The sequence below is a fragment of the Rhinolophus sinicus genome, chromosome 1, assembly GCF_057876585.1.
Source record: "Rhinolophus sinicus isolate RSI-liver-muscle chromosome 1, RSI-T2T, whole genome shotgun sequence".
NCBI lineage: Eukaryota > Metazoa > Chordata > Mammalia > Chiroptera > Rhinolophidae > Rhinolophus > Rhinolophus sinicus.
The window spans coordinates 158,985,182-159,129,360 of NC_142501.1; the positions used below are offsets into that span (position 1 = coordinate 158,985,182).

Consider the following 144,179-nt stretch of genomic DNA (forward strand, 5'->3'; position numbering starts at 1 on the left):
AATATGCTTTAATTAATTAATGTCATCTGTTTCTCCTTTTCAAAAAATGTGACTTCTAGAAATTTTCATCTTTTTAAGATTTTTATTAAAATATAGATAACATTTAATACATAATATTATATTAGTTTCATGTGTACACCATAATTATTTAACATTTATATGTTGAATAAAGAAGCAATCACCATGATAAGCCCAGCAAGCATCTGACTATACCAAGCTATCACAACATTATTGATTATATTCCCCATGCTGTACATTACATCCCTATGACTTATTTGTTTTATACGGAAATTTGAACTTCTTATTCCCCTTCAACTTCCCCATTTTTTTAATTTTTTCAATTTCAGTTGACATTAAATATTATTTTATATTAATTTCAGGTATACAGCATATGTAAACATGTATATAATTTAAGAAGTGATTCCCCCTGACTAGTCTAGTACCCACCTAGCACTATACATAGCTATTTGTTTTGCTGGGTACAGTAATCTTGGTTGTAGGCCCTTGCTTTTCCTCACTTTGAATATTTTCTGCCAATCCCTTCTGGCCTGCACAGTTTCTGTTGAGAAATCAGCTGACAACCTAATAGGAGCTCCCTTGTAAGTAACTGCTTTTCTGCTTTCAAGATCCTTTCTTTGTCTTTAACTTTTGGCATTTTAATTATGATGTATCTTGGTGTAAGCCTCTTTGGGTTTATCTTGTTTGGGACTCTCTGCCCTTCCTAGGTTTGTATGTCTATTTCCTTTACCAGGTTAGGGAAGTTTTCAATCATTATTCCTTCAAATAGGTTTTCAATTCTTTGCTCTCTCTCTTCTCCTTCTGGTTCCCTCGTGATGTGCAGGTTGGTATGCTCGATGCATAGGCCTCTTAAACTATCCTCATTTTTCTGGATTTTTTTTTCTTTTCGCTGTTCTGATTGGGTGTTTTCTGATGCTTTATCTTCTAAATCACTGATTCGACCCTCTGCTTCATCTAATCTACTGCTGATTTCCTCTAATGTATTCTTTATTTCAGTTATTGTATTCTTCATTTCTGACTGGTTCTCTTTTGTGTTTTCTGTCTCCATTTTTATGTTTCCTATCTCTTTGTTGAAGTTCTGCCTGAGATCACTGAGCATCTGTATAACCAGTGTTTTGAACTTTACATCTGGTAGATTGTTTGTCTCCTTTTCGTTTACTTCTTTTTCTGGAGCTTATTCTGTGCTTTTTGGGGGACGCGTTTCTTTGTCTCCCCATTTTGGCTGCTTCCTTCTGTTTGTTTCTGTGTATGAGGCAGGATTGCTATGTTTCCCCATAAGGGTGGCCTTATGTAGTAGGTGTCCTCTGGGGCCCAGTGGCACAGTCTCCCTGGTGACTTGAGTGGGGTGCTCCAGGTGTGTCCCTTATGTGGGTTGTGTGTACCCTCATGTTGTAGTTGAGCCTTGGTTGTTGTTTGCACGTTAGTGGGAGGGATGGCCCCTCAGGCTGATTGGTTGTGAGGACTTGCCATGACTATAGTGGAAGAACTGTTGTGCCAGGATGACCGTATGGAGCAGATTTCACTTTATCAGGGCTCTGGTGCCTGCCCAGTCTACCCATTGGGTGTATCATCGTTGGATGGGGCAGGCAAGGTGATGCTCTGGCTTAGTCTGAAGCTGGCCACCCAGTGTGCCAGCCCTGGGGCCTCCTCAAAAGGGCCCTGAAGCAGGCCAAGTTCAGCTGCAGCCTGTGCCCTGCCTGGGGCCACCTGCCATGTGCCACAAAGCAATCCTCAGAGGCCTCCACCTGGGCTGGGCTTGGAGTTGCCTTGAGAGGCCAAGCCATGAATGGAAGCTGGCTGCCACTAGTACCAGGCTTGGTGCTATTCAGCAAGAGTTACAGGATATGCCGAAACCAGATGCTGCTCGCTTGGGTTTTGTGACCCTATAAGCAATTTTAGGAAATCTTGGCATGAGCCAAGACAGGTCATTTGGATAGAAAACCCACTAGAAGCGACTTGGATGTGCCTGCAAGTGGGTGGGGTGGGCTGAGAGAATCACCAGGGAGGGGTGAACAGTGTTAGCCAGGCTGATGGTGACTCAGATATGGCAGTTGCCTGAGTCTGCACATCAGGAGTGGGGAGGACTCAACACAGAAACAATGGACTCTGCCATGACTTCTGTCTGGGAGAAAGTAACCCCTACAGCCCTCGCTCTCTAGCCGGACAACTCAGTTCCTTGGTGCCTTTTGAGCTGCTGCCCCAGCACTTGAACTCAGAGTAAGTCGTCAGCAAGTAAACCCTGCACAGGCCCTGTATGAGGAACGCTTGGGACTCCAGCAGCCCTCTGCCTCATTCAGCTACAATCTGCTTTGGTTTTCACAGCCAGAACTTATAGCAACTTTCCTCCCCAGCACTCGAACCATGTGTTGGGGAGCCTGGTGTGGTTCTGGGACTCCTTGCTCCTCAGGGGAGACCTCCACAACTGAGATATCCCTCCCAATTATTAACTGTCACATGTGGGTGTTGGACCAGCCCCATCCTATGTCTTTGCTCTCCTACAAGTTTTGAGGTTGTATCTTCTGAATGTCCTTAGTTATAGGACTTCTGTTCAACCAGATTCTCAATGTTGCTTGTTCTGTAATTTAGTTGTAATTTTGATGTGGTCATGAGAGGAGGCAAGCACAGTGTTTACCTATTTCACCATCTTGACCAGAAATCTTAGACATTTTAAAATTACCTATATGACTTGTATTTTACTTCTATTGGACAACATAGGTCTAGATTGAGTATCAACTCAATTTAGTTTTAGATTTATTTAAATAAGAGTTTTCATTATGAGTATCACTTCCAAGAAGCCAGTTTCTTCCTCCTGATATATTTTAAGGGCTCCCTCCTTCATTAAAATAAAAAGTAATGACCTATGGTTGAGTGTCCTCGAAGAGCTCATGTAGCTCCAAACAACTTTAAGTCAGGGAAACCAATCATGTTTCATCATTCCCTTTTAAACCTGCTCTTCTTCAAGCAGATATTTCTTGGCAAATTTCCAAATTTACCATTTTGTACATATTGTGTAACTGTTTTTAATATTTTTTTGTGATTAATATTTTTAAAAAGGAAATCAGAGTTAAAAAGAGAAAAGCAAAGTGATGTGAGGAAGTGTAGGAGACTTCACGGAGACATTTTTGCGACGTGACTTGAAGAGAAATGAAACCAAGGCAAAATATATCAGGGTCTTAAGGCTGTTGCATTCTGCCTTTAGGGTAGAGGATGAGGTGGAGAAGGAGCTGTCAGAGACAATTTAGAGCTTTCCCCAGAAGCTCAGTTGTAAGCAGGAGTGGAATTTCTCAGGACAGAGCCCAAGTCACATAACTGTATATGTGAAGCAATAGCTGCAGTAGGCATTAACGTTTTCTTCTTATGCTTTAGATCCCCCCAAATTTTTAAACGTTCCCAAAAAGTTTCTCCTCTAATAATACCTACGATTTATTGGTACTCAGAACATACCAAGTCTTTCACATATGTAATCCATTCAATCTTCCCAATAATGCCAGGATAAAATGTGGCATAGAAGTACCAAATAATTTAGAGTAACTCAGTATTTGGCAGAGGGCAGATTAGATCCAGCCTTCAGTGGCCATAGTGTAGACATCAGAACCTAGCCTCTAACCACTGCACACACTGCCCCTTCCAGCTCTCTCACCTTCGGTGTTCTATCTCTCCTAAGCCATTTGAATCCCACAGTCCAAAGCTAACACTTCTGTATTATCTAGCATATATTATATGACGTTATCTATAAATTATAATACATTTAGGATGTCAAAACCTAAGTCAACCAAAGGCAATTTTTTGTAAAATGTTGAAAGTCTACAACACTAGAAATTCATTTTAACAGTAATCAAAAGAGAGTGGAAGTCAGTAAAAGGCAGATTGATCTTAGTTTTTATTCTGGTGGAACAGTATAAAAGAACCAAGAGAATTCTGTTAAGACACTGGCTTTTGCTGTAATGTATGACTAAGGGGTTGCATGCAAATTCCATCCCTGACCCCACTGAGGAGTGCAAGTCCCCCTGCTATACTATCTCATAGCATCTTTTGGTTTTCCTTCATACTTAAACTCTTTTTAAGTATCTCTCAGTTTTTTGTGTTTTTTTGTGGGTTTTTTTTTTCTTTCAATTTGTAAAATTGGGATAACCTCCTGGTGTGTGAAGTTTAAACAGATTACATAAAATACTTGGAATAATTCCTAACACATAGCAGAAGCTCAATAAATGTTAGTGGGTATTGTAATATCTATCATTTAACATAAAGTATTGCATATATTTTGTGATCGTTTATTCAATATTTGACTCCCACTACTAGAATATAAGCTTTCTCATGGAAAGGACATTTAACCACTGTGGCACACATCACAACTTCCCCTGCTATCCAGTTCTTCTCTTCATCTGAGCACACAAGGAAATTGGCTTCCTTGATTTCTTGAAGTTGATCATGGCCACTGATTTGATTTAGCCAATAAAATATGAGCAGAAATTTCCAGGTGGAAAATTTAAATGCTGCACTAACTCTTCACTTATTTTGTTCCCTATCTCACTGAGTGTGGAAGCAGGTTTTGATATGATGTAGAGGACAGCTACTCTGGGGAGTAACTTGGATCTACAGCAGACTTTGATTAGTGAGAAATAGATCATTATTGCGTAAGCCTCTGAGACTTCAGGGTGGTTTATTACAGCAGCATAACCTAGCCTACCCTAACTCTTACAGCCTATTACATTCCCACAGCCTAGCATAGTGTCTGGCACCTAGTAAGTGGTCAAATGTGTTTTCACTAAATTGATAAATTAAAAGTTTTAATCATTAACAAACATAAATAATTTTGTTAAATAAATTATTTTCAACTCTATTGTGTGTACAATGAAAAACCTTAGAAATTTTAACGGATTAGTATGTGAGCATCACCATCCTTTGGGTACCAAACAATCATCTTAGATATCAAAGTCAGAGTCGCACACGCTTTGCACTCCAGGGGGACTTCATTAAAGTTTTACTGAATTTCAATTGAATCATTTTTTTTTCTGTGAAGTGGTTTTGAAAAGGCTTTATTTCTGTAATAGAAATACTTACTTAAATGGCCAGATTTAAAAGCACCAGTTCCTTATAGGATGGCCCTGCAAAAACTCATCTGCATGTGGTACCTGCCTCCATGACAACTACAACCCAGATGCAGAAATTCTTCATAATCATGTAGATTACACTAGAAACCAGGAGGATCTCAAGTTCAAAAGCACTCAGAAAATGTGTTTAACAGATGGAATTTGTGGTTTCTCTGGCCAGGGAGAGGGGAAGAGGGTGGGCACTGGTTGTATTAATATCTTACTTCTCATTCTGAAAGGAATCAATAAATTTACCAAAACAAAAGAAAAACTACGAGCGCCAGTTTTTCTTTCTGGTTATGGAAGCATGACAAGATCTACAAGTAGTAATGGTGGTCAGGCAGAGGAATTGACCTTGTCACAGATAAAGTGATGAAGCCCAAAAGAGTGAGAAGATAAAACCTGAAGCTCTGATATATGAGCAAGAAGTCACAGAAAAACAAAGCTGTTCTCCAGTGCTACTAATGGTCCTGAGCAAATCAATTATTTTGGAAGGCTCATTAATTCCTGCAGCTTCCCAGCTCTAGTGCCTAGAGGACCACTAGGCTCATCATCACATAGATATTGGGAGATGATCTGGCATCTGGTCTGATAGAGATGTGAGAAATAAGCAAGTCGAAGGTGGCGGGGAGGATTAAATGAAAGATCAGCTTTGATCTGTGTGAACACACAGAACCTTTGGGCTTTTGAAGAGAGAGTAGAGTACAGGGGATGACCCAGGATGCCTTAGGCAGGCATCTTATTGGTACTATTAATTAGCTGTGTGACATTGGACAAGTACTTAAACCTGTCTGTGTTTCCATTTCCTCCTCTGAAAATGAAAACAGTGCTCATCTCAAAGAATTGTTGTGAGAATTTGACTTAGTTAAAACCTGTACAGCACTGTTGTATAGCATGCAGCATTACTCAGGAAATGTCAGCCTTTGCTGTTATGGCCCTGGTGCATACAAACTATTCAGTTATGGGGTCCAGCCCTTACCCCTATGCAACCTTGAGCACATTACTTCTCTGTGCCTTAGTTTTCTCATCTGTAAAATGGAATAATAGTAATTCTATGTCATAGGGTCGTAAGAAGGAGTGATGATACAACATCTAGTATGATGCCTCGCTCATAGTAATCTCGTGATCAATGCTACCTGACGTTAGTAATATTTCTTCTAGTAAAAAGCTGAATAGGACAGCAGACATCCTCCAGGGCAGGATGTGTGTGAGGGTTTAATACACAGGCAGGAACATTTGGTGAAAGGAAGGAAAATGTTCTGCTTGGAAAGAAATATGTGTGCTTTCTTAACAATGGTGGGGTCTGGCTCTTCGAGGTGACACCTAAAGTGAGATATGGTCACCTGTTTAAACGCTGTAGGCTCCTGTAAGAAAAGCTGAGATAAATTCCTGAGGGCAGAGTTCCGCTCACACGTCCTTGCAACCCTCCAGTTCCCAAGTGCTAGACACCCCAAATATTTGAGGAACCTTCAAAACTCGGATCTCGCACCCTGACTGACCAGCAGAGGCCGCCCTGGGCCGGGGCTCACGGGACCCCAGCACTAGGAAAGGGAAGGCCAGGGGGTGGCCCTGTTGTCGCTGCGGGACTCGGGTGGGAGGGGTTTGGCGGTAGCCGGCGAGGCGGCAGAGGCGGCCCAGTGCTCAGGCGGCTGGGATGGAGCAGAAACGCACCGGGTGCCGGAGGACACACGGCTGAAGGAGACACTTCGCATTCTCCTGGCTTCCCTGCCCGCCGCTGGAGCCGCGCGGGACTCACGGTTCCCATCGCAGCCCACCAGGAAGAGGAGGAGCAGTCAGCGCCCGTGCGCTCTGGCCGTCCGGCAAACTCTCCCGCTGCCTGCGCCGTGCTCGGCACCAGACACCAGGGTACCATGGTCTGCAAAATTCTCTTCGTTCTCTGCATCTTCACGGCAGGTATTTGGGGGCGCCGTTCTCCCGGAGGGGCCGGGAGTGGTATGGGCCCTGGCAGCCAGCAGTGGGGTCCGGGCCGAAGTGGGGAAACCGGGAAATAAATCGCCGTGCGCAGGTGGTGCGAGCCTCGGGGATTGCGCGAGTGGATGTGCGCACTTGGATTTGGGGTGATGAGCGCCTTTGGAGATCCTGGTCTGTGATGGACCGAGGGGATGACAAGGTCCTTCCTGCCGCAGCCCGCACCCGCACAAACTCTAAGTGTTGTAGAACAGGTGGCTGCGAGGCGCGTTCGAACCCCGGTTGGGAGACACTGGCTGCGACTCGGGGCTTCTCAAGTCCCCTAGCGCACCCTGCCAGAGTCGGGACCAGACTTCTTAACGCGGTTGGACTCCGGGAGGGATGAAAAAGTGGGAGAAGCAGTGGAGGGAGGGTGTCGCATCTGGGAAGGCTTTAAGCAGTGGCTGCGCACCCGGCGGTGTTTGATTGCGTTCCCCGAGACTTGGTCTCTGGTCTCCGGCGTCTCTTCCTAGTTACGCTTGGACATGATGCAGTATTCAAGTCCCAAGGAAGCTGCCTCGACCCGGTTCAAGCTTGCGATCCGCGCTACGGGTTTGCAGTTCCACCCAGTGTCCTGGAGCCTCCCCAAAATGCGTGCCACGGCAGAAACTGATAACTTGGCTAAAAGCAGCATGCCCGGGTTCCACCCACTATCCCCGACACACGCACAGCCTGGGGACCACCACCCTCTACGCGCCTGCGGGTCTCACGACCACTGACAGCGGCGGCCTCTGGCAGGGGATTGAGGAGAGACGAGCGGGGGGAATGAGCTCGGCTTGGTGGGGGCCGGGGAGAGATTCAGAGCAACGCTTTGAGTCTGGAGTTGTGGGTACCCAGTTTTTCCAGAAAAATGCAACCCGACAAGGGACAACTGACTGCAGATGAAGCAAATAGTAGTTCGAGTGCATGGACACTGACATGTTTAGATAAGAATGTTCCAAAGCCGCATACACACGCGCGTTTGACTCCTGCTTGTAGTCCGTGTATATTTTTCCTCCTGACTTGTTTGGATTCCTTTCATTGTGGACACAAGTCTCTACAATCCCTTGAAAAGAAGCTAGGGGTTTCCTGGCAGCTCCCAAAGGATAATGCAGTTCTGAGGAAAAGTTTCCCCGCTTAAGGCTATAGCGTGCGTTTTTTCCTCTACTTGCTGAAAGCCTGAGAAAACTCCCTTTTTCTGTGGTGTCTGCACGGTTTGGAGACGGGCCCGCAGAAGGTTTCCGAACAGTCTCTGGTGGCTTTGGCTGCGTGTGCAGCCCGCGGGGCTGGGAGCGCTCGGATCCCGGCAGGTGTAACAGCGGCGTCCAGCCCGGGAGTTGCTCTGCCCGGCGGTTCCCATAATCCTCCAAGCTAACGATGTTTACTAAATGACATGAGGGGTGCCTTTACTTTCTCCTCATTAGAAATGCTTTCATGAGGCTCGAGGCTCAGAAAACTTTGAGTGATCCAGTGGAGCGTGTAGGTAGGTTTGTTTGCTAATTTTATTTCATGGCTTGTGTTTTCTTTGTTTTTTAACAGCTCTGGCAGTTGGCAAAATTGGGATAAACCCTATTAGGTAGTGTATTGTGGCTTTTTTTTTTTTTTTCTAAAGAGGTCAAGATCTTTTTCTCTTGGCCAGTTTCAGAGTTTAGCCCCTCTATTCTGGGGGCAGGAATACTGCCCTTGTTCCCAGACAGAGTGAGGAGGCTGGTGGCTCAGCGACCAGCTTCGCAGCCTCATCCCCATCCCTGCACGTGTGTGTCGAGATCAGAGTCAGGAAAATCACAGCCTCCCAGTCCTGCAGCTCTCCTGACCCCGCAAGACATAGTCGTGTTTCTGCGTACATCTCCCCTACAGAGTGATGGAGCTTCCTTCTTTCCTCTGCAGGAATCTCTTTAGGGTCACTGGGTGTTAGACCTACTTGCAATCGTTGTCAGGAAAATAATATAAAAATTGACATAAATACCTCATGAGGCCCTTTGCATCCCAAAGTAAAGGGTTTACAGAAACTAAAAGATCACTTTTTTTAGAATGAAGAGATGTTTGGTAAAGGAAAGAGGGGTGAGGGTTCTTGAAATGAAAGCGGCATGAGTTTCAGTGCCTCATCTCTGAGCTCCCTTGGCAAAGCTCTAGCTCATTTCACCAGGCTGTTACTCCGTTTCTGCCCGCCCCTACCCCTGCTTCCTCCCACCCCCAACCTGCAGCTTTAGAGGCTTCAGGAAAATTTCTGTAAAACTCTTAAGGTGATGCTGTCTTGAGCCAGGAATGGGGTTTGGCAGGGGACTTTTTTTAGCTTAATAAATCAATATATAAGGACACAGCATTTCCTCCAGCCTGTATAATGGACACTTGCAAATATATGTGTATTGTCAACAACCCAGAAAAAGTAGCTCTCTATATTTACTCACTTGAATTTTTAAAAGAAGGAAGAAGAGATACTGTGGACTGTCTTCAGTTCTCTCAAAGTTGACTGGTAGAAAATCAGCATGGCTATTGTACAAACCATTCCCCAACGCCTCTAAGGAGTGTACAAGGCATATAGGAGTCCTGCCTCCCAACTAAAATACAAGCCAGAACCTGCAAGATTTGGCAGCAGAACCAAGAGCAAGGGAGGATGGCCAGCCCCGGAAAGCTTCCATCTTCATCCCTCGCTCTCTCCTCTCTGGATTCTCTTCCTTCATTCCCACCACCATCATTGCTGCCCTCCCATGTTCTATGCCCCGATTTATTTAAAAGCTCCCTCATGGAGACATCTGAGATATACGGGAACTTTCAAACGGCCTTTTGCAAACACTTATGAAGGACAAAGGGAAAAGAAGCATAGGTAAGAGAGACACAGACCACAGGATCTGACTTCCTGGTCTGGGTTCTGCCCTGTCTGTCCCTAGTCTCCCACCAGGTTGGTGACTGCATTCCACCCCACTACTTAGTGATCAAGACCAGGAGAGCTAGATTTTAGTCAGCCACCCAGCTAGAAAGCCTATTTGTGGTCTGGGCCTGTCATAGCTCTTCTCCCGGTGACTAATATCTAGAATGTCCTTGTCGTTGATGAAAGACCCCACCCTAAACATTTACGGCTCTGTTCTTACTACAGATCCTGATGTATGTCAGGGCATATTGAGGCCTCATCATAAATCTTGTCATAAACATGTTAAAAATATGCACATGCATTTATAGGAACAGCGAGGTTGCCTACGGGTGGTTCCTTTAGCTTGGTTACCTTCTATTCCCCTGAAGTCTGTGTCACAGTTCAAGAAGTGACACCTCCTTCACGTGAAACCTGATCTGAGAAGGTGGAAGCTCTTGTTATCTGACACATTTACTGAGGCGGTGTTGCAAAGTGGTAGGTAAGAGCTTCAGCTAGATTGCCTAGGTACAAAGCTAAGTTTTACGGCTTACTAATTGTATGATTTAGGGCAAGTAAGTCAACCCCTCTGAGTTTTCTTATCCACAGAATTGGGGGCTTAAAACCTCATAAGGTTGCTGAAAGTGTTAAATGACTGACATACCTACAGTGCATGGGATGCAGTAAGCTTTCAATAAATGTTAGCTATTATTGTTGATATTATTCTTATTAATAAAGTTTGCTGTATTCGGCATCAATTAGGTCATCCTCTCCAAAAGCAGAGTTTATATATTTGCTCTTGGACTATGTTCTCAACTAATATCCAGGACAGTGCCAGGAGTTCTGGCAAACCCTAATGTGCAAATTAAGAAAAGATTCAGCTGAGCCTACTAAATGGCTAATTTGAAAAGGTTAATAACATACCAGCTCAGATTTAGCACAAGAGTCCCCAAAATGCTCGGTAACAAATAGAAGTATAGTCTCACCAAGGACTTTATTTCATCCACAAAGTCTTTTGCAAACTGGTGTGGTTCAAAAGCTCAATGAAGCTAAACCTTAAGGTCAGGTTCCCAGAGCCACAAATTTTGGATTATTCAGATCGAACAACTTAGGAAAAGACAGTCCATGGTATCTAAATGATCCAAATGTCTCTCTCCAGTACCCCAAATCATAATGGCCAGATAGCTAATTTAACTTGAGCATTTGGGCCTGGTCTAATTGTGCTTGTGTTTTTATAAGGAAAATATTGGCCGAGTACTTTCACTGTTTGAGCAGACTTTCTTAAACAGTGATTTTCCCTTGAGGGCAGCGGGGAATAGCATCCACGGGAGAGAGACATTTAAGAAATATTTTCAAAAGGGGTTGGCTGTCTTAATACCCAAATGAAAGGAATCCTGCCATAGCCTTTACAACCATTTGCTTCCTTTTGTAAGTATCTGTCACTGAAATTGGACATGTTAGTTTAGGAACCAAATATGTGCTTGTCTAATAAGAGACTGAATAAAATAGTCACTTGGAAAAATTAATGTTTCATTTAGAAGATAGACGCAGCTCTAAAAAGAGGTGGGTAAGTAGTAAGTACATGTGCCTTATGCAATGAGTACTTTTTACTTAGAAATGCAAGACGAATAGGTTATCATCCCGTTAATGTGGAAGCAGGGTGACAATAAAATAAGACTGATTTGTGTATGTAGTTCATGATGTTACTTTTTTCAGTCACAGCTTAAATTATTTAAATGACGAGGATTGATGTAACATCAGACTTTCTGATCTGCAGATCTTTTAATGTTCATCATAATCCTTTACCGGCATAGCCTATTTCTTTTACCTGTTTTAGTGTTGTTTATAAACCTGAGTCCTTTGCCATTTTATAAGTAATAGAAGTCATTAAAACTAAATAGACAATTAGATAATTCTTTTCATTTGTGTTTTTCATTGGTGCAGGGTGGTGTAATGTCAATTAAAAATAAGCTGTTTTAATTTTCCTTTGACCAGTGTTACCAGATTTAGCAAATGAAAATACAGGTTGCCCAATCTGATTTGAATTTCAAATAAACAGCAAATTCTAAGTATGTTCCACACAATACTTGGGACATACTTAAATTATTCTTCATTGTTTGTCTTGAATTCAAATTGAACTCGGCATCCTGTGTTTTATCGAGAAACCCTATCTTTGGCTTTTCATTTGCATTCCATCTATGCAATGGGTTTGATATAGGAGTAGCTTTATTTTGCATCCTATCACACCCAGCTTTAGCTGGGAAGACACAGAGATTTCAGAGCAGCTCTCTCCAAACAGCAACTACAAGGATTAGTATTCAGGGGCAGCTCTCCAAGGAAATATTTTGAATCTGACTGCATATCTAGTACAGTTCACCGTTGTGTGTTTCTGAACAACTGGTGGGATTTCTGTAGCCTCCCTGAGGCTCCATCACCTGACTCCTTAGTAATCCTTCCTTTTCACAAAAACAATATGTTTTAAATGGTAGCAATGTTCTTGCATAGGAGCTGGAACTAGACGCCTTCTAGAATCCAGCTGGCAGCTGATTAAAAAAGAAAGTTATAGAATAGCTTTGGATTTCAATGCTCTCTTCTGTGCCAGGATCTTAATACATCTCAAAAATATTAATTATATGAGGTTTACATAATTCCTGAGGGATAGCTCTATTGGTATCTCTTGAAAGCTATGGCTATATAGACCCTGAAGCAGCATATTAGGCAAAATTTCAAAGAAGATTGAAAAAAATATCCATTAAGCTATCGGACTGTGGGGGAAATTTATACCTTTTATACCCAAGGTAAAATCTGTAAATAAGTAACCGTTACTGTGTTTCCCTGAACAGAAGACCTAGCTGGACAATCAGCTCTAATGCGTCTTTTGGAGAAAAAATTAATATAAGACCCGGTCTTATTTTACTATAATATAAGACCAGGTATTATTATATTATATTATATTATATTATATTATATTATATTATATTATATTATATTATATTATATTATATTATACTATATTATACCCAGTCTTGTATTATAGTAAAATAAGACCGGGTCTTATATTAATTTTTTCTCCAAAAGACGCATTAGAGCTGATTGTCCGGCTAGGTCTTCTTTTCAGGGAAACACAATAAGTGGAAAACAAATTGTGGGAAGTTATCAGATGTGATTTTAGAAAACATACCTATTCAATACCAAATAAGATGAATGGTAAACTACAACTTTGATGATAATATCTTCCAGTTGTAGTCCAAATTCTGACACCTGATTTTCTTTTCCATCAGGGAAGAAATAAGGACATGGGAACTTTAGTGCAGATGTTAAACATGAAAATAAGTGGAGAAGAGAAAGTTTTGTTTGAATTTTTTGTTTGTTTTTTTTGCCATGGTTGTAAACTTGAGGCTATCATTTAGACTTCCCACTGCTTAGAACATTATATTTCCTATATGAGGTTATTAAAATGTTACCTTTTAAATTATGATATTCTTGCCAGCTTTTGTAGTCCAGAATCATAACGTTATTACTGACAGATCTGATTTACCCACTGTTGCATTCACGAAGGATTGTTACTAGTGCTGTCTGCCTTTTATGAAATCTTTTCAGTTTCTGTTGGAAAAGCTTTTGTGATCCCGTAGGTAGACCACAGACAGATACCATCATACTGGCGTTAAACTTTTATTTGATTGATAAACACGTCATACTATATATGATTCTTGCTTTGTACTGTGATTTTGGTTCTTTAGGAAGAACAATAACAATTATTGTAAGGATAAAAGGATGCTCTTTATTCACTATGCAAAAGCTACAATGCACTGTCTCCCTGTGTTTAGGGAAATGTCTAAGACACAGTCATTCTATTGAGTTAATGTAATGTGTTATATTATGAAAGGACTGCAGTACATCTCAGCATTACAACATGAGGGGGATTTCGATGCCCATTTTTTCAATAGAGAATCCTAAAGAAATCTGGTGGACCGAACCCCTTTCTCTTGGCCTGAGAGAAGAGGCAAGGTATTGGTGGATCACACACTCTGGGTTATGGGAATTTTTGTTGTTGATAGAGGCAACATCAAGATGGATATGGCTGTCACCCAACCAATGGGCAGCCCCAAATGTCTTGTCTGAAAAATTACAATGTTGATGGGATAACATTCAAGAGGAGAGAGCCCTGGAATTCTCTTTTTTGAAAAACTGTTCAGACAGGTCTGCGCAGGAGAAAGGATTATCAAGTTTTGGGGCTAAATGATCATTCATCATTTACATTTTAGGAAATGTTCATGGGGAAGGGAGTATGATATCAAATTACATGTGGAAACTGGGTAAAAACGGGCAGTAGGAAGGGACAGCAGCTGTTTCAGAATTTCTGCATAGTGTACATGGGAGAAGCTGAGGGACTGGGAGAATATCAGATGACTGAATGAGGGGGGTGATAATTGGAAATTATTTGGGGCTACAAAAGACCAAACCACCCTCTTGATGCTGCTTCTGGGAATGGAAAATTCATCGAGTTTTGTTTTTAGGGGGTGGGATAAGAGATTCCTTCTCAAATGTATATGAATCTAAAAGTCTATTTTCTTACACCTTTTTAGATTTGTGAAAGGTTGCAAATGGAGCCTTTCGAGTGAAACAATGTGGGGGCCCTAATGGCAGGTAACTAAAGTACCCTCAGCATTGCGAAAGGGGGAAAGAATGAGAACATGCCCTGAGATGTCAAGAGGAATTTTTCTGCATAGTTTCCATCCATTAGGGAGGATGAGTGGCCTGGGGTCACTCACTTCCAGGAAGCCTTTCTGGAACTGAACTTCAAAAGGAGTCCTATTTTGAGCCTATTTTCCTTTAAATGCTTATCTGAGGAGAAACATACCCCTGATATTTATCAGATGAGGATGAGATTTGTGTTACTTCATATGAGAAGCAACATGGTGCAGTAGAAGGTGCTTTGAAGTAAGACACGCAGTCATGGAATGCCAACTCTGGGATCTTAGTTTCCTCCTTTGTAGGGTTATGATAGAGCGCCATGTGAGTCCATATTCGACAAATATTTATTAAGCAGGTATATTAATAGGCAGAAGGTTTATTTTTTTTTTTTTACTTCATTTGCTTGTCTGCCTTTTGGTACTGGATTTTAAGGTGCATGAGAGCAGAATTTTACCTGTTTTGCTCCTGCTTTGTCCTCAGCATGTAGAACAGAGCAAGACATAAAGAGTGCTTAGTACATATTTGTTAAATTAATTTTTAATGGACAACCTAAGTGTGCTAAATACTGTCCAAGGCTCTGGGGCTACAGCAATGAAAAAAATAGACAAAACTCAACGCTCAGGGAACTTACATTCTATGAAGATGATTCATTTTGGTTTGGTCGTAAAAAAAATCAATAGTTGACTATCTAATCATCATCTCCAACTCAACATGTCCAAATCTGAACTCTTGGGTTTCCCTCCCCCAAGAGGCTCCTCCTGAAGCCTTCACCATCTCAATTAATGGCAACTCCAACTTTCTAGTTGCTCAGGCTGAAAATCATGAGTCCACTTTGAGTCTCTTTCAACACCTCTCATCCAGTCCTTCAAGGAAATCTGCTTGTCCTATGTTTAAAATATATACAGAATTCAAACACTTCTTGTCACCTCCATTGCTCTCATTCTGGTGTGAGCCACCGTCCTCTTTCTCCTGGAATACTGCAGGGGCCTCCTCTCAGATCTACCAGCTTTTCCTCTTTCCCTCCTAAGATCTGTTCTTTGCATAGCAACAGTTGATCCAGTGGAAACGTATCAGATGATGTCATTGCTCTGTTCACAGCTCTGCAGTAGCTTCCCATTGAACTCAAGAGTAAAATCCTGAGTCTTTAAAGCAACCGTCAAGACCTCATGAGCTGCTGCTCCACTCATTCTTGGATCTGGGCAGCTGCCTCTCCTTTGCTCATCTTACACCAGCTTCCTTATATCATGTTTCCCCAAAAAGAAGACCTAGCCAGACAATCAGCTCTAATGCATCTTTTGGAGCAAAAATTAATATAAGACCCGGTCTTATGTTACATAAGACCGGGTCTTATATTATAGCAAAATAAGATGGGGTCTTATAGTAAAATAAGACCGGGTCTTATATTAATTTTTTTCTCCAAAAGACGCATTAGAGCTGATTGTCTGGCTAGGTCTTCTTTTCGGGGAAACACGGTAGATATGGTGGCTGATTCCTCTGTCTGGAACATATTTTATCTCCATATATCCACCTGACTAATCCCCTCATCTCCCTAAAACCTTTCCTCAGATGTCACCTTCTCAGTCAGACTTACCCTGACCAACCCTGTAAAACTGCAATCTGTTCCCCCCGCCAACACCATATTCCAGTTCCTCTTTTTTGCCTCTTGCCTCGTTTTCTTTAATCTCTACCTCTCTCCATCCCTTACCCTCCTGAGGGATTTTGTCCCTTGCTTACTGTGGTTTCTCCAGTGCTAAATACGGTGTGGCACTTAAGGGTTCCCAAAATCTATTTGTTAAACTGAATGAATAAAATACATTTTTGAGGGCTGGCCAAATGACGACTTAATTCAAAAATTTCCTTAGATCACCCGAAAGAGGCATTGGCAAACTTGCTTGTGATCAGGTGCTTATGTTTAATGTTTCTAAATAGCTGTTTTGAAAAATGAGCCAGGCTTTTAGTTTCCATTGAGGGTTCTGAAAGCTAAACTTTAAAATCAGGTGGTTGTTTTTTTGGGTTTTTTTTGTTTTTGTTTTTTTTTTTGAGCTATGCACATACAGAACACTTCTTTTCAAAATGTACACTTTTTTTTTTTTCTTTGCCGTGGGTATCACTTTAAAATAGCTGAAATTTCTTAAACTCTCTGGCCAATTAAGAAAATGTCAGCTACAGAAGACAATGATACCTCTACTATTAGAACATCTTTGAGAACCTTTTGAATAACTAAAAATAGTTATTCATAGGTGATTCTGAAACACTAACTGTGTTTTAGTCCAAGCAATCAATAGAAGTGATGTGAAGTCCTGGTGAAAATCAACCCTGCAGACCTGACACCCCTTGACATGGCCAGTACTGACATCACTCAGGCTGGCATATTCCCCAGCCTCATCATCCAACAAATTCTCGTGGTACTTTCTGCCTTAAATAGGAATGTTTAATTATTTAGTAGCTATCAAAAAGAACATGAGCTTAAAAAAATAACATATCAGTCTTGAAGCCTTAAGGATAAGGGTAAAATTTCAGATTATATCAACTTGAAGAGCAACCTACACAAAACCCAAAGAAGAGCAAAGATAACACTATACTAAAAACATGTGCCTTGCTTGTTCAGTGATGTTCACTTGTCCATTCTTGAGGTGGGAAGGCTCTCAACCATCTTGAAATGCAGCAGCATTAACTGTAAGCAGAGGAGATGCAAGGGAGAGTAACCGTGACCTTCTGCTGGACAATGGACAGGGAACGGTGTCTGGTTTTGTGGGTGTGACACTGGGGGATACGTGACCATTCCCCCAGCTCTCCTCCAGGGGAGATACCATGTTCCCTGATTAAAATGAAAAGCAGGGCCTGAATTCTCGCTGGAAGGAAAAGGAACACGCATTGACAAGAGAAGGCTTGTGATACCCAAAATCTCAAAGGCAAGGGTGGCAGCTGAAAGAGCGAAAATTACTACTTCACTAAGAATAGAGTTTCAGTGTGAACAGTTTTCAGAAAGAAGGGAGATGTGGTTTTTGAGATTCAGAAATTTACAGCCAAGTTTTTGTTTAAAAAAAAAGTCACCAAGCAGTAGTTATTGTTCTCTTATGACAGTTTTTAAAAGCTGCACTGAAGCATTGATTTAAAAAAATATTTTACTATGGAAACTATAAACATACACAAATTGACAAGAAAATATCTATCCCCTGTCCGGACCTGATTTAAAGTCCTGTTTGTTTGTTTGTTTGTTTGTTTGTTTTGGTTAAGAACTTTTACAAATATTAATACATTGGAAACAATGTAAATGTCTAACTGTAAAGTGCTAGTCAGATAAACTAGCATACATTCAACGTTTATTCAACTGGGCAAGACTAAGCAACTGTTTAAAAGAATGAGGTGGTTCATTTTTGTACTGACACGTAAAAGTGGTCACAACATATTGAACTAATATTTGTAACTTTATATTTCACAATATGTTGAAAACGCAAGCTACGGACTAAAATGTACATTGTGATAAAATGTTCAAAACATCATGTTTATGTGTATGTCTGGGAAGAAAATGGTTTAGAAGGATACAGTGGTTAACTTTGGCAAGTAAGCTTTGGGTCAGTTTCACTTTTTATGCTCCTTTGTTTTGCCTGAATTTTTAAAATAGTTTGTATTGCCTTCAGCATTAAAAAATGTATTATCAATAGTCTACTCCCTCTTGATCAACGGTTAATATGGTTGTAGTAACTGCTAGGTGGCTATTCCTATCCTCAAAATCTTGATTTCAAAAATTCTGATGGAGCTCTCAAAAATAAGATCTTACAAAAGCAAATCATCTCTGAAAGGTTTATAGGATATCACTGACGTAATGGGCAAGGACAGTTCTGGGAAGGAATTGACTTAAAGTAATATTATATTTTCTGAAACCAGAGTGCTGCATAAATCATTGATCAGGACAATCATCTTGGATAGTATTTTAAAGGCCTCTGAGATAACGGATCAGTATTTAAGGTACTTTGTTAGTTTTTAATATCTTCAGCATTTGTCACTTATGGGAGCAATTTTAAACGAAAACACTATTCTCTAAGCTTTTCTAAAATGGAATTTGTCAACTTAGACATCAAATAAGAAAAGTAGCCTTCAGAACAACATATGATTTTTTTTTTCTTTTGGCAATATTAAATTTGTTATATCATCTTTTCAATAAAATAATCAATAAAATGTGGTTTATGCAAATGCTAGAGGATCCATTATTAATTCTCCATGGCATTATCAGAGAACCATGCAAGTATGACTAGAGTGAGGTCTGGAGCACATGGCACTGGAAGAGGCTTTGTAATCTGTGCCAACCCCTTCACATTAAAGATAAAACTACACATGTTGAAGAGTAGGGGGAAATCCACAGTTTAAATTTTTAATTGTACTAGGTAGGTATCACACATTCTATCATGTTCATTTCATTTGCAACTTCACCTAATATTCTCAACCACCCCACGAGATAGGCAGAACTATTCCCATTCAGTAGTTCAGCCCACTGAGTCTCATAAGTTAAGTTAAATAATGAGCTATAGATTACATAGTTGGTGTGGCAGAGCTATGCTTTGGACAAAGGTCTGTTCTCTTTACCCATCTCAGCCTCTACAGCTGCTGAGCTGCCAAATCAGTCGATAAATCCTTTTGTGTAAATTTAGTCTCTAGTATTTCTCTCAACTCTGATCCTCTTCCCCATCCCACAGATACTATATTGGTTGAGAATCTTATCATCTCTTCCTAGACTCTTATAGTAACTCCTAAATAGTTACAGGTCATTCTTTTTCTTTTCAGTCTCTCACCACTCTTTGGGGACTCATTCATGCCAGGCCAAATTGCCTGCTCCCCTCCAAAGAAGGAGAAGCAGACCCAGATCTGCTTAAGGGTCTTCCAGGTGCTCAGACTGAGGTTGCTAATTTCCGTTTCTACTAAAAGGACTGAAGGCTCCTTGGAGAAGTGTCTAATTCCATGTCTGGGTCAGGAAATGTATATGATGAGCCTTGAATATCTTGTGATACCAGACAGCAAGGATGCTAACAAAGATTACCAGGTTCCTATCAAAGGGACTCAGAACCACTTAACGAGACTCCCCCTGGCCAAAGATGGAACAAGTTCAGCATTAATACAGATAATTGCAATAGATTGAATCATATTTTAAACTCATGAGTTCATAATGATACCAAAAACAATGGTAACACAAACCATTAATCTCCATTGGAGGATACTTATAAACCAACACATTATTTTGAAAATTAATAGATAAATAGGATTAAGTATTCTTGATTGATTGATTGAACTTATTTTTCCCTTTATGTTATGAGATATATGACTGGATGACCAAATATTAAATGGTGGGATGACTGACTATCTCTATACAAGTATTCCAGCTAATAAATAAAGACAATATCGTAGAAATAGAATATCACCATATGGCATGACCTAATGAGTTAATGGATCTCGGCACTGACCATCAGTGGCTGCCAGCATTATGAAATGTAACATAGCCAGATATATATCTCTTAATGGAAGACCACACCATTCTATATAAAATAGTTTTGCAACATTGAAAGGAAACTACATCTGATGAGGCCTCCACATCTAATAAGTACGTCACAGGAAATATAGAGGACCCAGGCAGATGTTAAATAACATCATAGGAATGAAATCAGCAAATTCCAGGCTATAGAAAGCTCTATGGGACAACCTGGTTTTTTTTCAATAAATAAATTGCAAGGAAAAAAAGAGCGAGATTGAGAGAAAGACGAGGGGCACGATTTATAGACTAAAAAGAGATATAGTAGACATGTCAACCAATCACAATTGTGGACCTTATTTGGATTCTGAATCAAACCAAAACTATAAAAATAAATGATGATATTTATGAGACAATTTTGAATTTAATCATTGGCTACATATTTGACGATATGAAGGTATTTTTATTTTCAGCATGATAATGATATAGCCCTTATGTTTTCAACAAAAGTCCTTTTCTTTTAGAGATACATACTGTTATATTTATATAAGAAATGCTATGATGCCTAGGATAGGGTTTTTATAGAAAAAAATTATGGTGAGCTAATTCTTACAACTGAGCAGAGGGAACACAGGGGTTCATTATAGTATTCTCTCCCATTTTGTAGATTTTCCATTATATAAAAGGTGTTAAATTTTCCATTATAAAAAAATTTGTAGAAAGAATCTTCCAAAACTCCCTATTTCTTACAGAAACAAGCCCAAACTCTTTAGCAAGTAGCTCAAGCTCTGAATTAGAGGCAGAACAACAAAAAAAGAGGTACTGGTAATCATGGTGCGAGAGGCTAGAGAGGCATATGGGTCATCCTTGCCTGGGAAGTCTTCCCCAGACGGAAACACCTGCCACATATTGTCAGGCCTTTGCCCATGCCAGTTCCTCATTCTAGACCATGATTCTCTGCCACCAACATTCTCTTCATCCTGTGAGCTCAATTTCCTCTGGAAGTTGTTTGCCTATGTTGGCCCTATTAGATTTTGGCCTTTGGAGAGCAGGGATCCAGTCTAAATTTCATATCCCTCCATCGCATGTATGACAGCATACACTGTGGGTGCTCAGTACTTGTTGAATTTATACTAAAGTAACTGAGGCTTAAAGATGTGGACCCTGAGGCCTCCCAGCTTATGAGGGGCTGAACTGAAACTAAAAATCTCAGGTATATAGGAATATAAGTCCCCTGAGTCTCCAAAACCCCTTCGGCATTGTGTACCACACTCCTCCCCTTGAGAGAGTCAGGATTTAAGATTCATAGTCTCTGAGAGAAGTAACACGTTCACTTAGAGTCGCTAAAAGTTGTTTCTCTAATGCCATGGCCATGCAGTGGCCTACAGGACAAATGATTTTTGATAGTGGACAGTGGCCTGGGAGCTAGGATACCACGTAGATAAGGAGTTGCACAGTGAGAGGCACTGGACACCAAAAGCCTCCCCCCACCCACCCCCCAGGGAAGCACAGAAAGGAGAGGAGATCCGTTTAGCCTCCTTCATATGAACACACCTCAGCACATGAAATTGGGAAAGGGACTGTCATCACTTTCCAGACAAGCTTACTGTCTTTGGGCAACCACCCTTACCTACCCATCTTTATGAAATAAAATTTCACTCAAGATAAGTGAGTCCAGTAAAAATTGCCTTTTAAAAGATCCACAGGTAGAGGAATTTAAAAAGGAAGTGTGTTCTCCTGGTAGAAAGCAAAAACCTTCTCCTGTCTTCTAAGGTACCCAGCAGCAGAGGCTGCCAGTAAGTAAATGACCTGTCCCTAAACATTACCCTCCCCCAAACTGCTGTGAACCCCTTGCTCCCTGGAACTATGCCAACTTGCTAAGCTTAGAATAAATATAGATTAGCTATTGTCTTAGTTTGAAATCAAGGTTTCAACAAGGCCATGCTCCCTCCCAAGCCAGGAGGAGAGAAGCCTTCCTTACTTCCCATAACCACAGGCGTTACTTGGCTTTTGGAAGCAATAACTCCAGTCTCTGCCTGTCTTCACATGGCCTTCCTCCCCCTGAGTCTGTCTACACTTAGATTCCCTGTTTACAAGGACACTAGTCATCCAGTCATAGGGGATTAGTGCTCACCCTAACTCAGTAGGATCTCCTCTTAACTTGATTACATCGACACAGTCACAGGTGCTAGGGGTTACGGCTCCAGCATATCTTTCTATGGGGACACAATTCAACTCATACCAACTATATTATTTTCACATCTAAGCCATGTTCATGAAAGACCCTTCCCCACTGATAACAGAAGCAGTGAATAACTTCATCAATTATAAGTTACTTTCATTCAAGATTGCAGCTGCTACATATCACCTCAAGTATTTTTTTTCTAATTTGTTCACTTATTTACTTGTTTATTGATTGATTGCTCTTGTAGAAGGCTGGTTGAGACTGTCTAAATCAGGTATTTCTCAGCCAGAGTGCTATGGGCATTTGAAGGGGAATTTTAAAAGGGGAAGACCAAGTAACACTAGAAAGAATGTCTTTTTCAGGGAAAATTAACATTCATTTTGTGAAATATCTAAAATTCAACTGTCCTGCCCATAGAAAAGCAGGATATTCTATACATTTAGCAGCTATAATCATATATACCCATGTCTTCTGATTAGTAACGAGGATGTTTATTAGGTAGAATATGGATATTTATTTGGTTTTGTAGCTACTGTTCAATTTTTTTTTAATTTTTAGAATCATATAGCTTTCCTTATAAGTCAGAGTGAATATCAACATGTGAAATTCTTTTCCCTGGAAAAAATATAATTTCACCTAGAGAAGGTTTAATTACTTAGTTTTGTGTATATAGGCAAGAGAAATATTCTAAGAAAAGTGAGAGGTCTACTGTCTAAAGTTTTATTGATTTGAGTTATTCTTAAAGGGATAAAAAATTTTAAAGCTCTGATACTAAAAACAATGATCCTTGATGAGAACTGAGTTCATGCTGAGATAAAAAAAATTACAAAGCAAGAGAACAGCCTCATTATATTTTTAAATCCCTGGGAGAGCCATTGTTTTGCCAAAGCAATGTGGTAAGACAGCCTGGGACCCAACACCAGTGCCCAGGAGACTGGGAGTAAAGAGCTTTAGAAGCTTTGATTTTTTTTCTAAAACAATTAAGATTAAAGGAGTTAATCAGGAAATCTGAGGTTATATAAGGGGTGAGCAGGTCAACCAGCTCATGTATCTAGTTTAGGGCACACGTTTGAGATGACCAAACTTTTCCATGGAAGATTGTACTTTATGATAATTGTTCCAGAATGAAAGAAGTAACAAGAAACATTAAAGTTTGAAAAGTGATCCCCACCGCCCCTGATATCTGAGAACATCCTGGCCTCTCCAGAGACATCTGACGGAGGAAAGCAGATGAGCCAGCTGGGGCTTGAACCCTGAAGGGTCCAACAGGAAGAGGAAGGAAAGTGGGTCATGTTTGGTGAAGCAACTTGTCAAGTTAAGCTGGCCAGTGTGGAGGCTGCCACCTCTACTGTGGCTGGTCTGGCCACCTCAAGACCACCTCTCCAAACATGGCATTCTTACTGCTTGAGACTTTACGTGGCACTGAAGTCAGAAATTAGAGGTAGATCTGGAATATATCCTCTGAAGCTCTAAGGCTCAATACCCACAATAAATTCTCGAAATTAGTAGGGAGAAATCATTCACTATTTGAGCAAGAACCACCCCCAGAAAAAACAAAAGCCTTCTTAGATGGTATGTGAAGGGACAGACGTTTTAGGGAAAAGACTCAACTTCTTGATTTAATCAGGGTTGGGTTTCTAGGAAGGCACAGAAAACATGAACTAGAGAGTCAAAGTTCATTAACAGGTACCAGTTGATACCTCCTTAAGTCTTTGCTAGTCAAAGTGACATCATTTATCTTTCTGATGCTGTGCCTTTTCTGGTCAAACGTTAGTGACAGCAGCTTGGATTTGAAAGGGCACGCCTGTACTTTGCAAAGCACTTAGGGCAAGTTTTTTGACAATCCATATTTGACCTGTGTTTGATTAAATAATGCCCAACCAAAAATAAATTATGCTGTTTTGAAGTTACACAGCGAGCAATGTGTAGCTGGGACCTCACTGTAAGTTCAGTGGTTCTCCCTGCTCATTTCCTTTTCTTTTGTGATGCTGATGGCCCATTCCATCACCATGTTCAGAAAACAGGAACAAACCCCTCTGTACCTTTAGGAGAGCCATGTCCGCTGGTTGCGATGACAATGAATAAGTAACAGGCACCAGATCCCCATCTGCAATGGGAATGATGGCTCTCATCGCCCAGACTCCGAAATGTGGGAATTATATATGTGTATGTGTTTTCTTGACTTTATTTTTATAAAAATATACTTTTCTTTAGCATCAGACTTAAGCAACACTTGAGTTTTCTTTTTGATGAGGAATTTGGCAGAGCATAGATGGTTAGCTATGAGCTATATAAATCCAGGAAACCTGATTAACAGTTAGATCAAAATTCATCTAAGAAGTGATGTTTAAGCCCTGGTGGATAAAGTATCCTCCTAAAAGCATTAGCAGTTTGACTTTAAATGGGACATTGAATTAATTCAATCTATGCTTCCTTGCTACACAGCATCGTTTCAAAGTATAAATTCAATTTATGGTATGGGAAATGGATATGAGACGCATAAGCTTGCCTTGATTTTACTCAAGATGATGGATTCAATGTTCTGGTAAATAAAATATTCCAAACAGCTAAGTGGTCTCTATATAATGTAGGTTGGTGCTTTTTACAAATAGACAAACACACACACACACACACACACACACACACACACAACATATTTAAAACTATATTTAACATTGATAGAAAGTTATATGCTGGTAAGTTATATGCTTCCATTTGTCATTTGCTAAATAAGAGTATTATAATAAATGAGATGAGCTTTTTATCTGCTCTTCATGATCTAAAACAGATTTTTAACCACAGGTCTACCAAAATGTAGATGATCCATAAATGAGCACCATGAAACACCTAAAGCTGTATCCAACATTGCTTGTGTGTGCTTATGTGCCTTTTTTTCCCCTTGGGAGAGGATCCATAGATTGTATCCATACTTGAATTCTGGGTCCCCAATAAGGTTAAGAACATCTAACATTCATTCTGCAATTAATATGACCCTGAAATGATTTACTCTTCCTTTGAAAATTCATAAGTCTCCTCGGGATGATCTGGTGTTTGAGAGTGTCCTTATACTAACAATAGTACTGGCTCAAGTTCACTGGGGCCATGGCTTTCCACCTACCCATAGCTCCGGCATGCATTCATCTCACCCTCGCATCACCCACAAAGGTAGAGATTGTCCTTTCAAGCTACAGATAAGGAAATGGGGGTGCAGAATGAGGCAGTCAGTGAGAGCCCTAGGAGTCAGTCATATGTGTTTTGACCTCCTGGTCTGGTGTTCTTTCCACTATAGTCAGTTATGTAGAATGCCATAAAAGCTACCTTTGAATGCACACAAGCTCAGTATTTTGGAAGCCATTTATGTTAGCTAAAGTCTCCAAACTCTAAGACAAACCCCCCCAAAAAAAAACTGATCCAAAATTAATCAAACTAATGGCAACTATGAATTTCAATGTAAAAATGGAAAATACCGCCCTGCATACAGTTCAGACCCCTGCTCCTTAAATTCTAATAAAAACATTTGAATAGCACCTTGGGGGTTCCACAGAGCTTTCAGGTACAAAGTAACACTCAGTCCTCGCAAGCTCTTGGCAGTCAGTACCCCATTTTGCAGATAAGGAAAAGTGAGACTCTTAGAAGTGAAGTGACATGTCCAAAACCCAGAGAAAGGGGCAGAGCCAGAACTCAGTGCCCATCCCAAATTTGCACCTGTTCATTATACCCCAACTGTCTCTATAGTGTTCTTAGGGCATTGCAAGCAGAAGAATTTCACAGGCTAGGAAATATGTTGTCATGTGAGACCATTTTCGTAGACTCATGCATTGGAGAGGGAGCTGTGTGCAAAAGCAATTCCATAGTAAGATAAACAGTTATTCCCTGGAGTCTAGATTTGAAGAAGTTTTCTAAAAGTTCAGAATCTTCCTCCATACCAAGCAAACGGCAAATACATTTCTGACCAGCTCCGAGACTAGAAATCCTCCAGAATTCTGGAGGAAAACTACCTACACTGAAATCCTCCCAAGTTCTAAATGCAGCCCACAAATTTTTATAAAAACTGTTTGGTGGACTCGTATTTTTTTTTCTTTCTAGAATAATACATAGCCTACTTCAAAGCAGGGGGACTACAAGAGAGATTCAGGACAAGAAAGACTATTGTTGCTTCCTGTGTCTTATTGGCTTTTTGTAAATTCTGTGTTAACCCAAACCCAATGATTATCCTATTATCTTATGCCAACATTAAACCTTTGTCCTAAGTGGTTCTATGACATTAAGTCGCTGGCAGAGGTATTTATATGACCAGGCAGTGCTGAAGGCACATTATAATGCACTTGGAGATGCATGATTTATGTCTTTTGATTTTCATTTCTAAAAGATTTTAAACTGGGCATAGATATATAAAATAATAGAGTGTTTTGTCAGTGCAAAGAAAAGAACGATTCAAGTTCAGCTAGTCTGATTCTACCACCACAGAGGAAGAGGAGCAGCTCAGACAAGTTCTCGTTCCAGAGCTGCAAAGAACTTGGGTTTGGGGCCCATGACCCTGCTTTTGAATTCCAAATTATTGAAGTCCAATAATTTGTCCAAACCCACAGAGCTATTGGCGCCCAAATTTGAACCCAGATCTCTCTGTCATTAGCCCCATGTTCTTTCTCTTATTCAGTGCTTCTTTTCTGGGCTTCAGTGTCTCAATCTGTAAAATATGATCGTGCGACAGACTATTTTAGGATTGTTGGATTCTAAGAGGTTAATCTACCCAGAATGATCCTGATACACAGGAGGTCTTCAATAAATAGTATTTCTCTTCCTACACTTTGTTCTGGTAATAGTTCTTATTTTGTTTGTTGGTTTGTTTGTTAGGTTGATTGACTAGGATTTTGTTTTGTTTTGCTAATATTTGGACCTCGCTCAGCTCTTTTTAAAATGCAGAAGCAAAAAGATGCCTCTAGATAAATGTGCCTGTATGACTTTAGAGGATAGGGAAAGCAGGAGTAATTTTTTGTTCTTCCGTTTGTGTCTGGAAAGAAGAGCTGCTGGGCAGGGAGTGGGGTGGTGCTGTCCCGCATCCAGGGAAAATGTGTGGGGTTGCCAGGTGTCTCTTTTAACTGTGCACCAAGACCTTGTGAATAACATCCCTTCGTAAAGCAGCTGCTGCCCTGTTGCTTTGGGGAGGAGCTGAGGCAAGACAACAACCAAGCTGCACCCTGACAGAGGTCTACAGTATTTCTGTGTGGCCTCCGTCACTGAAGGCAGGAAGCCTAGAGCACTGCCCAGGCATGGTAGAAAAGGTGGACAGAACCTCATCAGAATTAGTTGAAACGGGAAGGATTTCTTTGCCAGTAAATGAGAGCCTTCTTGCAGAAAGGCTTGGGGAAAACTACTCAGAAATATTAATTATGCATGCATGTATGTATGTGTGTGTGTATGTATTTAACTTCGCTCCCTAACCTGAAGGTTCTGGAGCCCTCTGCTTATAGATAATGAACTGTCAAATGATAATGAACTATCTAAACTTGCATCTAGACTGCTAGTTCCAGGAAAAATGGAAAGCATCTAGATAAGCAGGAGTGGTTGAAAAAGGTGGTGACTCTTAATCTCAGAAAGGCATTTTGATAGTTTCATTCAACAAACATTGACGCAGCACCTTCTTTGAACTGGGACTATACAAAATGATCGCAGCGTGGACTTCATCTTGAATGCACTAAGAGTCAGGTGGGAGATCAGGCTTACAAACAGATACTACAACGCAGCCTAATGGGCTCTAAATGGAGTGTAGTGGAAACCCAAAGCAGACAGGGTAACTATTTTGCCTGATGGAGAAGTGATATTCGAGTTAGTTTTTAAAGAGAAATAGTAAGTTGCCAAGCAAAGAAAAAGCGGAGATGGGGAACATCCTAGCCAAAGCATGTGCAAAGGCCTCAGGGTCCACACAGGGGGACTGTGAGGAATTCAAGAGGTGTGGCCATAGACAATGAGACCAGAAACCAGTCTTGGGGCCAAGGTGAACTATCTGGGCTCTGGACTGTGACAGTCAATGGGCTCAAGTCCTGGCTCTGCTACTTCTAGAATGTGACTCTGAACAACTCACTTAGTCACTCAGTACATATCTCAGGGTTGTTGTAAGAATCAAATCAAAATAGCCCTTAGCCCAATTCCAGGAATAGTAGTTCTCAGTAAATGTCAACTCTCAGTAGTATTTGAGGCAGCAATTGTCAATTTTACAATAAAGTCAATAACAGAAATCCTGTTCACATTAGACTTCTCAAGGGTCTTTTCTAAAGAAAAAAGATCTAGAACAGAGCTGTCCAATAAAACTTACTGTGATAATAGAAATGTTCTCTGTCTGCACCATCCAGTTCAGTAGCCATTAGCTCCGTCTGGCTATTGAGCATTTGAAATATGACTAGTGCAACTGAAAAACTGCTACTTTAATTTTATTTAATTTAAATAGCTACAAATGCCTTGTGGCTACTATGTTAGGTGGTGGACATCTCGAGTCATGGAATCATAAAATGTTTAAATTATAAGAGACCCCAGAGAAATTGATATAAACGTCCCTCATCCTTCCCCATCACTGCCATTCTACAAATGTGGAAATGGTCACATGGTTAATGATAGACCTAGCGCTAAAGCCCAGCAGGCCTTTGGCTCTGTGGGCAAGGTTCTTATTATCCTGAAGTCTGGTTGGATTATCCTTTTGACTTTAGAAAGTTCCCATTGCCCAACAATCATAGGTTCCTTTGGCCACCTCTGCTTTCCCTACCATGCACATTTCCGCTTTTTTTATTTCTGATACACATGCTGTGTCCAGTAGGGCCCAAATAATCCATAACGCATTGACAGATACTTCAGTTCCTGGTTTTGACAAATGCTAATGGGGAACATTATGTATTGGCAACAGCTCATTTAGTACAAAATGTCCAGCACAATTGTTTTCATGACTAGTACTTTTTTGTTGTTATACTATCATTTTTTGTTATTTTGCCTGCGTGTTAAACCAAAGTGTCAACAAAAATACAGACTGTCTTATACAATTTAAAAAACAGGTGCCCAAATTCTTTATCATTGGAAATTTGAGATTACTGAACCATTTGGCAGCGTCATTGGTTAAAGAAAGAAGATCAGGCGCAGACCCAAGTCTTTGCAACAACCAGTGTAATTCGTTATCCTTGAACTCAACCGCAAATATGCTGAGGGGACTGTTATGGTACCCAATCGACAAATGCAGCTCTTCCCTTTTTCTGCCAACAGAAGCTTCAGGCTTTATCTGTGGCAGACCCTCATTAGGAATGGCATGTGGGGTCAGGGAACTGAGCTGCAGGTTTGCTGCCTCAGTCTCCTTTTCTGAGACAGGGCTGTGGGTGTGGAAGGAGCAGGGTGAATAGCTAAGGGAAGTAGGGACAGGTCAGTTAGCTATTCACAGTACACACAGTGGTCTTCTATGAAGTGAAGGGCATACTTAACTCTTGCCCTCCCAAGCATTTCTCATCACTCCCTGCCTAAAGGATAGCATTCACAATCTTGGACATGGTCTTAACCTGGCTTGCATGTTTGCTGAGCTCATATAGGTCTCCATGCTCCAGACACACTGTCCACTGCAGTTCCTTGAACATTCCAGCAGGCCCTCCTTTCAGCCTAGACTGTGTTTTTCATAGTCAGCTTAGCTAACTCTTATTCATCCTTTAGATCTCCTATAAATGTTAGTCCCTCCAATATACATTCTCTGACCTCTACTCTAAAAAGTAAGTCAGCTCCTCTTAATACCCTGCAAATTACACACACACACACACACACACACACACACACACACGGTCTCATTGAATCTTTCCTTCATGTTTTCCTTATGATTCTTGTCATCGATTGAAATACCTTATTTTATGATGTTTAATATCTATTTTCTTAGATTATAGATTCTGTGAGGGTAGGGATTATATCTGTTTTATTTATCCTATTCCTAGGATCTAGTCCAGTCTCAGACACTTAGTAGGAGCTTAGAAAATATCTGTTGAATTCAAACAAACACAAAGAAAAATGTATCATGGGTAGGGACAAGTTTATTTAGCAACAAAACACAAAGAATAATTTTTTGTTGAGTGAGGGAATGAATGAATGACCTGACCTGTCCTCCTGAGGTCTCTTGGTTAGTTTCTACTTCTCTGGGAAGTTTAGGAGTAGTCTTGTCAGACCATTTAGGACATAAAGAGGGAATAGGGTGGCAAATAAAGCAACATGATGAGTGAATTTGTGATTGCCTTGTAAACATGACTTTGAAGAAAGTCAATATTGAACATTTAGGCAAAATTAGCTTTAACTCACACATCTCGCCCCCCAGATACCAGGGTCAAGACAATTTTCCTTAACTCTGCAGTTCACCTTGCATGGGTGGACATTGTACTGAAGTCATTTCTCACCTGATAGATTGTGGGTAGAAAATATTTTAATAAACCTTATTTTATGTAAGAGAAAAAAATTGTGATTGAAAAAATCATTCCTTATTTATCTGACTTTTGTGCAGATGGGTCTTCAAAAGGGCCTTTGCTGAACCAGAAGGTGGGTACAGAGATGCATAAGAAGAGAGTTGGTGGGGAGGGGAGATCTGGGGTACAGATGGATTGGAATTGGTGGGTTTCAGAGGCTGCCTGAGCAAGTGGAGGCCCCATGGGCTGACCTTCCTGTGGAAGAAAGGGGAACACTGATAATAGTGGGGGTTTTCATTGACTTATATGCCATTAACTTTCTTCTACTTACCCTCCCCTATTCTCCACCATGAAATCTCAGTAAAATCCTTTACTAATACCTTGGAGTGTAGGGTTTCCCTTTGGATAGCTGTGGAGTGTGAACAGTTTTGTTCTAAGATTAACAAGCAAAAGCTGCCACATTTGCAATAATCAGAACAATTAAAACAATCACAAAAACATGATCATGTAATGGAAAGGACACTTCACTTCCATGGTATTCTTTCTAAAACCCCAAAACTCCAGACCAATGAGAAAATCATCAGACTAACCCAGATAGAGGACATTCTACTGGACACCTGACCAGTATTCCTGAAGATTGTCAAGATGATGAAATACAAAGAAAGACTGAGAAACTGTCACAGATCAGAGGAGAGGAAAGAGACATGAAAACTGGAAGCAATGTGGTACCTGAATGAGATCCTGGAACAGAAAATGGACATCAATGGAAAAAATGATGAAATCCAAAAGGGTCTCATTAATAATAACTTAACTAAATTTAAAAGTTTAATTAATAGTAAGGTACCAATGATAACTTCTTAGTTATGACAAAAGTAAGTTATTAACAGTGGGGGAAACTGGATGGAGGGTATATGACAACTCTGTACTATCTCTGGAATTTTTCTGTAAATCTAAAATTATTCCAAAATACACAGTTTATAATAACTAAAATAGCCAATGTTTATTATAAATCTAAAATTATTCCAAAATAAACAGTTTATTTAAAGATAAAGCCTCAAAACTAAAATAGTCACTGGTGGCTTTTTGTTAAACTAGTAGGGGAAGCAAGTAAAATAATGACTAACGACGTTTTTAAAAGTTTATTTAAACAAACTAATCACAAAAAGGGAAACTTAAGCTTCCTGCTGAGCAGACAGTGACATTTATTGTCACCAAAGTGCCTTGATCTTTGGCTCCTATTTCAGCACAGTTGTTGCTGTTAAAGAAAAAGTCATTCTGATGCCTGTTAAAATGGTAAGGAAGATTTTATTCCAGACTCTTGCAATAGGTGTGAAGACCATCACATAAAGGAGAGAGATGGGGCTCAACTCTGAATCCAACTAGGACATGTGGGAATTTACAGCTAAGGTCAGGGTGAGGGTGGGGTCAATTGATGGAAAATCAGGAAGAAGGGAGAGAAATCAAGGGTATAAGGAGTCTTGCCAAACCAACTTAACAGAAATCTTGCTGAAAGCAGGCCAAAGACTACACATCAAAGGTGGGGAATGAGGAACTTGGTCAGGTATCAAAGGTGATCAGAAATCAAGGGGAGGGGAATTCTCACTAACCTGACTTGGCAGGATTCTTGCTAAGAATGGGCTGGGCAGGCAAAAGACAGGATGTGGAGGGGGAGAAGGGGACCTCAAGGTCGAGGCCTAGAAGAGGACTCATAGGAACCTCACAAAAGTTTGGTTAAGGAGAGTCTTTATCATCACCAGTCATACTAATACCATCTGATTCCATTTGGAGAGGCATCTATACCACCAGCACTCCTGTTGCTTGACTTCTATCCAGATTATTTGGTTGCATCTGTAATCTTGGCATGCTATAGCCTAGGGGCAGATTCCACCTGTGATTTCACATCCAGCATCTGGATCTTGGCCACTGGCACTGCCGGGTTAATGTTATATGAGCCAATTTCCTCCCAAATTAATAGGCTGGTGGGTCTGGAGACAGCAAGCTTTGAGAATTTAGCGTGTAATTTTGCAGATGGTTTGGTACCTACAACCCCCCCAGGCAGTTTTTTCCCCACAGCAGGAGTCCTTTATTGCAGTCAAAAGATGCTTGTGCAGGTGTAAGAACTTTACACATAGTGCAAACGCAAATCCCATAAACCTGCCAGGTTAGGTGAAGAAGATGAACTACATGAGGGCTCTATTTCCCCATCCAGCACTTTTGTTCACATTAACGTATCCATGTGTGCAGGGCTTTGCAAAAATTGATAAACTCTGTCTCCACTTTGCATTCCTCTTGGTGTAGAATGTCATGGTTGTTTGTCAATTGGGTAGGTCCTGGAGTAATGTTCTCCATGTAAAGCCAAGTGATAAAATAGGGACAGCCAGGCAATTTCAAGCAGAACCAGTTTTGGTTTCTGGCCTGTATTCTAACCTAAAATTATCTTCACAGTAGCCCCATTGCTCCACCTGTCTTTGGCTGTGGGGCACCTCAGAGCTCCATCTGCAGCGAGAGAGACTGTGTCATAGGGAGCATTTAAGGGGACAGCTTGTGGGGGATGGCTGACGGAGGTTGACATTGGCACATGGGCTGAATTGATGAAAACTTAAATTCAAAGTTGTACCTTTTTTTTTTGGTTTCAATTGCAAAAAAAAGAAAAATTTCATAAGTTAACACATTCTCACTCTCCCAACTCCTTAAATAAATTCTGAAAGGGCATGAAAGGAGCTCATAAAATCTAACCAAATTCATGTCTACCTATAAGGCCCTCTTGTTCTGCTGTTATTTAACTTGTGGTTTTTCCTTGGGGAATATCTTAATATACGGAGAAGGTGCAGCAGTGGCTAGAATATTGGGCAAAATGTAAACATTATTAAGCAACACACTGACAGATTGTGGGCTAATCCCCCAATGCTTTAGTAGTTACTTAAATATCCCACCAGCTCAGTGGATAAAGCAGCAAACACAGGATTCTGATGTCTTAGGAAAGGCTGGCAAGGAAATGTAGGTGGTTCATCATTTCTGAAGACTTCACAGGGTTTTTTTTCCCCCCTTCCTTTTATTTTCCTTTTTGCAAAACTCTAATTTTATTGCCATCACCTAACCAGCTTTCAAAATAAAATGAATGTATATCTATGACTTCATTTCTTTTCAGCTGTTTGTAATATTTAAGGACAAGCCAACCATGATTTATTTATAGAATTTAATCCCATTTTGTTTTCTCTATTTTGTCTCCTAGAAAGCAGAGGAAAAAACTCTAAATATATCAGAAAAATTAGACATTGAACTTTACTTTCCCCCAAATGCTACAAATAAAATTAGAGCATTTGTCTCAAAAAAAATTAAGGAAAACAATACTGCATCATTTGGAAATCAGATTACCGAGACATCAGGTCTAGATAATTAAGTTTGTATAGGTCAGGAAATAAGAAAGTCGATTTATTCTGGTGTGATGCTTCACCCTAAATGCAGGTGTTGTATTCTGTAATAAGGCTTTTGTGCTTGCTGAATTCCATGCCATCTCAACCTCAAATGAGTTTTGAAATTTTTACATGTCATACCTTAAAATTTGTTAGTGTGCAGAGAAGAAGGAAAAGGAGGGGAAAATAATACTGGCACTTCAATGAACTGAAACAGTCATTAATTGTGAAACCAGCTGCCATCCCCTTTGATGTGGTTCTGCCAGCTGCACAGAGTAAAAGCAGTTTAGGATCAGTTGTTTATTGTGCTGTCTTTTGCTAATTTTTCATCCTTTTTTTTTTTTCCAGAACAAAAGGAGTTTTTCCTTTTGATCATTTACTTCTGTCTCCCCATTACTCAAAGGTAGCAAAATACATGATTTAATTTCATTGAATAGAATTAAACCAAGCTTAAGTTTGGGAAGGTGTCGAAGTCGTATCCTAGAAATACCGTCAGATCAGTACCATCTTCGGTTTCTGCTCGTTCTGAAAGTAGTGGTGCTTTCCCATATCCAGTGCATTCTGTGATTGCATTGAGAATATCTCCAGATACATGAGTAAAATCATGATGTTTGACACTTTGTGTCATTCCGATGTCACTGCCCCATACCAGAGCATTTAACCTGAGACTCTGGGGATAGAACTTGGATGTTGGTTAATTTTGTAACATCACTATATGGTTTTCATGGACAATTCAGGAGTGAAGACTACAGCTGTAAAAATATTTCTTCGTAAAAGGAGACAAAAAGAAATGCCATGAAAGACAATAATAGGTTATTAGGAGCTGGTTTGCCAAAGTTGCTCATGTTCAAAAATAGAAATAACCTTCCAGCTAGAGAACCAGACTAGACTGAATACAGGCACTCAGGAAATCGTGCTTTGGCTGCCACTGTCTCCTTGTAGGTAGATATTGTCAAGGTAGCCACGGTGTATGCACAGGACTTCTCTGGTGACAAGGGAGAGAGTGAAGAAGAGCAACTGAAATCTCCCTGCTGTCTGTCTCACTTTCAGGACTGCCCAGAGGGAGCCAAGCTCACCGGCCCCTTGTGGCTGTGTTGTGGGATCCAGGGGCCCTTCCTGGCTGTTAGGTTGCTTCAAGAGAGGTTTGCAGACATTCAGAGAGGAAAGCACAAATGTAAACTCTGACTTCCCATGCAAGAAGGGACTTACATTCAGGGAGTATATAGCACAGCGCCCAGAATATTGTATCATCCACGTTGCTGACATGCAAGCACCAAATCTGAATGCATTTGCCACCCCTGTTTTACCCAGCATGTGTGTCTTGCCTTCCACACTCCCACAGTGGTCCTCCACAGCCGGAGGAGGACAGAGAGGGCAGACGGCTTCACATTTCACCACAATAGCTAAAGTGCCTATCTTGCTTGTAAAAACAGTCCATGTCTCAAGAGGAATGATACATTTTCTCCGGCACCTGGTCTGGTGGCACAGCTCTGAGAGTGTTTCCTTTCTTCACGGGGCAGGGAACAACAAAGAAAATAAAGGCCAAAAGGCTGGATGGTAGCGTGATAGAACCAAATACCTTGTGAGAAGGAGATGCCTTTGTTCCTCTTCCAGCAGGGCAGCCTGGCTGCTCCGTCTCTCCCGGGCACTGCTCAGCACCTTGCTCTCAGGCCTCAGGCAACAAGAGAGTGGCCAGAGAGCAGCAGGTTTGGTTTCCCGCTGTGTTTGAGATCATCGCGCACCACACTCTCATCTTGAGATCTGTGGGCTGAGCTCCCAGGGCCGATTACAGGAGCCAAGGACATGTGGATGCAACCTTCCTTTATTGTCCACGTCATTGGCTACTCAGAGAACAAGGCAGTTCACAGCCAGGGGACTAGCCCTGGAACTGGGGGAAGGGCCTTCAGGTCCACTCACCTGTAATCCAGGTGTGGGAGTGCTCTGAGTTAACGGCCATGGTCCTCACTCAAGAAATCAGAGGCCATGATTCCCTAAGCTGACGTTAAAAGTCACAGTATATGGATGGGAGGTACACAGCAGCTGAGGTGTCTGAGGAACCTGGTAGGTGAGACATTCCAGATCATTCTCTTCCAAGCCTAATTTGTGCCTTGATGCCAGCCTGGCCAGAGTAGGCACTGCAGAGGGTATTGTCCTTTTGTGTGACCTTGTCCCTCTTCTCAAGACTGAGGGGTTCTGGGCCACATCGGCCTAAGGGTTCACAGGCCAGCCACCAGAGCCTGTGGTGACAGGCGTAGCACACTTCCAGCACTTTTGTGGTGGCGCTGGAGTTGTGGAGGAACCTTAGCACACTAGCTTAGGGTGGAGGGAAAGGCTAGGCCTATAGAAAATAAAATTGTTCTCGCCCTTCTCTCACTTTCCAGTAATTCTAGATCAAGTAAAACATCAAATCTACCTGCCATGAGTATCTCTTTCATGGCCAGGCATTTGGATTACCTACTTTACAGATTTCCTTAGCGCATTTAAAACCCAGAGGCACTGTCTCCCCCACTGGCACATGTCTACCCAGGCTGCTCCCAACCTGTCAGCATGTGCTCAGGGCAGCCATTCAATTTTTATAGCATCATAAGCAAAACCTCACCAGGAACAAATGTTCTGCAGACAAACCTAGCTCTGTTTGCCAGAGCCAGAGATCAATACCTTGAAGTGAGAGGCCACAGAGAGCTGTGGGAGTCGTGCTGTAGGAGGCACAGGCCTCCCTGAAGTCCTGCCTGTGCTCCTTCCAAGTTCGGGGACTTGGAGTAAGTCACCCAACCTTTGGCCTTTGGGTTTCTCACCTGTGAAATGAAGCTACCTAGTCGAGTGGAGAACAGAAAGAGACCTAAGGACTAAGTACTGAGCATTTGGGGCAAGTGGCTTACTACATACATCTCATCGATCCTCAGACACGCGCCTTTTTTTCTCCTTACATTTACCACCTCTGAAACTGGATACATCTCACAGGCAATGGCGTATTCTAGTTTATTGGCACTATTTGCCAGACTCCTAATGGCACACAAAATAATGTGCGTCTGATGGTCACTACTTTTAGGTCATGTTTCTGAGCTGAGCTTGTTTATCTGGAAATGAAGTAGTTGAGTGAGGGAACTCTGCTTTACTGAATTGTCCATCCGAGGGCCTTCCTCCACAGGCGATGTTAACGAGGAGCTGGCTTAACCTTTTCACGGCCATACCCCTGAGCCTCATTTTCTCCCAGGCTGGTCTAGACTCTTCTTTCCAGGAGAAAGTCCTCCAGGTCTCTGAGAAGTTCAGGTATAGAAACACATTCTTCCTGCAACACCAACTAGCTGTACGGTGACAGTCCCTGCCAGGACCAGAGCACAGCCACAAGCATAATGATTTTGTGTCCCAGGGACTTCTTTATTCACTTATAGCTCCTTGAGGCCACTGGTAGTGGGGCCCTGGCTGGGGTTATGCAGGGGCACCAGCATATGTGTCCCTCTCTCTGCACAGGGCAGAGGGTGACAACACTGAAATTCCTGATTCATTCCTGGTGCCGCAATACTTCACCATCTTCCTAAGGAGCTGCAGAGACTGAGGGAGGATGAGCTATAGGCTGTGAGTGACTCATGGCTCTTCCACTATTTTTCCTCCCTTTACGTTTTCAGCTTTGGCCCTGGAGAGTTCACCTTTTTCATTAGAATCAGTGCCTGGAAATTTGTGGGTGCTGAATTATACTTTCCTTTGGCTTTCCTCTCCCTCTTAACCCTTCACCTTCCAGTTCAGCAATCCTCCAAGACCTAGTTTATGATTTTTATTCTTTATGTCTTTAATGACTTCCCAGCTGTTTCTGTTCATCTTTCTCTTCAGAGGCTGTCTGGGCCATTAAGAATTAAGCAGTTAGTATGACTTATTATTATCTTCTGTCCTGTTGGAGAAACCATTCCCCAGTCACCTGAGATCAGTAGAGGGACCTGAGAGCCCCTCTGAGTTCCATGCCTCCTACACTCTATTGAATATAATGGCCTGAAAATGTAAACCTCCTTATATTATACACCAAAGCTGTATGTAATGAAACAATAACTTAATGAGTTGGAGCAGGACTTGCCAAGCTCTGTCATGCCTTGGCACATAGGAAATGATCATATTTGCACAGCACACTGGGGTTGACAAAAGAGAGTGCCCAGGGCCAGTGGCCCAGCTGCCCCAAAGGCTAAGGGGCTCCATGTCTACAGACACACGTGTAACCTATTCCTGGCACTGCATTGGGAAGCCTCACATACAGAGTTGTCCTGTTAGCAAAGAAGTAGGACTTGCTTGTAGGAGTAGAAAAAACGAATCACAATGCATCATATGTGTACCAGAAAGTTCTCCATTAATTGGGAACATTATTTTGAGTACTAACAGGGCTTCATTAGGATTCTAGATCAACAAAACAGAAAGCATGAAGTGGAAGAATAGCTAGTGCACATAGTGTTGTTAGTGCTTTACATGGCCACCAGGGAAGAACCCCCGTCTCATTAAGAGTAGGGGTCCTATCCAGCCCTCAGCCTATTTTTGTTCAATTTGTGAATTAAAATGGTTTTTTACATTCTTGAAAGGTTGTTAAAGAAAAAAAAGAATACACAAAGAAGAATATGCAATTGAGACCATATGTGGCTCTAAAGCCTAAAATACTACCTGGTCCCTACAGAAAAAGTTTGCCAACTCCTGTCATAGAGGATGGCAAGAGGCAACGAGACTCCAAAAAACATCCGAAGGCCATGCGTAAGTGGCAGGAAGAAGACTGGCTTGCCAGAACTCCGTAGTTGCTGAAAGTAGACAATGGAACTCAATGGAGAAGAGCAAGACAATTGTCATTTACAGCGCAGCAGACAGCAGGTGCGTTATATGGTAGGGCTGGTTCCTCTGCCACTAAATCCAACAGGACACGATGGGCCCAGATGCTGCCTATGTAGGCAGCTCTGCTGCAGCTGAGGAATCCAGGACCAAGGGCTCAGCACCTTTTACAGCAAGTAGTGAACAAGCCAGGCTCCCCCTGGGGAGCTAGTAGTCAGATGGCAGTCACTTTGTGTCACTTTGCTCCACTTCATTGGCTGTGTGACTAGCCATAGAAATGGCTCGGCATCAGAGGACAAACTGCAAGGTAGGCCTTGCAGTTTGGCACACTCAGCAAGGAAGTACATAGATGCTTGGGCCTATGGCAGACTACCTTTCCTAATAATGGATTGTCCCTTTCATCCTCACCACAATCCTCTGAAGTAGATATGACTACTGTCACATTTTACAGATGAAGAAACCCAGGCTCAGAGGAAGGAAAGTAACAAAGTAACTAGCCCAAGGTCAAAAGTAACTTGCCCAAGGTTGCATGGCTCATAGGTGGTATGAGTAGTGATTTAACCCTGAGCAGGCTAAATGCAAAGCTCAAACAACATACTATTGCCTCATTTCATTCCGCAAGAAGCCAAGAACCATAAGAACTCAACTTAAATTATATACTGATAAAAGAATTCATTGTTTTGCCTTCTTCCTTTAATAGCAATAATGCTAACAGATGGTATTTTACAATGCATGAGGCCTGCCATGCATAATCCATTTAAAGATTTACATACGTTTAGACGCCTGCAAAATTTTTGCCAAAAACTTTCCTGGTAAAAAATAGATTTGGCTAGGTTTTACCTTCCCAGTTGTTTTGAAAGTTTCCCTTTGCAGTATGAAAGGCAAAACACAGATTTAATTACCCTTCTCTAGCTAATGTTCAAACTGCCTAATTACACTAAGAGCATTAATTGCAGATATTATGAACAGCAACTCAAAATAAAATATTCCCTCATTACTTATCCAGGCCCATCAATTAAACAAAGCCCAGACATCATCTTCCAAACCTTTTGCATTATTTGGTCTACATTTCCACAAACAAGTAACTGATTTGTGTGTACAGTGTGGAAGCAAGTGGGAAAAGATGTTGTGCTTGTGTGTGCCTGTGGGTAGAAACTAGCACACACAGCAGAGGAGGTTGTAGAACTGGGGTTGCGAGCACATGCAGATGAACTTCAGTGCCAACGCCAGGTCTAACAGAGGGTGTGAATGAAGGGAGCAGGGCTGTTGTATGTGATGTTTGGGCTGCAGGTAACTGAAATTTCTGAAATTGTTTAGGTAAAATGGGGAGAATTTAATGGAAGACGTTGGTCTTCCTTGTAATATCTAAAGGCAGACAGTCCAGACAAGTCTCTGGCAAGACCAGGAAATGTCTCAATAAGGAAGGCAGTGCTCTGCTCTCTGGAGTCATGGGGTCCCCTCACCCTGCTCTACTGCTCCAGGGCAATGTAATGTCACATTAACAAGCTGGGCTCCCTAGTCAGATGGCCAAATTCACATCCCTGCTCTGCCACTTCCGTTAGTCTCTCTTAGCCTCTTGACATTAAACACCTGAGTTTAGTTGATTCTATGACAATTAAGTGAGATAGTACCTGATACTTACTAAATGTTCAATATTTTGGGGGCTTCTCTTTCATGTTTGTTTCATTCTTTTTCTTCTACAAATTGGCTTCCCCTTCTTCTTTATGCACATAGGAAGATGCCCTGCCAATTTAAACATTAATTCTCACAGACTACCTGATGTCTCAGTCCCAAATACAATTTCCTGAAGGAAGGCATCTGACTGGGCCAGCTTGGGTCAATGGATCAAGTTCTACCCCCAGTCCAGTCAGCTATGGTGGGAGGACAGGGCCACTGTGTTTGGATGTGACTACAGGGGCCCATTCCTTTGTTAGTTCTTAGAAAATAAGTGACACAGAATTTTCAGAACACTTTTGCATCTACTATAAATAGTCATAGTTATAAATGACAGAGAGTGAGTGTTCTAGTAGTCCTATCTATAAATAGTAATTATATTAAGGAAAGGTGTGTATAAGTCAAGCCCTATGTTAAATCGTACATAAGAAGATCATGAAGTAAAATTATTTGTAAAGACTTCTTTTATATTCGAAATAATAGTTATACTAATATGCATTTTGTACATTAAAAGTTAAAATATTTGAGGTGTTATTTAAGCCAGGTTATGTCAAGGTCAGGAGATGAAATTGTGAAGTTTTAAAGTTTGCTGCTCAGTTAGCTTGATTACCATTTTAAGAAATTAACGTGACAGATTTTGCGTTGTTTTTTTGGTGTTCTATTATGGTAGATCGATTGAAAGAGATTACAGTCAGATACAAAGAAGCAGTCAGCACCTACTACCTCCAGGGATATTAAATGATCTTTGTTTTCCTTTCAATTATTTGAGACATAAACAGATCATCAGTATTCTGACTCTTGTCAGAGCTGTGTTTATTTCATTAATTCAGAAAAGAATCCATATCCGTTCAATTCAGTATTTACTGTGTGTCATGCAAGGCCTGGTGCCAGGCTCCATGAGTGAAGCCAGGAGAAGTAAAATGTGGTCTGTTCCCTTTGGCACCTCACTGTAGGAGGAAATGGCTGGTATGCAATGGACACATTCACGCTGCCATGAAAGTGATGTCCATGGATACACTGGGCATGTTCACACTGCCATATGTAGACAACCATTGTCAGTCAACCTTATAGAATGGAACCTTTGCACATCATGGGTGGTCAATCATCTCTTGTTGAATGAATTGACTAATTGGGACATCAATGCAGGATGATAAAACTGCTATTGAACAAGTATCAAATATTATGAACGTATAAAAAAGAATCATTCATTCATCAAATAGATACTTCTCTGCCAGGCACTGTTCTAAGCATAAGCACATGGCTATTACTTCTGGCTGAAAACTTTGAGAAAATGACGTGAAGGAGTTGGCATGTGTGCTGGACCTTAAAGATCAGATTCATAGGTGTAAACAAGCATAAATGGGCCTGAGAGAATTCCAGGAGAAGCTAGAAGTTCAGTTTGGCTGGAGATGACAGGTGTGAGGTGAGGTATGATGGCTAAGATTACAAAAGTAGTAGAAGCCAAAATCACTGAAGAAAGGGCCTTCAGTGTTGGAGGATTGGCTTGAACTTAGTTTTGTAGACAGTGGGGAGCTATTAAAACTTTGGAAGAGGGAATTCACATAAGCAGGTCATCCTTGAGGGTGTTTTACTATGGAAATACTATGCGAGATGGGTTGGTGATGCTAGAGGCAGGAGAATCAGGAATGAAACCTTACAGCAAGGGAGTAATAATGGGAATGTAGATTTTAAAAGGAGTAAGAGAAACATTGGAGGGTCAGAATCCATTAACATACATGAGACATCATAAATGTAAAACTCTTGGGACTAGAAAACAGATCAGGTGAAAATAGTAAGAAAGCAAGGTGTTGAAAATGACTCCTGAGATTCAATCTTATCTCTTCAGGAGATTGAAGCCATCACTAATGAAAATAGAGACCACAGGGGAAGGATCAGATTGGCAGGGAAGATGAGAATGTGAATTTTGGATATACTAGGCTTGAGGTGAGAGCAGAGTATCTGCATAGAAATGAATAGCACATCCATTGACAGGGTCTTTAATTGAAGCAAGCAAGGCCTGGGAGCTGCAGCCATTGGTCCTTAAGGGATTGATCTTCACCTACAAGACAGTAATTTTATTGGTATTTTCATCTACAAAACCAGCTTTTCCAGCTGGAAGGAGGAAGAATTTTGCAACTACAGTATAAATAGCGATTAGTGAGCTCCTCCAGAATACTGTTGGCCTCAGCACAACATAGGTCTAACCAGCGATCAAACTTAGATATGCAGGAACAGTACCAGAAACAGCAAATGGACTTCAGGCTCTGTGTGTGATCCAAGAGAAAGAGACTTAGGACCATCCAAGGAAAGTCTTGGAAAGTCACAAGTTGCTACCAGCTGAGTTGAGAAGACATTAAAAATCATAGCAGAGAGTGGGAGCTTAGGATCAGAAGGTGGGAATGTACCCAAAATAATGGGTGGCAATCAAGCTTAGTAAGTAGGATAATCAGACTAATTTTGTGGGTTTTCATCTCTATCAACCTTTAAAATATTTGGCACATAAATTCTAATTTGAGACCCTCTGGTATTGTCACATTTCCACTAAGTATTTGACAAAGATAATAGCTAAAGCCATCAGATTGAGTGAATTTGTGAAGTGGAGCTCCTACATTTATAGAGTAGGAATAGGAACTAAATGACAGAGATAAGTGGACCAAAAGGATGCATTATTATGGAAGCAAAGGAAATACACTATACTGCCAAAACTTCCAAGAGACCATATAAAGAGAAATATATATGTGCACAGCACTGTACTAAGGGCAAAAGTAGTCAGATAATATGGGCTCTGCCCTCTGGGAGCATTTTTTCATGGGCATAGGGATAAAGTTGTATTATAGGTTACTAAAGCATATGGAATAGATTTCCGCTTCTGAACATGATGGAGTAACAGAGACCAAATTTAACTTTATACCTTAAACACCAACACAAGCAGAAAGAAAAAAAGAAGAAGAAAACATGAATTAGTGATTTTCTGATATTGGACAACAGGCAATAATCTCTAAGAGAAGGGGAACAAACAAGGTGAGCTCTACAATTTCCTCACCTTGATACCCAGACAAAGGTTTCAGGCTGGGGTTCAGAGAAAAGGAACTTAGGCAGATCCAGGCAGTCTCCCTGAGTTGAGGAAACACAGTTGAGAATTTTAGGAGAGGAAAAAGCAGCTAGAATTCCCAATCCCAAGGCAGAGTATGAGAACTACAGAGAGAGAGAGAGAGAGAGAGAGAGAGAGAGAGAGAGAGAGAGAGAGAGAGAGAGAGAGAGAGAGAGAAAGAGAGAGAGAGAGAGAGAGATCCAGAACCTGAAGAGGAATCCTTTCATGTCCTAAGCTGAGTACTGATTAGTACATGCTTGTATGGAAACTTCCTAAAGTTGAGGAAAAAGTAATCAGAAAGGAATTGACCAAAAAAATTGTTGACACATTCAAGAGTGGAAAAAATTCATGCTCCCAGCAGCCAGAGGAGAGAAACCTGGTAATTCATGGGGCATCAGGTTGAGTACTCAAAAAGATACTGCGTAAGTATAGGGAACAAATCAACCCTAGTCTAAAGGTTGCTGTGGTCCCACCTAACAAAGCTTAAATGCAAGCTGTGAAAGGATCAAAATGTTTTTAAGTATCTTAAGTATCTTAACCATGTCCCAGAACAAGGTTCAAGAACAGTTAAAATAATAGCGGTGGAAAAAAAGGAATTAACACCCAACAACATAAAAAGGCACAATGTTTATTACCTAATAAAAAATTACCAGGCATGTAAAGAAGCAATAAAATACAACTCATAATGAGAATAAAAAGTAAATAATAGATCCAGACTGAGAAATGATACATATGATGGAATTAGTAGAAAGGAACATTAAAATAATTATAATAAATGTACTCTATATGTTCAAGAAAATAAAGGAAAAATAAAGGAAAGAATGAGAATTTTAAGAAGAGATGTGGGAGATTTTTTAAAGAGCTAAGCCAAACCTATAGAGAAGAAAATTACAATGTCTAATATGAAAAAATACACCAAATTGGACTAACAGAACCTGACACCGCATAAGAAATAATAGTAAATTTGGAGGGAAAAAAAAACGCAATAGAAAATTTCTAAAATGAGACAGTGAGCAAAAAGACTTAAAAAAAATAAATGAACAAATCATCAATGAGTTGTGGGACAACTCTAAGTACCCTAATATATATGTCCTTAAAGGAAATGGGGGTTCCGAAAAAATATTTGAAGATCTAATGACAGAAATTTTCCCAATTTGATGAAAACTATAAACTTAGAAATTCAAGAAGTTCAAAACACCCCAAACAAAAGAAACATGAAGAAAACTACATCAAACCACATTTTAATCAAATTGTTTAAGACCAATGAGTAAGAGAAAGTCTTCAAAGCAGCCAGGAAGAAAAAAAGACACAACTATAAAGGACAAAGATAAAAATTACAGCACACTTCTCATTGGAAACAATGCAAGTCATGAGAAAGTGAAGCAACAGCATTAAAGCACTGAAATTCTAGACTGACAGTCTGAAGTACTATCAATCTAGACTTCTGTACCCAGCAAAAATAACTTTAAAAAGCAAAGGCAAAGTAAAGATTTATTCAGACACACAAAAGCTGAAAGAATGTGCTATTAGCAGAGAAGCAATGTAAGACATGTTAAAGGGAATTCTTTAGGTAGAAGGAAGATGATGCCAGATGGAAATCAGGATCTAAACAAAAAAATAAAGAGCTCCAGGAATTGTCTTTTTTTAAAAAAATGATAAGTGTGTTATGTGCTTTATGATATATGTACCCCCCAAAAAAAACATAGTACGAAGTAGTAATCTTCTAAAATGACTCCTAATGATTTCCACTTCCTGGTGTAATCCACTTTCCTATGTGTGAGATGGACCTAGAGATTTGCTTCTAATGCATTCCCAGCAAAAGTGCTGGGATGTCACTTCCAGGATTAAGTTATAAAAGGTGCTGACTTCCATCTTGCTCATACTCTCTTTATTTCTTCTGTCTTGCTTATTCAGATGAAGCAATCTACCACACTGTGCTTTCTTCTATAGAGAAGTCCATGTGGCAAAGAGCTGAGGGTGGCCTCTAGCTAATAGCCATGACAAAATTGAAGTATTCAGGGCAAAAATCTCACCAGGACCTGAATCCTGCCAACCATCATATGAATGAACTTAGCAGATCCTTTCCCAATTGAGCCTTGAATTGACTGAAACTTTGGACACGTTTCTTACAGCTTTGTGGAGATCTGCAGCTAGACTACACCCTAATTCCACATCCACAGAAATTGTGAAATAATACATGTTGTTTTAAGCTGTTTCAGTTTTGGGGTAATTTATTATACAGCACTATATAATTGATACACCAGGGGATGAGAAATTAAATATGCATGGGGATAAATATAAAATATTTTGTCCTTTAATTTTTTACATATTTTTATAATATAATTGAGTGTTAAGGCAAAAATATTTATAACAAATGAAGAAGTGAAATGTATGAAAATATTTTTTATTTTTGGTGACAGAAAGCAGATCAGTGGCTGTCTGGGAACAGGGCTGGATATAAAAAATAATGGGATTACAAAGGGGCACAAGGAAACTTTTGATGGATATGTTCATTCCCTTGATTGTGGTGATGGTTTCTATATGAGTATACATAGGTCAAATCACATCAGTTTTATATACTTTAAATATGCACTGTTTATTGTACATTAATTATACCTTATTTATGTAGTCAAAAAGATATAAATAAAAGAATAAGGAATAGGCAATAGAAGTTTAAAGATGGGAAATATCAACGTGGGTTGTAATTATTATGAAAGACTTCACAGAGGACAGAGGACCTAGTAATGGAGTCATTGGTAAAATGGTAGAAGAAAAATGGGGAGGGAACTAAGGCAGAGGGCAGAGTACCAGCAAGACCAAGAAGCAGGAATTAGTATGGTGTGAAGAGAAGAATAAGGTGATGCCCAGCTCGGAGCAGAGTATGCCTTTGGAAGAAAACACTCTTCCTCAATCTTTCAAGGGTAATTTCTTCCTAAAAACCTCCATAAGGCAAACTCATGTAAGTCTAAAACATAATTACTATTAATTTCAAGAGATGTTGCTTTTCGAGCCCTGAAATTAAGCCACATACTAAAACACCACCAAATCCTCTTCCAATGGACATTCATTTTAGTAAATGACATCAGTTATCATTGCATGGCCTAAGGCAATTTCCCTTCATTAATTACTCTGTAATAAAGCTGAATGCCTTTGTTTAGCTCATTTACAGCTATTGCATAACATGTATTTAAGTCCTTACTGTCCTTTCCTTTTTTATCCCACAAAAGACAAAATAAATCAATAAAAGCAGAGAAAATGGTGCATAAAATTGTCACTACTGCAGACTTACAAACCACAAATACTGGGAATACTTCACCACTGGGAAGATGACCTCATAGGAGCTCTTCCTGGCACTCAGCTACTTGAGAGGTACAGACCATCCAAAACAGTTCTCATAAATGTGAATAAATGCAACATCAGAAGCCAAAGCAGATATTACATGAAACTCCTTGCAAATTTAAATTCCTGTAAACCAAAAGGGTATTCCCTAGGGTATAACTATAATGGGAAATAAGCTGAGAGAATAATAAATAAGACCAGGTTAAGGAAGGGTTTTAATTGTTAGATCAAGAATTTTGGACTTAATTGGGAGGCTTGTGAGAGCAGGAAAAGTTGAGTCACGTGTCCTGAAGATTAATCTAGAAATCAGGTGCAGAGTAGGATTAAGCGAGGAAAGAACAAGATGGGAAGGCTATTTGAAATGTCATCATGGGGTAGACTGATGAGATTGTAAATAAAGGAACTGACAATACGATACCAAACACATTTAATAATATCTATTGAGAGCTTCTTATGTGCCTGACACTGTTCAAACTGCTTATATGTACTAGTATTAGCTATGCATTTACTGTGCGTTTACTATGGATATATACCTCTTATTATCCCTATTTTACATTTGAGAAAACTGAGGCACTAAGAGATTAAATTATCCCTGGTCACAGAGAGCTAATGTGTATTCACTGTTCAGGCCCCATCTTAAGTACTGAGAGTGACATTAAAGGAGCCCTCTTCCAGAGGTGTCCTGAGTGCACTTCTCTCCAACTCCATGGCCACTCTCTTAGTCCAGGGCAGTGGCTTCTCTTCTCTGAAACGGCCTCGAGCAGCTTTCCCTGGCTGAAGACTTGCCAGCCTCCAATCAAGTCTCTGCCCTCAGCAGAGTCGTCTTCCAAAAGCCTAAGGCTGATCACATCGCCCCTCTGTTCAAAATCATTGGGATAACGTCCAAAGCTCGGACAGCTCTCATAAGGTCCTATATGATCTGGATCATTTTGCATTCTAAGTTCCAGACATGAGACTTCATGCTCTCTCGTTTCTGGGGTTTTGTACATGATGCTCTTTCAGTTTAAAATGCTATTCCCCCTTCTTTCCACCTTCCCTGTTCTTCACGGACTAACTTCTACTTATGCCCCCATCTAATCTGAGAGGTCACTTTTCTCAGTAAGTTCAGTGAAACACCCTAACCCACATATGCCTTAGGCTCCTCTGATGTGCTTGAACTGTACGCTGTACCATCACTAATTATACAGCATTCTAACGTCATGCTTTAATCATTGGCTTACTCAATATTAAGCTCTGTGAGGGTAATTACCTTGGTCATTATTTTATACCCAACACTTAGCATGGCACCTAGTATATAGTGGGCTCTGAATAATTTTTTTTTTGATCAAAGGATAAACAAGGATTGAGTTTGACAGGATATAAAAAACAAAAGTGAGAAAGAAATCAAACTTTCTTCTCACACCATTAAACCTAGCTAGTGCCATTGGCAACATTAAGGGAGCATTTAGGAGAATTGTTTAGAAATTGTTCAGCTTAGATTGGGCCCTAATGAATATGGTGTTAAAATGTCTTCCAAGAAGAGATGCCCTGTGTGCAGCTGGAATGATGGAATCATGGATCATTTGTGAGTCTGGAGATTTAAACTTGGTAATTCCCAAAGAGTCTACCATTCGTTTTCAAAGAGAATTTTGCTTTCCTCCTTTTTTCTTGGTAGTGTTTGCCTACATTGATCATGGCTTTATTTAGAACAGTGAAACAGAAATCAAAATCATTACCAGGTAATTAAATTATTACCAAAAATAATCAATAACTATTGCCAAAATTATTAAGTATCATTGCAAATATGATCATGCATAGAAGGGAGAATTAATTTTGTCTGTATGGTTCAGAAAGTTTTCTTTTTTATTAAATTTATTGGGGTGATATTGGTTCATAAAATTATATAGGTTTCAAGTATATAATTCTACAATACATCATCCGTATATTGCCTTATGTGTTTACCACCCAAAGTCAAATCAGCTTCCGTCACAATATATTGGACCCCCTTTATCCTTTTCTACCTCTTTCCATCTGGTAACCTCCATAGCATTATTGTTTGTGTCTGTTTTTGTTTGTTTTTCTTGTTCACTTGTTGCTTTCAGTTTTATATTCCACATATGCGTTCTTCAAACCAAATGGCTCTTGACTTTTTCCATCTAACTCATTTCACTTACATGATATCCTCAAGATCCATCCATGTTGTCACAAATGGCAGTATTTCATCTTTTCTTGTGGCTGAGTAGTATTCTATTGTATATGTATATATGTATGTATATGTATCATATCTTCTTTATCCAATTATCTATCAAAGGACATATCAATTGTTTCCATCGTTTGGCCACCATGAGCAATGCTGCAGTAGACAGAAGGGTGCATATATCTTTATGAATAAATGTTTTAAAAAATTTCAGGTAGCTACCCAGAAGAGGGATTGCTGGGTCATATGGTAATTCTATTCTTCATTTTTTGAGGAACCTCCATACTGTTTTCCATGGTCACTGCACCAATTTTCATTCCCACTAGACGTGTATGAAAGTTTTCTTGTATCTTTTTTATTCTGCTGTTACTTGGTTAGGTCCTGAATGAAAGGGTGGATTTCAGAGAAAGAAGCCAGAGCTGAAATGATCTTGATTCAATTACACAGCAAATAGAAATGCTATTTCTGATCTTGCAAAGAACAATTTTGGCTTCTCTATATATCATTATCTGATAAGGACTCAGTAAAAGGTGGATGAAGACTTGTGAATGCGATTACAGCCCCACAGCCACACCAAGCCAAAGTGATTCTGCTTCAGTCCACAGAGACCTGACTAACACTTAAATGCTTTTAGGGTGAGATGTGAATCTGTCATGCTAAAAGCAGACTCTGAACTAGAGAGGTGTGTCAGTAGTCTGGCTGTCAGGTAGCTCCTGCCAAAGGACATGTGGGTATCTGTCCTATAGCCTGAACAATGACCTACCCGTTTCCTTCTAGCTAGCTCTGTGAGGAATTTCTGTGTTTGACTGGACAAGCAAAAGTTCTGCCTTTTTAATGGATCATTTAGAATGGTGTGTGTGTGTGTGTGTGTGTGCGTGTGTGTGTGTGTATTCATGTGTAGCTTAATATTTCACCATAATGCAAACAAAATTCTTCCTTTGCTAGCCTTCATATCTACAGGAATAAGATCCTCTTTACAAAAAGACCGGAAGGATTACTGGAATAAACATATCTGGGCCTAAACCCCAGCTTTGCTTCTTGTGAGCTGTGTAACTTTGGGTGAATGAATAAAGAAATTATGATATATATGTATATGAATATTATTAAGCCTTAAAAAAAGAAAGAAATCCTGCCATTTGCAGCAACATGAACTTGAGGACATTGTGCTACGGGAAATAAGCCAGATACAGAAAGAAAAAATAAAAACACTACGTGATCTCACTTACATGTGCAATTTGAAAAAGTAGCATACATAGAAGCAGAGAGTAGAATGGTCATTCCCAGGGGTGGGGAGGTGGGAGAAATGGGCACATGTTGGTTAACAGGTACAAAATTGCACTTATCTAGGATGTATAAGTTCTTGAGATTGGTGTATATAGTTAATGATACAATATTGCATGCTGAAAGTTTGCTAAGAGAGTAGATTTCAAGAACTCTTATCACAAAAACAATGGTAAACGTGGGAGGACATGGTATGTTAATTAGCTTGACAGTAGTAATTATTTCACAATGTGTATATATATATAATACATATGTATATCAAATCATGTTTACCTTAAATATACACAATTTATGTTTATTGTGTAAGTTTCAGTTGTACAACATTATAATTCAATATCTGTATATACTACAAAGTGATCACCCTCAAAAATTTAGTTACTATCCATCACCATACAGTTGACACCCTCCCTACCTTTTGCCTACTCCCAACCCCCTTCCCTTCTCGTAACCACTGATCTGTTCTCTCTACCTATGATCTGTTTGTTTTGGAGTTTTTGTTTGTTCGCTTTTTTAGATTCCACATATGAATTAAATCATATGGTATTTGTCTTTTTCTTTCTGACTTACTTCATTTAGCATAATGCCCTCAAGGCCCATCCACGTTGTTGCAAATGGCAACTTTTCATTCTCTTGTATGGCTGAGTAGTATCCCATTATATACACGTAGTATATACTACATCTTCTTTACCTATTCATCCATCGATGGACACTTAGGTTGGTTCCATATTTGGGGTATTGTAAATAATGCTGCAGTGAACATAGGGGTGCATATCTTTTCCAATTAGTGTTATATTCTTTGGATAAATTCCCAGCAGTGCGATAGTTGGATTATATGTTAGTTTTATTCTTAACTTTTTGAGGAATCTCCATACTGTTTTCCCTAATGGCTGCACCAATTTAGAATCCCAGCAACAGTGTATGAGGTTCCCTGTTTTCCACATCCTCGCCAACACTTATTATTTCTTGTCATTGTGATAACAGCCATTTAACAGGTGTGAGGTGATTTCTCATTGCATTTTGATTTGCATCACCCCTATAACTGGTGAATGTTGAACATCTTTTCATGTGCCTATTGGCCATCTCTGTGTCTTCTTGGGAAAAATGTCTATTCAGATCCTCTGCCCATTTTTTAATTGAGTTGTTTTTGTTGTAGTTGAGTTGTATGAATTCTTTATATATTTTGGATATTAGCTCTGTATTGGATGTATGATTTGCAAATATCTTCTCCCATTCAGTAGGTTGTCTTTTCATTTTAATGATGGTTTCGCTTATATGTGAAGTCAGATCCACAAAAACATTGCTAAGACGGATGTCAAGGAGCTTATCGCCTGTTTTCTTCCAGCAATTCTGTGGTTTCGGGTCTTATACCCAAATTTTTAAACCATTTTGAGTTAATTTTTGTATATAGTGTAAGATAGTGGCCTAGTTTCATTCTTTTGCATCAATTTAAAAAATAAATAAATAAAAATAACTTGGATAAGGGGAAGGGTGATGATAGAAATAAAGGAAGCCTGTAGGAACTGGCTTCAGGGGAAAGATAAAGCAGTTGTTAGAGTATTGACTTAGAGTGCAAAGCCCAGAAGGCATTTGGAGAAAGAGGGCTAGAGCACTAGAGAGGACGCAGGACTCGATATTTAAACCCGGGAATCACTTTTAAAATAACCTCATGAGGCAGGGCTGCCTTTGTCTCAAATTAAGCATGTATGCATTTAAGCACGTGTAACTATATAATCCCAACACTGACAGAGAGAGCATGGGCTATATTAAAGAAGTAATTCATAAGGTATAGAATGGGCAGAGTTACTTTTTGAATAATTTCTTTCTAAGTAGCAACACTTTTTCCAAAGTTATTCTGAATAAGCATACTAAAAGCAAAATTATTCTTCAAGTTGAGCTACAGCAGAGCCAATTTTTATACAGTTTCCATAATTCACCCAAGTGAGCTCACATTGCCAGAGTCTGTCCTTCCAGACTGATGTGTTTAATAGCATCTGCCAGCAGTGGCTGTGCAGCAGCATTTTAATGGGTCCCAAAGATTTTCATCAGCATATGCTGGACTCCAGTAACAGTGCCAGTGGCACCTCCCAGTTGGTACTGCTGACACTTTCCTTAGCGGAGGTGGCCATGTTACAGGCATTTAAGAGATACTGAGAGTAACAGCAGTTGGAGGTTGGTTAACAAATGAAACCCTGAAGACCAAGTGGTGACTTAGGTTATTTTAAGCAGAGATGCAAACTCTGTGAGTAAGGAGCGCAAGCAGCTTCTCTCAAGTAGTGAATATGTTAAGGAACAAGAGCTTGAGAGAGTTCGGATTTAGGCAAATTAAAAATCAGAAGGCTTCTTACACAGGTGACAATTTACAAGGTAATTAGTCACATTAAATGAGGATTCACCATGGAATTTCTTCAAACAGCCAGTTCCCGTCATCATGTATTTGATTAAAATTCATTACCCACAACATCTTTTACATAAAGCATGGTTCCTCATGTTGATTTCAACTGATTTAGTTCATTATGAGGAACATTTCTGCAGAGGGGATTCATGCCTATAAAATTAATCGTTTACCCTAATAACACATGAACTGGAAATAAGGTTTGTCTCCCCTTAGCTTATGCTCTTCAGACCGTCGGGTGAGCTACAAGTTTGCACATGAACTGGAACCTCCTAAAGACTGAGCTCCCACTCTCTCGGCCCCTTTGCTTTATTCAGGGAAAGAAGGGATACATGGTTCCCTGCTTCCCTAGGGTGGTCTGCCTGTCTTTGACAACATATCAGGACTTGGACCACATATCACGAGAAAATAAAACACAAGGTCCTCATTCTGAAAGTGCCCACCACCCCCACCACCACCCCCGCAGAGTCCCAGCACAGTGTTGAGGGTCGCTTATAGGGAAAAGGTTTCTATTTATGGAAACTGAGTCTCAAAGAAGAGAAGAAGCTTGTCCGAGAAACCATGGCCTCAACTCCCACAAAGCCAGATAGAGATGTTAGGGTTTCAAATTCTGCCTCAGCACTTCCAGACCTGTACACTCAAGTGAGTAACAAAACTCAATTCTCATTTAGAAAGGTACAGAGGACAGAGATCTTCAGATTCTAGGAACTGTATCCTGACCCTATAAGTTTTTTAAACCTGTAGTTTGGGAGACAGTTTAAAAGGCAGAAAGAGAGCTACATGGCAAAAATCATAATTAATGAATACCTCACTTTAGTGTGTTACTTAATAGCCTATCAATTCCCTACACCTCCTTGTCTATGCCTTTCTGTCTTAGTTAGTTAGCAATGCTGGAACAAAATTCCACAGACTGGTAGCTAATAAGCCACAGAAATTTAATTCTCACAGTTCAGGAGGCTGGCAAGTCCAAGATCAAGGCATGGCTGCGTTCTGTTGAAAGCCCTCTTCTTGATTCAGTGCCAGCACCTTCTCTGTGTGTCCTTATGTGGAGGAAAGGTAAGGGAACTCCATGGGGTCTCTTTTATAAGGGCCCTGGTCCCTTTCACAGGGCCCCACTCTCATGACCTAATCCCCTGCCAAAGGGCCCATCTCCAAATACCAGCATATTGAGGGTTGTGATTTGAACATATGACTCGGGGGTCGGGGAGCACAGGCATTCAGACCATAGCACCAGCCTTTCAGCACACTTAACAAACAGACGACGATATGTGTGGAGCAAAGCTGGTAAAGGAGGAAACATGACTGTGCCAATATCAGAGGTCATTATTCCAAAAGACAGGTGCAGAAGGCATTAAGCATCAACATACATGAGAGAAAAATAAAGCCAACGTTGCTGCTGTCCATGGAAAGTCTGTAGGAAATATAAAACAACTTCCTTTGTATCACTTAGATTACCTGGGTACCTTGGCCGTAGCAGGCACTCAATACATGTTGATTGACTAGGACCTAAACAAACAGAGTCTAACAGAAGTTTTCAAATGTAAACTACTATGTGATGCTTAAAATTTAAAAGCAATAGTAGGATGCCATTCTAGTGAGTATGTTCTTGCTTATACCTCCTAGCACTGATAAAGGAGGGCCAACTTGTCTAATAATGACAAGGTACTGTCCCTGATTGTTACGGGGGCTATTGCCTCCTCCTCCTCAGCCTACTCAGCCACACGCATGTCCTATCCAGACTCATGGTGGAAACTGCCTCAGAAATTTTGGAACTTTTTTTAAATAAGGTAGAAAAATACATATCACATTGAGCTGGGTTTGTTTTGTTGTTGTTGTTTGTTTGTCGGCCTTTTTCCTTTCTGATGCATTCTGTGGGTGTGTGAGGCAGCTCATCTTTTGTAGGCATCAGCCTAGATAATAGCTCTGGGAACACTGACAGGTCCAGCTGCTTACTGCTTTGTTTAAGGGTATCGGGAGCACTCCATCCACGAGGCCCACAGCGGATGCCCTAGTCTGCCTCTGATGTTGCCTAAAAAGTACCTTTTGAAAATCGTTAGCAAATTAAAGGAGGTGAAGGCATTTAGGACTAAGTTCCTGTTAGACAGAGGTCAACATAATAGTCTAATATCTACTGAGATCTTACTTTGTGCCAGGCATTGTGATAAGCTTTTTACATGATCTATGATCGATACTGCAAGAAAAGGACAACCTGACCAACAGTGTCTTAATCCCCAAAGGCATTTACTGTTTATTTAACCGGAAGTCTGGAGACAGACATCCCAGGCTTAGCTTGGCAAGATCAAGAGTATCATCAAGGAGAAAGCTCTTTCTCTTTTTCATTTTTGTCATCTTTAGTGGATTGACTTTCATCCTTGACTTCACAAGATGGCTGCCACTGTGCCAGACATCACAGCTACATTAAAGACAGGAAGGAGTGGGGAAGAGGAGGCACCAAGAAAATTTCCCTTTCTTATATATTCCTTTTATAAGGAAGCACAATTTTTTCAGAAGTCCCTTAGCCTATATCCCATCAATCTCAGATATATAGCTATATATAGCAAGATGGTTAAGAAGTCAAGTCATTGAGGTAGAGTGCCTTCTAGAGATTGAATCCAAGCTATACTATTTTGTAGTTACATGTCTTGGTAAATTAACCTCTTTCTGTCTCAGTTTGCTCACATTTAAAATGGGGACAATAATAATACTTAACTCAGGTTGAGTGTGGAGATTAAGTGACTTACTACTTGTGAAGTACGCAGAATTTGGCTCATAATAACCATTTGGAAAGGGTTAGCTAAGATGCTATGAAGCCAGCAGCTTTATTTATCGGATTGCATTTCATGGGTGTTATCCTGTAATTAGTCAAATTGCCTACTAATTCTCCAATAAGAATGCCAGGATGCATCAGCCTGGGATGCCCCTGAGAGCTGTCCTTCCAAAGGCAGATTGCCATGGAACTGACTCCCTAAAGATCTATAGCTCTTTGCATAACAAGGAGTCATGGAAGGGGCACTCAGCTGAGCTGGAGACGAAGTGGGAGAAGAAGTGGGCAGGTGTCCTGAGATGGAGAGGCAGTGGTGCAACTGTTCCAGGGCTTCCTCTGCCATTTGGGCAATTCTAAGTCTATAAAAAGATCCCTTGAAGGAAGAGGTTCAGAATCAAAGCAGGCCAATATCCTGAGCTTTCTTAAGTTCTAATTGTTCCCAGGGGCTGTAGGGGATGAGAAATGACTTGATTGTGATTTGGGCCTATAGGAGGAGGTGGAATGGAAAGAAGGGTCTGCAGCTTCCCTCCATCTTGACCAGGCAAGAGACCACTGCATTTTACAAACACCCAAGCAACGTTTTTGTTTTTAATCCCATGAAACAAATTGTTTGAAATGTCGGTAACTGATTGAACAAACTGGAGGGCCCATTGGAGCTGAATTGGGCCCCCAGGACAGAGCCTATGGCCAACAAGCCCATGATGAAGTGTAGCGAGGAGAGACTCTGCCTGGGCTCTGAGTCACCAGAGGAGTGGCTATCTTTGCTTAAAGTTGACCACCACAAGCCAAGGTGCTACCTGCACTACCTGATTTGGAATGCCTGAAAATCCTACCAGCAACGTGAGGCCTGGGGAAGGACAGCCTGCCCACCAAAGCTGCCAGAGAAATGTGTCCAGGTCGGTCTCTAACCTGGGTTCGGGTGGGCCAAGGACCAGCTTTGGCCTCACTGCCCCAGCAGATCCCTGTTCTGCTAATATTGAGATCACGAGAGGGATCCCCTAGGAGTGGGCTGCAGGGCCCTTGATAGAGCACAGGCCACACATACTTCTTAATTTATAATAGTTCCATTTTTAGACATTCTTTGTGGGCCTTTGTGTGTAGTCTTGCTCTGGGCCCCACAAATGTTGGAACTGGGCCTGTGGAACCTGACCTTGTTCAAGTTCAGAAAATCCCCTGCTACTTGAAGGAGGCATTAGGTCTTCTTTTCCCATCTTACTACCTACTGCACTTGCCCGTATCCACCTTCAACCACAAAGCTACTGAAGAGAAGGTATGTGCCCTTCCTACATGGGCTCCCTTTCCACTGCCCCCCCAAGAAACCCCTATATGGCATCTTCAGAATTTCAGGTGTCTGTTGGCATCCTTGCTCAATACCCCCAACCCCCACCCCCGAAGCTGCCCACCACAGTCCCACCCAACTAACGATAGTGAGTTTTAGGGGGCATTTGACTGACAAAAACAGATGTTGCTTCCGGGGAAAAGAAAGAAAATGGTATATTTTTTTTCCCCAGGAAGTACAACATTCTCCACAAATGTTATTCTCTCATTCACATTCACAGCACCCACGGGGAGCCTGGTGATACCATTTGTCCTGACTTTATGGATGGAGAAATTGAGCCATACACTAGAGCTGCAGGTTCTGATTCGGCAGCTGGAACACAGAGCGCTTTTCCTCTTTTTTGGACTAGAATTGTATCTCATTTCCATAAACAAAATTCTCAGGAGAATATGGCTTTTCTACTTCAAACAAATTTCTTCTTGAACACAGTTTGATGGCTTTGGGGCATACACATTCTGTCTAGACATATGATAGCTTTCAAATACCATATGGTTGGACCAGACTCTGATTAGTAATGGTTTTGCAGATGTTAGATGAACTTCTGGAGTGTTCGGTACCCTTCACAGCACCAACCAAAGGCAACATGAGGAATTTCTATAAGTGTAAGTCTTTCAAACAGTGGGTTCATGCAACCTAAAGAACACTAAGAACTAGCTTTGATATTAACAAATATACATCATTTTCAGATTATTTTTTACTCTCTTTCTCTCTCTTGAATGCTTGCTGAAGTTTAGTCCATTCAATGCAGGGAAGGGAAGGCAGCCTGATTGACAGTCAGCATTTCAAGAGCTGGTGACTGTGGTCTATGTCACGCAGAGAGAAAGGAAATCTTTGTGGTCTCCCAAGTAGAAACAAGCAAACAAAAATAACAAAAATAGCAAAAATAGCAAATAGAAATTTCACATTAGCTGGTGGTTTATACAGAACTTACAGACAAAGCAAAGGAGGGGTGCATTTCTACTATCATGTCCCAGCATATAAGCCGGAGAACAATTCTCTTTAGAAAAGGGTAGAAAATCCTTGTTTTTAATCGATGAGTATTTATTGAGCACCTTCATTATGCCAGGCATTAAGACACACACACAAAAAACTAATAATAATAATAAGCCATAATCCCTATTATTAGTGCTCCCAGCCTGATGGGAACCAAGCATGGAGAGAAATTATGGCTCACTACAACGTGTGCTACAACTGAAGTTTGTATGAAGTGCTGTGGCCACACAGAAGAGAAGGGCTCTTTCAAGTTGGAGAATACTCATAGTGGAGATAAACCTCTTGAGTCCTTATAATTGGGGTGGTGAGAAGGGAGTCAGGGTGGGCAGAACAGCAGGTGCAAAGGCAGGGAGGCGGACAGTCGGAATGTTTCATGGACGCACAGTGACTCAGATTGCTAAGATCTAGGGGCTTGTGAGGTGTGGGATCAGGAAATCATAAAAGGTGTTATGTGTTATGCCAGGGAGCTCAAGATTTAACCATAGGACCTTAGGAAGTCTGTTAGGCTTAAAAGGAAGGAGAATGGTTCATATGGTCAGATAACTTTTTAAAAGATCATTCTGGTGCCCCATACAAGAGAATTTATTAAGGGAGATAGAGAAAAACTGGTGTTTGATTGCCTTACAAGCTTGTGGCCCAGACTTCAAAAATACCGTTGCATTTCCTAGTATAATACAGCAAACTGGTTAAAAGGTTAGCCTGGAAGAAGTTTCAGGTTCAAGCTTCAGCTGTGCCATGTAGTAGCTGAGTGACCTTGGGGAAGTTACTTAGCTTTTCTGAGCCTGTTTCATCATCTGTGAAATCAAGATAACAATGGTGATTATGATTAAATGAGATGATGCATATAAAGTGCTTAGCATAGTGCCCTGCATAGAGCACTTAGCTCCTTCACTCATTTTATATATACCTGGGGTGCCAAAAAACATGTACACAAGTGGACTTCGGTCAACGTTGCTCAAGCAGTAGTTCGCCATAATCAGAAACGTCTGGATGCTGATGGTAACCACTTGAGCACCTCTTGTAATTGCAGAAGTCAAACGTGACTTGTATTCATCTTTTGTTATCAGTATATATTGAGTTATTACAATTAATAGTTTTTTCCTTAAAATGTGTATACATTTTTTGGCACCCTCTGTGTGTGTGTGTGTGTGTGTGTGTGTTTGAATTTCTACTGGCAATGGGGTATGTGGTAAGCAAATCCACTATAGTCCCAGTTCCACACCATCTTAGAGTCTAAAGGGAGAGGCATACATTTTAAAAAGCTTCCCATAAACAATTACATAGTTACATGCCAATTTCAGTGCTATGGAGTTAAGATACAAGAAATTGAGCACATATAGGGGTGGAGGCACGGAGGATGGATTTAGCAGCAGAATCAGCAAAGGCCCTGAAGCTAATACTGGAAGGATAAATAGGAGTAACTGGGGCAGAGAAGAAGGAGAGCTGTTTAGGCAGAAGGAATAAAGAGGCTGGTGTGTTTGAGGACCTGGTGGGAGGCAAGGCTGGGGTTGGATCACAGAGAGGCTCCTTGGCCTCAGTGAGGATCTGACGTTTTCTCCTTAGTTCAGGGAGAAGCTAGTGCAGGCTTCCTTTTCTCCCCTCCCCCCTCACAGGGGCGTGATATGGTCCAGTTGGCCTTTTAAGAAGCTCACAGGGGTGGGTGGCTGTGTGGAGTAACCGTTAGTAATTACTTGGCGTGCAGATCTTCAGCAGCCGTGGGGCCGCTGCCAGGCAGGCCTGGCCTGATCCACTGAGACCACAGGCAATACTTGCGCTGACTTGGCAGCCACAGGAGAGGCCTTGACTGTGTTTTGATCGAGTTTCACTGAGTTTGCCAAAGCTTTGTCACATGTTTTCTCAGGTACTTGACAAGCCAAGGACAGGAAAGGACATGTTGGGGGCTGGGGGTGGGGACAGGGAGAACAGATGAGCAACACAGGTAATCTCGCTGCCTGGGACTCTGGCACAGGCCCAGGTTGCTGCTCATTGAAACCCAGGAAAAGGTGACAGTTCAGGGCACTCACTGTCCACCGGCTGTTGATGTGGCAGACCCACATTCCTGACACCCGGGTCTGGCCAGAAGGTGAGAACACATGCAGAAAGCAGCCTTGCTAGCCTACAGCGTCCTGTAACTCCTCTCAGCACTGGGAGAACACACCCACCTGTCCCAGCCACCAGCCCCCAAATCCCTCCTTTAGCAAGACAAGGAACCAGGGATCAAGCTAGACACAGTTCTTTCATATGTCAAAGAGATGTAAACAATGATATTGGTCTGCCCTATAAAGGACAATATACATGGAAATGAGGAATTTTCTATCCAACTACACATATGCTTTTCTTGTAAGCGACAATCTGTCAGCTATTCTTGCAACACAAAAGCTGACCAAACTTCAGAAAAGACTGCCATTTGTAAACGTGCAGGGAGGAATTTCAGATTTAGTTGGCTGTCATACCCCTAGACCTCTCATTTGGGCCAAGTCTGAAAGAGTTCCTTCCTTGAGTCAATCCATTTCAGGTATGTGGGCCTTTCATTGCCAGGCAGGAAACACCACATCTGACAATGTCTCTGTTTTAGGACAATGCTCATTTACCTCTAATTTAGAGATTAATGTGTTAAATTTCTTCATTCTATTTCCTCTGCCATTTCTCAAGGAAACATTAGAACTCTTCTTTGCTTCTTTGCTTCAAAGAAAAGTGGCTCTCCTCTACGTGGGAAGGTATATGGGGCACTACATTATTTTAACTTCTTCAGTGGCCCAGGCTGACATGGGCTCCTCCGTGTTACTCTGGAATGATTGTTGCTACAGTATGTTCTCCCAGCCTCTTGGAGACCAGGGCACAGTGTGGTGGTGGTGGGGGGTGGGGGTCAGGGGGTGGGAGTTCTAGTTCTGGCTCTGTCCCTACACAATTCTTTCCAGACAACAATGCTCAATTCTTTCTCTTAGATGTGTAAGTTCAATCACATCACTTCCCCTCTCCTGTCTGTTTCCTCATTTAATCAATGAGGGGCTGTCCTTGCTCATCAGTTAGGTCCTCTCTCGCTCTAAAACAAAATTTTTTTTGAAATCCTGAAGAAGTATATATATCCTTAGCTTTTGGACTTATTCAGTTTTGTACTCCTGTAGAAACACAAGTCCTACGTGTACGCATAAGACGGCAGAAATGATATTTCCTCAGTGATTCTGAATGTTCATGCACTAATCTCCAATGTGATGGCATTTGGAGATGGGGCGTTGGGGACGTAATTAGGGTTAGATGAGGTCATGAGGGTGGTGCTTTCAAGATGGAATTAGTGTCATTATAAGAAGAGACGCCCTCCCTCCTTCCCTCTATAAGCACACACTAGGAGAAGCCACTTGAGGACCAGCTAAAAGGCAGCCACCTACAACCTAGGAAGGGGGCCTCTCACTAGAACCTGATGGCCCACACTTTGCTTGAACTTCCAGCCTCCAAACTGTGAGAAGTATATTTCTGTTGTTAAAGCCACCCAGTCCATGGTATTTTGTTCTGGCAGCCGGAGGTAACTAGGACAGCAAGCATTTTCTAGGACAGTCATGGTGCCTGAGCCTTGGATATTTTCATACTAAAAGAAGCCCCATCCTCATTCAGTGAGAGCAATATGGAATATACCATCAAATAAGGCAAAGCAGAGGCTTTTATGTTCTTAATGTTTAACTAAACAATAAGGTTTAATGTTAATTGTTCAAGTGAAGATAACCAGTGTTGTTACACAATTTCATGCACTGTTGTTTTGTTAGGAGTAGAAATTGCCTGAACTAGACTGTAAAGTACCTTATATAAGTACTCAGTAAATAGCCATGGAAATGAATGACCACTTCCAGTCCCCTTTAATGTACGAAGGGAGGACAGGAGTTTTAAAAGTACATTAGAATTAAACAAGAAAATGGATATCTTCTGCAGACGAAACCAATTCCTGGAGCATGTCATTTTTAGCACTATAATGAATCCATGGTACAGCTTTTAGCTCCACTGGAAATGACAATGCAAGTGTCACCCTGAATATCATGTACCTTAAATGGTATCTCATGTGTCCTCATCCTTTCAGAACCAACTCAAATATCTTCTCTTTGTGATTTTTCTAAATATCATTTGAAAATGACATTTGTATATTTTTACATTCCATGATCCCCATACAGAATGTATTCGTCTTTCCTCAGGGCTCCCATTACAACTTGTTTTTACTTCCATATGGCATTTATCATATCATAGTACAGGAAATTAGGTGTCCATTCTGTCTTGCTAGATAGTGAACTGTCTGAGGGCAAGGCCATGGGCATAGAAGCTTCTCAATAAAAGCATGGATGACTCATTCCTCATTCATCCAAGACTTCCAAAAACTGACTCAGCTACCTCTTTCTGCCTCTGTCTGCCCATCTATAATATGATACCATGAAGAGTAGTAAACATTGTCATTTTTGTTTTTCTATCCTCAGAATCTTAAATGAGCCGTAAGAGCTACCAGGATGCAGAGCCAGTAAACTCCAAAATCACATATAAAGATCCAGTGTTTTAATAATATTTGTCCCAACTGTTGTTTTGTCCATATTTCAAAGATCTCTTGATCCTTATTTATCCTGAAATTGTTGACACTTCTCAGCTGCCAAAAATCCACCATAACTTCATAGACTATTATGTGGCCTAATTTGGGAGGTCCACTAGTATGTTACTAGAGATTACCTCTCTTGTAGTTTAGTCTTGACCAACTCCTTTTAAATAAAATAAAACCAATTATTTTTATGATAATCCAAATGTTAAATTTAGTTAAATAATGAGAACACTATGTTTTCAGGTTAGATTCTGGAGCAGAGCTTTTCATCAGCTACTGAATCTATTGTGTGGCAGAATGAAGAAGTAAACAGTTTGACCCCAAGTGCCTGCCCACCCCTCATACATCTCTTCTCTCTTCCTTTATGCTGGCATCTAGTCCATGTTTTATTCCTTGTGAATCTTGATCATGGTTGGCCATTACCTCTATGCTACCCCCATGGAAATCTCCTCAGAGTATGAAGGGTTTAATAGTCGAAGACCTAACAAGGCAGAAGGCATAGGGATATGTCATGGTAGAATGACATAGCGTGGGGTTGACTTCTTAAGCAGGATTCCTGACCTCATATAATAGCCATCCCTGAGGCAGCTATGATGGATATTGCCATACTAAGTGGTATATAGAAGATACTAGAGAGATTCTGGAGTATTTCGTAGTAAAGTTCTTAATTTATTTTTCCTACCTCTCTCCTTTCCTTCCTTTTTTCTTTGTACAAGTACTTATTGAGCACTTACTATGACCTAGACACTGTCCTAGGCTTCAGGGAAATAACAGTGGGACCAGGTCCCTGCACACTGTGCAGCTTATATTCTGGTAGAAGAGACAGATAATAAATAGCTAAATGAATAATATGTAATTTCAGGAACAAACTACTTCATTTTATTAAAAACAAAAACGAGCAAAGGGTATGGCAGTTCCTGATAATATTAAACATAGAATTACCATATGATCCACCAATTTCACTTCTGGGTATATTCCCAAAAGAATTGAAAGCAGAATCTCACACACATATTTGTATATTCAGATTCATAACAGCATTATTCACAGTAGCCGAAAGGTGGAAGCAACCCATCAAAGTCCATTAATGAATGAGTTGAGTGGATAAGCAAGATGTGGTCTATACATACAATCTAATATTATTTAACCTTAAAAAGGAAGGAAGTTCTGACACATGTTATAACATGGATGAACCTTGAAGACATTATACTAAGTGAAAGAAGCCAGTAACTAAAGGACAAATGCTGTATGATTCTACTTACATGAAGTACTTAGAGTAGTCAAATTCATAGAGACAGAAAGTAGAATAGTGGTTTCCAGGAGCTGGGGAGAGGGAGGAATGGAGAATTGCTGTTTAATGGGTACAGAGTTTGGGAAGATGAAAAGATTCTGAAAATGGATGACGTGATGGTTGAACAATAATGTGAATGTATTTAATACCATTGAACTGTACATTTAAAATGGTTAAAATGAAAAATGTTACGTTATGCATGTTTTAACAATTTAAAAAATTTAAATCCTTTTTAAAAATAAGCAAGGGGTTGGAGTGGGAAAGATTAGGATGATCTGGGAAGCATCCTCTGAAGAGACGGTGACATCTGAGTAGAGAGAAAACAACTGGAACAATGAGGAGAACATGGGACGACATAGGGCATTACTTTGGGATTTTGTTCTAAATGCAACAGAACGCCTTTGGAGGATTTTGATCAATTAAAAAACATGATCTGATTTATCGATTTAAACAATCATAGTGGCTGCTATGTGAAAAGCAGAGTGAAAGGGAGGAAACCTGGTAGCCAGAAATCATTAAGAGACCATGGCAGTTGTCTAGGCAAGTGACTGGTGGCTCAGGTGATGTTGAGATAATGGGGAGGTAATGAAAAGTGGTTGGATTGGGATGTATTTTCAAGGCAGAGTCATCATGATTTGTTGATGGATTTGATGTGGGGTGTCAGAGGTGATGTCTCCATTTCTAACTGAGCAACAGAGTAAAGTGGGGTGTCATCCACTGAGATGGAAATGACTAGGGGAAAAGCTAGTTGTGGAATGGGCATGGGGAGGGAATCAAAAGACGTTTTACGTAAAAAGTGAAATCATAAACCCAGTATCTAGCCGAGTGCTAGCACATAGAGGCCATTTATTAAATATTTGAATGAATGAATGAAACTGAATGGATAAATGGAAGGAGGGAGGAAGAAAGCAAACTAATTTTAAATTTTACAAAATATAAAGAATATTTTGCAAAATGATATGATCTTAAAGACCCCAAGCTAGAATTTGGAAGAACTGGATTCCAGCCTCAGAAAATATATACAAACCTCAATCCTTCTTTCAGCTTTTTTTTCTGGAACTTCTCGCCTTTCCTCCTCAGCAGTGAATGTACTCACACCTTTATTCATTCCAACCAGCAAGCCCAAGCCCATAGCTCTTGCATCCCTGTGTGTAAATGCAGAGTTCACAACCCTGGGGCAGGGAACAGCCAATTAGGAAGCTCCTCTGACAGGGAGCAGCCAATTATAAGCTTCTCCAGCTTTCCACTCACAAGTCATGCTTTCCCCACTCCCAACACTCCACTCTGGGCATCCCTCCCCACAGGCATGTGGAGCACGGCCCTCAGCAGTCCAAATTCCCATAAAGTCAGTCCCTCAGAGAGTCACACTTTTTAAGGGCACAGTTTTAAGCAAGCAGGCGACAAGATCAGTTCATTCCATGGTTTGGCTGGACTTGCATTGACTGACCCACTAATTGCTCTTACTGAGCCTTCAGGCTGGTTCCTATTGATAGCCACAGAGAGCGGAGAGCAATTCGTGGGAAGCGACTATTTAAAAGTCACCTTCACAATTGGATAGGCACAGTGCAAAACGAGAAAGATCCGTGAAAATGCTGGGAGACAGCCTTACCGCTCAGGTTTTCACCCATTAACCACTTTTGTACTGGCTCTTCCACAGGACTGAGGGTACAGAGCGTGCCTACAGTAGCCGTCTTGCCTGTGTCTCATCCGGCAAAGACTACCCCGACAACGGCCATCTGGACGAGCTCTCCACAAAGCTCTCCTGCCTCCCCTACCAGCGAAACGCCCAGCAACTCAGTGCTCCCTGTCACAGTGTCACCGGTGCAGACATCTCTGCTCCCCAAGAACGTTTCCTTAGAGCCCAGAGAACAGCCCAGAGAACAGGACACCACCAGCCCCACGTTGACTGGGGAAGGCACAAACGCAGACCTCTTATCAACAAGTGGTGGGGTCCACTTAACACCCACACCCGGGGAACACAGCTCAGGCACTTCCGAGGCGAGTGTGCCAGCTACAGGGTCGCAGTCCCCTGCTGAGTCTCCTGCACTCACCTCCCCTCAGACTCCAGCCTCATCACCCTCACCCCTACCAACCTCACCACCAGAAGTTCCTTCTACCTCCATCAGCACCAACCACAGCTCCACTGAGACCAGCACCAAGCCCACAGGAGCTGCAACCACGCCAGAGGCCCCAGCGGAGGAGCACAGCTCTGGCCACACCCCCACATCACATGCCACGTCAGAGCTGGTACCCATGGAGACAACGCCCCAAACGACTTTGCCAGCCAAAGTGACCTGTATTCTGGTCGACATGGAGACCACCACCGCCTCGCCCAGGGTGATCATGCAGGAAGTGGAGCACGCACTAAGTCCAGGTGAGTCTGTCTAGAACACCACTTGACTACACTGAGATGTTGAGAATGCAGTTCAGTTAACCAGACACAGTTGGTTAGGTTTGAATTTTGGAACATAACGTCTGAGCTGAAGTATAATTGAGAAGAATTTCCACAAGAGCGCAAACTTCATTTTTAGTCACTAAGTAATTTCCAAATTAATTAATTAATTTTCTCATTAATTGTGGCCAATTGCCAACGTTATTACTTGTCTTTACATATGTCACAGGGAATGTAAACGAATGAGACTCTATAAGCAAAGGAATTAAGAGCACAACTGTTGGTCAAGCTTCCTAGGTTTCAATTCTGGTTCCTGACCTTGGGCAAGTTACTTCATCTCTTTGTGCCCTTATTCTTCCTCATCTGTAAAATGGGAATAAAAATAGGTTCTATCGTATATGGTTCTTGTGGAGATGAAATGAGATGATATAGAAAGTGCTTATAACAGTTTCTGGCAGGGAGTAAGTGCTCAGGAGATGTCAGTTGTTATTATAATAACAAAGTGCTTATGGAAACCATGGAAACCAGTCCAAAAGAGTAGGGTGGAGGTGTAGAGAACTTGCATATTCTTTGTAGTCACTGATATATTTCATGGGAAAGACAATAAATTTTACAGGACAGTGCATTTATTTTTATTCTCCCAACAACCCTGTGAAGTTAGAATTATTTTTATCTTGATTTTGCAATCTCAGAAATTATGATGGAGAGAGATTTAGTGTCTTTCCTGAGGTCACATGTATCTGACATTGACGTGGAGACTGTAAATTTTAGGGCCCTGAACAGGAAAAGTTTCTAGTGGGAGCATTTGGAATCTTGATTGAGAAACAGGAAGGTGAGAACAGCCAGAAGGTGAAAGGGGAACATGGAACTGCGGACCCATCCCTGGGCAGCTCCTGCCTTGGGCCTGAAGTGAGGGCAATGTGGGTTCCTCTGTGCCAGCTCCATCCTTGTTAGCACCTATTTGTGCCTCCAGCCAGCACTTATTACACTGACCAAGCCAAACATGACCACCTGGAGTCAGAGGAATGGCTGTGACCAGAAAATAACATCTTTAATAACCAATTAATAAACAACCACTATGAATGGACACTCTATTAGACAGTGGAGGTGGGGAGACAGCTAAGATTAACAAAACGTGATTCCTCATGGATGAGCTCCCAGTTTACTAAGGAATAAAGTCCCAAAGAATTGCAAATTCTTATTTCAAAGGCCCAGTGTATCAGTGAGGGTCCCAATCAGAAAGGGAGATATAATCAAAAGGTTTGGCTGGGTTATAGGGGAACCACAGGGGATCATAATAGCAGAGCAGTTATGCAAGAGGCTTAGGAGGAGAGAAGAGTAACCAGAACCCAGAAGGAAAGTCTTATAAAAGAGACCACCTTGACTGGAGCAGTGATTCTCGGTTGAAAGACACAACTAACCCAAGGCTAACCTCCTGAGAGTGGAGGGAATCAGTACTCTAGCCTCACTCCAACTTCCCTCTGATATGAAGCCAGGGACAAGGCGATCCATTGATGTGGTGCATACAGCTCAGCCTGCCGGAGGCCTGTTCAGAGAGTGAAGTGTAGAAGGGTGGACAGTGGATCTGGAGAGGCAAGCAGAGGAAATCTGGCACACCCAATTCAAATGTGGATTCCCCCACCCCCATTAGCACCCTGTTTATACCTCCAGCCAGCACTTACCACATTGCATTTAGATGAGTATTTTCTGTCTCCATCTCTGTCCTAGCCCCCACACACCCCCCCCTTCTGCCTGATACTTTCCGTCCTCCCAGTATGCAGGTAACACCTGTAACATAGACTAGCCACTTGGAGCAGAGTGGGTGTTGACTTGGCTCACTGTCTGAAGGACTGTCCCTAACAAAGTTACCACGAAAGGGCATGCTTGCAAGCAGTGGCCTCAACTCTTCCATCTTTCCTAGTTCAGGCCCTCACTACCACCTGTGTGCACAGCTCTTCAGTTTTCTAACTGAGCTCCCTTTTGCCACTCTCTAGCCCGTCCAGGAGACTTCGGACATGGTAGATCCACAAATTATGAGCTTGGTATGCAAGAATCTTCCTAAACTGGTAAAACCTACTACTTTCCATAAGTGCCCTAGTTTCATGGATTTGGTTATCCAAAACAGTCCTATTCCAGTATTCTGGCTTGGGTTTTAGACCATGTGTCTTGATTTCCTCAACTCTAAGCCAGCAGGGTCAAGAGGCACAAAGTTAGGGACAGAGCTGGGTCATGACCCTTTGTAGTTCTAGGGAATACTGCCCAGTAGCAACTCCAGAGTAAATGAACGAAGGAATGATGGAATGACTGAAGAGAAAGGCATGGCAGGTTAGAGGGGATCACTGATTGTGGGCCAGAGTCCACTTCACAGACCAAAAAGGATTTATCGCTTATGACCTTTAGTATATATATATATATATACATATATATATATATATATATTGCATCTCCCAGGACCCTGTGCTTGATGCAACGAAGCATAAGAAGTATAAGACCTGTCCTTTGAGATTTTATAGTTTAAGTAGAGAGAAAGGGCACAAGTCACTTTTCATACCACTCATTAGTTTCTAATCTGAGAATGAGTCGAAGTGGGTGAAGGGATCTTGAAGCAGATGTGATACAATCTGTTCATTTCAAAGCTGAAGAAATTATGTCCCAGAAGTTTGGAGTGCTTTACCCAAGGTCACACCTCAGTGGCAGAGCTGGGCCGAGCCCAGATCCTTAACACCACAATCAAGTCTTCTTTCAGCATCCAGCGCTACTTTACTACCTTTCTCAGCCCTGCACACCGAGTGGCAGCTGAGACTGTGCTCACAGATTACTCTTTTGGGATGTTCTTGTTTACAGACTTTTGTGCTGCCTTAATAGTGGCAGTAATAATACCACACTTTTGTTTAGCATCTTGTCTTTTTCTCCGTGGATTCACATAGCATATTTCTGTTATTCCAAGAACTTGCCCATTCATAGGCACCAATGAGTAATTCTAAAACAAGGTAAATGCTACTGGAGTTAAATTTGACTAGAGGAATTAGGAAGACTCCATGATGGAGGGAGCACAGGAGCTGAGAGGTAGGAGATGGAGGGAATTTAGGCCTAAGGAGGTGATTCTGGCACATGTGTGTGCAAAGATGGGGGACCAGCGGCACGGTAGTTAATGCTGCATATGCCTGGCTTCAGAAGCTACCCAGCAACTGTAAGCACTGAAACTGCCCTTGTCAGGGTAGGCAGAACTCCACGTTGCCAAGTCTGAGGTTAATTCTTAGGCTTGGCTTGACCTGACCTATCAGCAGCATTTGACACAGGTCACTGCTGTCGTCTTTAAAACACTGTCTCCACTTGATCTCCAGGATACAGTCTCGCTTAGTTCTTCACCTACCTGTCTGACCGCTCCTTCTCAGTCTCTGTTGCCTTATTTCACCCCTAATTTTCCCACACCAGAGCACCCCAGGGCCAGCATTGCCCTCCTCTCTCCCCAACGTTTCTACATTCACGCTCTCTACCCTCCACACTCACTCCTGACATGATCTCATCCTGTCTCATGACTTCAAATGTCACCCAATGCTGATAACCCTGAGATATAAAATTCTATCCCTGTTTTGTTTCTCTGAACTAAAGACATGTCTATCCAGCTGTCACCAAACTCATACTCCTCACGTGGGTGGCTCCTAGGCATCTCACACTTAATACGTACAAGATGAATTACTGATTTTTCTCAACCCTCAGTCGGCTCCTCCCTCAGCCTGTCCCTCTCTTCTTTCAATTCCTCAGGCCAGAAACCGTGGACTAGTAATCTTAGACTCCTCTCTTTCTCACAAACTCCACATCCAGTCCATTGGAACCCAATCTCCTCTCACCCCTCTGTCATCTCTCACATGTAGGGCTTTAATATTTCTGTAACTGACCTCACTACTCACTACACCCTTGCCAGAGAGACCCTTTTAAAACCCAGGACAGATCTGTAGCTCCAAAGCTCTAACATTCCAATTGCTTTCTCTATGAGTCAGAGCAAAGCCAAGGTCTGCGTCCTGCCTACAGTGCTCAGCTCAATCTGAATCTGTGCAGAGCCTCTCTGCTCTCACCTTGTTTCCCTCTTACCAGCAAAGACACCCCCATCTGACTGCTTCTTGAATAGACCAAGGGCCTCTCCCCTCAGGGCCTTTGCATTTACCATCTCCTGTGCCTGAAACAATTTCCCCACAAGGTCTTTAATGGCTTACTCCTTTCCATGAGTCCAGACTTTGGTTAGCTGCCTGCTCCTCAGGAGCCTTTATTCATACTCTTGTCTGACATAGTCATCTCATCACCCTTAATCCCTTTACCCTGCTTTATTTTCCTTTTGATCATTTACCACTTTCTGAATTTGTCTCATTTATTTGGTTAGAGGGTGTCTATTTTCTGTCACTAGACTATCAGCTCCACGAAAACAAGGACTTTCTTCCCAACGAGGACGATGTAGGTTACATCCAACCCCTAGAGCAGAGCCTGATACATGGGAGACCCTCAATGCCATTTGTTGAATAAATGAATGAGTCAACCAATCAATACCGGGGAAGCTCTCTAATTTCTCTGAGCCTTGGTCTTCTCGTCAGTAAGATGGGATAAGGATAGTATCTGCATGATGGGGTTATTGTAAGATTTAGTTGACATAATAAATTTGCAGCATAGTAGCCATTGAGCAATGGCTTTGTCGATACCTGTGATTGGTATTTTACTGTGATTTATCGTCATCGTCATTATTGGTTTTGCTTTTGTTATTTTTGTTGTTGTTATATTTATCATAATGAAGAATGCCCACCATCTTCAACAAACTCCTATTGAGCTTTTATGATGCGTCAGGCATCTAGCTAGATACTGGGATTGGGCCATGAATAAGATAGTTACTTCCTCGTGGAACTTGCAATGTGGCATGTACATAGTATGGCAAATAACCTAGTTTGGTGGATCGCAGACTGTGTGCAAGGGTACAACGCAGAACACGCAGGAAGATTTCAGGACAAGTGTTAGAGGACCCTGAGAAGCAGGACCCTAAGTAGTAAAGCAAAATTTACTTTACTAACCAGGCCATTGATAGTCACTAAAGGCTTTTGATCAGGGGAGAAAAATACGGGAATTTTCTTTTTAAGAGGATTCAACTGGCAGGAACATGTGTAGTACATTTCAGGGACGTCAGGCCTGGAAACATGAAGACCATTTATACTTGGCTTCTGGCTCGTCATTGCTACGGACAGACCGTGACACTTAGCTACTCTGACATTAAGAGATCTTAGCTGCAAAGTATGTACAAGAGAGGCAGTCTTTCAGGGTCCTTTTGGCTTATGATACCATGAAAATTGTTTATGACAATTCTTCTATGTGGAAGAAGTGAGATTCATATTCATGTGAGGTTTACTAGCTATATACATGTTGCTTGGATGGGGCTAGTGAGTGACACACGGAGCCCCTCATCTAATCTTCAGAACATTCCACTGAGGTGAGCTTGAGGTTACCCATCCTACAGGTGAAGACAAAGGTCCAGCGAGATTAAGTGACTTACTCAAATTCTCATGCGAGTGACCAGATGAGGATTCAAATTTATTGTTCCTGACTGACCTTGAGTCAAGTGTTCCTTTCACTATACCCATCCCACATGAACTCATAGAAGTGAAAAGTTGAGGGAGGACTGATGGCCTCCAGAACTACTGTGGAAATGAGTGACATGGGACGTTGTCACATGCCAAGTGCTGCCCGCTGGGTCTCATGGGTGGGGATGAGGAGAAGCAGGTGTCAGTAGCTCTCATCCCAAAGCAGCTGTCCAGAAGAAACAAGTTTTGATTTCCATTTTTCAGCTTTTGTTTTGCTTTAAAGGAAGAGAGAGAGAGCCATGATGTGTTAAATTTGGGTCGTTTTGTGTTATTGAATCCGACCTCTTCAAGGGTGGAAACTATAACCACAGAATGTTTGACTCCCTGAACTAAAACAAATGACGCTGTGCAATTCTATGCTCAGCAACTGCTTTGGGGGTTAACTGACATTACGCACCAACTTTACGCAGAACATCATCAATTCTTGCATATGCAAGCTTTAAAATTATGGTCACCGTGCTTGTTGCAAAGTGGACATTCTTTTGTCTGTAAAATCCAATTGTCAACTGGTCTTATGCTATCCTATACTTTGCATTGCAAAGAGATGGATACATAATTGTGAAAATTGGTAAAAGCTTTTGAACTTTAAATTGCTAGTCTGAATCCCAGTATATTCAGTATGAACTGTGCTAATAAATACCCTTAAATAAAGGACACTGAGCAGGCAGACATCGAGACATCTCTGCATCAATACCTGCAAGGGACTTTCAGCTCTACATGACATCTCCTTACCCCAGATTAATTCTTAGGATCGATATGCATTTGAAAACAGGATTGACTCCTAGAACAGGTGAAAGAATAACTTTTAAAGTACACATACAACAATTTTAGGGGTAAAAATGTGTACTGTAGTAAGTTCATGACCATCATTCTTAGATGACATATTAAAAATATGTTAAAAGGGAAACTGATGATTTAATTAATAAATAGGTGAGAAGACCATGCAAAAAAAGGTTAAACATTTACTGACCAGATTCTTTTGGAATGCCCAGAATATATCAGGAAGCAGTAACCCTACAAAGTATTATATTTATCTTAGGCTCAGTTTTACAAATACTAGATCATGGTACATGCCGAGACCCAGCCTAGTACAGTAAATGGTACCCCCATCTTTTCAGTTCTCTCGCCTTCACTCCATGTCCTCTCCATCATCCATTACTACTGATTTTGAACTTAGTAGCTCTCAATTCATCTACTTTACTTTTACACGCATGTCAAAGCTCCCATAATGCCATGTTAGCTCCCAACTGGCCACTTTACTGCCTCCCCTGTACCAATCTCACCATCTTACCCAACGACACAGCAGCCAGAATGACAATTAAATGCAAATCTGATTGAGTCACACATAACCTTACCACCACCAGGATCCCAGTGCCTCTGGGGCATCTCACTGCTCTTAGGATGAAATTCACAAGCCCCCGGAGACTGGCAGCGTGGGGCCTCTGCTCCCTTCCCTGCCTCACCTGGCCCCTAGGCCTGGCTCTCTGCATCTCCCATGCAGGTGTCTCCGGGTTCCATGGACCTGCTGCTCGCCCTCTTGACACAGGGCCTTTCTTCATTTGAATGCTTCTATCTGGAACCCACAACACATCACTTCACCTGGTTAATTCCAATTCATTCCTCAGGTCTCAGCTCAAACATGACCTGTTCAGGAGGTCTCTGCTGGGGTCCCCAGTCCAGCTCTGGTCTCCCAGTTACAAACTGTCACAATTCAGTTGTATCTCTCCTTCACAGTGTGCAATTATACACGTACTTGTGTAGCTCTTTGTCCATTGCTTACACTGCTTTTCCAGGTACCTGAAGTGGGGCCTTGTCTGTTTGGGCTCACAAATATATTCTCAGTCCCTAACAGTGTCTAGCTCAGTATAGGTGCTCAATAAATGACTGATGAATGAGTAAATGAATGATTTTTAATGACTACCTATCAAGCTCTATGCCATAAATTCACTATTTTCTTAGCTTCATAAATCCTAACCTTTGAATTGAGAATGAAGAAAAATTAAACACCTTCACCTGTGGCCCTAATCTGTACAGCTTATTATAACAAGAATACCATAGACTTGGTGGCTTAAACAATGAATTTATTTCTCACAGTTTTGGAAGCTGGAAAGTCCAAATTCAAGGTGCTGGCAGATTCTGTGTCTGCCAAGGGCTTTCTTCCTGGATCACACATAGCTGTCTTCTCGCTGTGTCCTCACACGGCAGAAGGGGAAAGAGAGCTCTCTGGGGCCTCTTTTGTAAAGGTGCTGATCCCGTTCATGAGGACTCCACCCTATGACCTAATCACCTCCCAAAGGCCCACCGCCTGATACTATCACATTGGGGGTTAGGATTTCAACATGAGAATTTGAGAGGGACACAAACATTCAGTCCATTATACCTGTGCATGCAAAGGTACCCCTTTAACACACTGTCAAATAACAGACCATCAAAAGGGTTCTCTGCTGTCACTCTGGGTTTCTGCCCACCCCCATTCCCACCACACCTCTCTTGCCACCATGCTTACTCCTATCTTTGGATTTCAGGGTTGACAAAGTTATGGATTTTTATAAACTCTCACTCACATTGTTTTCTTTTGTACCCAATTCTTTAAACAGGTTAAACTTCAAAACCTTCTAATGCCAAGTAAACTACCATAAGGAACTCCAAATCTCAAATTTTATTTTAGATAAAAATTGTTCTTAATTCTTGTCTCTACTACTTTTATTTTGCCTTCATTTACTTTCACTACTTAAATCCTAATCTAGTTTTAGTACATTTCCAAAATATCCTTTGAAAAATATGTCAAGGTAGTAAAATCAGACAGTTACCATTTACACTGTTACCTAGAGGCTACAACTCCATACAACATATTTATAACATAAATATACAACATTTTAATTGTGTCAATGTCACTTTTCATTATGTTTGGAGAGTTTATGTCTCCACGGAGCAATGTGAACATAATTCCTTTTTTCTGCTTCAAATACTTTCACCAGTTGTGACTAAAATGATTTTGGAAATGCTTCACTGAGAAAGTGGATGTTAGCTTATAAGCACAGCTGATATTATTAATGAATTTATGACTTGTTGGCTCATTGGGAACACTGATTGGATTATGCCTATAATTCCATATGCAGACTGAACCCTTATTGTAATCTTTTGACTCAAGGGCATGTCTCTTTAATTACAAAATAATAGCAGGAAAGTGAGAATGAATCAGCATCAACCCATCATCTTTATCAGTAAAGGATCTAAAAATCCCACCCCAGCATGTTGAGTCAGGAGCACTGTATTTGGAGAACACATAATAGATACTACATTGATATTGCCCTCAGCATGCCTTGTTTCTCAGGTCCCAGAAAAGAAAAATATTGACCAATAAGAGACATTTTATTTAGCAGTATCTTTCTTTTATCATCAGACTCAGCCTTCAGGGGTGGACCACACCCTTAGAAATGAAGGTGAACTTAGGTTAAAATCATAATTTCAATTAAGTCCATGGAAGCAGGCCATCAAAAACCCTTTGCCGTATTTCTGTTTGGAGATATTATGGTGTCATTTCAAAGCCAGGCTGTAGGAAGGCAAGAATATTTCTGATAGTACAAAATTGGTCATCAGACTGCCTGGTTCAGATCTCACCAATGCCATTTGTTAGATGGGCAATTTTATCCTTCAGGGGGTATCACATTTTCCTCATCTGTAAAACGAGGGTAATCATAGTACTCTGCTTGCCTTATAGAATTCTTATTAGGATTAAATGAGACAAGAGTATAAAGTGTCTCACATAGTTGGCACTAAACAAATGTTAACTTATTATTATTACAGTTGGGTCTCTAATCCTCAGTGGATACCAACAGCAGTTGACTCTTCTAGACTTTGATTTTTCTTAACTTGAAAAAATACAACATTTGTAAAACTCTTTATGATTCCCAAAAGGATTATTACTATAAATATTAGGCAAGAAAAATTCATTTAAGCACCCGCCTATAACACAATACAGAACAGGATAATCTAAAAGTGTGAACGAGAAAAACAACTATGTTCACATTTCAAATAGTAATGCTTTCATGAAACTTGGAAAATCTGAAAGGAAGGGTTAAAGAGTACGAGCAACTAGAGATTTCGAGCTGGAAGAAAAGAAATCTTGGGGGAGGGAGGATACAAAGGCCGTGCTGTAGGATTTTGCCAAGGCCCCACTTGCCCCTAGGGTGACAACTAAGAGCTTGATGTGGGTGCCCTTTTCCCTTAACTGGCATCCAAGTTTGGAAATTATGTTCTTTTCAGAGTTTTCAACTCCAAAACTGTGGGGGCCTGAGTCTGGGAGAAATTAAAACTTGGTGAAATACAGTATCCAAAAGCAGGTTCTTGCCCGGCCTTGCTGATGAATTACATGGAGGCCAAATTAAATTAATTGTTCCGTGGAGATCCCTGTGTCCTTGCGCTGCAGTAATTATACTGATGTCACTGCCCTTGACCAAGATGTCGAGACAGGTGATCAGAACCTGTCGCTCTCTGCTCCGCACACAGGCTGCTCCGGCCCTGACTACTGCCCTCGCTTCTTCCTGGTCTCTTCCAGGGGCTCCAAGGGCAACTGATTTACCCCCAGCCCAGTTTCTCACCCCCATCCCCTTTGTGAATCTGGCATTCCCAGGAGCAGTATCTTCAAAAGTATGGTTTAAGTTCCTACATGGGCAGTATACAAGGTGATGAACCTTTTTTATTCTAATAAAAAACTGTGTTAGTGTTTTAATGTGAATTGGAAAAAACCATAAATGATTCCATAACTATTATGGCTTAGGATAAGGCTATATGTAGTAAGTATCTAAAGAAAAATAATGACTTGATTTAAAGACAGATATTAAGAAAATAATAGTATAAGTGGTGTGGACATTGCAAAAAATATGAGAGTGGTATGAAGATATTTATGAATTTTGGAAATATTGCCCTGAAGTCAAGGCTGGGGTCTTGTCCTTTTTTATTACTTCAGCTAATTAAGGCGTTTAAAGCTTTTACTCGAGATGAGACCAAGGGATAGAGAATTTAAAAGCTTGTATACCAGGAATCAAAAGTTCTGAGTTCTAGTCCAGTTCTGCCACTAATAAACTCATATCAACCAAATCTCTTAATTTCTTTAGACTTCCGCTTTGTCATCTGTAAAATAAAGAGGTTAGATTCAATGAAACTTCTTAGAATGTCCTTTTAACAATAAAATTACATTATTCCATTGGTCATGATCTTGCTGGAAGCAAAACTTGAACTTGCAGTCTTCACTAATTTCTAATACCCAAATTGGCTCAAATCTCATCTGGATTCAAGGTTCTTTCCTGGCTTCAGAGTTTTTATGGGCAAGAGGTTCCCAGAGCTTAAGTGGGACCTTTGTGTTACATTCACGATGAACAAAGCATTTTAGATACACTATTTAAATTGTAAAAGCACTGAGAGGAAGTGAGTGTTTCATCAAAGTTCAGCACGTAGTAAATGTCAGCTGTGTGAATGATTGAGTGAATCCCCATGTACAGGTAGAGATGGGGACAAAAATGAGGCCAGGGAGGGAGGGAGGCTTAAGGTGACTTGCTCCAAACTCTTCAGCTAGTGGGTTTATAAAGCCAGTCTCCATGTCAGGTCTTCTCATCACAGGAGTGGAAAGCATGGGTTTGGGGAAGCCAGCCTCAGTGGTTGAATCCTGTTTCTGCCCACTAACCAGGGGAACAGATTTTTGTTAACTGCTTTATTTCCTGAACTCCACTATGGAGATTCGTGCCCTGCTCTGCCTGGCTCGGTGCCTGTCACAAGATAGCCACAGTAATGATGGCTTCTATGACTTTCATGACTAGGATTATTTTTCTTATTGCGTCTATTACTGTTCTTAGCACAAAACTACAGATGTCCCTGAAAACTGTTGTTAAGGCTATTAACAAATTTAATGCTATTAACAGACTGCTATTAACAGATGGAGGGGTCACCCATGTTTCTGGAGGAATTCCCATTCCCTGCAGCCTCCTTTTGGTCTGGGCAGCACCTTTCAGCCAACTGAATGGGAGGAATCCTCTCTGACCCTGACCTATGGCTGCTGTGCGGTCATGGGCTTGTCCTAATGCTATGGGGAAGGGAATGAGGCACACCCTTTGCTATTCTTAGAAATTGAGTTTAGTTCACACATTATAGGTATCAAAGGAGAGCTGGGATTGGGAGATTGGGGAGATAAGCCTCATTGCTGGGAAAGATTGTAATTGTAAGTGAAGTGAAGAGACTTTAAAACCATGGTAACTGGGGACTATGGAGGCCTGCGTGCCCTGGGTTGGTTCGTTGCAAACCAGAGCTCCTTGTGACGTTAAAGCACAGCCCATGTGCCATCTGAGAGAGAAATGCAGGGAGAGGAAACAGGCAAGTGCAAATCTCTTATTATCTCCAGAGAGACTTACTTTTTTGTATATATTTTTAACTATGTGCTACCTATGTAGGTAAAATGCTCTTAGATAAAAGTAAAGTCAGTCCCCAAACCAGGTCTCCTAATTACAGGAAGTGGGGAAAGTATAGATATTGGGGACTGCACTCTGTTCCAAAGTTTGAATCCCAAGTCTGCTTACTGACCAGGTCTGCCCACTAACTAGCTTTTAGGTAAGAGTATAAACATGAGGTAAAAAATTCCAGTTGTGGTAATATTTGGCTAATTTTGATAAAGTTTACCTCTGCCACTCTGTGGGAGGTAATGACTAAGCAGTCCTTTAATGATTTAAAGATTTGGTGGGATGGGGCACTGGTGAAAAAGGACTAATTTACTGAGACAAACTTAGGTTGTGTTAATTAAAAACACTTCTGTAGCATATTTGCATGTATGGCTATATGCCTTATAAAGGAGTTTTATTTTTGTATCTTTACTAAAAAAGTGCAACTTAAAAAATAGCTATGCTTCAGAAGAAATCAGTTATTTCATGGATTTCTTACTTTGTGCCTACACAAATACTTGGTGTCCCTGGCTTTAAGGGACTCTCAATCGAAAGGGAAGGCAGAACATGTTCACAAAAAACCATTAGCATAATAGTATATTTTATGCGTCTTTATCTTGCCTGTATATGAATAACCACCCACAGCAACATATGTTAGTATTACTTCTAGACTAGAATAAGTTAACCAAATTCTTGCATATAAAATAAAGAAGTAAACATCAGCAAAAGATTGCTCGAAAGGAGCAGAGGTCATTGGGATGATTTCCAAGAGAAGACTGGTCTTCACAAGGTTCTCGCAAATCATCCCTCTGCCCAAAACACTTCCATGGTTCCCGGTTCCCACACTATCAAGCCCAAACACCGTGTCTGGCTTTCACAATTTTCCATGATGTGGTCCTGAGTACCCAACCATTTCACGGTCCCTATTAATTTCCATTGTACCCTCTAATGTAGACTGTGGCCTTAGTTTTGTCCCCTCTGTAAATTGTGTGACCTGGGGTAAGTCCTTCTGAATCCTTCAGTACTGCGGTCTCCTAATCCATGCAGTGAAGGGGCTGGACTGTGCAAAGGTCCCAACAGTCCTCTTCATTTGTGCGAATTCACAAAGCACTTCATCTCTCCAGACCCTCCCCACAGCCCTGTGAAGTGGAGAGGACCAGGGCTATGCCATTTTTTAGATAAGGACACCAGCTGAGGTGCTCTGTCTCCAAGCTCAGTGCTAACACTTCAAGCCTGGAAATGTCTGGTGTTTGTACTCCATCTAGCTGGTTCCTGCCTCAGTCCTTCATTGCTGACTGTTCAAGTCCTGTTCATCCTTCAGAGAACAGCTTCATTCCCACCTCTTCCCACAGCTGCTCCAGCTTTTATACACACACCTTCTGCCCAGTGCAAGGCAGAAATAGAGTTTGTTACTACCCACGACCCACTTTCCACCTTACCCACCTGCTTGTCTGCCCATCCAGCCTCTCCCTCCCCTGTACGATTCCTGGGGCCTGACACTTGCCTCTGTGCCCGGGTGGTGAACCTCAGCACCCTGGCGTGTTGCATCTCTACATCCTGTACCATCCTAGCTCAAGGAGAGCCTGTAGAGCTCATTAAGGAGAAGCTTACAGCATTGATTTAGGGTTAGAATGAGATAAGCTTAGCTTCCCACGGTGTGGGGTAGAGTGAGAGGAAAACAGCAGTGAAAATTCAAGCAGATTCAAGGCCAGAAGGCAAAGCAACCTTCAATACTGGTAAAATTAGAACCCACTTAGATGATAGTATCCAAAAACTGAGATTTTCTTTTTCTCTCTTCTCCCTCGTATCACAACCTACACACACGTGTGTGTATACACAACCCAAAGCAAAAACAAAAACAAAACTATACCCTGGGTTATTTAATATACTGCAAGGTACAGCAGTTGGCAGCATTCCCAGCAGTGATTTTAGACCACAACACATTCTAGAAACCAATGACATAGACCTTAGGTCACTAACATAGACAGTAGGTCTGTGACTACTGTCTGCTTCTAACTAGTTTGCCTCCCAATTAATCTGAATTATTGAGCTTTGACCTACCTTCACCAGTACCAACAAGAGGACCCAAACCACCACCCAGTCGCAAGGTAGGCTGATTCCTGGACAGCCAACAGAAAACAGAAAGGATATATCGGAGCAGCCAGTTTTAACCACAAGCAGATGCTGATATATAACTAGAGCCTAGGGTGGAAGGAGAGCCTCGTCGGTAACAGCACAGACTCTAGAGCCTGCCCTTGTGTCCTAGTTCTTCTAATATCCAACCATGTCATTCTGGGCCCTTACTTTCTCTGTGCCTCAGTTTCCTCATCTGTAAAATGGAGATAACAAGAGTACCTACCTTATAGAGTTCTCATGAGAATCACATGAATTGAAATAGTTGAAGCTCACAGAACAGCCCCTGGCACAGAGCAAGTAACAAGAAAGTGTCCATTGCTATTATTTTTATTGCCGCTGTTGTTGTTTATTACTATTGTCATTGTAGTTTGGAGGAAGGAGCTGTGATATGAGACTATTGTTATAAAGATGGAAGAGTCCTTTCCTAGTGTAACAAAGAGATTCAGGCACACACAGAGGTCTAACCTTCAAGCCCCTTTCCTTACCGGTCACCACTTCCCTCCTCCAGCACATGCAGACAGATGCTTTTAAGAGAAAGAATTACTCTAGATGGAAAGGGGTGGGTGAGGATAAAGGGGAAGGTGAGGGGATTAGAAAGCACAATTGGTAACCACAAGATTGCCATGGGGATACAAAAGTCAATTTGGGGAATCTAATCAATAATGTTGTAAAGATTTTGTAGGGTATCCGATGGACACTTGCCTCATTAGGGAGACCACCTCAGGGATGATGTAGATGCCTGATCACTGCAGTGTACACCTGAAGCTGAAGCTGAATAATAATAAATGTCAACTATAGTAATATATGTATACATATATATTATATATATGTTTATGTATATATGTGTGTATATATACATATACATATATATGTATATATATAGAGATATATAAATATATATCTCTATATATATAGTCACAAGAAGTGGAGTACAGCATAAGGAATACAGACAGTGGAAATGTAATGGCTGTATGTGGTATCAGAGGGGTAGTAGATTGGGGGAGGAGGGTTATCACTTTGTAACGGGTATAAATGATAAATGTCTAACTATTACAGTGTTTTGTACACATGAAACTAATAAAAAAAATTTTTTAATTAAAATAAAGAGAAAGAATTCCTCTGAGACAAAAGGTTCCTTTCCCCTTGGTGACCTTGAATGAAGGAGCCGCCACACACTCTTAAGTGGCCTCTTGCTTCTATTCTCCACTTCTAACCTACTCCCTGGACCAGGAAGAGGAAAGAAAATAGCAAGAATATTGAAAAACAGTCAAGAGCGTTGTTAAAGACTCTTAAAATAGATCAGACGCGCGCGCACACACACACACACACACCCAGGCACTTGGTCAAAGTACTTACACATGCATTCTAAATAAGCTGACTGTTGCATTTCCAAGGAGAAAGTAGTTCAGGAGTCATCTACAGATAGGATCAAACCATTTACCTTTTTGTCACCCCTGGAAACTTCCTACCATCACCTCTTCCGGGCCCCAGCCCTCTCAGAGCAATAACAACTTTTTAAAAGAGCCCAAGAAAGGTCTTTCTTTCAGAGGTTGCTTTGGTTCACCCCACCACACCCTGCTATTATCATTTTGCATATGATTGGCAAGTGTCATGCCAAAGAGGGCAGGTGAAAAACATTTCTTTCACATTTAAAGTGAGGGAAAAAAAGGTTCAATAAGAGAAGTCCCCAGAGGAGCATTTGAAGTTTAGGAATATTGCTGACTAAGCCCAGGAAGACAGGAGGGCACCGTTAGGTCAAGGGAGTGGGGAAGTAGTTTGGAAGGAGAGCCCCTTCTGAGTGTGGGAGACTTTCTGTGTCTGTGAAGGACTAGCAGGTGTATGATAAAGCGGGTGTATGTCTGTGGTGTGAGAGGCAGATGTGTGGAGAAAGAGCCTTAAAATGAGGACACAGTTTGTTGCAGGCTGCACAGGGCACAGAGCAGCCAAAGCAGGTGAAGTAATGACTTCCAGGGCAGCCCCCTTCCTTGGTTAGTCTGACCAGATCTGACCAGGAGCATGGCCTGCTGGGAGCTTGTTCTGGCTACTTCGAGGATATTATCAGACCTTCTTCAGGCAGTATTCCTAAAATAACTCTCTTCCAGCTCAGGCATCCATGGGACTCACAAGCACAGGCTGCGGTGGTTGGAGCATAGCTGTAGAGTCATGGGAGCAGATATTCAGGTAAAACCTAGAGGAGGGGATTCCAAGACGGATGATAGGTGGGGAGCCTGCTGCTTGGCGACTTTCTGTGCACAATGATTGAGCTCAAAAAGTGCCAGTTATCCTTCTTTTTTTATTTTTCTTTTTTTGCCAGTATTATACTTATTCATTCCACATTAATTGAGTTGAGTGCCCACTATGGTCTACAGACTGGTTGGTGCTAAGAGTGTGGGAAGAAGGGGAAAGAGATGCAAGATGAATGAAGTCTGCCCGGAGAAGCTCATAGACACAACACAGTGTTTGAAAGAAGCAGGCACAAAGCTGACACACAACAACACTGTAATTTGTTTGGGGGTGTCAGAAAAGTTTTTCAGAAGGATTGATATTTAGTTGTCATGAAGAAAGAGTAAGAGTTGGCCAAGCTAAGAAAAGGGACAAGGTAGTAACCAGTACACTAATGATTAAAAATGCAAAAAAACCTGGAGTGAAATAGTCCTGGGTTCAAATGTTAGCTTAACCATTTACCAGATTGTGACACCTGAATCAAGTTCTTAATCTCTCTGAACCATAACGTTCTCATCCGTAAAATGGGAATAATTCTACTCATCTCATGAAGACAATGAAATGAGATGATCGCTATAAAGTGCTTGGCACAGTGCCAGCCCAAAATAATGGCCTGCAAATGTAGAATAAAAAGCTTATTCTTCTGCCTATTCTGATTTTGTTGTTGTTGTTGTTCTGGGTTGTTATGAAAGTCGTAAAACGGTACCCAGAAAAATCCCAGCCTTCAGAGAGGCCCAAAATTTAAGGAGGCTTTGGCTCACAGATCTTCAACAGCCGTCTGGTCAGGCAACATGTTGGCAGAATGGAATGTGCTAGCACAGTGGAATATTCTTATATCTTGGCTCATAAAATATACAGATAAGGTTCCTCCAATTCTCTCTTATTTTCTCCTGGCTCCAGGGCTTTACTGTGTGAGTCACACCCAGTCTGTAACTCCAAATCCCAACGAGGAAGAACTGCAATGCCCGCCACCTTCCCACCCCCACTCCCAGGGCACTACCCACCAAATGTTCCCATCTTCCTCATAGGGCAAAGCCTCCCTTACCCCAGCCACACATTCCTCATGTTCCCTCTCCCTGCCCCTCTCTGAGAAAAGGAGGAGTAGGAGGAGATGGGGAATTCCAGTTTAGTTCAAACAGAACACAAGGGGAAATGACATTTGTTTTCACAAGGAGAAAAATCAAGCCTTTTCAGTTACCATATAAAGTTGTGCTAATGTTGGCTCAGCCACCCCCTCATATGTTTAAACTATGATGCCCTGATGTGTGGAACCTCCCAGGGTGAGGTTCCTGGTGGGTTCTGAAGGTAGCAGCTGCTGTGAAGGTGACAGAGAGCTCAGGACACAAGATGTTGAGGGTAGGGGCCTGATAAAGGTCTTCTAGTTCCAGAAGACGCTTGCTCTCATGGCTGGCACCCTCTGAGAAGGGCTAGTGGGTGGCAGAATAGTTACAATGGTCTAAGTACAATCTACTTTAAAATAGACATGTTTCAGCCTCATATTGGTCAGTTCCAAGCATCAGAAGTACCCCTCTGCTCTGCTGCCCTCAAGGGCCCATCAGGTGAAAACTCACCTGCTAATTCCAGCTCTGGTCACACAAGCTGTCCTCTGTGAACAAGAAAAGGTGTCCTTAAAGAGCCCTGCTTGGATACTGGTGTTACACTGAGAGCTAGACAGCCACCAGTCACATAGAGGAGAAGCGGGTCACTCTATCACTTGCTTTTTAAAAAAAACAACAACAAGGTACTTGAGTTGGGGCCCCTGCCTGATTTATCTTTAGAAAGAGGTAGTATATAAATAAATCCAGTAAATCACAGATTTGAATGAGATCCAACTGCTCAGAGTTAGGGAAGAAACTTTGAAAAACAGGTCAAATCTACAATTTCCTATACCTATTACACTATCCCTGGGCAAGAAAGAAGTCTTACAGGGAAATCAGCTATATTCTTCTTTTTCTTCCATTTTTTAAAATGGGGGTGGGAAGGAGGAATTAAAAGGTCAGTTTTTTAAATTGCTCCTAATTGCAATCACTGTATCTTTTTGAATCTTGAAACACTCCCATCACCTTACTTTGCAGTAATAATCCTCGTTTCACAAGTTCTTAAAAGAGCTCTTAGGAGGCTTCGGTGAACTTTGAATTGTTCTAATTTCAGCACAGTTTGGAGGCCAAGAAGCTAAGTGCAGCCTTTCAAAGCAGGAGTGGTGGCTTTTCATAACTGGAACTAACCTCAGACTTTCTCTATTTGACCTGGTCTGCACATTTAAGCATTTAGGGTCATAATTCTATCTTCACAATAGTAAAAAGGGGAAGAGAAATGCACTGATAATTATACTAATTATGCCGTAAAGGATTCCAGGAGCAAGGAGATGGGCGTGTGAGTGTCCATACGTGTGGAAGCTCTGAAATGCTGCAATACGGTGAATCTGTGCAGACACACCAAGCGATGGTCTCAGTCTCTATGTTAGCATTGAACCTCCTTGGTTCTCTTTTAGAAATTTAGACATCAAATGGGGACATGGATGTCTGCTGTAGCCTTCTCTCACCCAAAACTTTTGGGGAGTGACTAAAGGTTAATTAGTAGACTGATTTGCTTCTTAGATCTACTCCAATTCCTTTGGAGGAAGGGGTAATGCCAAGAACAATATACAAAAGCCATTCCTCAGAGACATGAAAAATAAAAGGAGAAATTGCAAAATAATCTACAACTAATAAATCTCCAAAAATCTGGGGCAGGTCCATCCGCTTTGAGACCTAAGTCCACAAGAGATGGGCCCCAGTCCCGGGCAGTACATTGGGAGAGGGCTTTAGCTCAGTGCATATGGTGTCTAGTGGTACATGAGTGGACAGGGCTAAGTAAACAGCTCATGGTCACGTGGCCAATCATGGTGGAACCACACTTGAATCCATATATTTAATCTCCAGATCGCAGATGCTCTTTCCAAAGTGTTTCAGAATCTTATTCATTTGTTGAATTAGCAAATAATTTCCCAGTGGCCCGAAAGAGTAAATGGGGTCCCTAATACCAGCATCAGTGCTAAAAATGTCACTTTAACTATAGGGGACAAGAGCTCAATTGATTCTTGGCATTTCTTAGATGAAATAAAACTGAAGTCTGTGTACATTACTAGTCCAAAGCTCACACAAGAAGAGTGTTGTTCTTCAAAGTAGTAATCGTTGGAAGCATATGGTTATTCTTACAAGGTTGCATGCTCAAAGTTTTGTTGTTTTTTTTGACTGCCCCTTAATAGTTGCTTTTGGAACCAGATTTCAAATTACATAATAAAGCATTCATGTTACTTTATAATTGCACCTGATTAATTCTACATACAAAAAATACTGTTACCTCTAAGACTTGACCTTATTTTTACACCTAACTTGACTTTATTCTATATAAGGATAAAAATTGGACACACTTCCCAATGAGGAATTTTAAAAAATGCTTTGATTTGATGGCATCATTCAAATTAGTGCATCTCCTACCAAGATGACCCTTTTGAAGTTGGCACTACTGATACAGCTATGTGATTCTGGTTTATTTAAAAACCAACCACATTACTTTGTAGTAACCCTTGAATAAAACATCCTAAGTCTCCCAATAACTTGGAAATGGCAGAAAGATGAGCCAGAGCATATAAAAGAAAAAAAAAGGATGTCAGGAGATTTTAAATCCCCTACCCCTGCAAACAACAGCAGCAGCAGTAACAGATTGGTGTTATTATTAAAAAGATAATCAAATATCACTGTGGACTGTTCTCTGACCTCCAAGCCAGCCAAAAGGTTTTAATAAATATTGACCATTTACCTCACCTCACCTAGCATGAAAAGCATTTTGATAAGAAGTAAGAGCCTGGGTTTTGTTCTAGCTCTGACTACTACGCAGAAGGATCTGAATGATTACGCCTCCTGATTTTCCTTCCTGTGCCTTTCCTCCTTCCCAGGCAGCATTGCCGCCATTACGGTGACCGTCATTGCCGTGGTGTTGTTGGTGTTTGGAGTTGCAGCGTATCTGAAGATCAGGTGAGAAGCCCCTTACTCTTCTTTATGAAGAAAAGTATTCCATTTTGTTGGGCTCCAGGCTAACAGCTGTTTTGCTGAGTGCTTATTTATTAATAAGTGTCTTAGCTCTCAGAAATACTGGCAGGTAAGTGAAAATGGCCGGTGTGCTCCTCACTGGACAGGAATAGATGGTACAGTATCTGAACCTTGGCAAAGCAGAAGAAGTAAGCTGAAATACACAGTGTGATGATGTAATGGGATGAGAGTGAACCTGGAGTCAGGAGACTGAGGCCTCTGCTCTCTGCCCTTAACTCACCTCATCACCGTGAAGGAGCCACATGTCTCCTGACCCTCAGTGTTCTCATCTATGAAATGGGGTGGGCTCCATGGCTCCTAAATAAGGAAGTTCTGAACACTGATGTGTATATGTATATCCAGTCTGTAAGGAAGTTTCCACTGGTACTAAAGCAAAATGTTGAAAATATAAGGAAAGCATAGCATTTTCTATAAAATTGTGTTTTTTTTCCCCTTGAGATTATGTCCTTATATTTTTGGTTTTAAAATATATTTTGTTATGGAATGAAGGTGATCACAGATGGTAGCTGAGTTGTTACTTTTTACAGCCAAATAGAAAGTTGCAATACTCTGTGAGCCTGCACTTCTGTTGTCTACTGCTGTATGAAATCCCAAAGTCTCAAAACCACATTATTCACACTAAATGTCCTTTCAGCTGTAAAATGCCAAATGGCAAGTGACAGTATTATTTGCCAGTCTGTGCAGTGCCCGTAAAAAGTGACAGAAGGGCACGTGCCGCTGTGATGAGCATAGCCACTCCCTGACCACCAACACATTCTCCTCCCAACAGCGGGAGCCATCTTTACAGAAGCTCCTCTGACCCTGTCACTCCCTCCCTTAAAAGCCCCCAGTGGCTTTCCCAGGCACTTAGAATTATAATAAATCCTATCCTCTCAGGTTGGCCCTTGAGCTCATTCATGGACCCATTCCTGCCTGCCTCTTCTCACTCATCACATTTTTGTCTTTCCTTCTTAACCACTGAGCTGCAGTCACACTGTCTTTCTAGCCAATTCTTCGAATATTCTTTTTCTCTTCAGGCCCTTCACTTTTCTTGGTCCCTCTTCCTGAAATGCTTGTCTTCTAATTCTTCCTCATGCATGGTTTTCATATCTCTCCAGGCGACTTCCCTTCCAGTTTGGTGCCCATTATTTATTCTCTTACTTTCATCCTGGCTGTTACCACTATCTATTATTTGATTTGATTTTTTTATATTAGTTAGTTTATTGGTTCTTTCTCTGACAAAAATGTAAGCTCCATGAGGACCCAGACTTTATCTATGAACTCAGTGGTCGGCACAAAGAAGATGCTGTATAAGTTGAATGCGTGAATAACTTGGCATAAGAATACACAGTCACTCACGCACTGCCATGCAGACACACACATACATTCCTGACGTCTCTTCCCTGCAGCTGTGTTTCTTTTTCAGGAGGCGTGTGCACACCCTCTCCTTCCCTCCTGTCCTGGTTCCCCATGTGTGGCTCATGTATTTAATTTCTCATCTCTGTGCACACATATCCTTTGCTACCCTCTCTCCTCCCCCTCTTTCATCTCCTCTAGTCACCCCAGCCCAGCCCAACACCCACTAGGGAACACTTCCCTCCTCCTTCCCTTTTATCTCCCTCCACCTTTTATTCTAAATGTGCACCAAATCAATCTAATGATGGTGTCAAGTATAAGAGCGCCCTGTAATATCACCTGTATCTAAGGTACAAAGAACAGGAAAGCCAAGTTTCGAAGAGAAATTGGAATTAAAGGGCCAGTGCTACCTGTGTTTAAAAGCCTTTTATCAAAGCATCCATAAGTCTCCTTCATATTTAAAAAAAAAAAAAAAAAAATGTTCATTAAGTCTATATTTCCTTGAGCAGCAAACTTAATTTTGTGAATTATATCTTAGTGAGTGGTATTCTTTTTCATCTGGTTTAATTACTAGTTCATCACTGAGGATACATTATATTTTTATTCTGAGTTAAATTGGCTTTTATGAACTAGTCTTGGAACCTCATTCCCATGTCATAACAAAGTTTTTCTTTGCATGAAGGCAGGAGTTGCTCAAAAAGGGGACTTATGCATTAATTTAGAGTCATTTTGGAATCACCAATGATGAGTTTCTGAAGGGCTATCACCAAAAATATGACTTCCACTGGAGTGTGACTTGAAATAGAAATTCTTCCCTCTTACCACACACTTGCCAAAAAATAATATTGAAATAACCTGAGGACTCCTCTTGACTTCAGGCAAGAATTCAAGTTTACCATCTCAAACCTACCACTGCCTATAGACAGGCAACAATTAAGAATTCAGACTCCACAAGTAGGGAGACCTGGGTTTGAACCCCAGCTCTACCACTTTGTAGCTGGTTCTGGTGTGACCCGAGCATGTAATGGAGCTTCACTGACCGTAACTTTCCTACTCTGTAAAATAAGGGCCATAATTTTAACTACTTGGTAGCATTGCTGTGAGGATTAATGGACACTGCTTCCCAAGTACATAGCCCTGCCATCACCATCAAGGTGGTCAACAGGAAGGGACTCCAATAGTAGGACGGTTGCTTGATGATAGTTATGGAGCATTAGCCATGTGCCACTCTTCTAAGCATGGGGGTCACACCAGTGATGAGACACAGTCCTGCCACCACAGAACTTACTGTGTTTGGAAAATTCTGTTAGCAGGCCATTACAATTGGTTCTAATGAGTGCTGATTAAAATTGTATAACATTTTATTTAAAAATTTTAAAGTATATTGTCTTTAGGCATTCTCAACTTTGGATAAATTCGGGGAGAGATTCAATTGAATTAGTCATGGTTTCTCTCCCCCATATAGTTCTTCCCTCTAAAATGTAGAAAAGGCCCCCTGTTGTGTAAGTACAAGGTTGGTAGTTATCTTTGGCACTACAAATTTAAGGATGGATAAAGTGATCAGACCCCTGTTTGGAAACCCCCTAAGGAAAACCCCATTCTGCTGCTTTATTAATTATTTTGGCAAAATGGTAACATAAGGAAGCTAATAGTTCTCATGAATCTTAAGGCTGTGCTAAAACCCCCTCAAGGGTTATTTTCCCAGATTCTTGGAAAGCCCCATCAATAATTAATCAAAAGTACATTTGGCTCAATTCACAAGTGTGTGTGTGTGTGTGAGAGAGAGAGAGAGAGAGAGAGAATGTGTGATGTGTGTGTATACCTAAGGCTAGGTTTTACCTTGGCTGGAAATTTATTTCGTTCCTATCATCCCAGATTTCTGAGAACAATATCATAAGAGGCCTGTTGTCTATGGTCTTTTAGCACACTTGGCTGGAGTAGCAAACAAGTGGCTGAAATCATAGCCCATGAGGGAACCATTAGCTTCTGGCCTAAAACCTGGGTCCCTGCAAATGCGAAAGAAGAGTCCACTTGAACGGACAGCCTCACAACCAGAAAACGGGCACAGCTTACAGGCTCTGCTAACAGTAGCTCAGTAGTTTCACCAAGTTCTAATTCCCTCTGAAGGCATCGATCGGTAAACGCATTAGCCATCTCTTTTAACACTCCTATTCTGCAGGGACAGTGACCCCAGCCTGGAGAACTATATCTTTCTGAGACCTCAGCTACTACTGAATGTGGCTTCCAGGGCTCTCCTCTATTATTTATCGACCCCCCATTTTAGCCAGCAGCAGCGTGGTGAGGAGGGAGGAATGTGGGCTTTGCGGTCAGGTTCTACTTCCTAGTTGGTGGCCTTGGACAAATTATAATCTCCCTGATCTTTAATTTCTTCATCTGCAAAAGCAGAAATAATACTACCTACATTTCAAGCTTATTTCGAAGATGAAGCAATGAATGGCGAGTTCCTGCAGAGACCAGATGGCATGGTGGTTAAGAATACGTACTCTGGAGCAAGTATATGAATCATTCTGCGCGCAGTTTCATTTATAAAATGGGACTATACGAATACCTAATTCAGGATTGTCATGAGGATTAAATTATGATACAGATAAACATTCAGTACCGAGTATCAGATGAGGATGATGGAAGCACTAACTCCTGTTATTGTTGTAATTGTTCTTGTTAAAACAATGCTTACTGCTTAGGTGCTTAGAAAAATGGTAGCTGCCAACAATCCCATTCGGTAGGCACCAGGGATTCACAAGACAGGGGAGTTGTAGGAAGAGGAGAAAGACGGAACAGCAGCTCAGTTTTCTCTTGTTCCATTTTGGCAGTTTCAATCGTGCTTTTTCTAAATGCCTGTGAAGTTGCATGCGTGTTATATGTCCATAAAGAGAAACTATCTGTGAGTAGCTTTTATTCCAGGGCTTGTTTGCAACTTTAAAAGAAAGCAAAGGCCTTCCCTGCCTCTTGCAGAGAGGTGTCTTTAATTAGTGATGATTGAAGAATGAGGTAAGTCGGTTTTGTCTAAATTGGCTCAAAACCGTTCAGCCACAAGATAGTCCCCTGTGCAGGAGACCGTATCTGCTATCACCAGCAACGTGGAGGCTGCTATAATTAGGTGTGCTGGTAACCCAGGCAGACAACACGGCTGTTCCCTTCACAAAAATAAATGTGATATTGATTTATAGACACAACAGGGCCTGGCTCTGAAGGCATCTTGTTAGAAGTCACCTGTTTTGCTTCAAGTCTTCTGGTGATTATATTTATACAACTGGATTCCTTCTGGTTGTTGTTAGGTTTACAGAGTAGGCCCAGCCAGACCTAAAGGCTAAGCTCTTCTAGAATTTGTGATCTACACCTTTGGCATTCTGTAGGTCTAGGTGACTTGATTCTTTACCTCAGTGGTCATCAAATTTTAATGTGCAGAGGAATCAATGGGAAAGCTTATTAAAAACAGTTTGCTGGGTCTCATCTCCACAGGTTTTGCTTCAGTAGGTCATGGTAGGGCATTTCTCTGCAACTCACAGATGGTGGCACGGCTGCTGGTCCAAGAACCATACTTTGAGTAACCTGCGCTATCCTCATCTCCTAACACTCCAAATGCACACTGCACTGCAGTGTCCCCGATAGGCTGCCCTACTGTTTCATGCCTCCGTCACTTTCAACATGCTGAGCCCTCTGTCAGACATGTTTGATTCACCTCTTTTGGGTGATTTATAGACACAGCAACTTGGAATCTGGCTGCTTCCAAGTTGTCTAACTCAAAAGAGACCCTCTCCGGAAGTCTCCTCCCCATCGTCTTCGTGGTGGGGACACATACATCCCCACCACGTGTTGCTGCACATACATCCTTTGTACCACTCTCTTCCCTGTAGTAGAATCGTTTTGTTTTCTGCCCGTCCCCTCTACTAGCAAGATATAAAGCCCCTGACAGTACTGGCATATAATAGTAGCTTTATAAACAATTGTTTCCTGAGAGAATGATTCTGGGTAGGAAAATTCAGGGTGTGGAAGGAGTATTCGTTTCTTCCAAATCAGGAGAAACTAGGTTTGGAAAAGGGGAAGCCATGGGAATCTGTTAAACCACACACTCAAACTAGTTACCTTGTGACTCTGAATTTGTTCACAATAGACAAGTGTTCCAATGAAGCCTGTTTTGTGAGGAGTGTCTGCCAGGATGATATCTGGCAGATAATTTTGAAAAGGAAAATAAACAAATTTTATTTGCCCCTTCAAAGTAAAGGTGATTATTGAAAGATAAGTTTGAAAGTAACGGCTATGTAAAGAGCACTTTGAAAATGAATGTTTGGAAATATTTCCATCATAGGGATTTTGGTAGAAAGAAGACAGAACTGTTAGAATCCTGAAGTTTGGTAACTGTGGACAAATAAAATCACCCCTAATGGTCACAGTTCCTTCCCTTCAAAATCGCAGCTTACAATGTCAATTTCTTAGTCTTGACAAATGTGTCATGGTTATGTAAGATGTTAACATAGAGGAAAGCTGGGTAAAGGGCATGTAGGAATTTATCTTTGCAGTCTTTCTATAAATCTAAAATCATTCTAACATAAAAAGTTTACTTTTAAAAAATTATAATTCAATAGCTACCATACAGATGTGTTGTCTTCTCCTGCCCCAGAGCCTTTGCACCTGCTATTCTCTATGTCTGTAGGGTATATTTCAGGCATCCATGTGGCTCATCCACATCTCTTTTATGTGTCTGCTCAAATGTCATCTTAGTGAGACTTTCCCTGATCACCATATTCAAAATTACAATCGCCACCTCCCAATTGGAATTCCTCACTGCCCCGTCCCTGCTTTGTTTTCCTCCCTTGCATTTATTACCATCTGCCATATTATTTTTCATGTCTGATTTATTGTGTCTATCTTCACAAGAATGTAAGCTCCCTTAGGACAAGGGTTTTGGTCTATTGTTCACTAAAGTATCCCCCAGGCCTCACAGTAGAGCCTAATAGACAGTAAGTTTTCAATGAATCGTTAAATGAAAGGAGCCAGACATGGAAATGACATTCAGAGAAAGAAAGCCACCAATGAAAACAAAACAAGGAGACAATGACAGCTGCACCAATCTAGCTTTGCTAATGGATGATATGCGTCAAAGGCTTAATTACTAATGACTAATAAGCTACAAGTTCAGCTGTGTTTTCCCAGCACTAAGCCATATCTTATTCATCTTTACATCTGTCCTTCTTAGTACATCATAAGCACTAATAATTGAATAGAAAAGACTCACTTGACTAAAGAGGAGAGGACTTTGGGAAGAAAAGTAATAAATTTGGAGCCTTAATGGGGAACTGGGTTGACCCTTATAAAGGAGAAGCTGTTCTCTAAAATATGTTTGTTTCAACACAAGGAAAGTGAAATCTCATTCATTTTTAAAGACAATTGAGTTCCATTAAGTACTGCTGCCAGTTGTCTTAAAATAGGTCCCATTTTGCAGGGGTGGAGCAGGCCTCAAACCACAGTGTCAACACCACATCTACCAGTTGTCATCAGCAAGGCATCACCGATTGGGGAGAGGACGAGTGGGGAGGGCTGCTTCCTACTCAAGCCAAAGCACTTGAGAAGGATGCAATGAGGCAAGGGCTTAACACAAGTCATTCTCTATCCTGTCGCCTCAGGTCCTGCGTTTAGCTCACGACAGCATACAATAGAATAGTATCAGCAGTAATCCCAGTGCCACTGATTAACAGGGACAGTGAGCACTGTGCTGAGTGCTATCAAGCCACATCATCACGTGGGGGACTTTTAGCTGTAATTCTCTTTCCTCTTCCTATATTTAAAGACAAAATGGTGGCTTTGACCCTTTGTGTTCTTTAATAAGATATTTTCACTTTTTCACAATGAATTCCACAAGCCTTACTACCCCCTGCTGGCATCCACCAAGCAAACTCTATGTATATTGTTTATGTCCTACTGGAGTATGCAATTATCAAACATGTATAAAAGAACCATTGCATCAAGAGCAATGTAGTAGATGTTCAGAAAATAAGAAGAAACATCAGACATAGTCTGCCCCCAAGAGGTTTACCATCTAAGGGGAGCCAAGGGACAGCAAGTAGAAACTGAGCTATGTTGGATAGGTGCCAGTCTTAACTAAGAAATTGAGTAAACAAAACTGCTTTGACCTGACAATGATGTCATTCATACAAATTGCTGTTCAGAATGAAATTAGATGAAGCTGTGTTGCATTATAGATCCCGGAGACCTAGGTTTTAGTACCAGCTGTACCACTAAATCACATGGGCAGTCATCTAGATTCCTTGAGCCCCACCTTCCTTTTCTTGGGAATGGGAGTTTTTTCACCTCTTAGACTCCACAAATGCCAGTCTGAAAACCTACCCAATTTCCATCTAAAACATGCCATGATTGAAGACATTTTGACTTAAGAGAGTTTAAGGTGATCATTAATAATCTTCCCCTTATCTCTTTCCTTCTCTCTTTCTCTCTCTCTCTCTCTCTCTCTCTCTCTCTCTCTCTCTCTCTCTCTCCACACACACACACACACACACACACACACACAAATGGGTTTGTCTTACTCTTTCTATAATATGATAGGGTTTATCCAAACCTGGCTTGAATCCCAGCACCCCCAATTCTTCTTGTTTAGACTCATTAATATAATAAAAAGTCCTACAGATTCAATACATTCCCCAATATGATTTATCTATATCTCTTGCTTTGTTTTCCTTATTTATCAGTATTTCTCTCAACTCACTGTTCATTCAAATGAGAAGGCAAAGGAAAATGAAAGATCCATCATTTCCCTTTATTTCACTAGTGTTTGTGTAAGTAGACATCTCTTCTAATACAGCAGCTTCAGGGACAGCTCTGATCAAATAGCTTTTGCCTAAAATAAACATTATCAGTAAAACCTGATGTCCAGAAGATTTTTAATCCTCTAATCTCACTCCAGCATGATAATTTCTAAAATTCAAATAACAATAATATAAGAAGCTTGTTTTATAACTGTGCCTGGGCCATCATTTCAGGACTTCCTGGTGGGAGGGGGAGGCTCATTTTTCAGTCTTTATTTACTACTTGCACATTTGTCATGTGTTTGTATTGTTTTAGTATAATAAAAATTGAAAAGCAATATTGGCCAACACTTATTGTGTATTTACTATGTGCCAGGCCTTTCATATGTATTACCTCATTTAATCCTCCCAACAACTCTAACACAATTTTTTTTAACATTCTCCATTTCATAGATGAAGAAACGGGGCGTTAAAAACACATTCAAGGACATACATCTATTGTCCCTACTGATATGGGAATAAAATTATATGATAGACATAAAAATGCTGTGAGAAGTTAAATAACCGTGCAAAGGTGAGGCAGGAATGCCCTGTCAATAAAGGAACTTGCTTTATAGGTAGATGTTGGCCAGGTTTACAACGCTAGGTCATGCTGAAATGTAGGCCTGGCTCCAGTCTTGTAATCCCCAGGCTTTTACTTGTTTATTCCATAGCTTCCATTTGTCAACCATCCTGTTAAAGGATTTGATTGGAATTGGAGGTTTTAAACATGGGGCGGGGGGGTGTTGGTGATGAATGACAGGTGACCCCATTTACCAAAACTGCCTCCCCGTTCCTGTCAGTCAGAAGCTCAGTGGTGTATTATCTGTGATCTCTTGCCTTCTCACACCTGCAGAAATGAATATGGACCTTTAGAGAACACAAAACGTATTGTGGAATGTCCTCTAGTTTCCAGGTGTATAGATTGGGTCAGCTGAGCCTGCCTTCAGGACAGAAATCAGGATTTTGAAGGCTAAGAGTTTGAAACCAGTACATCAAAGGTCTGGTTCTTTTCAGCCGATTATCCCTCTTCACATAGCTGGCAAATGGAAATAAGCTTCAGAGAGTGACAACCATTATTTTAGCAGCAGATATAAGTATAGCAAATGCGTTCTGTGCCTCTCAGATTGTATTTTCATTTTGTTTAATTTTCATATCTAGTTGAGACAAAGATGAGGGGGGCTAGGCATGTTTATCTGTACTATATATAGCACAGCTGATTTCCAGTGGCAAGGTGTAATAATTCACACGCTAGTGTGAACCTCACAGGCATCACATGCTCATTTTGTAGAGTTTTCCCAGTCTTGTCATTGGTTTTAGTCTTTAAATGCCCATAATCCTCTCCAGGAAGATTCCATCTTGTGAACAGAATGGCTTTCCAGGATGTTGTTGTTTTTTTCCCCAAACACTGTTTCTTCCACCAACATTTATTCTACTTATTGAGGACTTACTAGCAACTGGATATTCTTCTAGGTGCTGGAGATAGAGCTAAGAACAAACAAAACAGGCAAATAATCCATACTTATACCGTATTTCCCTGAAAATAAGACCTAGCCAGACAATCAGCTCTAATGCGTCTTTTGGAGCAAAAATTAATATAAGACCTGGTCTTATTTTACTATAATATAAGACCAGGTCTATAAATATAATAATATAATATAATATAATATAATATAATATAATATAATATAATATAATATAATATAATACCGGGTCTTATATTAATTTTTGTTCCAAAAGATGCGTTAGAGCTGATTGTCTGGCTAGGTCTTATTTTCAGAGAAACACGGTAATCTAGTTGGGGGAGAGAGGCAACAAAGTAAGTAAATTATATAGTATGTTGGAAGGTGATGAGTACTATGAGAAAAATTATGCACGCACTACTGGAGGCAAGGGAGTTGCAAGTTTAAATAGAGGTCTTAAGGAAGGGCTCACTGAGGATGTGACATTTGTGCAAAGGCTTGAAGGATATGATCTGGAGGACAACTGTTCCAAGCTGAGGGAACAGTAAATGCAAAGGCCCTGAGGCATGAGTGTGCCAGGCATGAAGAGGAAGAGCAAGGAGGTCAGTATGGTTGGAACAGAAGGAGTGAGAGAAACTGGAATTGTAGCTGATGTGCTCAGAAAAGTAAGAGGGGCCAGATAGATCCTGTTGGGCTTTGCAAACCATTGTAATGACTTTACTCTGTGTGAGATGAGGAGTAACTCAAAGTTTTTGAACAGAGGAGTGATAACAATCTGACTTGTTTATTAAAGAAATATTACTTGTGGAACAGGTTCCCAGAATAACCCAACAAAGCCTGTTAAACCCATATTACCATTGAACTAAGGTGCTAATCAGACTCTAAGATGCTCAGCTCAAAGAACTGGATTTAGATCTAGGGGGTGTTGACTCATAGCTCAATTGGGTGACTTTGAGCATGTCAATCAACATCTCTGAGCCACATTTCTTTTTTTTATTTCTTTTTTTTTTTATTTTTATTTTTTTTTTTTTTATTAAATTTATTGAGGTGACAGTTGTTAGTAAAATTACATAGATTTCAGGTGTACAATTCTGTATTACATCATCTATAAATCCCGTTGTGTGTTCATCACCCAGAGTCAGTTCTCCTTCCATCACCATATATTCGATCCCCCTTACCCACATCTCCCACCCCCCACCCCCCACCCCCCACCCCCCTTACCCTCTGGCAACCACCAAACCATTGTCTGTGTCTATGAGTTTCTGTTTCTCATTTGTTTGTCTTGTTCTTTTGTTGTTTTGGTTTATATACCACATATCAGTGAAATCACATGGTTCTCTGCTTTTTCTGTCTGACTTATTTCGCTCAGCATTACACTCTCAAGATCCATCCATGTTGTCACAAATGTTCCTATATCATCTTTTCTTACTGCCGAATAGTATTCCATTGTGTATATATACCACAACTTCTTCATCCATTCATCTATCGAAGGACATTTTGGTTGTTTCCATGTCTTGGCCACTGTAAACAAAGCTGCAATGAACATTGGAGCACACGTGTCTTTATCTCTAAATGTTTTCAGATTTTTTGGGTAGATACCCAGAAGAGGGATTGCTGGGTCATATGGCAATTCTATTCGTAATTCTTTGAGGAACCTCCACACCGCCTTCCATAACGGCTGCACCAGTCTGCATTCCCACCAACAGTGTATGAGGGTTCCTTTTTCTCCACAGCCTCTCCAACATTTGTTACTATTTGTCTTGTTGATGATGGCCATTCTGACTGGGGTGAGGTGATATCTCATTGTGGTTTTGATTTGCATTTCTCTGATGATTAGTGATGTTGAGCATTTTTTCATATGTCTATTTGCCATTTGTATGTCCTCTTTGGAGAAATGTCTCTTCAAGTCCTCTGCCCATTTTTCAATTGGGTTGTTTGTTTTTTTGTTGTTCAGTTGCATGAGTTCCTTGTATATTCTGGATACTAGCCCCTTATCGGAGGCACTGTTTGCAAAAATCTTCTCCCATTCAGTTGGTGGCCTCTTTATTTTGTCAATGGTTTCTTTTGCTGTGCAGAAGCTTTTAAGTTTCATATAGTCCCATTTGTTTATTTTAGCTTTTACTTCCATTGCCTTTGGAGTCAAATTCATAAAATGCTCTTTGAACCCAAGGTCCATAAGTTTAGTACCTATGTTTTCTTCTATGCAGTTTATTGTGTCAGGTCTTATGCTTAAGTCTTTGATCCATTTTGAATTAATTTTGGTACATGGTGACAAATAGCAGTCCAGTTTCATTCTTTTGCACGTGGCTATCCAATTCTCCCAGCTCCATTTATTGAAGAGGCTGTCTTTGCTCCATTGTATGTTTTTAGCTTCTTTGTCAAAAATTATCTGTCCATATTTATGTGGTTTTATTTCTGGGTTCTCAATTCTATTCCATTGGTCTATATGTCTGTTTTTCTGCCAATACCATGCTGTTTTGATTATTGTGGCCCTGTAGTACAGGCCAAAGTCAGGAAGTGTGATACCTCCATTATAGTTCTTTTTTCTTAAGATTGCTTTGGCTATTCGGGGTCTTTTGTGGTTCCAAACAAATCTGATGATTTTTTGTTCTATTTCTTTAAAATATGCCATTGGGATTTTGATGGGGATTGCATTGAATCTGTATATTGCTTTGGGTAATATGGCCATTTTAACTATGTTGATTCTTCCAATCCATGAGCACGGAATGTCTTTCCATTTCTTTGTGTCTTCTTCAATTTCTTTCAGAAAAGTCTTATAGTTTTCAGCATATAGGTCTTTCACATCCTTGGTTAAGTTTATTCCTAGGTATTTTATTCTTTTTGATGCAATTGTAAAAGGAATTGTTTTTTGTATTTCTTTTTCTGAGATTTCATTGTTGGTATATAGGAAGGCAATGGACTTTTGTGCGTTGATTTTGTAGCCAGCAACTTTACTGTATTCGTTGATTGTTTCTAATAGCTTTTTGGTGGAGTCTTTAGGGTTTTCTATATATAGCATCATGTCATCTGCAAAGAGTGATAATTTAACTTCTTCATTCCCAATTTGGATGCCTTTGATTTCTTTCTCTTGCCTGATTGCTCTGGCAAGGACTTCCAACACGATGTTGAAAAGCAGAGGTGATAGGGGACATCCCTGTCGTGTTCCTGAACGTAGAGCAAAGGGCTTCAGTCTTTCTCCATTAATTATGAGATTAGCAGAGGGCTTGTCATATATGGCTTTTATTATGTTAAGGTATTTTCCTTCTATACCTATTTTATTAAGTGTTTTAATCATAAATGGATGTTGTATCTTGTCAAATGCTTTTTCTGCATCAATTGATATAATCATATGATTTTTGTCCTTTATTTTGTTTATATGATGTATCACATTGATGGATTTGCGTATGTTGAACCATCCTTGTGCCCCGGGGATGAACCCCACTTGGTCGTGATGAATAATCTTTTTAATGCATTGTTGTATTCGATTTGCTAGAATTTTATTTAGGATTTTTGCATCGGTATTCATCAGAGATATTGGTCTGTAGTTTTCTTTTTTTGTGCTGTCTTTACCAGGTTTTGGTATCAGGGTAATGTTGGCCTCATAAAATGTGTTGGGGAGTACTGTTTCTTCTTCAATTTTTTGGAAGAGTTTGTGCAGAATTGGTATTAGATCCTCTTTGAAGGTTTGGTAGAATTCACTAGTGAAGCCATCTGGTCCCGGACTTTTGCTTTTGGGAAGGTTTTGGATGACTGATTCAATTTCGTTACTGGTGATCGGTCTGTTTAGATTTTCCAGTTCTTCATGGTTCAGCCTTGGAAGGCTATATGTTTCTAAGAACTTATCCATTTCTTCTAGGTTGTTGAATTTGGTGGCATATAGTCCTTCATAGTATTCTTGGATGATCCTTTGTATTTCTGTGGTGTCCGTGATAACTTCCCCTTTTACGTTTCTGATTTTGTTAATCAGTGTCTTCTCTCTTTTTATCTTAGTAAGTCTAGCCAAGGGTTTGTCAATTTTGTTAATCTTCTCAAAGAACCAGCTCTTTGTCACATTAATTTTTTCTATTGTCTTTCTGTTCTCTATTTCATTTATTTCTGCTCTAATTTTTGTTATTTCCTTTCTTCTGCTGACCTTGGGTTTTACCTGTTCTTCTTTTTCTAGTTCTTTAAGGTGTAACATGAGGTTATTTATTTGGGAATTTTCCTGTTTCTTGAGATAGGCCTGTAATGAGATAAATTTCCCCCTTAAAACTGCTTTCGCTGCATCCCAAAAATTTTGGTAGGATGTATTTTCATTGTCATTTGTTTCTATGTATCTTTTGATCTCTCCTCTAATTTCTTCTTTGACCCAGTCCTTCTTTAAAAGTATGTTGTTTAGTCTCCATGTATTTGTGTTTTTTCCCGCTTTCTTTTTACAGTTGATATCCAATTTCAAAGCCTTGTGATCAGAGAATATGCATGGTATGATTTCAATCTTTTTAAATTTGTTGAGACTGATTTTATGTCCCAATATATGGTCTATCCTTGAGAATGTTCCATGTACACTAGAAAAGAATGTGTAGTCTGATGTTTTAGGATGAAGTGCTCTATAAATGTCAATTATGTCCATTTCATCTAATGTGTCATTTAGGGCTACTATGTCGTTATTTATTTTCTGTTTGGATGATCTATCCATAGCTGTCAATGATGTATTTAAGTCCCCTGGTATAATTGTGTTTTGGTCAATTTCTCCCTTTAGTTCTGTTAGTAGTTGCTTGGTGTATTTCGGTGCTCCCTGACTGGGGGCATAAATATTGATGACTGTTATGTCTTCTTGTTTTACAGTCCCCTTCACCATTATGAAATGTCCATCTTTGTCTCTTGTTATCTTTTTCACCTTGAAGTCTGTTTCATCTGATATCATTATGGCTACACCTGATTTTCTCTGGGCACCATTTGCTTGGAGTGTCAATTTCCACCCTTTCACTTTGAGTCTATGCTTGTCCTTGTAGCTGAGATGTGTCTCTTGGAGACAGCATATGGTTGGGTTTAGTTTTTTGATCCAATCTGCTACTCTGTGCCTTTTTATTGGTGAGTTCAGTCCATTTACATTTAGGGTGATTATTGATATGTGAGAATTTCCTGTCATTCTATCTTTAGTTTTCTGGTAAGGCTGTGTCTCCATTGTTTCTTTGCCTTTTTGTTGTTGTCTATTATTTCTGTGTGGTGGTATTCTATGATGTTTCCCTCTGTTTCTTCTTTTATTTCAGTATATATTTCAGTTCTGGATTTTTTTTGAGTGGTTACCCTTAAGTTTATGTAAAAGTAAGTTTGATATTTAGAGTATTCCATTTTCTTCAGCACGCTTACTTTCTCCATTCCCATATTCCGGTTCAGGCCTTTATTCTCCCCCTTTTTGAGTTTTGGTTGCCACAAATTGTCCCTGTTGATGGTGGTCGAATAGCCTCCTTTAGTATTTCTTGTAGTGCAGGTCGTGTATTAGAAAATTCCCTCAGCTTCTGTATGTCTGGAAAGGTCTTTATTCCTCCTTCATATCTAAAGGATATCTTTGCTGGATATATTATTCTTGGCTCATGATTTCTCTCTTTCAATAGTTTGAATATTTGGTTCCACTCCCTCCTGGCTTGTAGAGTTTCTGCTGAAAAATCTGATGATAATCTAATGGGCTTTCCTTTGTAAGTTACCGTCTTCTTTTCCCTGGCTGCCTTGAGGATTCTTTCTTTGTCGTTGATTTTAGACAGCTTCAGTACAATGTGCCTTGGAGAAGGCCTGTTGGGATTGAGGTAACTAGGTGTTCTATTTGCTTCTTGGATTCGAGGGTCCAGTTCTGTCCACAAATTTGGGAAGTTCTCATCGACGATTTGTTTGAATATATTCTCTGTTCCCTTCTCTCTTTCTTCTCCTTCTGGTATGCCCATTATTCTTATATTGCTCTTTCTGATGGAGTCAGAAAGTTCTTGTAGAGTTCTTTCATTTCTTTTAAGTCTCAAGTCTCTTTCTTCTTCTATCTGTGTCATTTCCAGGTTTCTATCTTCGATGTCACTGATTCTTTCCTCCATCTGGTCAACTCTACTACCTAAGCTGGTTATTTCATTCTTAATTTCTTCTATTGAGTTCTTAATCTCCAGAAATTCTATTTGGTTCTTTTTTAAAATTTCAATCTCTTTCGTAAAATGCTCATACTGTTCTTTAATTGAGTTTCTGAGTTCATTTAACTGCCTATCTGTGTTTTCTTGTATCTCGTTGAGTTTTTTCAGAACTGCAGCCTTGAATTCTCTGTCATTTAAGTCACATATTTCTGTATATTTAAGTGCCTTTTCTGGAGATTTTTCACTTTCTTTCTGAGCTATCTTGTTGCCTTGGTTACTCATGGCGATTACTGGTTTACTATTTCTCTTCCTAGACATCTACAGGAGTGACTTCTGCAACAAGTTGATAGGAAGAGGTCTTTCTTTTGTTCAGCAGTTCTGTTTACTCCTGCAGGGAACCGCCCAGATAGGTGGGGCCAGGGGCGGGGTGAGCTGTGAGAGGTGGCCCAGAGCAATGGCAGCGACCACCACCACAGCCTGTCCTGCTTCCACAGCTCTCTTCCCTTTGCCGGAACTAGTTGGGCTGTGGATTTGTGTTTGTGGGCCACAGTTCTCAAATATAGCAAATTTTCTGTTGTTTTGATCTGACACTGCTACTGTTTCGCTTCTAGCACCGGGCAGGTGGGGGCGGGGCGAGCTCTGAGAGGGGAGGGAGGGGGCGGCTAGTCTCAGTGCCTAAGGCTCCGTTCTCTGCTCGGCAGTGCGGGCTTAAACCACCGTTTTCAGCCTTTTTCCCTCAGTCTTTTCTCCGAGGTCTCTGCCGTGAGCGTTGGGTTCAGCCGTGTTATATGCTGTCCCCTCAGCCCTGTGGAGCCCTGGCGGAGCCCTAGCAGTCCGATCTCCCGCAGCTGCGGTAGTTCCGGGAAGCAGCGAGCTCGGCGCACTGAGCTGGGTCTGAGTCCTGCGCCCGCGGAGCTGCGTCTCCGCCCGCTTCTCACTTTCCTCCTCCCCCCGCTCGCGCGCGCGAATCTCCCACCTGTAGGTGATTTCAGTCGGTAGTGGGCCTCTTCGTCTTGCCTGTCTGCTGTGCAGGGAGTCCTTTGTGGAGTTTTTGTTGTTCGATTCTTTGTAAATTCCAGGGGAGCTTTACAGAGGCTCACCTCACTCCGCCATTTTTCCGGAACTCCGAGCCACATTTCTTCATTGGACAAATAATGATAAACAATATCCGCCCCCTGGCTTTATTTTGAGGATCAAGTAGAAAGGGAACCTAGAAACACTCTGTGGATTGTAAAACACTATATAAATGCCAGGAAGGGTGGTGAGAGCAACAGTGGCTATGGTTGTGTCATTATTATTTCAGGGAAAACTAAGTCCAGGACCTAAGTCAAAAATGCCAGGACTGCAACCTGTCCTATCCCATTATTTCTTATTAAATAGACATGGAAATGGGGCCTCCTCCTTCTCCAGTGGTAGAGGGCAAGGAGAGAGTCACGACCCTGCTGATCTCAACAGAAGGCGCCATTCAGACTCCCAGCCCATCCATCATTCATAAGTTACAGGGTGTCTGTAGCCCTGGGCCTCCACAGTTGGTGGATCTGTTGCCAAGAGGTGGTCCTAGTGAAGAATCATGGCTTCCCTCTCGTAGGCCCTGTGAGCCTCCCCCGTTCAGGTTGCAGGCCATTAGGCTTCCCTCAGATGGGCAACTTCTCCAAATAACCACAACTCTCTTCTTTCCCACCAGGCATTCCTCCTATGGAAGACTTCTGGATGATCACGACTATGGGTCCTGGGGAAACTACAACAATCCTCTGTATGACGACTCTTAACAAAGGAATGTGGCCTGGGATGAGGAATAAATGCTCTTTATTTATAAGTGCTTATCCAGTAGAATTAATAACAAGTACCTGACGCGCATTGAGTGACAATCTTAAGCCCTGTTTTGTTGGTTTGGTTGTCTTGTTTTCCTCCCTCTCCTCTGGCTGCTACAACTTACCCTTTCTGGTACAAAAAGAACTATTATTTAAAGGTGAGTGGAGGCTGATTTGCAGCTAAAATGGGCCAACCTTGAGCCGGTGAGGCCAGACCACCTCGATGGAGGCCTCTGTACCCACCACAACACCCACTGCAAGAAGGACTGAGGAAGAGGAATTGAGTTATTTTGTTGGGGGTTACTTTTAGGGGAGCTTTTTGTTTGTGGTATTTCTTAAACTCTTATTTAGGAAATTACATTAAATCTCAATGAGGGGAAAGAAAATGAGTACTGGGAGGATTTCACCCTGCAGGTAAGGGAGTAGGGGTTTCTCAGATTCCTTTTAAATCTCTATTCAGCTGGTTGTGTCTGACAAGATGCATGCGTGGCTCTACAAGCTGGATCCCAGCTTCTGAGCTGCCTAATTAATGAAAGAGGAAACTAGAAAGTGCCCAGGAGGAGGCCTGCAGGCCGCAGAGCAGAGTAGCAGGTTGCTGTCAGATCTCAGCGCATCCTCTATCTGTTCTCCCCTCCCGGCACAGAAGACTATGAGATGAGCTTAGTTAGAGAAGAGAAAGGGAGAAGCTGGTGGAGTGCGTGTACAGAAGAAGGAGTGGAGGAAGGAGGGAGCTGACACGCACTGAGTACCTCATTAGGGAAAGTGAGAATCAGCTCTCAGTAACTGTCAGAGGCATCCACCGCTTGGAGGAGCCCATAGAATCCTTGCTTTATAACCACAAAGCAACTGGTTCACTGCCTTACTGTCTGTTGGATAATGGCTGTAAACTGTTTTTGAAAAAAAAATTTTTTTTAAGGCACTAGTCCATCTGCAGTGCTCAGTAAGGCGTTTCCATAGGAAACAGGTACCGTGATTAATCCATGTATTCTTCCCGTACATTTACCTTACTAATTCTGCCCTTTAATAAATGAAAACCCCTGGTTAGATAGTCTTAAAATCCTGCATAATGAATTTTGAGAAAGAACTGATCATTTTTGTAGGTATCCATTTATTGTAATGGTTCTCAACCAGCAGGCAGTCTTGCAACCCCCCAAACTCCCCACACACAGGACATCTGAAAATGTCTGGTGACATTTTTTATTATCGCAACTTGGGGTGTTACTTGTGGGCAGAGGTTATGAATATGCTAAACATCCTACAATGCACCGAATACCCCACTATAACAAAGAATTATCTGGCCCAAAGTGTCAATAGTGCTGAGTTTGAAAAACCCTAATATTACAATGCCCATTGTGACAGAACAAGACACTCCCAGATTTTTAACTAAATAAAATGATTTGTTAAATTTTTATTCTTTTTAATGTGTTGTCTAATGGGTTGTTTGGGGCATGCATGGTTGCCTTTTTATTTCTTTGTGTGTTCTAGCTAACTTTATTTCATGGCTATTTCTCTGTCCTATTATACCTAACACCTGATATTAACAACTTGGCATTTGATGTCTTGATTTCATGGCACAGAAAACATGCATTGTGTCCTGTTTCAAAATGGGTTATATTGTCTGACAATGTCATAAAGAACTTGACACTGGTCAATTTTTATTTTTAAACTTGGACCTGCTGCCACAACTCTGTTTCCAGAAACTTGACTCTCAGCTCATCCTGTCACTCGTTGTGACCCAGCCAAGTACTGACATGTAAACCACCATTGCCGTGTTGTCCTAAACCTTCTGATGTCAAAGACACCAGTATCTGGGCCATTTCCACAGACCTGCCATCCCCCACTCTGAAAAGAATTTATTCCTAAACTCCTTAAGGACCAAAGGAAAAGGAGCAACCGCCAGAGGTATTTTACAACAGGAGTGGGTAACAAGGAGTAGAATTCTGATATCTCTGATTATTTAAAATAACAAACAACAAAAACAAAAGTGGACATTCTCAGAAAAAAACAGTCAAGAATGACTAGCGATGTTCCCTCTGGCCGAGGTTGGCCTGAATAATTGTCCCTCTTCCCTGCCCTCACTCCCTGCATAGGCTTTCATTTTGGCAAAGGACAACTCAATAAAAACAGGACATTCCATATATTTTTTTCTCCCTCTATCAAAAACGTTTTGGGAAAATGTCCATGAAACGCCTTTGACGAGGTGCACTTCTGGACGTTGCTTCCGTCATAACTGCTGGGTCAGAGGGACCAGCCTCTTCCCACGTTATCCTGACCAATGAGTACGAGCCATGGATTGCGCCAGCGGCTTACCTTACCGAAGGCTCCAATTGTACAAGAACACTTGATGCGCTTGTGCTCTTATTAAATTCCAAATCCTTATGGCAAAGGCAGGGATCTGGACCTCAAGCAAATCTGTTCAGCAAGGTGACAGTTTCCCACGAACACTCTAACACTCCTTGTTATGTTACTATAAAATACCAGTGGGTGGAACCTTATTTTGCGACATGTATTTTTTCTATTTTTGAGTTAGCCAAAGGATTTTAGCAATTGAATTCAACAAACACTGCTACACACACAGATACACCTCGGAAGTATATGCGGATAATTGATAATCTTTACCTCAGGGAGTCTCTCCACCTCAACCCATGGGAAATGGCTCCAATGGATCTAAACCACATACCATCCAGGGACAGGACTAGTGAAAGCATTAGAGGGAATGTCAGAGCAGGAGGGAGGCAAGCAGTCTCTTCCAGACTATAGTTTGCAAAAGATAAAACAGTGAAATTAAATTGTTTTCTTTTTCTGGGGCCCCAGTGAAGTCTCCTGCCCTTCTTGGACATCTGTGTTACCATTTCGTAAGTGGGGGTGATGCTTTCTTATTGGCTTCACCCATGCTACCTCACAAATGTGTTGTGAGGGTTAATGAAATCATGTGTACAGTGTTTTCAGTTTCTGCAGAGAAATATTTATAGACATTTTAAGTACTTTACGTATTACATAGATATGTAAGCGATCTCCGTTACTTGTTTGTTGTTATACCGGTGTGTTGTTTTTACTGAAATCTATAAAAAGACAGCTGTGTCGTAGCTACATCAGACAGCTGCTACAGCTTTAGGCTACCCCCCAGTGCAGCTGACTGACTGAGGGTTAACTGTGCCTGGGACCACAAAGTTTAGTTTCCATCTCCATAGGATGGCCCTGGACATGGGTCTCGCAGGCTTGAGTTAGGATCTAGGAGGGTAGGGTAGCACAGTATGGATACCTAAGCACTAACAGAAACAGACTCCTGGCCTTTATCATCCTGGGGTCTGCTGGGTTCTTTGTGGAGTTGATTTTGGTTTGATGGCATCTGTTTGCTCTTTATCTTGCTTGCAAGGGTGCATGGTCCAATCCCTTGCATCTGGGAAATGGATTTTGCAACTGGGCCAGATGCAGATTTGCACATTGATTCACCTTATTTGCCTTTAACCTCCTTTTTGGCAAATGAATGTACCATTTCAACTTAGATTTTAAAGTGCTACTTGCTATTGGTAATAATGCTAACCAAGAGACCAATGCCAGATTGCTTTCTTGGGGTGACAGTTTCCCATGAACACTCTAACACTCCTTGTTATGTTAGTATAAAACACCAATGGGTGGAACCTTATTTTTCCACATGCGTTTTTTCAATTTTTGAGTTGGTCAGAGGATTTTAGCAATTGAATTCAACAAACATTCAACAAAAATCAGCTGGCATTATTTAAAGATGGAAAGGCGTGCAACTTCTTTGATATTTAATGTAATTGTATCTACATTTGTTGTAAGATGTATTGCATACCAATTATATCAATTAAAGTTGTTAAAAGCTTGTGTCCAACAGTGGTGATTCACATTTTAAAATGTTTTGTTATTCAAGCCATTTAGCCCAATACTGCTTACATTAAGTAGCCCTGGCTTGTTTTTACAGAAAACCTATCCCAATCAATAAATAATATTTTCTGCAGATCAGGAAGATTTCTCTGATCTTGAAAAACAATTGAAGAGTATCAGAAATGAAGAAATTTTCCAAGCAGTGATTTTTAGTCTTACTTAAACACCATGCCTTACAAAATAGATGTAAAAATAAACACTTTGATTTGATAAATAGATGATGATGCACAATCAAGTCACATGAAAGCCTGTTGGCATCAGCAGTGCTTTTAGTAGTACTTGGTTTGTTCTTCTTCAAAAAATTGCACTCAGCATACCCATCCTTACCTGACAGTTAAACGGCAAGCAATATCAATCATCCAAAATATAATTTCAACGCCCAGAAACTACCCAAAGGTGATTCTGATTCTAAATCAACAAAGCCACACATTATGCAACATAGGAGACAAATGGAAGCTTCTGCAAACTAGGGTTCAGTGATTTCATATTGCATGTAAAATGAAGGTCCAATTTAGTAAGTTTAGGTACCTGGCTTCCAGAGACACACCATGGAGGATTGACTGCGAAGAATCAAGATGGGGAATGAGGAGTAAGCATGGAACAGACACGTCCCACTGATTATTCAGTCATTTCTTGAGGACCTGCCGTGAACACGAAAGCAAGTAAGATTCCGTTATTCCAAGCATGCCTACACAGGATTGGTCAGAAAGCACTTTAATGGTGCATAAAAAGAAAAGGCTTAATAATACATAGTGTTTACATATTGTGAGCTCTTGGGCCCAAATCAATATTTTCCCCAGTATTATAGGTTTTCCAAGTCAGATTATAACCTGTTTCAATGATGTTGTAACCTATTTACAATCTTTTGCTCTCCTGAAATTCCGTAGTACTAACCCATAGCTAGGTATATTTTTGATTTTCATCAGAAAGCATTGAGTCATAAATGACACTTGCAAAGCACTGATCAAATTGGGGGAAAAAAAACTTGTAAGAGGTATGATTTCTTAAAGGATCTAGTCTTTGGCAACTGTAGAATGGACTACATTTATTGCACTAAGCAGCATTAATCAATTTTAGTCAATAAATGTACTGTGTTTCTATTTTAAGCAAGACACTGAATATTTACTATAAAAAGAAGGCATCTAATTAATATTCATTAGGGATTTTATTCATGTGGGCATTGTCTAATGTAATCCACACTTCAGCTTTAGTGGTCATTACACTCTCTCCATCTTATAGATGGGGAAACTGAGGTTTCACTATATTAAATTCATTCATGCATGTACTGAATCCTACGTACTGTATAATGAATAGGATGGCTCTTGCTCTCCAAGCATTTACAGTTCAGTAAGTGTCAGAGGTGAGATTCAAACCAGGTTCATCTGTCACCAGAGTCCTTGGTCTTTTTCCACTCAAGGAACTGGTATCTGACATAAATATAACACAGCTCTTAAGACTCTCACACCTCTTATTATCATGGGCCCCTCCATGCTTTGCAAAGCCCCCCCTAAGATATTTTGGGCAGTCTTGAGGGAGCCTGGCATGCAGCCCGCAGCAAGCCCGGTCAGCTCCTCAGCACATGTCTGCTAACTCCCGCTGCCCTGCTGGGCCGCATTCTCTGCCAAGAGGGAGACAGCCTTCCCCCACCCCATTGTTAGGGCATATGCACAGGACCTTCTGTCTCCCAGAGTTTTAGTGAACATGTCTTTCTTAGTTTTCACTCGTGGCCTCCCTGCTCTCCACAAGAGTCAGCTGTGGGCCCACTGCAGCCTGGACTAAGACAGTTGCCCTGGGAATCACTCCCCCTTACCCTAAGTCTCCACCATTGTTCCAGCTGTGTCTTCTTGGTGTCCCACTAACGATAGCTTACTCTCTCTATGAGCCACATACTGTTCTAAACACTTTACATGGATTATCATCCCTATAAGGTAGATGTTATTAATAACCTCACTGTACAGATGATAGAACTAAGGGCCAAAAAGGTGGAGAAACTTGCCCCAGGTCATGCAGCTAGTAAGTGGTGGAGAATTCAAATGCCAGTGGTTAGCCTCCAGCATCCATGCTCTGGACCACTTCCATAGAGTGCTCACTCTATACCAGCAGTTCCTGACACACAATCGCCAGCCATCAGACAGGCCCATCCATGTCTGAACCCAGAGTGGGACAACCTGAGGCCAAAGCTGGGCACCCACTAGAAGCAAGGTCCTTACTTGAAGGAAGGTTTCTAGAGTGGCCAAAGAGGCCCACTCTTAGGGTGCCCGGCCTGGCAGACTCTCAGCTGCCTCAATCTAGATCTGGCACTTCCAGCCAAGGTCACCCACTTGACATTCACCAACTCAACAGCAGGGCTAACTCAACAGCAGGGGACTCCAGGATGACCCTTCCCTGTCATCAGATCCACACAGCAGCTGTGGTGAGACAGTCCAGATTGCTGCCTTGTTCTCCCACTAGCCATTTCTCCCTTGGCACTTGGACAAAATTTACTGCAACAAACACTGCTGGGCAGAGTGTTGAAATGTTCAAGTCGGTCAGAAGCCAGGTGTTTCGGGGTGGTATGAGAGACAAATGGCCACCCCAGCCCCTGTGCCAAGACATTCAGCTCTGCAGCAGGAATTCATCAGGGAAGACAAACCAACAACAACAAAAAATACTCTCCATGGATTCCTGAGATATATTAAAATCATAGTACATTAAGTTAAGGATTCCATATAGAAATTTGTCTCACACAAACTTTGCAAGAGCAGGAAGCAAAAAGGCGAGGGAAGCCACTAGCAGGTTCCTGCTGAAAATCTTGGGTCTCTAGGACGCTGCCATCATCTCTGCCCGAGGAGTGAGGTGGAAGCCACAGCTGCCTCCACACCTGCCAGCAACGGTTTTTGGAGAACGGCGTTTCCTTTGCCTTATCTCAGCAGAGCTGCTCACGTGGACAAGCTCTAGCCAGGACCATAGAGGAAAGGGGATTGCAAGTAATGTGGTTCCTGGCTTCCCCTCTGTATTGCAAAGGAGATCTTAGAAAAGGGTGGTAACGATGGTGAGCTGAAAATAAACATATGAGCACAATCCACCTTTCTTATCCTAGATGAGAACATCCCCAAAAGGACAATAACATCATGATATCCCTAGTGTGATGCAACTGTCCATTACTCAGCTGAGGATGCTCTCCCCTGCCCCCTAAATAGAAAATGTCCCATTTAGCTCTGGGAATATTCACTCCTAGTTCACATGCAATCTTCTTTTGATAGCCTGTGACTTAAATGACAAATACATGTAATAAAGTTAACCACTTTATGTTGGAATTGAGGGGGGATGAGAAAGAAGAGAAGAACTGGTTAATATATATATATAGAGAGAGATAAATACCGATATACATATCGAAGCAAAGATGAGAACTGAGTATGTACAAAAGACTTCCTTTCTGCAACCAGTCATGTGACCATGTTGGTATTTATAACTTTCTTTTTCCACTAGCCATTGCAGGTTCCTTTTGTCCTCAGCCAACACCTCACCTGATCATGGTTCTTTACAAGGCACGTGACCCAACCTTCTGTACAAATGTGAGGGAAACTTAGGAACTGGAAAAGAGAAAGGGAGCCACCAAACTGGATACTGTTTCTACCGTTTACAAAATTTGAAAAGAATAAACAAATGAATGGGGTGGGGGAGGAGAGACAGAGAGAGAGAGAGACAGAGAGAGAGAGAGAGAGAGAGAGACTCCTATTGTATATAACGTGCCAAATACTCTCCTCTCCCTACTTTCCTTACTCTCTCCTCTCCCCTTCCCCATCCCTCCAAGCGATCTCATCCAACCCCAACAAATAGTGGGGAAATGCTGGGAGGGAGAAAATAGAGAAGGGGTTCAAAACCATTCTCAGCACTTAGCTGGTGCATAAACAGCCCTGGGTCATTCCACATCCCCATCTCCTCCTCCCAGCGTCCCCATTTCTGCTTGGGATCTTCTGAGGAGAAGAATACATTCTTCAGAAAACCAGAACTAGATAAAAGACCTACTAGGAAGAGTGGAGGAGAGTAAGAATAGGGTTTTCTTTCATTAATTCACTTTCAACATAGAAGTCCCACAGGTCATTCCTCCTTCAATATCCCACCCATCCCCCACCCCACCCGCCCCCTCCCATGAAACGACTAGGCTGCAGATGGTTTTACTAGAGCCGTGATAACAAGTTTTAGAGTTGATACGTAATGAAATATATTTAACTGTTACAAGATGAGTAATCCCCAAAGGCAAATAATCTCAGTTCCCAAGGCCCAGGGGCTGCTGGAGGGGTTGTGCCTTCTGCTGTTGAACATCCATTTCTGGAAAGCAGCCAAACTCAGCAGCCCTACTCAAGGGGGCACGGCCTTGAGGCCTTTGCCTGTCCCCTTCCAAGAGTTCCCAGCATAACCTCCAGAGGGGAGAGGCGAGATTTATGTCTGTCTCCCATGGGCCAGTTTTAATGCTTCTATGAGTTCAGGTAAACCCCTGAGCTAGCTTCTTGGGGATTGATCTCCTGAGCCATCCAGGTGGTTAACAGATGTGTCTTCAGTAGAGAAAGGCACGATCATTCTTTCCTAACCTCCATGAGCTCCTGGAAACTGAGGCATCATGTTCCCTGCAAAGTAACAGACTCTCAATCCAACCATAGTCAAACCATAAGCAAAGGAGAACTGACAGGCTAGAGATTCTGCCAACTTTCTATTCTTTCCCCTTGGTTCCTTCTCTATGCTTAGGACACTAGCTGTGAGAAAAGAGGGAGAAGTGGGAGACCAGGCTGCCTGAAAGAGGCATGTGGGGTTTGAAACCAACATGGTTGCATGTGCTCAGGGAGAGCCCCAGTGTTTGATCTGTTACGGGCCCCATGGATTTCCATAGGGAATGCACTGTGATGGAATTATAGCACTAAAAGCAAAACTTAAATTCATTCATTCAGCATTCAAAAAACAATATTCATTTATACATTCTAGATGTATAAACCTATGAAACTAAGATAACATTCATTCTCAAAATGCTTTCAATCTTATAATGAAGCAGTCACATCTGTGATTCCATACAGAGTAATGTGTACTCTAGTAATGTGCAGGGTATGCTGGGAGTGCAGCAAGGGATGTTGTGAGAGGATGTGAAAATGTCCTGACAACTTTATTGCCATCTTCCCTATTCCAGATGTGTCTCTGATACTCATTGCCCCACTGTTTTCCTAATCAACTTCCTGGACTTGAACTCACCCCCTGGGCTCTTCCTTTGAAGCTCCACCCTTTGCTATCCATTGTAGATTTTATCTTGGAAATTCAATTTGTTCCTCCTAACTGACCCTTTTGAACTAGGGGTACTGGCCACTCCTAATCCTGGTCACACTCAGATCAGCCTTCTCTTCTTGTGTGTATCATCATGCCTCAGCGATGTCCCAGCTGGAATTTAATAGGTATTGTGTCTCCAACTGCAGAAAGAAAGCAGGAGAGTGAGGAGGGTAGAGAGAACAGAGAGAAGAGAGCAGAGGAGAGGGGGAAGGGAGGGGAAGGGAAAAAGAGGGAGAGGGGAGGGGAGGGGAGGGGAGGGGAGGGGAGGGGAGGGGAGGGGAGGGGAGGGGAGGGGAGGGGAGGAGAGGAGAGGAGAGGAGAGGAGAGGAGAGGAGAGGAGAGGAGAGGAGAGGAGAGGAGAGGAGAGGAGAGGAGAGGAGAGGAGAGGAGAGAGATAATCATTCTTTCTTCATGAGAGAAAATCCTTTCTTCATCTTGCCACAATTTTCTAATGATCACCGAAGAGCCAAATTGGTTTTCCTGATTGTGTCCTCTGATAGCAGAGAGAAGAGGAAAAGGGAAATGACATTTACTGAATGCCTATTATATGTCTGCTCCGCAAGGAAGGTATTACGATCTTTTAGAGACCGGAAACCCAGGCTCAGAAAGGTTAAGTGACTTTCATATTGTCACACAGCTAGCAAGAGGCAGAGTTTCTATTTCAACCCTGGACCTTCTTACTCCAAAGCCCATGTTCTATCTAATATGGCATGCGTCTCAAACATTAATGTGCTTACAAGTCACTGGGGATCTTGTTAAAATGCAGATTCTAATTCATAGGTCTGGGGTGGAGCCTGAAATTCTGCATTTGTAATAAGTTCCCAGGTCTTGCTGATGCTAGGCTTTCCTGACTTCCCCTCATTTTGAGCAGCAAGGCAAAAAAGACAAAGCTTTCTCCTCATAATCCCAGGTAAACCCAAGGGCCTGGTGGGGAGCAGTTTTCAATAGGGTTGGTAACACAAAACCAACCCCAGGTCAGCATACTTTAGGTTTGGTTTTTAGTTGTCACTATGACTGGTAGAATTACTGGCATTTAGTACCTGGGAGTAAAGGATATGACAATCCTACAATATATGATAATCCAGGCTGAGTTTCTCAGGACAGTCCTGCACAGGCTAGACTTATCCCACCTGAAATTCTTACAGCATCCTCATCAAGGACCCCTGAACTGCATCCCGGGGTGGTGTGCACTGCTGTCAGAGTGAGCCCTTCTGCTGCCTTATCTCTGTTCTCCTTCTCAGTCTTTAGAAACATCAGCTCTGCCCTCCAGCTGTTCTGCTCCAAACTGTCATCTCTGACAGCTGCCCTACAGGATGTCACTGCACACACGAGTGCATGTTGATGTCTTGTTTCCTGGAACTCCAACGTGACAAAATGATCCAAGATGGGCCTAATCAGAGACAGGTATGTTCACATATTTCTGGGTACCCCAAAAGAGTGCGGGTATGCTGCTAGTACACAAACTTGGATATGTTATGAAAGCAAGTAGACCAGCTGACAAATTCATATCATTTTGAATTCCACGAGAATTTCAGAAGGTATTTATCGAGAAGTTTGGAGAGGAGCTGACATCTACTATGCATCAAGAACTGGACAGATGCTTTACAAATACTATTTCACCACATCTCTACCATGCAATAGTCATTACAAACTCAGACTCTGGAGCTAGCGCATCTGTGTTTGAATTTCACTTCAGGTCATTACTAGTTATTACCTTGAAAATAATATTTAACCTCTCAGTTCCTCAGTTTCTTCATCTTTAAAATGGGGATCAAAATGACACCTGCCTCATTAGGCTGTCATGAAAGTTAAACAAATTAATACTTGTAGAATGCGTAGAACAGTACCTAGCACAGAGCAAAGACTATAAAAGGCCATGTTTGTTAAATAAAATAGCCATGCAAGATAAATTATTCTTCCATATTTTACAGATGAGGAAACAAGCTTACCCAAGTTCACACAGCTATAATGTGGTAGAATCTGTCTGATTAACCATAACAAAAACTAATATTCACTCAGAGCTTATTATGTACTAGACATTATTCTAAGTCACTTCCTAGCATCAACTCGATTACTCTTCACAGCCACCCTAATAGATTGGTCTTCTTATCCCCATTTTACCCAAGGAGGAGACCGACTTGTCTGAGAATACATATTTATTAGGTTGGTGCAAAAGTAATTATGGTTTAAACGGTTAATAATTGCAAAAACCACTATTGCTTTTGCACCAACCTAATAGTAAGTGGCAAATCCAGGAATTGAGCCCAGGGTTTGGCTCTGGAGCCTGGGTGCTACAGTTCCCAATTTCATGCTTTACCCGTTTTCCTACCAACCCCTGTTGTTCATCTACTGTGTGCCCGGCACTGACCTAGGCATATTTTGGGATAAAAAAAAGTAAAAGTCACAATGATTACTTATAAATTAAAAATATCATGCCGTATCTTTACCTCCATGTAGGAATGATTATTGGCAAAGCAATGCATAAAAATAAACCTGCAGTTAAATCTCAGTTCTGCTAATTACTAACTATAATGACTCTGGGTATATTTACTTAATCTCCCTGCTCCTCAGATGCCTAAAAAATGTAGATGATAATATTTAACAATGGTGTTTATAAAGCCTAAATAAGATCCTTTATGAATAATACTCAGTAACCATTAACCCCATCTCTTCTTTTCCTTTCTCTGTGCTCTAATTCTACCCGAATTAAAAATGCAGATATTGTTGACCCAGGATTTACAATAAAGTTTCTGGATGACAGCTAAAAGGGTCTCATAGTTGACTCTTGAATTGGAGTTTTGTTCCTTAAAATCCACTTCCTATAATTAAAATACCAAAATAATCCTGAAAAGAAAAACCTCATGCTTTGGATACACACTTTGACAAAACGATATTTAATATGTAAACCAAAACATATATAAACTTATATTTAAAAGTATCATGGGTATGGGAGTAGATATAGACTGTTTGGTTCCCAAAAATGTGAATCCAAGAAAGTGTGGACCAAAAATGTCTTCTTTTCCTAATAGATTTCTCCATAGTCAGAATCGGCCGTTCTCATGCTCTAGGGACCTTGAAAATGTTCAATATTTGGTTCACTGCAGGTAAAAATTTTCCATTGTTGAGTTAATGAATGTGAATGGTCAATTCTAAGGGAGGAATTTCAGAAGTGACTTCTCTTACCTTGATCTCCTGCTCCCTTTTCAAAAACACCTATATTGAACAATAGTCATTATCTTGAAGACTTCAGCTAATTTATATGGAGAAGCCATCCATGTCTTTATATCAGCCCTTTCAGCTGCCCCAGAAATCTGATAATTTTTCAGCCTGTTCTCTTTTTGAATGATTAAACCATTCTTTACCCCACTTATCACCTATTCTTGATGGTTTCCTGAACTCTGTTCATAAGTTTTAAAAACTGACAATCAATGCCTTTGCTAGAATTTATAGCTTCATTCAAGGTCATGCTCCTTAGCCAATCCTGAATACAAATCATCAAAAGTTTTTTTTCACCTCTCAAATCAACATATCACTTTGTCTTATCACTGATTATTTGCATTGACTTTATTCTGAGAGCACATTGGCTTCAGCTCTCAGGTAATCATAAATACAAGTTTGTTCATTATAGTTAAAGTGTTACTGATGATAAGCCTATTAAGACTAAACTTTGCTTTTTTTTTTTTTTCCTGAGGTTAAGCCATCCTGAATCAGGTGGTGCCTGTTTCCAAGTATTCCATTAATCACATATGATGTCTTTGCTCAAAATGAGGATTCTAGTCTGTTAACGAATCTTACTAACATCACTTTTCTTGGAGCTAGAAAAAGACTCCAGATCTCAATTGAGTTATTTTTGGCACTAGATAATGCCATGTCCCAGAGACGAAGTTCTTTGCATAATCGAGTTTTAAAATGTCAGTAGCATTTTGGAGGGCATTAAAGTATTTCTAACTTTTGAAAAAACTTCCAAATATCCTTAAGTTTGTTTAATTTGCCTAATGCAGTCAGATAAAAGCTAAAGCTTTTGTCAGTCTAAAGGGGATTCCAATACAGGACCATGGAGGTTTGAGAGCTATGTCTGCATATTTAGTCCTGAAATATACAGCCCTTCATCCAGAAAAAAATAGCCCAGCCTTGGAAAAATTGAAGTCACCAGCTTGAAAAGCTGCAACAAACAAACCTATTTATATTTAGCACATTTCCAACCCAATTTGCCACCTGATTTCATCAATTGGCCCTTCTAGGAATTTGGAAGATTGGAGGACAGAATTGTAACTTATCTATGGTAAACAAGACTAGCATACTTCAAAATCTCCCACTGTGCTCCATATGAAAGAAGTATGAAAGGTGAAAAATAAATGGCCATTGGTCTGGATGACATGTAAAGACCAGATCCAACAATATTCATCCCTACAGACATCTTACAAACTATCATGGAAGAATATTTTCAACTTTGCTAGCAATTTTTTAAGTTCTAAATAAAATTAATGCACTGTTTTACATAATAAATTTAGACAACAAAAATAAATCCCCAACTTTAAAAAACAAGATATCCAATGCCAGAAATTCTATGATGAAACTATTATTTCATATATTTCTAACAAGATAGAATTTGGCACAAACCTTCTGTCACAGATCAGAAACCTGAGAATCATACTCCCAGGTAGAGACTTGTGTATAGGAGGTTTATTGAGGAGTGATTTGGGGATCAATACTTGAGAGGGAAGGAAGGAAGCAAGACTGAGCAGAGGGTGAATTGAAACTGCAAGACCATTGCAACAAAGGTCTCAGTTAATCCTACAGCGAGCTCTGGGGCTGAGGTGACCCTTCAGAGTTGTCTCAAATTGGGGTGTGAATTGCAGGCTCTCCTCTGCCTAACTTTGGGCAAGGCCACTCTCTCCAGTCTATGGAAAGTTCCAGGAAGGGAACATAGCTAAACTATCTGCCACCAGCACTTCCACCAGTTGGGGGAATTAATTAACTCTCTTGAGAGGAATCTCAGTGCACACATGGCATCCTCTATAGACAACTTCTGCTCCACTTGTATCCATTTGCTTCATATAATAAATCCTGGGAGAAGCTCCTTCAGTATTCTATTTGGTTTCTTTGGGGGGGATTCTTACTAAAGGAAGGTTAGTGAGAAAAACTACCGTCTCTACTAATCTGGAGACAGTAACAGACATTCATCATGCCTGTCCTCCACCCACCGTTCTAGAGTCTCTTCTTCCTCAACTAGTACCTCTGCTGGTCTAGGTGGCCAGGCTGCTGACATGACACAGACACTTATCTCTGCATAAGCATGGCCAGGGGCCACTTCTTAGGCTGTAATTGCTGCCATATTTACCATCAAAGCTGGGCAAACAGTTACCAAGAGCAACCCATGTGGATCACCTGAGTGCCCAATGCATTCTTCCCTGTCCCCAGTGTGTAACAGCAGCTCTACCTCTGCCTGATGGTCATGGTGAGTTGTTGCTACTAGTATGGTGACTGCTTGTCTCTTGGGACAAAATCTTTGAAGTAACGAGCAGGAGCTTAATCTTTGGATCTTGCTGTGTTCCTTGGTAGACCCATTCCCTCGCTAAGAACCAAGAATATAAAATGCCAGAATCCAGAGTTGCAGAGAAGGAAGCACAAACTCCCTAAAGGAGCCACTGGGGCTGATGATACACAGAATCACTGTTATTTTCACCTCTTTCTTCCTGGGTCCATGTCTTTTACATTTTAAAAACACAGCACCATTTAATATTTAATGATTTGAGGTGTATCTTAGAGGACAGTGTTCTATCTGCACAGAGCGTTCTTAACAAGATGGTACCTCAGCTGAATCTTCAACAGACTGTTCCAGTGCTCTGTCACTCCAGCAGCCTGTGGATGGTGGGATATATGACAGACCAGCAAACACAATGTTCATGTACCCCCAAGTGAGCAGTGGCTCACCTTCTTTGCTATAAAATAGGTCTCTTGGTCCAATACAATTTTATGTGGGATGTGCTGCCTATGGATCAAACTCTTTCTAAGCCCTTGGTTAGTGGTGCTGGCTGAGGTCCTATGGGCAGAAAAGGCAAGCCCATATTTGGAATAGTTTTTAAGTCCAATAAGGAAGAGTTCCCACAGCTTGGAGTTACTATAGATCCCTTTTCCTTTCTGGGCACACAAATCTGGCAGTCTTATGTGTCACCCAGTAAATAAATTGAATCAGAATTCCCAAGTGTGCAATAAATATGCTGCCTCCAGACACCAAAGACACCTATCAGCAATTGTGTTCCTTCCTAGTGATGGGAAGTGCAAGATGCAATAATCTGCCCCCAACTTTAGAGAGAATGTTCCAGCATGCCTCAGGCCATTAGACTAAAAAGTGCATTGATGCTATGGGCCCCTGAATCTTCTTAGGGTTTATTACCCATCCTCTGGAACATGTTGTATTGATTTTCTGTTGTTGCATTAAAAATTACCACAAACAACAGCTTAAAACAATACCTATGTATTATCTCACAGTTCTGTAGGTCAGAAGAGCAGACAGATTCAACTGGATTCCCCGCTTAGGGTTTCACAAGGCCAAAGTCAAGTTGTTGGCAGCGTACCATCCCAGTTCATCATTGTTAAAATGTTTAACAATTGCACCACTACCATATGCCATAGGCTATCTGTGGTCTACCTACCATGAGCAGATTTTACTTGCTGCATGATTTTTTGCACAATACACTGAACATAATGCACTAAGTAGCCACTATTTGTATTTACAACTTTCACTATTCCCTCTAAGATTAAAATGTGTGGTCTACTTTACTGCCAGCTACTCCATGTGAATAAAACAGTGAGTGGTTTCACATTTCAATGGACTCTCTTTTACCCACTGCAAATATGGTTGGTCCTCCTTCAGAATTAATCTCAACATATGTTTTCCTATCAAACACTTACAGTGTTGTTATCAACTAAATGAACAAAATCTCCTACATCATAGGTTTTCAGGAATAAATAGAACAAAAAATTGTGACACAATTTCCCCTCAGATATAATGTGATAAATGTCAGGAGCTATTTGAAATTCTGAAATTGTGGTTTTATAGAACTGCAAAGCAAAATATTTATTATTATGTACTTGTAATAGTAATTGACCCTTTGTATTTTATTTCACTGATATTAAGCAATATATAACAGGGCCATTTCATAAAGGAATTTTACCAATAACACTCAAACATCATATTTATCATTAACTTTGTGATTAATTTTACAAGATTCTTATGATTTGGGTAATAAGTACTCATTTTTGTCATAAGTTGTACAATTTGAAATGATTCTTCCTTCATTTTGATCTCTTCTTTGTCTTTAGCAATAAAATGTATCAGTAGTATACTAAAAAGCATCATTTTGTGCTTATTCTTGGAAAACATACTAATTTATTTTGGAGGTCTTTTGTGGAAGAAACTGCTATATAATGTCCATTCTCCCCTTCTTCCTTAATAGCAGAACCTCAAATTTTAGATGGACGCTATGCTGCTCAAAGGACTATCTGCCCACCTCCCTTGCACTTAGGATGGTCATGTGACTAAGCTGAGATATAAATAGATATGTTTGTGTAGGACTCTTGGGAAATCTCTTTGAAAAAGGCGTGCCTATCCTTACTTCTTCCTGCTGGCTAGAGTGTGATTGTGATATCTGGAACTCCAGCAGCCATTTTTGACCATGAACTAACTGTAAGAACAGAGGCGACAAACTGATGTGGTAGAATAAAGAGAAAAGAGCCTAGGGCTTAGATGACACCGTGGGACTACTACACCAACCCTAGACTTCCCCAAGACTTCCTTGAGAAAGAGAAATTAATCCCTCCCTATTCAAGTCACTGTCATTTTAGTGTTAATTTCTTAAATGCAGCTGAAATCATTCCTATTACACTTTATTTTAAAAAGATTCAAAAGCTACAATATCTTCACGTCTCTATTAGACAATATTTTTGATGGATAATACAGTAAATATCAGAGAAAATTAAGTTGTCAGTCCAGTAACATTCATATTTCAGATTTTTATTGTTATACTTTCTAATCATATGGTTTTTTTTCTTGTGCAAAAATCATTGCCATAGATTTTCCAGTCCCAGTTGATGGAAATGCACAATGTTTGTTCATTATATTCACAATCTATATTGAGGAGTTCTGTTCATTCTAAGTAACAGTATTTATATGACTATTGTTATTATACTTTTATTTTGATAAATCCTTTTAAGAATTTAAATCACTTAGATAAAATCAAGATACCATGCAACAACCAAAGTGAAAAATAACAAACATAAACAATAGCACCAAATAAAATACAATGGTAGAAAAGGGTTGGGGGAAAATACTCAACTTGCCAGATTTTCCATGCATAATAGTTTGTAATGGCCTCACCTCCAGTGTTGGTGTGAGGTGGACAGAGAGCGTTTGAGTGTGACGGCTGTAAAGTGAAAAGTCATTGGTGTGGGATCACAAAGGAAACACATGTATGTCATATAAGCTCACCTCTGTGAACTACCTAAGGTTATGACAAAGAATGACATTAAGATGTTGGACATAAATTGGGGCTAAGATAGCAAATACACATTCTAAAATATGTAATATTAAGTGAAAACCATTTGTTAAGGTTTGGCGGGAATTGAATGTGAGAGCACAGCTCAAAGAAACCAGTTGTGGACAGACAGAAGAGGACAGAATCTCCATCTGGCCGAGGGGATGGCAGCCGAGACTGCAGGTTAAGCTCCTACAACCCACAGATCCTATCCCTTCAGCCTTTAAAACTACCCTCAAAGTGGCTTTATGAACAGCTTCCACATGAGTATTTGTAAAGAACATCTGCTACTTGTACATTCGTTATAAATCCCCCATGGCTGCTTGAACCTATCATGTTATCTCTGTGGGTCTCCACGCTGCCAGCCAAGAATAAGAAAAGGTCACATGTATCTACATCCTTTACCTGGGCCAAGAGAAATGTGGGAAGGAAGAAATGTCTAAATGTGTAAAGAAATCTTGCTTCTGCCCTTTATTCTTGGTCCCTGTAGTCTGGAACAAAACCTGTCTGCATCTGGAGAAGTAATTGTGAACTTTGTAAACTTCACACCCAATACCAGCATAGCAATGGAGATGAACCAAATGGATACAAGCAATGCTTTTAGAATATTTTGGTTTGTTAGGAACGGAACAGAATTTCTCTGAAGCCTATAATTAATCTTATATTGCAAATATGTGAAGTATATACAGAGGGTGCCAAAAAAATGTATACACATTTTAAGAAAGGGAAAAACTATATTAAAATTGCAATACTCAAGGGGCAGCCAGATGGCTCAGCCGGTTAGAGCGCGAGCTCTTAACAACAAGGTTGCCGGTTCAACTCCACATGGGATGGTGGGCTGCGCCCCTTGCAACTAAGATTGAAATTGGACTTGGAGCTGAGCTGCGCCCTCCACAACTAGATTGAAGGACAACAACTTGGAGCTGATGGGCCTTGGAAAAACACACGGTTCCCCCAATAAAAACAGAAAGAAATTTAATACTCAATATATAACGGTAACAGAAGTCACGTTTGACTTCTGCAATTACAAGAGGTGCTCAAAGTGGTAACCATCAGCATAATTTTAATATAGTTTTTTCCTTTCTTAAAATGTGTATACATTTTTATGGCACCCTCTGTATTGACAAAATGTTTATTGCTTTTTCTTGTAAAACTGCCACACTCTGAGGACTTCTTGATAAACTTCTGGGACAACCGGTGATCTCAGGAACCCATTCAGACCTCCCAGACCTCTGAAGCAGAATGTCACAGTGAGAGAGTGAGTTTATAGCAGAAGAACCAGAGAGACCTGAAAATACTACTTTGATGTGAAAGGTTGATAAGAAGGGGCTTAGACACCCGTGTACAGCACTAAAATAAACTATTCTAAAACTGGAGCCTCTTCTGAATTCATCAGGAGCCTGTCTGCAGGCCCTTGGCAACCTGAGTATACTGAGCTGTAAATCAGAGCTGCCTAAGAGAGGGGATTGTACACTAAAAGGGAAAAAACCCTGTTGTGCTTCATATTCTTTTACAATCTCTGGCCTCTACTCCAATCATAATTCCAAGAAGGTTTACCCTGAGCATTGAGAGAAAAATGTATCTGCCAAGCATAGTTTTATGGGCTAACGGAAGGAGGGTGTATTTAGGGGACTTTAGTTGTTCCATCCTGGGAAGCACAGCATTAGGATTCCCTCCACCTAGGCCCCCTCATCGTCCTTACTGGCCAGTGGGTGTAAGCCATCATCTTGGGCCTGGATAGAGAAACCAGAGGAATAAATTGAAGACCGTAAGCAGAGCTGCTGCGTCTGGCTGCTCATAGGTAGTGCCCTGCATACCTGCAGGGGTGCTATTTCCAGACTCCACAGTATCAATGGCACCCCTGGTGCTGCACCGTGTGGTGGCCATGGCCCCAAAAGCCCCTCTGTCTTAAAGATATCTTCTCTTCCAGTCTATCCCGGTGCCCAATCCCCACCATACCAGAACTTCTTCAAAAACAGATGTGAAAACACTTCACAAAGGCTAAAGAACTATGCAGATCTAAGGTATTTTAGGGAGTATGGTATCATTTCCAGTAGCCCCCTGTTAACATATCATTGTGTTATCTAGAGGGATTAACTTACTAACATATTAGCGGATTCTAATAATTTGATCTAATAAGTTGACATGACTTACTTAAAAGCACTTAGCAAATTTTAAGGAATTTTACAATGTAAGGTATTTGAATGACACCCACAGTGAGTGGGTAAAGAAATACTGCAGTCTAATAACAGAGCACAAAAACAGATAAAGACACGTAAGATTTCGTGGGGGAAAGAGAGTCCTGGTGAGCCAAGGTGTGGCATTAGAGTACAGGAGATAACCACAGAAAGCAAAAGGTCACTGAGACCCCCAGGGTAGGGGGGTTAGACAGGCCCAGAGGATAAATGAAGATGCTAAAAATAAACTTCATCCCCTTGCAATTTACCTTTTGCAACCATAAACTCATTCTATTAGGTTGGTGCAAAAGTCACTGCAGATTTTGCAACTTTTAACCTTTTAAACTGCAGTTACTTTTGCACCAACCTAATATTTTCCTTACTCTCAATCTTCTGCTATATCCATTCTTGTCAGATTTCAATTTGTTAAAATACGAACTAAACTTCTTAGTTCACTAAGTTCACTCAACCAGGGCTGTTTAGAAGATTAATTGAAGGTTCAGATCTCCTTGAGTTTCCTCTACTGGGAATAAACACCCTGCCCACTTTCTTCTCTTAATGAAATCTTAGAAGGGCTGACAACGGAAGGGTGTGCTTCCCCTGATTTTTGCCCTGTCCTGCTCAATGGCCATGTTTTCCACTACAGTACCTCACTCATAAGTTGTCTTATCATTTTCTCCCTCTGCCCCAAAACACTGTTGATTTTAAAGCCATCAAGACAGTGCCAGCATCTTATCCATCTTTCCATTCCCCATTGCTTAACAAGGAAGGCGATTAATGCTTTAAACTGTACTGAACTCCTGCAGTAATAGGCCTCATAGCTGTGCTCGTAGCCTCAAGTAAGGGAGGCAAATATTATTAAGAAAAATTTAAGGGCCTAACCATAAGTACTCAAGAACCTTAACACTTATTTCTCCTCAACAAATCAGAGATGGTACTTAATACAGGTATCCTGAGCCCACTGGAGATATAGAAGAAGCACAGGTTTGAAAGAGTCCAGGCCTCTCATGCCAGAGTCCCAAGGGACTCAGAGAAGAGATGGCCAGATAGTCAATGAAACTTAAAATCTAGTGGAAGGAGACGGTTTCCACATTGTTGTCACTCTCCTCCATTCAAAGTCAAGCTCTTCTTCCTGACTCTTCCCCCTTCTGTTTAACAGAGATCCCAGGTTCATCAACAGATGTGTGGCTGTGGATCCAGATAGGCAACAGTTCGCTATAGATCTTTCCACCTTGGCAGCTGGATGTGCTTGGTTTTCAGACTGACTGGTTGGTGTCTTTTATGATCCTCCAACCTACCCTTCAGACCTTCATTTCCCCAGCCTCCCACACCTGAATAGGGTCTATTTCCTGCGATAAAACACTTATCCACAGCTCAAAGAGGTCAGCTTCCTAATTGAACGCTGATGTTACAATTGGTTAGAAAGGATCATTCAACTCCATTAATATTTGTTGAGCATCTATCTGGGCTGTCTTCATACGCGCTAATCTCATTTTATCCTCATGATATCTATGTGAAGTTGGCATCATAACCTCCTCTTACAGACAGGAAAACAAAAGCTGAAAGGGATGAACTGGCTTGTCTAAGAGAACTCAGCTAGAAGAGAAAGACGAGTAGAGCAAAGCATATTTCCTTGGCCTGCCACCCCCGGCCCCACCCACCTCACAAACATATATACACACCTAGCCAATAAGAGGCTACATTTTCACATCGCAAAACCAGTTGGAGAAAGAAATGAATGGCTTTATTGCTAAGGAAATTAATCAAATAATTAGTGAAATGGGTCCTAGGGCTAAATAAGAAGCGGGTGAGTTAGGAGAAAATTAAGCATGCTGAGAACACGCCACAAATTCTCACAATACTCTAAGGTAGACTACTGCTATCCTCCTTTTACAGATTGGGAAGCAAGGAAAGTATAAACCTCAAAGCAGCTAAAGCAAGACAAAGCAATCTGCAAACAGTCCATTTCTTTACTAACAGAATATTCAGCCAGAATTCTGAAAAAGCCACGTGACTTTCCCACACAAATAAGAAGAGAGAGGAAGGGGGAAATGATGAGAGAGACAGAAAGAAAAAAAGAACTAAAAAGGAGAGTGGTAGAAGAAAATAAAAAAGGCAAAATTGGGAATGAAGGGGAAAGGGTTGGCAGATGATTTTCATTTTTTATCACCTGCTTTGGGTCTGGAACTGTGTAGACTCTGGGTATATGACACAAATAAGTCACCTCCCACTCCATGGAGCTTACATTCCAGTAATTAAACCAGATATTAACGTGCAAATTAACAATTGCTATATTGTTTGCAATTTACTTTAAATTATTTCACAGTAATTTGTAATATATAGGTGGGCACTTAAATTTATGCCTTAGGAGTGGTTGGTTACTATCTGAACTACCCTAATCAGAAATACACATTGCAGTGTGGTTAGTGAGCATTTGAAAGATTCTAATCAAAATCTATACTCCAGCGACAGATACCAGGTTTGTCCCTTAGTATAATAAATGTTGGGAATTATTTTTCTTCGATGAAATAAATAATCTTCCCGTTGTATATAATGACTAGAAGTACTATATAGGCACCACCACCCTTACATAAACAAATATAGGAATCTAGCAAAGGTAATAGCCTCAAATCTTTTGATATGATACCCAAGGCCTTGGATTTCTTCTGGTATCAAATCCTACTCTTCAGATAGTATTTGATACTGATTAAAAATTTAGCTGAATCTTACTGCTAGAATATTTTCACATTTGCCTCAAATGAACCTTTTAATTAAAAGCTCATCTGGGTGCATAAAAAGAGATCTAGGAGTTCACCAAGCTTACAGAATAGGCTGTTTGATAGTTTATGTATCTGTTGATGATATTTGTGATACAGAATCCATTTTGAGACTGGCTTTCAGTGTTACATCCTTCCTGGTTGTAAATTCCGGAGAAAATGTAATAATTATAAATGACCAGCTTAGGTCACAATACAACAGCAATTAATTTCAGATAGTCTCAATGCCCTAAGGGAGAAATATAGGGTAGCTTGGAAGCATATGACATCTCTTCCTGATCTAATCTAATAAATTAGAATTAGGGGTTACACTTGGGGGCGGGGTGATAATCCATTGTAAGTAAAAGATCAAAGAAAGTTGGACTATTTAAGGCTGACAGAAGGTCACCTGTGATAAGCTGAGTCAGGAAGAGGTTACACTCGTTAAATCGAAAAGGAGCCAAAGCACGCAGGGCCTTGTTGGTAAAGATTTTAACTAGATGGACTTAAAACAGGCTGAATGAATGAATGAATGAATGAATGAATGAATGAATGAATGAGATGTTTCAATGGAAAAACCACAGGAAAGAATACTAGGTCTTAACACACAAACCCTTTCTGTTTGACAACTGAAGACCAAAATAAAAAGGAGATGCTACTTGGAGAAGCTTGATCTTGGCAACTTAGACAAGCCTTCAGCCTTAGCAAGAAAGATTTGTTGGTCGATCAAAGCCCTTTAGGTGAGTTCTTCTGGCATTTTGTGTTCTTGGGCATTCAGTTTATCTTAGTTGGCCATGGTGTTTTGGTACCAATGCCCAATTAGCCTACAAATCCTCCGAGAACAACAAACCTCATTCATTTGCATAATTGTTTCCTTTGCTGCTTCCTTTATAAAAAATAATGAGCCATTATGCATATAATTAAAGCAAGTTTAACAAATGAGGGCCAGGCTGACAAGAATGACATGAGAAGGTCAAGAGAAATTAAAATCAAGGCCTGTCTGCTAAGCATAAGGCCAATCTAATATGCACTGTCTCTTGGGAGCCGAAAGATTCCTTTGGGGCCTCTGCTTTGGGATTTTCACAGAGGTCAGACTTGCTGGAGAAAATATGATTTGATTTCATCCAGCCCTTCTTCTGCTTTTTTCCTTTTACTCTTGTCCTTCTCAATGAGAAGTATCTGGTTTGCTTGTTATTAGAGCAATCTGTAACAAATTTTCTCTTTTCTCCTGCCCTGAGTCAGACATTTTCCCAATGAACCTTACTAAAAAATAGAAATAAGCAAAGTTCTTTAATCCTAAGAGGTCCAGTGATAAGATTTATGGAGACGAATATTTCCTTCTTTAAAATAGCAACATTCATCACTTCTCAGCCTTTTGGCTAAGATCAAGTGTAAAATAGCAACATTCTTTGATCACAGACTGGCTACAGCAAGGAAGAGACTGGTAAATATCTTCTCTTCCAGCTATACTGGGTCTCCTGGTCATGTGACTTCTAAGTGTTTTCTTTTTTCTGGTACCAGTGGATTGTTACATCTTAGCATCTTATACACATCCTAGGTAGTTTCCAATCCCGAGCCTGAATATCCCAGTTCCTGGAAAGTATTATCAGTCATTCTTGTATATGCCAGATTCCTAGATATTTAGAAGGTCATTTATGAGTGATACAGTGAATGAGCCACGTCTCGCTGCCTGGGATTCCATGTTCCTTAGGGCCTTATTTTTCCAAGTATGGTCTAAGGAACAGCGGCATCACCTGAGAGCTTGTTAGAAATCCAAATTATCAGACGCCATGTAAGACTTACACCAGACATACTAGATAAGTTAGAATGGATACTTTTACAAGCTGTCCAGGTAATTGGTTTCCACATTAAAGTTCAAGAAGCAATGATTCAGTGGGGACCCATTCAGTTCAGTTTCTTCTAGAGTATTTGGCCACCTCCTATTTACCTTGTTGGTGACAGAGGGTTATGGGGATAGCCCAAAAACATCTGATACTGAACGGATGATATCACAGCAGTTTATTACAACCTGGACACAGGTAGGATAATACACACCTCACAGGCCAAGGCCACACAGGTGTTGTACTCAGGAACAGATGGACAACCAGGGGCTGGGGGAGGTAGGTTTGGTGGTATCAAGAAGGTGAGGTACCCCCTATCTCCCATGGGAGGATGCAATTGGCTTGTATGAATAATTCTGTGGGCTGGCAGAGAACAGAAATCTGCTACTGAGTGATAAGTGGGAACTGTACCTGGCTGTTTGATACTAAGGAGGGTTGTTTGGCTTGGATACCTTACCCGCAGGAGTAGAGTTAAAGAGAAGTGTGTGGTTAAGGCATTGGAGGGCCCTTCCCCGGCCCCACCTTCCCATTTCACCAGATGTCAAGGCAGAACATAATATTGTCCCTTAACTTTAGGCTTTATACCCCACAGGGGAGTTATCTTATAAAAATACTTATTAATTCCATAATATTAAATTATATGCATGTATTTCACCAAGCATAGTGCCTGGACTATGGAAAATGCTCAATAAATATGTATATCACTCCCCGTCTCCTCTCTGCCTTTAGACTTAGCATACAACAACCATAGCCTATAATGATTCAGAGCCTACCAACATTACTTCTATGAATACCACAGGTCAGGAGCAATTAATTGCTCTCACATACATGATCTTATTATAATATTTACCCCAATAGTATTAGTCAGTTGTTTTTATCCCTGTTTTATAGACCAGGAAATTGAAAAGAATTTCACCCAGTCAAAAAAGGACCATGTGTATCACGTCTCACTACAGTATTCATCAATACAATATGTGATACATTAGAACAGTACAGTGAGACTTTAGCAATGCAATAGAAACCTTCATAAATATACAAATGCCAGTCACAATTCGTGAGAAACCAGCTGTAGAAAAAATTGAATTTATTTAGCTAACTCAATAATATGAAGAGCAGGAAAGATGGGTAGGTATAAAATGCTTTGGACTTGATTTTCTAGTCTGATGCAGATAAAATCCGACAGTAACTAGAAGGTTACTTGAGAAACATATAATTGAAGGAGACAGTCTAGGAGATATAGTAGCTATCAATTTTTCTAGGTTATCTAAGTTCTATCTGATTAATTTAGATCATCAGGAACAGTGCAACTGGACTATATCTTTCTAGTTCCCAAAATAAATGCCCTCACCACCTCAGGTTTAGAGGCAGTATAGCATAGTGGTTAGTAGTACAGATCCTGAATCTAGATTTCCTAGGTTTAAATCTCATCCTTTGCTTTCTGGCTGGAGGACCTGGTTCCAGTCACTTAATTTCTCTGTGCCTCACTTTCCATCTGCAAAACATAGATAATAACAGCTTCGATTCATAGAGTTGTTGTGAACATATATATCTATATATGAATATATAGATATAGAGCTATAGAGATATATAAAGTGTACTAGAACAGTGCCTGGGTACAGAGTAAGCATTATTGAAGTTAAGGCTATTATTATGAATAGATATTATGTCCTTGACTCACATAGAGGGTCAATAAAATAAGGTGATCATGTGAGACTTATCCAAATAAATGGAATAAAATAGATAGCCCAAGAACCGACCTCAGTATATGAAAGAATTTAGTTTATGATAAAGGAGACTATTTCAATCAGTTAAGAAAGACTGGGTTATTCAAAAAATGGTGTTGGGAGAATTGAATAACTTGGTCTCCCGTTACCTTGCCCTCCATCTCTACACTATCATATGCTACTAATGGTGATAATTTGAGTAATCATGATGCCACCTCATACTATGAATTACCAATATCCCATTTCCCCCAGAAAAAAAAGAGAGAGAGATCATTCATATATTCATCATATAAGTCAGAAACTCAATCCCAGAAGTTCATTTTAAAGGTTTATTTCTGGGGCCCCTCCTGGTACCATTTTATGTAATCCAATTGAATGCTGGCAAGACAGAGATGTCACATTCAAACAGGGTAATGGAAAAGAGTTTAGTTAAGGAACTATTGACAAATATGTGGCAGAAACCAACAAGAATGGTGAAGAACCACAGGTTGGCAACAAAAGGTTGAATATGATACCTAGGTCTGAAGAGATGGGGCAATTATCAGAATGCAGTAACACCTCTAGCTATTGGACAATCACCTGACAGCAGCTGTGGCATTGGTAGTGGAACTCAGCCACTACCTACCTAAAGCCTGGCGTGGAGGGAGACGTGGAAATAAATACTTTGCCTCTATCTCCTCTGGTATCCACTGAACTTCTGGAAGTAAAAGAGCCTGATTGCCCCAGTTGATACACATCAACCTGACCTCCTGGGACACAGAGGAGGGTGGAGAGATGAGAAGAATGAACTTAAGGAGTGAACAGAAAATAACAGAATATCCAGCATGCCCACTAAGGAAGCAAAAGGGTCATTCCAAATAACTCAGGAGAAGTATTGTCTTCTTAGTTTGCTGAAGTTTCCTAATGGCCAGAGGACATCATTCTTGGACAGGATTAAATCCTTACCTCTTACACTGATAGGAAGGGACTTACTTATAGTCATTGTATCAATAACATCAAAATTTAAAGGACACAGCCCCCTAGACTTGCTCATATTATTATTAATCTTCAAGCTAGTTTAGAATCTATAACCTCTATCCAGATGACTTCAACCTTCGATTGGATTTTAAACTATGTAAGTAATAACAAATATCAGAAAGATAAATTAAGAAGACAAAAAGAATAAAATACTTAGGAATAAATTTAACCAAGGAGGTAAAACACCTGTACACTGAAAATTATATACTATTATTGAAAGAAACTGAAGAATACACAAACAAATGAAAAGGTAGTCCATACTCCTAGATTGGAAGAATTAATATTGTTAATGTCCATACACTCATAGCAACCCAAAACAATCTACAGATTCAATGCAACCCCTCTCAAAATGTCAATGGCATCTTTCATAGAAATTGAATAATCCTAAAATTTGTATGAAACCACAAAAGACCCTGAATAGCCAAAGCAGTCTTGCAAAAAAAGAGCAATGCACAGACCAATGGAATAGAATCGAGAACCCAGAAATAAACCCACATAAATATGGACAGATGATTTTTGACAAAGGAGCCAAAAGCATACAATGGAGAAAAGACAGCCTCTTCAATAAATGGTGCTGAGAGAACTGGAAAGCCATGTGCAAAAGTATGAAACTAGACTATCTGTCACCATGTACCAAAATTAACTCAAAATGGATCAAAGACCTAAAAATAAGACCTGAAACAATAAACTGCATAGAAGAAAACATAGGTACCAAACTTATAGACCTTGGGTTCAAAGAGGATTTTAGGAATTTGACTTCAAAGGCAAGGGAAGTAAAAGCTAAAATAAATAAACGAGACTATATTAAACTAAAAAGCTTCTGCACAGTAAAAGAAACCATCAACAAAATAAAGAGGCAACCAACTGAATGGGAGAAGATACTTGCAAATAACACCTCTGATAAGGGGCTAATATCCAAAATATATAAGGAACTCATACAACTCAACAACAAAAAAACAAATAATCCAATTTAAAAAATGGGCAGAGGACCTGAAAAGACATTTCTCCAAAGAGGACATACAAATGGCAAATAGACATATGAAAAAATGCTCAGCATCACTAATCATCAGAGAAATGCAAATAAAAATCACAATGAGATATCACCTCACATCAGTTAGAATGGCTATCATCAACAAGACAAATAATAATAAGTGTTGGAGAGGCTATGGAGAAAAAGGAACCCTCATACACTGTTGGTGGGAATGCAGATTGGTGCAGCCACTATGGAAGGCAGTGTGGCGATTCCTCAAAAAATTAAAAACAGAATTACCATATGATCCAGCAATCCCTTTCCTGGGTATCTACCCAAAAATCTGAAAACATTTATCCATAAAGATACATGTACTCCAATGTTCATTGCAGCTTTATTTATGGTGGCAAAGACATGGAGACAACCAAAGGGGCCTTCTATAGATGAATGGATAAAGAAGTTGTAGTATATATACACAATGGAATACTATTCTGCCATAAGAAAAGATGAAATAGTACCATTTGCAACAACATGGATGGATCCTGAGATTATAATGCTAAGTGAAATAAGTCAGACAGAAAAAGTCGAGAACCATGTGATTTCATTGATATGTGGTATATAAAACTGAAAAGAAAAAACAACAACAAAGGAATAAGACAAATGAAGACATGAAAACTCACAGACACAGACAATACTTTAGTGGTTACCAGAGGGTGGGGGGAGGGGAGAGGTAGATGAGAGTAAAAGGGATCAAATATATGGTGATGGAAGGAGAACTGACTCTAGGTGGTGAGAACACAATGACATGTAGATGATGTAATACAGAATTGTACAACTAAAACCAATGTAATTTTACTAACAGTTGCCACCCCAATAAACTTTAATTTAAAAAAAGAAAAAAAGAAAAAAAAATGCTGGAGGCATCACACGTCCTGATTTCAAACTATATTACAAAGCTGTAATAATCAAAACAATATAGTATTGGAATAAAAACAGACACTTGGATCAATGAAACAAAATAGAGAGCCCATAAATAAACCCATCCATATTTGGTCAATTAATTTATGACAAAGGAGCCTAGAAAATACAAGAAGGAAAGGATAGTCTCTTCAATAAATCGTGCTGGAAAAACTGGATATTGATATGCAAAGGAATGAAACTGGACTGCTGTCTTACACCACACACAAAAATCAAAATGGATTAGACTTGAACGTGAGATCTGAAAGGATAAACTTCTGGAAGAAAACATAGGCGGTCAACTCCGTCATATTGATTTTTTTAATGATTTAGTAAAGGAAACAAAAGCAAAAATAAACAAGTGGGATTATATCACACTAAAAAGCTTCTGTACAGCAAAGGAAATCATTAATAAAATGAAAAGGCAACTTACAAAATGGAAGAAAATGTTTATAAGTCATATATCTGATAAAGGGTTAAAATCCAAAATATATAAAGAACTCATACAACTTAATAGCAAAAAAATAACCAGTCCAATTAAAAAGTGATCAGAGGTACTGAATAGACATTTTTCTAAAGAAGACATAAAAATGATCAACAGGTACATGAAAAGGTGCTCAACATCACTAATCCTCAGGGAAATCAGAACCACAGCAAGATATCACCTCACACCTATAGAACATATATGATCACCAAAAGACAAGAGATAACAAGTATTAGTTAGGATGTGGACAAAAAGGAATCCTTTTACACTGTTAGTACAAATATAAATCGGTACTGCCACTATGGAAAACAGTATGTAGTTTCCTCAAGAAAGTAAAAATAGATCCACAGTACGATGCAGCAATTCCACTTCTGGTTATATATCCAAATTAAATGAAAAGTATTGAAGAGATATCTGCACCCCAGGGTTCATTGCAGTATTATTCACAGCAGCCAAGATATGGAAACAACCTGACTTTCCATCAAAGGATCTATAGATAAAGAAGATGACAGATACATATATATACATACACAATGGAATACTATTCAGCTCTCAGAAAGAAGGAAATCCTGCCATTGGCAGCAACATGGATGGATCTTGAGGGCATTATGCTAAGTGAAGTAAGTATCAAGTATATATGGAATCTAAAAAAAGTCAAATTCATTGAAACAAGAGAGTAGAAAAGTAGTTGCCATAGGCTGAGGGGTGGGAGAAATAGGGAGAGGTCGGTGAAAGGGTGTAAACTTTCAGCTATAAAATGGATAAGGTCTGAGGTTAATGGTGGCTGTATTATATAAATGAAGTTTGCCAGGACAGTGGAAGTTAAGTGTTCTAACCAAAAAAGAGGAATAAATATGTGAGGTGATAGATGTGTTAATTAACTAGATGTTGGGGGGGGGAGGTGGAGGTATAGATGGAAGGGATCCTTTCACAATGTACGTGGATAGCAAATCATCAGGATGTACACTTTAAATATGTTACAATTTTATTTGACAATTGTACCTCAGTAAAGGTGAGGGGAGGAAGAAACAAATTACTAAAAAAGAAAAAAATTTTGTAAAAGGATGTATGACTGTTTCTTTTAGATTTTTTTTTTAAGTGGGACCTATGTCCTGTAATTATGGCTTTAATGTATTTTAAGTAAGACATACATTTATTTTTATTTTTATTTTATTGGGGAATATTGGGGAACAGTGTGTTTCTCCAGGGCCGATCAGCTCCAAGTCGTTGTCCTTCAATCTAGCTGTGGAGGGTGCAGCTCACTGGCCCATGTGGGAATCGAACTGGCAACCCTGTGTTCTAACCAACTTAGCCATCTGGCCACTTCTGCTTCTTTTAGATTTAATATGGCACTTGAGAAAAAGCCAGGCAGAAGCCCTTTTAAACCTCGCCCAAGACAGGATCCTGTAGGTGAGATGGGACTTAACCAGAAACAGTCTATGTTATGGTTAATTTTATGTGTCAACTTGGCTAGGCTATGTTGTAATTTCATCAAGCACTAGTCTAGGAGCTGCTATGGAGGTATTTTTTTAAGATGTGATTATCATTTATGTCAGTAGGAACAGATTACTTTCCATAATGTGGATGGGCCTCATCCAATCAATTGAAGGCCTTAAGAGCAAAGACTGAGGTTTCCCAAAGAAGAAAGAATTCTTCTCAAGACTGCAACATAGAAACCCTGCCTGAGTTTCAGACTCAAGACTGTAACATCAACACTTCCCTGAATTTCCAGTCTACCAGCCTGCAACTAATTCTAATTCTCAATCTCAATCTCTCTCTCTCTCTCTCTCTCTCTCTCTCTCTCTCTCTCTCTCTCTCTCTCTCTCCCCCCCCCCTCCTTCCCTCCATTTCTTCCTCCCTCTCTCTTCTTCTCCTCCCTCTTCCTCTCTCCCCCTATATACACATTTTCCATCTTAGAGAACATGCATTCAAGAATACCCAGGACGGGCCTCCAAAAGGGGAGAAGGAGAGAGAATATTAAACACCTACCAAGCACAAGACTGCACAGCCATCTATCTAATGACAGTATCCATCCAGGAAGAACGTTTTTTGTCCCTTTCATTTCTCCCCCTCTATCACCCCTCCCCTGGCCAGGTAAGGATAGAAAACCAAAAAGGAGGGATGGAAGCCCAACTTGGGAGACCTCCCCTTTCCTGCCTTCCTGCCCTAAGAAAACTATCAGTGAGGGAAGTGGAAACACTTTAGCTTTAAATCAAGTTCAGAGTTTGGATCATTATTTGAAACTGAATAGCTTATTTCCAAATCAAAATGAGGCTGTGATTGTACAATCATTTTTTAGTTTATTACATAAAAGTAAACTGGGGCAGGGAAACACTTCCTCCACTGAATATATTTTAAACAGACAGTGAGAAATAAAAAATAAATACACTTCTTAAATCTTTCCCAAGAGTCCTGCCTTTTCAAGGTACCAGTCACACACGTATTTCTTTTTATGATTAAAAAAACAGCCAATATTAAATTTTTAATATCAATTTAATGAATATTTTCATACCCCTTATAAATCCTAATTGAATGCATTGTCTGTTGTACCACCTAATGTCTTTTATATGATGACGTTTGTGATTCAAGTCTTCAAAGAATACTTTGATGCCCCTAAATCCCAATTTTCCAGAAAAAAAGATATATTTAAATTTACAATAAAAGTTACATTGCCTGTATTCCAGCAAATACTTTTGCCAACCTACTACATGCTGGATGTATGCTAACGATAAAGTGGCTACTGTTCTTGCCCCCTGGAGCCACTGGCTGGTAAGGGGAGACAGTTATTACAGAAATAAATATAAAATTACAAGTTTTGATAAGCATTATAAGGAAAAGCGTTACTGAGAATATAGCAGAAGGTGGCAATTTAGATCATGAAGTTTAGGAACGATTCCTCTGAGGAAGTCACAGGAATGCTAGACCGAAGGCGGCGCAGGAGTTAGTTAGGCCAGCACGGAGTAGGAGGAGAGCATCCAGGCAGAGGGAACTGCAGTCCTCCTGCCCTCCGCTGCCAAGAATGGGAAAGCCCCGGGGGTTTTGAAGAAAACGTTGCGGGAGTATAAAGAGTAAAAGGGGCGGTGCTGATAAAAGGGAGGAATCTGGAGAAGCAGTCAGAGTATGCAGCCTCTGGCCTATATGCGGGTAATGTGTTTGGGTGTAGGACTCATTAAAAATTTTATCATAGGCCAGTGGGAACCCATCAAAGGGTTTTAAGGGAAAAGACAGAGTGTGATTTATGTCTGTAAAATGCTTACTTTGGCTGCAGTGTAAGGAATGGATTCGAGGAGGGCAAGAATGGAAGAGGAAAGACCCCTAGATGGCTACTAGGAAGGTTTAGGGAGAGATAATGATGGCGGGTGGGTTGGAGAGGACTAGTGGGTTTAAATTTTATTTGACCAGGCCCAGTGATGGGTTGGATATGGAGAGTGGGCTGAAGGAAGGAGATACTGGGGATGACTCCCAATGTATAAAGATTTTCACTTGCTCTTCACTGCCTCAGCCTTGATCCACCTCTCAACCCATCCTCCCCTTCAACTTGCCATCCTTTTAGCACTTGGGTTCAGCAAAAGGACAGCCTCTCCCCCACTGTCCTGGAATTTGGCCAGACATCCATGTGAGGAGAGTGGAAAACCAAAGAACACAGCACAGGCCATGGTATTAAAACTACTACAAAGGAACTTAACCATTTGGCCTATAACAGATTGGAAAGCCACAATTACAGGCCCTAATGACAGCCCCTATCAATGTATATTGTTTTTGACAATTGCCTTTTCAACAAGAATTCATCATCTACACATTAACAAAACATTAAATTTTAAATAATATTTAAAATTTTAAATACTAATGATTCTAATTTGCCACCCAAACATTAAATAGTGAGGCCACTTGTCTTAGACTCACAGTGCTCTCTTGCTTTAACTATGTATGTCTAAAGTTGTTCCACCTATTTTATCACTGCTATCTGGTCCAAATTCAGATGATAGCCTAGTGCCAGAAACTGCACAGATCCATAAATCAGACAGACAAGTGCAACAGAATGTCTCAGTAATGGGCTCTGAAGCATGCCAGAGAAGCCATATTACAGCTGGAATAAACTTTACTGTTTTAAAAGAGGAAACAAAGAAAAAGAATGACTCCTGGGTTTATGGCATGAGCAACCAGGTGGATAAAGTTGGCATTTATTAAGACGGCATAGACCAAAGGGAGCTGATGAAAGGGGATAAACAAGTTTCAAACATGTTGAATTTGAGATGCCTGAGATACCTGGGTGGGGCAATCAAGTTCACAGCTGTATATATGGTTATGAAGTTCAGAAGAAAGATCCAAGCTAGAGATAGAAAACAAGTTAAAATTGTTGGAGTATAAACTAGATGTAAAACCTTCTTAGGGGATAAGATTTCCTTAAAAAAGAAAAAAAAAATGTGTAAAGTAAACTGAAAAGAAAGCCCAGGACTGAATCCTAAGAACTCCTATATTTAGAAGCAGAGTCAAGAGCGTATGCAAAAGACACTGAGGAGAGGTGGTCAGAGAGAGATGAAAAACAGAACCAGGGTGTCATGAAATCCAAAAAGAACAATTTGCTCCCTGTTTGCATTTGGGAAACTTACCTGGTTCTCAATTGTGCTAGCTAACTCACCCAGTATTTGGCATATATTGAGTACTAATATTTCTCCACTCTCTGCTATCCTATAAATCAACACATTTCACTAACTTTGCCTGTTGATTCCCTGGTTGTGCTTCAGACAAGAGCTGGGCATTTACTCATGAAAGCAAAGAAAGATAAGATGCAAGGGGCTGCCAGGTGGTGTAAGAAAAAGCTCATAGCCATAAAATCTGCCTTCAAATAACTTCCTTACGCAGACCCTAAATTTCACTTTGCAACGTCCTTGAGGAGTTGGTGCAGGAGATAGTAGACTAAAAAAGAGATGCTGGAAAGCAAAGAATAAGGGGGTTAGGAGTGGGGCAAGAGAGAGAGAGAGAGAGAGAATTAGAGGGATAGCTCTTCTATTAGACTCTCACCATTAAAACATTTAGCTAGGCTTTCAAATCTTTAGATGCTACATTGGCTATTTTGGAAAAGAATGATCTCAATTTGGCATACAACCTAAGGTCAATCAAATAATTTAGAAGGTCTCCACTTGCTACCCAGAAATTTATAAAGAAAAAAGGAAAATATCAGTCCATGATTCTTCCTGTTTTAAAAAAGAAAACTAGACCAATCAAATCATCGAAAAACACCTTAAAATTTTGTCAAACGCAAGTACAATTACTGTAACTTGAATGTTTAAGTGTCATTCATTGTAGTTAGTTTGTTGGTGACAGGTCAAATATATTGAAGAGTTGAATTATTATGTGATATATGGATCAGTAATAATATGTTGGAGACTCTTATGTACAATATTTACATACATTTCATAAAACAATAAAATAATACCTTCAATTATTTTAATGTATTTGTCATTATATTTTTTCTTTTTGACATCAGAGATTATATCTATGGTTTATTTCATTCTAAATCTTAAATCAGGAATGCAACTCCAGATTGTAGTTCTATTGCTCTTTTTTTAAAAAAAGTGGTTAATAATACAGACTTTAGAATTGAACCTGTACTAAGACTAGCTTCTACAACTTACTAGTTATATTATCTTGAGCCAGTCTGCTTCTGTCAAATGGGTATGTACCTCACAGAGCTATTTTGAGGATTAAATGAGATAAAGGATACGCACACTCAGCTAGTTAACTTATGCTCCTAATCACTGCATTTTAACTACCTTCCTAGATTACTCTCGTAAAAAGGTCCTCCACGCAGAAGTTATGCATTCCCTTGGAGACCTCACTGAGTAAAGAAATGGGGCTTACATTATTGTCATTGCTGATATCAAATAGTGTTCTGATAGCAATGATTGGAGGATATGTTGGAAAAGCACTAGTTATTCAGGTAAATTAAATCCTTCAGGTTTCTGGGTGGTAGCATGAGCTGGAAAGGAAACTACTATGGTATCGGTAGTCACTCTGAGGGCCAAGAGAGCATGCCCACATCTGCCCAGGTTTAATTATGAGACACTACATTCCTGGAGAAAATTTCCACTTCCTTCTCTTTTTCTTTTCTTTTTGTCAGTAACAAATATTTGAAAGGTGATAGAGGCAGCCCTGAGCAGCATAAAAGAGTCAATATGGGCAGCATTAAAAAATTTGATGATAGCAGCCAAATGGCCATATACACAGAATAGGCAAAAGAAAGATACTTAATTTAGTTTAAGTCCCAGAAGTTTTACAAACAAAATCTAAACATTTTATATTTTAGATTTAGAGATGAGTAAATAGACACAGAAAGATTAAGCAACCACTCTAAGACATGTAATTAGTAAACAACAGAGCAGAAACTTGTACCCAGATCTTTCTCATATCAGCGTGATTTGGGAGACTGAATTAATTGGCATCCCATTCTTCACGTCCCTGTATCCATACCCTTGCCTATAACTTTGTAGTTCCTCCCAATTATGTAGCTGAAGTATATTTTCCCACCCCTTCACTTTGGGTTCAGCCATATGACTTGTTACAACCAATAGAATGAGGGGAAAGTAATGAAGTGCCAAGGTCCTCAGGGACCTTGCATGTTTGCCACTTGCCTTGTTAGACCGCTATTATCTCCATGAGAAGTACGTGCTCACTGGTCCCCAGAGGAAGAGGACAGACACATGAAGCAGAGCATAGCCTCTCACCCAACCCAGAGCAGATCTGTAACTATAAGCGCTATAATGGTAAATGACTGTTATAGTCAGCCACTGAGTTTGGGGGTCGTTTGCTTTGCAGCAATAGCTAACCAATGCATATGCTATCAACAGATGGAGCTTGACATTATAAGTGTTACTCTCATTAAAAAGTCTTGCTTCTGCAGTCATGAGGGTGGTAACACAGAAGGTCAGCTGCAAATGCCATCTTTAGGAAAGTTATTAAAGGTATTGCTGAAAACTCAAAAAGGCTCATTGGGATATTTGACCTTATACATGAGGATGAGAAAATCTGTTTCTGATTTGTCCAGCCTGAATTTTTGCCTTAGTTTTACCAGTTTCAATCTTAGCTTTCTGTTGCCCGCCGTGGCCTCCTGTCTGCTTTATCAGTGTTTCCCAAGTCCAGCCAGCCCACCCACAAATGGCTTTCCTGAATGTTCCATCTTTTACTTTCTCTTACTGAGTCACTTATGACTTTCCATTGCAATTTTCTGAAGCAGACCCTGTCTTCATTATTTATGTGAGCCTGTTGTTTATGAAGCAGTCTCTTGAACACAGATGTCACCTCCAATGTATTAAACAATAATTGTGGTGGCTTTCCATCGGTAGCAATCTGAACTAGATGCAAAGCTATTTATTCAAAGTGAAGGCTATGTCATTAATCAATAAGTCCCCAAGTGACGGTCTCCTATAGTCACCCTTTTCTATCATCACTATTTTTCAGGTTTTCAATAAAACTGCACTGAAAAATTAAGGTAATGATCTCTGGAGGGAAAAAATATCACCAGCACTCCTTCTTAGAAAAGCTATTAAAATATGATACATAATTAATCATCAGATATATGATTATTTTTATTTCTTAATTTAACTTGTTATGTAATGTTTCCACGTGTGTATGTAGATAAAGGCATTTATTTGTTTTGCTATTCCAAATAGATTGTGAGCTTCTTAAAGATAAGAACTATGACTTTTCCTTCTCTGTGGCCCTTGTACCCATCAGTGCCATGAACATAATAGATGCTCAATAAACATTTGGATGAATGAATGAATTCTCATTCTGCACTGCTGAGTGTTCAATAGAAGCAATTCCCTTCAGTTATGCTTACCAAATGAAATAACCTGCAAAAGCACCCAGCACAGTGCCTGACTCATGGGGGCTGCTTTGTTTGTTAAATATATTTCTCACCCTGGGGCACTATAACACTCTCAGAGAGGTAAGTGCCAATAGTTTCTTTAAAATTATTATCCCTCAAGTAAAAGTAACAGAAAACATCCTTCCCCATGTGCCCCTATTAGTTGCAAAATAAGCAGCTCTCCTCCAATCACACAAAAAATTCAGTAGTTGTTTTGATAATATTTACATTATGTAACTTTCTCACTCAACAATTCGGTTCCATAGGTAAACCTCAGAAAATAAATGGAAAAAACAATGTGATTTCTCTCTAGTTCAGTTGCCTGTGTCTATGTGCCTAAGTCCACCCTAGAAGAATGATTCCATAAACCCTATTCAGGCACCTTTGCTGGGACAGCTTCAGTCACCTACTGTTCTCTTTCAGGCTATCCTTGTTCCATTCCATTTCCTATATTGCACCAGCATGATCTTTCTAAAACACACTTATTCCCCTATTTGAGAAACAAAATAGCTCTCATTGCCAAGACCAGTTGTTGCTAACTTGTATGGAGGACTCTTCTCGCCCCACCCAAATATCCATGTGCATAAAATCATTAACCATCACATACAATGTTTTAGATGTTCCTTAGATCTCAGGGCTAAAACCTTGAAATCCAGGGAGAAGTTTCTACTCTTACACCTAATATCCAAGTTCCTCCACAATTTCCCCAAACTGTATTTCCAAGCTATCTCATCTCCCCAAATTCTCCTAAATAAATTTCAGATGGATTCATCACCCAGAATGCTTTTCCCATTCACATTTCCATGCCCTAGAAAACTGAACTGGAATTCAGAAGCCCTGAATTCCAATTACCTAAGGGACTTTATGAAGTTATATTTTTTCTGAAGCTCAGTTTCCACATGTACAAATTGATGGAGCTGGTTTAATCACTGTTTCCCATAGTAAAATATTTGAACCACTAATTTTAAATAGCACAGTCTCTGATTTTTATTTTAAGATGTGTGTTTCTTTTTAAATATTTTTTTATTTTTCAATTACAGTTCACATACAATATTATGTTAGTTTCGGATGTACAATGTAGTGATTAGACATTTATATAACTTGCCTAGTGATCAACCCCATAAATGTAGTGTCCATCTGACAACATACATAGTTATTATAATATTATTGACTACATTCCCTATGCTGTACTTTACATCTTCATGAGTATTTTGTAATTACCAATTTGTACCCCTTAATCCCTTCCCCTTTTTCACCCTACCCCCTAACTCCTTCCCATCTGGTGACCATCAAAATGTTCTCTGTATTTATGAGTTTGTTTCTGTTTTATTTGTTTCTTTGTTTATTTTGTTTTTGTTTCTGTTTTTGTTTAATTCCACATGTAAGTGAAGTCATGTGGTATTTGTCTTTCTCTGACTTATTTCACTTAGCATAATACCCTCTAGGTCCATACATGTTGTTGCAGATGGCAAGATTTCATTCTATTTTATGACTAATATTCCATTGTATCTATGTACCACCTCTTGTTTATCCATTCATCCGTTGATGGACACTTAGGTTGCTTCCATATCTAGACTTTTGCAAATAATGCTGCAATGAACATATGAATATATCTTTCCAAGTTAGTGTTTTGGGTTTCTTCATATAAATACCCAGAAGTGGAATTACTGGGTTCTTCTTTGTCTCTTCTTATAGCCTTTGTTTTAAAGTCTATTTTGTCTGGTATAAATATTGCTACCCCACATTTGCTTGTCATTGTTGTTGTATCCATTTTCCTGAAATATCTTTTTTCATCCCTTTACTTTCAGTCTGTGCGTGTCTTTCCATCTGAAGTGAGTGTCTTATATGCAGCATATGTAAGGGTCTTATTTTCTTACCCAGTCAGCCACCCTTGTTTTTTGATTGGAGCATTTAATCAATTTGCATCTAACATAATTGTTGATAGATATGAGTTATTTCCATTTTATTGTTCATATTTTGGACATTTTTGTTCATCTTCTACTTAACCAAGTCCATTTAACACTTCTTGTTATACTGTTTTGGTGTTGATGAACTCTGTTAGATTTTTCTTGTCTGGGAAGCTCTTTAGCTATCCTTTAATTCTAAATAATAACTTTGCTGGGTAGAGTAATCTTGGTTATATGTCGCTGCTTTTCATCACTTGGACTATTTCATGCCAATTCCTTCTGGCCTGAAAAGTTTCTGTTGAGAAATCAGCTGACAGTTTTATGGGAGCTCCCTTGTAAGTAACTAACTGTATTTTTCTTGCTGCTTTTGAGATTCTTTGTCTTTAACCTTTGGCATTTTAATTTTGATGTTTCTTGCCGTGGGCCTCTTTGGGTTCAGCTTGTTTGGGACTCTCTGTGCTTCCTGGGCTTATATATCTATTTTCCTCACCAGGTTAGGGAAGTTTTCAGTCATTATTTCTTCAAATAAGTTTTCAGTTCCTTGCTCTCTCTTCTCCTTCTGGTACCT

At 40.6% G+C, this 144,179-nt stretch overlaps 1 protein-coding gene across 1 annotated transcript; it reads left to right on the plus strand.

Annotated features, from left to right (window-relative positions):
- Positions 1 to 6,704: 6,704 nt before the first annotated feature.
- PARM1 (prostate androgen-regulated mucin-like protein 1) lies at positions 6,705 to 108,029 on the plus strand. Its single transcript, XM_019720707.3, has 4 exons — positions 6,705 to 7,022; positions 65,424 to 66,140; positions 86,501 to 86,579; positions 104,047 to 108,029. The coding sequence occupies exons 1-4, from the start codon at positions 6,980 to 6,982 to the stop codon at positions 104,129 to 104,131; spliced, it is 924 nt and encodes a 307-aa protein (XP_019576266.3). The 5' UTR covers positions 6,705 to 6,979; the 3' UTR covers positions 104,132 to 108,029.
- The last annotated feature ends 36,150 nt before the right edge of the window (positions 108,030 to 144,179 follow it).

Coding starts and splice junctions, on each gene's coding strand:
- PARM1 (XM_019720707.3), top strand. CDS start 6,980: ATGGTCTGCAAAATTCTCTTCGTTCTCTGCATCTTCACGGCAG. Junction 7,023..65,423: donor TCTCTGCATCTTCACGGCAG/GTATTTGGGGGC, acceptor GCTCTTCCACAG/GACTGAGGGTACAGAGCGTG. Junction 86,580..104,046: donor GCAGCGTATCTGAAGATCAG/GTGAGAAGCCCC, acceptor CTTTCCCACCAG/GCATTCCTCCTATGGAAGAC.